The 102,230-nt window shown below is 35.9% G+C and overlaps 2 protein-coding genes and 1 long non-coding RNA gene across 5 annotated transcripts in view; all 3 read left to right on the top strand.

Annotated features, from left to right (window-relative positions):
- Positions 1–9,938: 9,938 nt before the first annotated feature.
- Positions 9,939–74,869, top strand: LOC127182364 (POU domain, class 2, transcription factor 2). Of its 2 annotated transcripts, XM_051137644.1 has the most exons (16): positions 9,939–11,145; positions 52,717–52,782; positions 53,268–53,302; positions 55,162–55,225; positions 56,022–56,128; positions 58,757–58,999; positions 61,026–61,137; positions 61,255–61,346; positions 61,526–61,726; positions 64,046–64,187; positions 64,270–64,418; positions 66,541–66,732; positions 66,967–67,015; positions 67,097–67,244; positions 68,829–68,902; positions 70,988–74,869. In XM_051137644.1, the coding sequence occupies exons 1-16, from the start codon at positions 11,043–11,045 to the stop codon at positions 71,293–71,295; spliced, it is 2,085 nt and encodes a 694-aa protein (XP_050993601.1). In that variant the 5' UTR covers positions 9,939–11,042; the 3' UTR covers positions 71,296–74,869. The 2 variants fall into 2 exon arrangements, with proteins under 2 accessions (XP_050993601.1, XP_050993600.1); XM_051137643.1 differs by lacking the exons at positions 9,939–11,145; positions 52,717–52,782; positions 53,268–53,302; positions 55,162–55,225 and having other exon boundaries at positions 56,019–56,128; positions 61,559–61,726.
- A 7,906-nt stretch (positions 74,870–82,775) lies between these two features.
- On the top strand, positions 82,776–91,308 carry LOC127182220 (uncharacterized). Its single transcript, XR_007829860.1, has 3 exons — positions 82,776–83,234; positions 84,347–84,424; positions 90,907–91,308. It is a non-coding gene; the product is annotated as an uncharacterized LOC127182220 (long non-coding RNA).
- A 1,784-nt stretch (positions 91,309–93,092) lies between these two features.
- The window catches only part of erf (Ets2 repressor factor), a 37,584-nt gene continuing 28,446 nt past the window's right edge, over positions 93,093–102,230 (top strand). Inside the window, exon 1 of one of the 2 annotated variants that reach the window (XM_051136769.1) lies at positions 93,093–93,667. In XM_051136769.1, the coding sequence (XP_050992726.1) occupies positions 93,646–93,667 (22 nt within the window). In that variant the 5' untranslated portion in view covers positions 93,093–93,645. The remainder of the gene's footprint in view (positions 93,668–102,230) is intronic. The other variant, XM_051136768.1, reaches the window with a different exon arrangement.

The following is a 102,230-nucleotide window of genomic DNA, read 5'->3' as shown; positions in this document are numbered from 1 at the left end:
GGCAAAGAAATGTTACCTTTTTTTTTTTTTCTTCATATAAATGCATAGAGTATATTCAGGATTGACCCTCCCGCTCTCTGATAATTACACATTGAGTTAGTGACCATTATCCTGTCAGGTGCCTGTTTGATAAAGCTGTGATAAACCTTTCTCCCTGTCCTTGCTTTGCTCTCTCACTGTCTTTCTCTGTTCTTGAGTTTCAGAGCCGGTTTTCTCCAAAACCTTGGGATTCTGAGCTTCTTTTTAAAAATGAAATTTAGAAATTCGGAGCTGCTGAAAACGTTTTCATCTTTCACACCACTAGCTACTGCGCTGGTCACAGATAATATTTTTTTAATAGCTTGAATATTTTCAAAAAAAAAAAAAAAAACACAAATGTAATAATTCAAATGATGCTTAAGATTTAAAAGATGAATTATTTACATTTAGAGGAGAGGACTTAATATCCAAATTATTCAAATGAATTTGATTCTTTTTGTTTTAATATTTTGTGCTCAATATTGAATATCAGTTTACATCAGTGACAAAAATGCACTTTATTTCCTCAGAAATAAAGGTGTGTACATATGCATATGCATGTTTTAATTTATGTTATGAATGTGCTTAGGTAATTAGCATAATGTTCATTTAATTGTATGATTAATGTATTTATATCAAAGGAAGCATGTAACTACGACCAAAATGCACAATCCGCTTTTAAAATGCACGTTTTCCCTCCATTTTGCCGACCTCTCCATCTGTCGACGAGCCCCCGGTGGCAGAAACAGTGTGGTTATTTAGTGTCTTTGGGCTTTAATTGATATTGAATGTGGTCAATATTTATTCGCCTTCAGTTAACGCGAAAATAATAAGGCCTTATGTTCGCGACCGGTGTGTTCCCGGATAGAGAGGCCGATGCGCCGTCGAGTGGAAATCGATGAACACACTGAGTTAATTATGAGAAATCAATTAAAAGGATGGAATTGTGACTTTTATAAAGAGCGAACTGCCATCGGGATATCGACAGGTCGAGAGGGGAGCGAGAGACACTTCCTCCCGGCGCGCGCGTGTTTGAAGTCTCGAACGCGCGGCTGGTATCTCTCTATCTGGACTAGAGAGACTGAGAGTGAGACAGACAGACAGAGAAAGAGAGAGAGAGAGACGTGCTGACACCAACTACAAAGATGCAGCGAAAACCTTCCAGGTTTAAACTCCGTCTGTCTGTCTTCAGGAAGCTGTATTGGCAGCGTAAAATGCTTTCACGATGAAACGTATTATTTAAGCTGCAATTAAATTATTTATGTAGGGCTGTGCTTTTATGAAATGTTAGAAAATTCAAAAACGGTGTGTATAGATATTATGATGCTTAATTTAATAAAAAAACAATCCAGTTTTATCTTACTTCATCCTACGTAATCATAAAATATGCTTAACCTTTTTTCTCACCTTCTTATTCTTTCACCTTTCCTTTTGGCAACACCTACCCATTTCTTGAAAGGTTTCGAAGTAAAGTTAGTCTTAAGACATCATCTGAGGACTAAAACACGGATATAAGATTGCTCTTACCCTTTTCATTTTTTTAGAGACTAACTATAGCTTTGCCGCTGTTGAATGAATATGAAATGTATCAATAAGACATTTCCGTTGCTTGTTTGCTAAAATAAGAAGATAGTACATTCACACACTCACACACACGTTTATGTATTTTTGTGTATATATATGTTAGAGCCCATTTATGTGTGTATTTGTTTATATGATTCTTAAGCTTTATCGTTATTCAGCAAATACGCAATATTTGCAATACTTCAACTTTTCTTGTATTGACTTGTTTGTTTCAGAACGGGATAAATAGTTGTATGATTCTGTCTTAGCTTATATTTTATTGCCTGCCGATTATCCCAGTGTTTAATCTGATTTTTGCTGCAGGTCTTATTTTATTAATTTACAGTATGTTGAGTCAACTTGGCTGCTGTGGAATTTAGTGCAGTGCTTTTCGTTTTAAGGAACTGGATCGTCTAATTTACAATTGAAATTAAGTTTATATATTAGTTTTGCATTGCTTGAAATATATTTACTATTCTTATGTGTGGTGTTGACGATATAACATTTAATTCATTTATTGCCAAATGGTACAAATAAATAATATGGCAGCATTTGCATTTATGGTTTAATTATGCATTGGCATGTTTGCATTTTTGCATATTCAAAATGCAAACGTGCTATGCATAATACTTTAATGGAACGAACAGAATAAAATCCGGGATTTAAAATAAACGCAAATTTATGTAAAACGTGAATATTAATTTTAGCCTCATAATGCATTCGACTTCAGTTGTCAAATTTCGATTAGGAACTAATATAATCTTTAATACAACGTATTTTTTAAAAAAATAAAGGAGCATTTAGATATTCCAGTTTAGAAATGCAAATATGCATTCACTGCATAAATGCATGCAAGTAGCAGACAAACGTGTCTACGTCGGCTAAGATTTGTAGTAATGCATGTTGATAATTTATGTTATGAAAACATTTGTTTAATTTTAATGTTTATTTAGATTTATCATAAATGTACCCATATCAAATCACTAACTAAAAGTAAATCCATATTTGACACCTGAAGGTGCAGGTGTTGGTACAAACTCGAAATGGACGATGAGAAATCTGCAATGCTCAAGGATTTGATCGTTTTTTGTGGTGTTTGTAGTGTTTTAGGATTTAAATATAGCTAATGTAATAATTTATTATAATATGCATGCATATGCTACAAAATAAATTAATATTTTGATAATTATCTTAATTATTAATGTAAAACGCATGCGGAATTATTGCATAATAAGTTACGTGATTAATACGTTTAAAATAATATTCACTTTTCCAGATATTTAACAAATATTAATATTGTAATATCGTTCGCCTTTTATTATTAAATGGAAGGATAGATCGGGGTGATTTTTATGTTTTTGTCATGAAAACTCGTTGTTTTCACTGATATTTTAGAAAATTTCGCTTACCTCGTCAAAAAGCTACAAAATAGTATCGATCTTTCAACTTAAACAACAACTTTTGGTCCAAAAGGCTTTGGACGATCAAAGCAAAAAAGGGTGAAAAAACAACCCTGACATTAAAGCTAAAAAATACCATTTGTCCACACAATGTGCAAAGCTGTGCAAAGCCCATTAGCTCACGACCTCAGTGTCAAAGGGCAGCTGGTCAGTCTCCAGACGCGCCGGCCGCGAGAGCGCACATCGGCTTCTGTCGTTATTGCTCTATATTTCATTAGTGAAGAAGCACATGCCCAGCATACACATCAAAATAATATATAATATGACTAATCCATAGATATAGAATTTATATTGGGATAATGTAAGTATCCAAACCTGTTCATAATTGATATGTTTTTTTTGAAGGAAATCTTAACCTAGACAATTTAAAATATTGTGCTGTTATATATTATTTTCTAATGCAATTGTCAAATATAACAGAACTACAAAATAATGCTTGAAAATAAATATGTGCTATAAAATATTTACATAAAATAATGCATTTGTTAGATATTAAATAAAGATATCTCATGGTAGGATTTCCTTTTAATTAACTTTGCAGACACATGGTGTGAAACAGTGTTTAAGTTGTAGTGGATGTCATGTTTGGTCTGTTTGTAATCAATAGCTTTGATTCTCTTGAGCTGATCATTGACTTTTTGATGTGCCATCATAAGGAGAGTCAGTGAGATATTGACCTCCAGCATTGATGCTTTGCTTTGACTTTTCCCGTCTTCATTGTGTGCTTTTATTAGAGACTCAAGTGTGTGTGTGTGTGTGTGTGTGTGTGTGCGCGTGCATGTACTTTGAGTTGCATTAATGTTTTGCTGTATTACTTCAAACAAAAATTCTGAATAGATAAATCCAAATTAACAGTAACTAAATGGTTAATTTTTAAAAAGATGAAAGTATATTATTGTAGGTATGATGTATGTAGGTTTGAAAACATTTAGCCGTGTTGTACAGAATGAGTAAAATGATTTGATTGTATTGCGACAAACACACATACGCATGCACACACACGCGTGCTCCGCGAGCTCTGTGCTGGTTGGCTGTCCAGGTGGTTAGAATGCGGGCAAGCGATCAAGTTGAGGGGTTGAAGGTCAATTTCATCCCAGACGAATGACCTCATTCGCTGGAGGCTGACCCCTGTGGTCAAACTGGTAAGGGGAGGAAAGAAAGAGATAAATAGAGAGAAAGAAAGAAGAAACGATTGGCATTAGGGCCGTCGCAATGTGGTCGTCTTTGGTGTGGTGTGCATTTTCATCTTTTTGGTCAGATTCTGCCACTGTCCTTTTAGATTAAGTAGATTTTCACTCTCTGTCTATACGTCTCTCTCTCTTACGCTCATGAATTAACACCTGACCTTGACCACTGACACTGAACCTAACCTTCAAGAGTGCCTAAACATCAACCCCCACGGCCCTAAAATACACACTCACACGCACATTAAGAGAGAGAAGAGAGAAACAAACACAGATGTCCGACCAGAACACTGTGTGAGGATTATACATACATTTATACATACATACACATTACACATATATATATATATATATATATATATATACATACATACATTTTGATAGCTTGTAATGTAAATCTAGATCTTTAGATCTGTATAGACTACTTTTATAGGTAAAATGTGTACAAATATCATTTGTCACTCTATATGTCTCACAATAATATGTCGTAATATTTGGATGCTTAGTTTGATGATCAAAGCTCATTCATTTTTTTATTGTGGGAGGTAAAACATATAATACAATGCAATGCAATACAATGATAATTGAGAGATGTGCAAATAAACGTTTCTCAGAAGCCTAATATATCATATTTGTAACCCTGCACCACAAAACTAGTCGTAAGTAGCACGGGTATGTTTCTAGCAATAGCCAACAATACATTGTATGGGTCAAAATGATGCCAAAAAATCACTAGGATATTAAGTAAAGATCATGTTCCATTAAGATATTTTGTAAATTTCCTACCATAAATGTATCAAAGCTTAATTATTGATTAGTAATATGCATTGCTAAGAACTTCATATGAACAACTTTAAAGGTGATTTTTTTTTTTTTTTTTGCAATATTTAGATTTTTTTTTTTTTTTTGCACCCTCAGAATCATTATTTTCAAATAGTTGTGTCTTGGCCATATTGTCCTATCCTAACAAACCATACATCAATGGAAAGATTATTTATTCAGCTTTCAGTTGATGTGGTCCAGGGTCACACATTAATAAGAATTTTGTATTTATTTATTCATTTTAAGAAAGCTGCAATAGTTATGGTGTAGTTAGCTATTTATATTGTATATAACCAAAATATATTAATAAGAAATAGAGAGGTGTAGACACAAACAAGGGAATGCAACGCCACAAAAGAATGAAAAAACGCCAACTGCAGTATTCTCCAGACTAAGTGTTTACACTCCTATAGGTTTTGTTACTTCTCCTCCCCCAAACAGCCCTCTCTTTCTCTTTCTTTCTCCATCTTCCTGCCTAATCCCTGCCTACTTCACCACATGTTTTCTAATCCCAAATATCAGAGGTATCCCCCCCTCGCCTTTGAGCCCCTAATGCTGAAACCTCCTTTGATACAACCTTCTTTGCTTCCTCTTCCCCTCGTCTTATCACTCACTCACACTCCCTGCGCTTGTCCTCTCGTGCCTTGTGCATTGTTTCTCTCGCTTCTTTCTCTTTCGTATTTAATATTCATTTTGTTTGTCCAGTGTACCTTTTTAAAGTCACATTTAAATGCATTTTGAAATTTAAATAAACTGATAATGTCCACAGTTATTTCCCATATTTGCTGTATCTTCATGTCGATGGAATGTGAGAATATGTTTGTTCACATTGTCAAGTGTCATATCAATAGGTTAATAGGCATAGTGTCACATTCACTAAGTCGCTGATTAGTTGGCACTTCACCAATCCATACACTAGTCAGGAGTCATAGACCCTTCTGCATTGATTTCCCCCCTTTGCTTTAAGAATGAGGTAGAGGTCGGCATGGGGTTCAGCTATTGATCGACCCCAAATCACAACCCACCCGCTCCGCGTCAACCTGTGCCGCCGTAGCTTTCATAGGGCGAGCCGACAGAGCTTCACTTCGCTTCCGATTGGCTCGGTCAAGGTGCGTCTGTAATTGGGCCTCGTCTTGATTGACAGCTAGATTTACATGCTTACCCATGGATGAGCGCCCATGTGCTCGGCCATCTGATGGGACCGTTGAACCAACTGCTTCGTTGGCGTATTAAAAACATGGCCGCTAACCTTTGACACCCTAATTTGCTTAGTCACCATTTAAAGTTGTGTGATGGTCCATTTAGGTTGGCCGTCGTCCATAATTGAGTCCTCTCGCCGGCACTCGTTCATTATTTGTGTCAAATAATTCCTCCCTTCCCGTCTCCCATCCGCTTTTTCCTGTCTTTTTCTTCTCCGCTGGATAATTACACGTCTGTTTTCGTCCTCAATTTTTCTTCATCTCCACCCGTTTCATTGACTCCATACATCCCGCTTCCCTCTATCAGTGTTTTCAGCTCTCCTTTTCTCTGCACTTCCTGATTCCCAGCTGTAATCTCATCGGCGTTGCTCCCCTCGTTCTCCTTTTTCCCCTCTCCCTCTCTCTCGTCTTCACTGTGTAAGCAAGAGAGTAGAGGTTGTTAAACATTTTTCTTCTCTCTTAATTGTTTTGACTTGTGCCATCGGCATCCCGATTAGGGCCCATTGATTTCCTAGTGCTAAGTGCATTGATTTCTACATTTCTTATTGATCTCGGTTCTAAATCTACCCACACACAGTCTCAATGCACAAGGCGAGACCGAGAGAGAGAAAAGAGAGAGGAGAGGAATCTGTGTCATTGTTAGACAAAAAAGGAGTTCGGAACTTATTGGAATTACCTGAAATGGATAGCTCGTAAATGCTGAGTACTGTCTTCTAAATTTTTTAAAAAAAAATCTAAATTAAATATTTAATTAATTAATAAATATTATAAATAAATCTCACAATATTTAATAATATTAAATATAGTGAAAACAAATGTTTTGTTAAATTATACATTTTTTTTAATTAAGCACAAACGGTTATTCACCCTCACACACTCTTCACCTTTTGCCTCCGCGTAGCCGCACACACTTACACACACGCTTGGCACCCCATAAAGATCACAGACGGGGTATTGGGGCTTTATCCTCTTCCGCTGTAACGGTGGATCACATATTCAGCAGGCCTCTGACGGGGCAAAATCAGCTCCCCCTCTCAAGCTAGTCTGCGCGCTACTGATAGCCCCTTCCATGTCATAGCATTAGGCCGCGGCAGGCCGCTGCGGGCGAGACACATCGCCAGCACTTTGGGGGTCGATGTCTTTTACCAGCACTGACTGCTGGATCTTCAGCCGCTGTCTCCCAAGTCTTTGATCGTGTTAAAACTAGCATAGCGTGGAACGACGGTCGAATCTGTATGAAATGGAAAAGACTTTTTGTGGTGGGTCCTGTAAAGGATGCATTAATAAAAAAAGAAATAAAAAATCTTGTTTGTGAATTTTAGCCGCCATAAGCAAATGTGTGAAATCGAAATATTGTAAGAGCGTTTGGCAAGCTATGCAAGAAAAGCTGCAAGCGGCCTAGACTGTATCTGAAATCAAAAAGGCCACTATTTGCTATCATTAATTGAATATCTTATTCTTCTCCCTTCATCCTGAATGTTAAAGGTGCAATGATAGATCCATTAAACAAGAACTACAAATCCCAACATTCCCTTGCATTGATGAGCAGACTGTCTGTCAATAAGACAAGATCTCAGGTCTATTGGTGATGAAGAGAAGACAACATTAGCACCGTGCAATTATTACCCAACTGCATGTGTGTTAAAAGAGAGCTACGGCACAGAGGATGGATTTGTATTAGGGGTATTGGCAGACTTGAGCTGGATATTGACAATATGTCAGCACTGATCATTAGATCAGCTGAAGAGAGAAAGTGCGCGAGTCCGTGCTTGAATCACTTCTAACTCCATCGTTCAGGAGTTGAGTAGACATTGGGTGACGCATAGAAAAAGCTGATTGTGTTTAGCTCTTTTAATTGTTATACGTCCATAACATCCACAAAGGTTGAGTATAGAAAGTACATTATGTTCTGTATGTGGTTGTAGTTTTGTACCCGTCTGTGTTTTTGAGAAGGAATGATGTTGTATACAACAGTGAGAATGTGCCCTAGCTGCGGTATTAGCTGCTTGTTACAGCAAGAGGGGGTGTTGATATAATTGTAAGCTGGTATTGATTGGGGCGCCTTGTTATTGATGAGAGAGAATTTAATTCAACCAACGCATTTGTCAACATGACATTGCCATTTAACGATGAACTCTTTCACTATCGCTGTCTGCTTCACCCACCCAGACATACAGGAGGAAGTTTCTTTTTATGTGTGCACTGGGTAATGATTATTTCTATTGATCGCACAGTTCTTTATTTTATTTTAGCTTTTTGGTATCATAATAAGAACATAAGTAATGATAATAATGCCAGCAGTAATATTAATACATGTCAAGTAATTGTGCATAATGTGACTTTATTTAGGTTGCACTTTATACATTGTAGCAGGTGCTCAGCTATTTTAACTACAGTGTCTTGCATGATACATTTGCAGTATTTTTGTGCATTTGGTATGATCCCTCTTTTTTAATGACGACATGTCAATCATAATGCCTGTAGTGGACTATGAGGTGACCATTGAATGTAACCAAATGGAAATGTCATATTTGGAAACTGTGTTTCAGTCTGCACACCTTTCTTCCTTCTCCGCGCTATAGACGCGCAAAACACACTATATTCTACAAGAAATAATTGCTTTTGTCTGGAAGGAGTTTGGATGGGGGGGTTCGCAACGCGTGCCCTTTCAGGCGAGGGGGATTCGTGAAGGACAACTTGTCGCTTCTTTTTTTTTTTCTTCCGTTCCCCCCTCTCGCTCGTTGGACACGCGGATGTCATCTGTCAAATGGAGGGGGTGCTTGGGGACAATAAAGCTCAAGGAACCATTGTGAGTCTGTTGTGTTGCAGAGTAAAATGTTTTTTTTGTTTTTTTTTAAACAAATAAAATATTCGTGTGTGTTTAGCTTTATATGTTCATGACATGTTTCAGATCAGTTAAGTAAGTACTTTTCTTATGATAATTGAATATGTTTTCTTATACGCTGGCCAATAATTGATCTATATCACCTCGGATATAGTAGAATAGATAGACGGATAGATAGAGAGAGACAGGAAGATTGGGGCGAATGTGAGTTGGGGTGAGGATGGTGGGGGGGATCAGGCGCTGAGCTTTCGATTTTTCCCGTATTGACTGCGATGTTTAGCGTATAGATTTTTCTATTTAAAAAATCTATGTCGGCAATAATCTGGAGTGTAAGTGCGCAGCATAGATTGTAGCTTTATTACTGACAGCATTCAGTGTGTCGGAAAGAGGGAATGAAAGGTAGAATGGGAGAGAGAGAGAGATACCCTAGTCTAGCAATAGACCAAATGAAACTTTTGTGAGGTAGCGATAATCGGGTTTCTGTTTGTTGCTTAATCGCGGCATAATCCGCGACGTTAAATAATCACCATAACATATCAAAGGCTTCTCCGTGGGCTGGTTGCTTATATCGCACGTATCTTTTCCACATACATATACCTGAATGTAGATGAGGATATAATCACCTGATGTAAGCCACTCGGTGAATGTGTGTAAGCCTATCGATCAGCGGCCCACCGCGATCATCAGAGTCATCATAATGAAGAGTAATCAGGCGATCAATACGCAGGATAGCTTGCCTTATATGGGATTAGTAAAAAAAGGGAAGGGGAGAGGGGGAGGTATGGATGGAGGGAGAGAAAGGGGGGCGGGGGGAGTATAGCGGCTGCTCCTCTCGTTTCAGTGTTGCTTTCGTACCGGGAGGCGGACAGAGCTCGCAAGCTACCGGGGTTCCCAGATAACGGGACTATCGTAACGGACACACACGCACACACAGACGGATGGTGGTGGGACAGAGCCAAAGAGCTGAATTCCGCTTAACGGGTACCGTGTTGTTTTCTTTTCGTTCAGTTTTCACATTTCGCGCACAAAGCAGTGTTGCTCCTTAATTTCTTTATCGATTGATTGCGTTTTAATTACCGGCTAGTGAGTGGAAGCGAAGGGGGAGCGTATCGAGCCGCTGCGTAGCCTTATACGTGCGTGTTATTTAAATATACTAAGCGATTCTGTTATATTTGATACAAAAATTAAAAATGCTGCTTGAAATGCATGCAATGTGCGCGAGATAAACCACACAGTAGGAGAGCTAGAAACCAAATAGTGAAACCAAATATTCCTGTTTAAACCGTTTTAAAGCCAGCAGCCGCGACTTGATTGTAATGAACCAAATAGTTTTTGTACTGAAGTGAACACGATTCGAGATTTGTTTAAAAAGCGAAACCAAAGTGGAACCGGATCGCGACGCGCGCAAGGCCATTGTGACGTTTACCGGCCGCACACCTGGTCTAGCGCGGGATACGCAAAAACCCAGGAAACGTTATGACAGTTAGGACGACAAGTGACTTTTGAATTTCAAAAAGTCACCGTTTCAACCAACGGTTCCGACATTTGAAAGCGGAGGTCTAACGGTCTGTTAGTCTAATTTGAATGTTAGTTTAACGGATTTTTCAGCCCAGCAGTTGTTAGAAAGACAAAACAAACGTTTAAAAAACTTAAATATCAATTTAGACCGTTTGATACATCCCGACTATCCGTCTGTGTGTCAAGTCCGAGATAGAGTATCCCTTAGGAAAAAAAAGTAATGACTGAGAGGCACAATACCAAATATGTAAAGATAGCTTGAGAAATTTACTTAGGTTACACGTTTTAAACCAAATACTAACTTTAACCAAAAAAAAAAAAAGAAACAACCTCAAACACCGTCTACTTGACAAAAGCAACCAAAGAAAAAGAAACTCAAGACAAGCGCCAAATACAAGAGACCATAGAAGAAAAGCCCAGACGACAACGGATCATGTTTGTTCCCTTGCCGGTGCCGTTGGTGTTTCAGAGAACCGCTCCTGATTTCAGCGCCTGGCGACTCAAGTCTCCGCTGCCTCTGCGCTCCGGTAACTCCGGTAAGATACCTTTACCTCCTTCTGGTTAATGTCGGTAACAGCTTTTTTTCCCCCTCACCACTGAAAAGAGAGAAAAAAGCTAAACGTGGAGCCGAAACACCTGTTCAGCTCTAGACAACTGTCTAAATTAAATCCATATTTTGGTATTTCTTACAAAATGCGTTCAGATCCTTTTAGTTCCGTTTGTGTATGTATATTTATGTTATTTAAAAATGTGCCACTTTGAGTGTGCATTAATGAAGGCTGTTTGAGTTGAAAAGACGTCTGCCCATAATTGCCCTTGTTTGAATGGTTCGTCTCGGCCTCTTTTGGCTTCTTTCATCCTTCTGTCCTCCCCGTATCTGCTTCTCCATCTGCCGTCTGACTCTCTTCTCACGACCGGTTCAGGGAATATTCATGGTAATTTATCGATTCCGCCGAGATCGATACACGCAGACAGCGGGGAAAAAAGACGGAGCGAGTGTGTGAATTTAACGACAAGTTTGAGAATGATGAGACTGAATGTCACTTTATTTGTTGATGTTTTTGTCGATTTTAAGTGCTTTTACTCTAGGCGTAAATAACGTAATTAGCTTTATTTAATTTTAAATTACACTCCTCAATACCTGACTGTCATTTAGCGAAGAAGATATTACTAAAGCTTTGAAATGACAGTGAACTTTCTTTTGGTCAGGACTTCATAATAGACTTTGCGTAGTTGTATTCGTGTTACAAATAAACAACATACGTGGAGCTGCTTGTATCTGAATTAACTTAGTATTGCACAATTATTATAGGGCATAGTAATTAATTGTGTTTGCATGAAAAGTGTAACAAGAAGTGTTACCAAGAATGCTTCTTGTCGGTTTGAAAGGAAAGAAAATCGTATTTTTACTTGTATAAGCAGTGTTGGTTCTGAAGTACTGCATTAGTGAGGGGGCGGGGGCGCGCAATGTGTGCGCGCAACGTCTGGCGTTCAACGAAGCGGAAATTTTCCAACCAGCAGATGGATTAAACGTATGCGCCACTTATACATAATGTGTCACCTTAAACACGTCATACACCAGCACAAGGACCAAAATGTAAATAAGGAAATTAAAAACTTCGCGTTGACACCAATGTTTTGTACTCTAGCTATATAAGAGCTAAATACTAAAAAGTGCATTTTTTTTGTTAATGAAAAAGACACTGAGGGACACACAACAGTACGCTCATAAGGTTATGCCTCTACAAGTAAAGTATAATTTTCGCATCACCTGTTTTCCAGAGTTTTGTGGATTTTTTTTTTTTTTTTTTTTTTCGTTGTTGCATCTGCAGAATGATTGGCGGAAAAGTTAAAAAAAAGAGACGACCAATTAAACAGACTTAACGGCCTCTTTTTTTCATTCACAACAAGTAAATATGGCGTATGCCTGAATAAGGTTTATACCTCAAGAAATGAGAGCAAGAGTCTTTAATTACTTACTGGCGCCTAAGTGAGCAAAGAGCCAGACGTTAAGCTTTCATCAGCTGCACCATATAATGGGCCCACATGGTGATGTGCTTTCTTGAAATGCAGGTAGTGTTAAAATTGGATTGGCCTGCTTGTTTGGCTGGGATTTGTCTTTTAGGTCAGAAGTGAACTGGAGGATATTGAGGGTGGAAAAGAGAGAGGACAGTGTCATTTCTGAAAATGACATTGATTCTTAAATTTGCATTTAAAAAACAATGTTAAAAATAAATAAATGCACGCTCATTTTGAGCTCATGTTTTTATTGATGGATGCATTATTGATTGTGTGTGTTTACTTGAGTTCAGTGTTTGCTGATACTTGTGTTTGTTTTGTCTGTTCTGTGTGGTTATTAGCATTTTTAAAGCCTAGTGATGAAATAACAATATCACTTGATGTGTCCCATTCTGCATTTTCTTATATCTAAACTGACTTTTTCATTAAATGAGAAAAAAAAAAAAAAAGAGCTGAATGTATTTGGCGTTTGGCTGCCGCTAGGTTTTAAGACTTTAACCTTTTCGGCTTTTAAAATTATGCCAAAGGTTAAACCTTTCGCTTCTTTGATAATATAAGACTCAAAATGGACACCAGGCGCCACAGCTGACATTAAATGCTGCAGAGGTCAGAGTGACAAACAGAGCAGCCAGTAAGGATCTTTATGTTGGGTGAGGGAAACTACATTTATGTTCAACCTTATTTACAGATTATAGACACTATCGAGGGCATTGGTTCAAAGTTTTTACTAGGTTTTTTTCTTGGCGATGACCATGAAGATATCTAACAGTTTTTACCCTGTGTGTTTACTGTAGAATCTTGGCGTCAGGCAGATTGGAACAGTCTGCACACTATATTTATAATGTAGCTTTGAGTGCTGCTGGGAAGCATTTATTTTCTAGCAAATTCTGCACTGTTATTGATGCATCAGCCTTCATTTGAGCAAATCGCAATAGTTAGTATTGCAAACGGCATCTTTAAATGGCTAATTAGATATTTTACACATTTTCATCACATTATGTAACACACTCTCAGAAAAAAACGCTGCACAAACCACCAAAATATTCAGCTTTGGTTAAATGTAGCTAATAAAACCAATGCCCTCGATATCTATTAGTAGTAGCTCTCACTATACATCTATATTCATATTGGCTGTATGAGATGTGCAGTTCGGCCCAAAAGTCTGAGATAACAAATACAAAATAAATAAATAAATAGGAAAAATAAATATTATCTACTATTCTGTTGAAAATATAAGAAATTCATGATGTTGGTCATGGTAACTGGTGGAGTCCATGCAAGCTCAAGTACATGACATATAAAATGCTAAAACAATTAATTTGGTGTTCAAATTATCCTGATATTATAATTTGTAATACAAATTAGAAACCATTTTCACTTGTTCTTTCAAACTTCTCTGTTGTATTATGTGTTTTTAGCTCTAGGGAGCGAATGCTTATAGAGATGTTTAACAGGTCCACCATTATTTTTAGGCCTTATTTCCCTGGTGCTGTGATTAGGAACCGCATTGTTGTATTTGTGCAGCCTCTAAACCCCTTTCAGGGTCGCTTTTATGGAATAATAGTTTTTTTGTGAGTCTTACACAATAAATATTTCCACAGCCTAATCACTGCGGCGAAACCACAAAATAGTTTTATGCTGCTGTTTAGAAGAATACAGAGTGTGCTTGAGGTTAAAGGTCAAATGCGATGAGGTCTGTCTGCGCAGGCGAGCTGTGTTTACACTGATACAAATTTACAGTTTGATGCGCCGCAAAGTGTTTTAACCTCAAACAGGTATTGATTAAGGAAGATCAGCCCTGCCGTCTGCAGCCAGAGAGCGCGAGTGTGTATGTATGTGTGTGTGTGTGTGTATATAGATCGGATTTGAGCGGGAACGTCGGCGAGTCCCAGTGCTAACGTGATTGCGAATGACAAAATGTCCACCCGGGTTTGTTAGGGACATAATGGGGAATCAATAGACACAACAGAGATGTCAATACAACATGCTTTATTGCATTAAACCACCTCTCTCTTCCCTATCCTGACACCTAGGCTTACCCTCCACACACACAAGCGTGCCAACACACACACATCTACTGGTTTGCGTCTTTTTTTTTTTTCTTTTTTGATGTTGCACTTACAGGAAACTGAAATCATTTGAAGTACTGCACTCATTGCACTAAGTATCTCTGAACACATACACACAGGCGCATTAAGCCAAACGCACTCACAGGCGCACGAGAGTTCCCTGCTGAGAGCCTACCTTTCCGATCGGAGCCATCTCTGTCCCTCCATCCATCTCTCTCTCTCTCTTGAGTATCCATGGAGACATTCATAGGCCATTAAGCAGATGGTAATAAAGGGATGTAGGTAAACACTCTCTCCCCTGCGCCGGCCCTCACCTCTACGATGGAGACCACCATCAAGACCACTGCCGACTAAATGGACCTCATTCGGACTCCAATACCCCATATCTGACAGGGCCAAGTGGTTTTTTTCCGTGCTCTGGTGTGTGTTTGCGTTACCTGGTGTGTAGGTGAGGACGTATGCGTAATGATCGCTGGAGGGACAGTGTGTTGGCCGATTTCTGATAGCTCTTAACACACTGAGCGCTATTATGGCCCAACCGTGTGAAATGGGATCCGGTGGTCATATTGTACAGACGGAGCAAGACATCGCAATCTCTCTCGTTCTCTCGATGGACCTTTATCAGACTCATAAACCAAATTACACGCTACGGCCATGTTAATACACTCTCGCTGGTCAACTGTGACCGGTGGCTTTATGTTTCCATGCCTCTCTTGTTGGAAAACCAGTTCACGCCAGTTTGAAAAAAAAAAAAAAAAAAAAAAAAAGTTAAAATTTAAGTTACACTTACTGTGTATCGTTCCAACCCGTATGACTTTATTTTTTTGTGAAACGCAAAAAGAGAAATTTTGAAGAGCATTCACGCTGCTTTTTCCATACGATAATAGTAGAAACCTCAATTCACTGTAAAAAAAAAAAAAAAAAAAAATAAAAAACACAATTTGTTGAGTCAACTTAAAATAATTTGTTACCCTGGTGCCTTAATTTATGTTCCGTCAACTCAGATGAGTTTAGTCAATTTGAAATGTTAAGATGTACTAAGTGACAATTTAGATATGAGTTGACTAAACTAACAATTTAGTTAAACTTAAAAGCTGTGTTTGTTACCCAGCTGCCTTAGATATTTGAGTTGATTCAACGCAAAATTTTAAGTTGTCACTTAGTACAACTGAACATTTCAAGTTGACTAAACATTTGTGAGTTGACTGAACTTAAAATTTCAAGGCGGCGGGGTAACAAATTATTTTAAGTTGACTCAACAAATTGCTTTTTACATCTATCCATCTATCTATCTATCTATCTATCTATATACCTATCTACCTATCTATCTAAAGGTTCCTTATTGGCATTGATGTTCCATGAAGAACCTTTAAGGTCCATGGAAACTTTAGAAACTTTAATGGTCAAAAAAGGTTAGAATATTTAAATGTTCTACACACTAAAATAAATGGTTCTTTTAAGAACTGTTTTTAGGAAACCCAAATGGTTCTTCTATGGCAACACTGTAAAAACATTTTGGAACCTTAATTTTTAAGGGAGTTAGGTGAACTACTTTAAAGCCTGAAACCCATTTTGTGTGTGAAATGTGACCCTGGACCACAGTCCTAATTTTTCAGTTTTTGTTAAATAAGCTTTCCATTGATGTATGGTTTGTTAGTATTGAACAGTATTTGGCAAGATACAACTATTTAAAAATCTGGAATCTGAGGGTGCAAAAAAAAAAATAAAAAAATACAAAGATAAAACGCATTGAGAAATGGCCTTTAAAATTGTCCAAATGAAGTTCTTAGCAATGCATATTACTAATCAAAAATTAAGTTTTGATATATTTATGGTAGCAAATTTACAAAATGTCTTCATGGAACATGATCTTTACTTAATATCCTAATGATTTTTGGAAGAAAAACTGAACATTTTGCCCCATACAATGTATTTTTGGCTAATGTTGCAAATATTCCCGTGCTACTTAAGACTGGTTTTGTGGTCCAGGGTCAGAAATATATTAAACTTTGTGTATGAAGGCATACTTGTCTGAACTCTTTTCATAATCCAATGCAAATACATTGGGGTCGACACAGAAAATGTGTCAACATATTCTAACAATTAAATATAATGGCATAAACCAGTAGAAATCTTTAAGGTTCTGCAATATTTCTATGTGCATTAAGTATGTCTAGTGCTTCCAATGCATTGCTCATGCATTTGCACCTGTGCTCTTGCATAAAGTATGTTTCTGGCTTAAGGTGGTCAGGCTGGTTTGTTTTTGGACTAGGGTGGTCCACCAGCCCAAATAAGCATGACCAATATGGTTTACCCAGTTGAATAACAATGAATAGCTTAGACCAGTTAGAAACCCCAAAAGCTTCATTTCTCAATCTGTCCATCATTCTTTCAGTCTTACACTAGTTGTTTGTACAGCATGTACACAAACATCAAATGCATTTGCCTTAAATCCAGATTGTAATTCTCTCCTTCTTTTTCTGGAAGCGGCGTGTGAATAGCCGTAGGGCTCGTCATTGAGGTCAGGGTCTTACCGGCTCTTAATTAAGCCCAGGAATTAGATTTCACCACACATGCACACACATTTACCCATTTAAAACCACATGCATTTACACCCATGCACGATATCTTATTGTGGCATCCAGCTTTCTCTCTCCACCTCACTGTCATTCTCACTTTTGGAGCCCTTATCAAAGGAAACCCTGTTCTTTTGAAGGAAAAGAGTCAGGGTTCACACATTTTATTATGGGGAGAAAGAGACCGTAGCCCTCTGGTCAGCTGTGCGCCATGTAGAACAGAAACTGTTGGCTGTTGAGTGGAAGAAAGAATAAATGCGTTAGATGAAGACCAAGAGTGTAAAGCGGAGCGTAAAACAATCAGCTACACATTCACATTGATTTTTAATTTCAACTTGCTTGAATTAATATTCGCTTTTAAACTTTTATCGACCGGTTCAGTCTCAGCGTGCAGGTTTCAGAGTGCGGACGCATGTCTTTCACAAGTATCTACGTTCGACCAGCCGCCCGTGATGTGGCCATTTAAGTAATAACTTGGACTTGTAACAAGCAGAGCTTGTTTGATTGAATTTGTCCCCCTCCCCTGCATTTCATATCAGCTCCTGAACCGAGAGTGTCCCATTTTTTGGGCGTGTTTTTCACCACCCAGTTTAATTTGATGGACAAGCTGTATGAAAATGAGCACGTGCGCATATCTGTGTGTGTGTTTGGACCTTAGGGACGTGCTGCCCTTCCCCATGGCTGTGTAGTGGTTACAGTTGGGTTCGAAGGGAGAAATTTAATATCCCTCCACAATGTATACACAATGAAGGGGGTATTGCAACAATGGTGCGGAATAAGCGGGAGGAAGAGAGAGAGGGAGGCAGGCGTGAGCGGCAGCTTTTAATAAATCTGAGTGCTTTTGCGCTTCAATCTTCTCAAAGTAACCGCATCTTTACCCTACACCCCCCTCCTCCGAACACACAATGCGAACATGTACTCTTTCACACTTTTGACAGTGCATGTGGCCAAATGAATTTACAGAAAGTCATTCAGCCCACATATTCATGAAAAAATTGGTGATGGACTCTTGAATGTCAAACTTCGTCAATAGCAAACATCTGTACGTTTTTTTGCTTAAAACGATTGAAAATCAACACATGCGAGCGTGTCCAAAGGAATGCTAAGAGCTATTCCCACACATACTCATTGTTAGGTCAAGGTACTTGTTTATGTTTTTACACAAGGACAAGTGCCCAAGTTCAACATTTCATTTTCTTGTTTTTTTGTTGTACATCCACTTATTCTTTATTTCATTCTTTCATAGTCTTTTCATTTCTATGATCCTGAAATGAAATCAATCTACCGTCTTACAACCATCTTTCTTTTCCCTTCTCCCTTTAACTCTTTATTTGTCATTCTGCTTCTGCTATTCCTTTCTCTGTTCGCTAAATACGATGCAGAACTGAGGTCTACCACATCTTCCAACCCTGAATCTACACTGAACCTATCCTTTTTTCAGAATTATTTGATGAGTAGAAAGTTCAAAAGAAGAACTTGTATTTGAAATAGAAATCTTTTGTAACATTATAATCGTCTTTATTTCACTTTTGATCAATTTTAAGTGTACTTGCTGAATAAGTAATCATTGCTTTAAAAATAAAACTTTTGAATGACAGCGCACAGACTTAACATTTCAAAATTGTGCAGATGGAATCTGCCTACTTCAAAAAGAATTACTAACTCTATTGCAGATGCTGTGTTCAATGATAAAGAAATCAAACCAACCATATATTCACTTTCTACCACTTTTTGTAGGCTTTTACTTTAGCAAATATTGATATATATGATTAATTTGATCCAAATGTGATTTGACTTCAAAAATCAAAGAAAGAAATCACTTGATAGCAATGTTTTCAATCTCCTAATGCACTTCTGTGTTTACTCATGATGACACTTCTGATTTGTGTATGTATGAATAGTATGTATTTGTTAAGAATAACTAGGTCAGGTGACCCCCCCCCCCCATCACTTCTGCTTCTCCCTACGTCTATCCATCTTCCCCTGTTCCATATGCAGGATGAATATGGTGAGTATACGTGGCGGTCAGCTGCATAATTTTATAAAGAAATCCCGCTCTGATTACCCAAGAGGGTAACCACGGGAACAGTGCAGTTGGTGCGGGGTGTGGTTTACCTGACAGGCCGCCCGGCTAATCCCGCAGATAAGATAAATAGCTAGCGTAGCTCCGACCGTAAGTGGACTTGACCTCCGCCGGCACGGCAGCGGTGCATGTTTTAAGATAATGAGGGAGTTGTGACATGCACTCGTGCACGCGTGCTGCGTCTATATTTAGGAGGAGATTTGTTATCGTTTTCTTTGAGTCGTAACGTACGGCCAACAAAGGAAATCTCCAGTCGCATTAGCGTATTCAAAAGAGCCCGCGCGCTTACGTGAACTTGTAGAGCGGCTCTTGAAAAGGAGACTCTTGTCAGGGCGGCTGTGTATTCAAATTTCTCTTTTTAGAGACCTTGAAAGGAATCCGAATGTCTCAACTGGTTCAAAAACGCCCTCAAAAGGATGCGCCGCGAGTGTGAAAGACGCTCTTTTCTGCGTGTGGCTAAAGAGACACCCCCGATTGGAGTGTGTTCACCAGTTGTCCATTCAGCCGCGCACTCTGACCCCTCTCGCTTCCCTTTGTCTGCCGTCAGGGGCAGTGGGGGTTGACAAGTTGACCCTTGACCCTCGCCTCAGCCCTACCCCTCCTCCGCCCCTCTCTCGTGCCCCCTTCCATTCACATGCAGCCACTCATCATCCCCCCTCTACTCTTTTTCATCTCGCCCCGTCTTTCTAAAAGCTCCGTTTTCTTATTGACTCTCCCGCCGTCTCAAGTTCAAGGCCTCGCGGGCCGCTTGCATTGAGGAACCTCTGCCTAGTGTCTTAATGCACCATGTGCTTGGATTGCAAACAACATTATGATGTGCATCAAAAGTGGCTCCAAAATTTATAATTCAATGGTTCCATGAAGAACCTTTTAAGGTTCTAAAAAAAAAAAAAAAAACATTTTTGGTTTCTCAAAAGAACCATTTTTTTTCTTAGTGTGAGGAACATTTTAAAAATCTACACCCACACTTTTAAACCAACTTTGGGTCAAATATGGACTAACACAACATTTGGGTTAAAAATGTAATGTAAAAATTTAACCCATCAGCTAGGTTCAGTCCATATTTGACCCAGCATTTGAAACAGCCCAGCATTTGTAGTGTAAAGAATCTTTTTCCTCTTTAAAGAACTTCTTTAAAGGGGAATGGAAAGGTTCCATAGATTGTAAACATTCTTTATGGAACCCTCAATGCCAATAAAGAACATTTTTTAAATTACTTTTTTAAATTCCAAAAAAGGTACTTTGTAGTGAAAAAAGGTTCTTTAGATTATTAAAAATTTCCTTCTGTTCTTTAAGGAACTGATCACTGAAAGGTTTTTTGAGGAACCCAGAATGTTGTTTGCAATAGATCTTTGAGATTGCCTCCAAATTTATATCCAAGTAAATCAGCTTTGGTTGGTTTGATGTGTTTATTTTATTCATAGTTGATGAGTTCATAATGATGAGCAAAGGCACCATTCTTGTAGTATATATGATGTTTTTTGTGCTTTTGGTGACGTATCCATTATAAATGTTTGTGGGAAGTTCTTGTAGATTTTCTTGACATACACAAGACAACAGCCAAACCGAAATGAACCAATGTTATGACATGCACCAAAATGTCTCCAAAATTTGAAGATATTGGACTTTGCAGTCCAGTGCCTCCAAATTTACCTCCAAAATCCACAAAGAAAATCAGTTGTTGTTGGTTTGAATAAAATGACTGGTTTGCTTTTAACCAGAGTTTATGAAAGTTCTCAATGATTAACACGTGCACAATTATTGAGGTGCATGCAGTTTTTTCTGCATTTTTGGTGGAATGTCCATTAGAAGTGTTTGAGTGATGTTCCAGTATTTTTTTTTTTTAATGCATTTTGGAATTGTTTGACCACAATTATGGTTGTTTTTTTATGAGTCCAGCAGCACTTGCAGGATTAATCAAAACGCACAATAACAGCAAACCTGAATGAACCAAAAATGCCTTCAAAATGTGAAGATATTAGACATTCTATAATGTCACTTGCAATAGATTTTTGAGAATGCCTCCAAATTTATATCCAAGTAAATCACCTGTGGTGGGTTTGAATATGATGACGTGTGTTTTTTTTTTTTTTTTTTAAAGTTCATAATGAAGAACAAAGGCAAAATTCTTGTGGTACGTGTGACTATTTGTGTGTTTTTGGTGACATATCCATTATAAATGTTTGTGTAAAGTTCCTGTAGATTTTCTTGACACACTCTGACCACATTTTGAATGTTATCATTATGAGCTCAGTAGCACTTGCAAGGTTAATCAAAACTCACAACAGGCAAACTGAAATAAACCAATATTATGATATGCACCAAAAATGTCTCCAAAATTTGGATATATTGGACTTTGCAGTCCATTGCCTCCAAATTTACCTCCAAAATCCAAAATAAACTGTTGCTGGCTTGAATATAATGACTTGTTTGATTATTTTAACCAGATTTGATAAATTCTCAATGATTAACAAATGCACAATTATTGAGGTGCATGCAATTTTTTTATGCATTTTTGATGGTGTGTCCAGTGTTTGAGTGACATTCCAATATATACATACATACATACACATATTTATTTATTTTTTTTTTTTTTATTTTTAAATCACAATTTTGGTTGGTTTTTATGAGTCCAGCAGCACTAGCAAGATTAATCAAAACACACAATAACAACAGCAAACCTGAATGAACCAAAAATGCCTCAAGTGTGGAGATATTAGACATTCTATAATCTCATTTGCAGTAGATTTTTGAGATTGCCTCCAAAGTTATATCCAAGTAAATCAACTGTAGTTGGTATGAATATGATGACGTGTGTTTATTTTAAGTTCATAATGATGAACAAAGGCACAATTCTTGTAGTACATGTAATGTTTTGTGTGTTTTTGGTGATGTATCCATTATAAATGTTTGTGTGAAGTTCCTCTAGATTTTCTTGACATATGCGTTGATGTGTTTCGAAAGAGTTTGACCGCATTTTGAATGTTCATTATGAGTCCAGTAGCACTTGCATGATTAGTCAAAACCCACAATGACAACAGCAAACCTAAATGAACCAATGACATGCACCAAAACTTTCTCCAAAATTGCCTCAAAATTTCCCCTTCAAAATCCAAGAAAATCAACTGTTGTTGGTTTAAATATAATGACTTGTTTGCTTATTTATCCAGGATTGATGAAAGTTGTCACTGAATAACAAATGCACAATTATTGAGGTGCATATAATTTGTTTTATGCATTTTTGGTGGCATATCCATTACAAGTGTTCGTGCAATGTTCCAGCAAAATGTTTCTGTACATTTTGGAAGTGTTTGACCACAATTTCGGTTGTTTATTATGAGTCCAGCAGCACTTGCAAGATTAAACAAAATGCACAATAACAACAACAAGCCTGAATGAACCATCAATTTGAAGATATTAGACATTGTATAATGTCATTTGCAATAGATTGCCCTCAAATTTATCTTCCAAGTAAATCACCTGTGGTTGCTTTGAATATAATGACCTGTGTTGCTTTCTTTAACCACAGCTAATGAAAGTTCTCAATAACAAATAAATGCACAACTCCTGCACTCTGAGAAATAAAGGTGTATTGGCATTGATGCTTCTATGAAGAACAACATCCATGGAACCTTTCAAATGCAGAAAAGGTCATTTATAGTGAAAAAAGGTTCTTTATTTATTTTTTTTTTTAATGTTCTTCGAAATGGTTCATTTAAGAACCAAAAGGGTTGTTCTGTGGCATCACTGTAAAACACCACTCTGAAGCCTTTATTTTGAAGAGAGTGTGGTGCATATACCGTTTTGTGCATTTTTGTCATTTTTCTATGCATATTGATGCATTTCAAAAGTGTTTGACCTCGATTTCAAATGTCCATTATGAGTCTGGCTCCTCTCACTTGATCAGTCAAAGCATGCAAGAATAACTGCAAACCTGAATGAACCAACATTATGTTGTGCACAAAAAGGGCCTCCAAAATATGGAGATCTTGCATAGTTGTTTGGAGTCTTTGAGACAGCCTTTCAAATTTATCTCTGGTTAGAATATAATAACCTGTGTTGCATAATCTAACCAGAGTTGATGAAAGTTCTCAGTGATTCTTGTGGTATGCATGATGTTTTATGCATTTTTGAATGCTTCCATTATGAGTGTTTGTGTGACGTTCCGTAGATTTTTTTTTTTTGACACGCGTATTGATGCGTTTCGAAAGTGTTTGACCTCAATTTCAAATCCTCGTTATGAGTCCGGCAGCTTTCGCAAGATTAATCAAAACACGCAGGAATAACAGCAAACCTGAATGAACCGCAAAACACTTGGCTGTTAGTAAATACCACAATACACAGCAAATGACCTTTCGCATGTCACAGAAGCACAGGCTGTGGAAACATGCGCAAGAAACACTCCGTTGTGTCATTATTAGCAGACATGCATTCACATGTTCTCCCTCTGTGTGGTTCAATACGGTGCGAGAGGTGGAGGTGAGCGACGCGTGAATCGTTGAATCACAAAAAGACACATGTAAAGCTTGAGACTGAATCAAAACACATTTTAACGTGAGTTCAAGGAATGTTTTTGTACACTGAACGATTTTGTGCGTAATGTCCTTTCTTTGGATGGTGTAATTGAATGATTATCAGAGTGGCCTTAGAGTTGAGGACTGAAAATAGAAAAGAGGGAAGGATTGAGATCGAGACAAAACGAACAAGACAGGATTTGTCATATTTCACACAGACGAGTTCTTAATGTGGTATCACAAGTCGCTGAGCTGTAAAAAAGACTAAATTCTCAAGGACATGATATATATTTTTTATTATTGCTATGTCAGTGTAGATCACACAAATGTGCAGTCTTCAGATTTTTGGTATACTCTGTTAAACTTCATTAAAATATTTACTGAACATTGTTAAAAATGTGCTTGACGATAGCGGACTCTGAATGCTCTGCTATGGATGATGATAATAGTTTATTGTGTAGCTGTAAAAGGAAATGAAACATTACTGTGTACGTACAATCTGTAGATGCAGTTTTTAAGACCCCTCTATTTAACACACACACACACACACACACACACACACACACACACAGATACGAACTCTCATACACACACACCAACTGCGCTTTCTGTCCTAAAAGCCCCTTTTTACTCCCTCAATTTTGTCCATTTCTCGTCCATCCTCTCGGCTTTTATATTAGAAGGCGGTGAGAAACCACATACAGAAAATAACACAAAAAGATGTGCTTGTCAGAATTATGAGCCGCATGTGTCTTACCTTGAAGATTTTTTCCTCACTCCTTTATTTATCTGTCGGAAATTACACAGATGACAATTAGGTGTAAATGCTGGTAAATTGGAGGATGTGGTCACTCACCGTACGGCTATGCCGCTGTAGAAATGGTATATTGCGCGTGTCATTTTTCACTGCTGGAATTATTAAAACATTTGTCACTCTGACGGAGTGCTGGGAAATTTGTTCTATCTATCTTCGTTGTGCTTTAATGTTATTTCAGCGACAAACACGTGGCGATGGCCATATGGTCATTAGCAGGGAGTCAATATTTAAGTAATGCTGAATGCAAGAGCATTTTCAGTCTAATTATTATTTAAACACTAATGAGTTGTCAAGTTGTCATATGGCATAGTATATGTGACTCAGGACCACGAAAACAGTCACAAGGGTAAATTTTTTAAAACTGAGATTTATACATCATTTGAAAGTTGAATAAATAAGCTTTCCATTGATGTATGGTTTGTTAGGATAGGACAACATTTGGTCGAGATGCAAAAAATCTGGAATCGGAGGGTGCAAAAAATCTAAATATTGAGAAAATCACCTTTAAAGTTGTCCACGTGAGGTTCTTAGCAATGCATATTAATAATCAGAAATTAAGTTTTGAGATATTAATGCTAGGACATTTACAAAAAATCTTCATTGAACATCATGTTTACTTAATATCCTAATCAGTTCGGCATAAAAGAAAAACTGATCATTTTCACCCATACAATGTATTTTTGGCTATTGCTACAAATATACCCGTGCTATTTAAGACTGGTTTTGTGGTCCAGGGTCACATATATCATGTAAAAATGCATTTAATACAGCCTGTTTACTAATATATTGTATTTAATTAAAGCTACCTGTAACTTTTATTATATTAATAGCAGAGACTAAAAGTTTGGGGGTCAGTAAAAATGTTTTTAGTCTCTTATGATCACCAAGGCCGCATTTAATTGATCAGAAGTGCAGTAAAAATGGTAACAATGTGAAATATTATTATTATTATTATTTAAAATAACTGTTTTCCAATTAAATATATTTTAACATTTAATTTATTTCTGTGATGCAAAGCTGATTTTTTTTTTTTTTTTTTTTTAGCATCATTACTCCAGTCTTCAGTGTCACATGACCTCATTTTAATCATCATTTTAAAAAATCATTTTAATACGCTTATTTGATGCTCAATAAACATTTGTTATTATTAAAATATTAAAAACAGTTGTGCTACTTAGTATTTTTGTGGAAACCATAATGTTGTTGTGCTTAATTTTTTTTTTTATTATTATTATTATTATTATTTTATTTTGGAAATCTGATTTGTATGAATGATGGATTCTTTGCCAAACAGAGTTCAAAAGCATGGTATTTATTTGAAATATAAATCTTTTGTCACATTATAAATGTCTTTACTGTCACTTTTTATCAATGTAATCCATTTTCCAAAAAAAAACTGACCCCAAACTTTTGAACTTTAGTGTCGTTTAACTGGACGTTTTGAAAAAAATATGAAATGAATTTTCTTTTCTTTTTTTTTTTTGGAAGCTCTTAATTAACATGCATTTGCTTCAGAAATAATAAACATATAGTCAGGCATTTCTGACTATTCATTTAATTAATTACAGTAACACAAGGTTGTATAAAGTCAGACATGGTATTGATGAAGAGCGTCCAGAGAGGTTGTTGCGTGTTTCCATCCGTATCGTTCGCGCAATGAGAAGGCTAGTTAACAGGAAAGGGGGGGAGGTGAACGTCCAGGGTTCGGAAATGAGAAATGACCCAACGCCACACCACCAACCCCTCCACCTCTCCCCTCTCTGACTGTCCCATCCCCCTCTCCTTTATCCTTCCCCCAGGAAAGAACACAGCAGAGGGATGGGTCAGGAGAAGAAGGGGTGGAAAAAAAGGTGGATGGGGGGTATAACAGAGAGAGAGAGGGAAAGAGAGAGAGAGAGAGAGAGACAGAAAGCATTAAAATTCATGGCCTTTTTTATTTTCCCCACTGAAAATCAATACCGTCTACTATGGATGAGGTGAACAGTGGACAACAGTGGTTGTGGGCAGGGGCGGATGGGAGGGGGGGTGTTGGGGGGGGGTATATAGATGGATGATGGTTGGGGGGGTGGATAGGATAGGTTGTTGTTCATTAAGTGTAAGCTGCAGTGGTAGGGACCCTCAGTAAGGGCTATTGTCCAACGACAGTGACATAAGGAAAGAGGACGATGGGCCAAAGAAGGACCATTGAACAGGCAGACACAAATGGAACAGGATTCCGAACTACTCTTACGGATTGATGGAACCATAGTAATATTGATATTGGGATACTGGGTATTACCATCATGAAAGGGCTAGGGAAAATCTGAGATTCAAAACCTAGAAAAGAGCAATGCAAAAAAAGATTTTATGAAAAAAAGGAAAAGAAGTCATCATTTACTCACCCTCATGTCATTTCAAATCTGTTTGCATTTCCTTTTTTTGTGAAGGACAAAAGAAAGCATTTTGAAAAATGTCTCAGTACTTTGTATGGACAAAAACAGTTCTTACATTCTTTAAAATAATTTTTTTTTATGTTCTACAGAAGAATGTAATTCATACAAGTTTGGAATGACATTAGAGTGAATAAATGGTGACAGAATTGTTGTTTTAATATTCTGCAGTTTCTAAGGTCAAATATGCACATTCGTGAGTGTACACTTTTGTGCAGACAAATTTGAATCAGTGTGAGCATCTGCAAACCACAACATGAATTTGAATCACTCTAAACTGAGTGATTATGAAGCACATTTGTGACCACCAGATGCTTAAAATCAAATTGGAATAACTGCAAGCTTTGCAAGTGATTTGAATCAATGTAACTTTGAATCAAATTTAAATGACTTTTTCTATTTAAAACACGTTAATGACCATGTGATGTTCAAACTCAAATCTGAGTCACTGCAAGCTTTGAATCAAATCGTAAACACTGCAAGCATCAAAATTAATCTGAATCACCTCAACTTGGAATCAAATTTGAATTAAAAATGAAATAATGTGAATGACTCCAACCCTCTAATTGACTTGGACTTTTACTGCAGACCTCAAAACAAATCTGAATCACTCTAAACCCCTTATTGTATATGAAGTACATTTGTGATCATCAGATGTTCAAAATCAAATTTGAATCACTGCAAGCTTTGAATCGAATTCTAATCAACGCTAGCATTAAACTGAATTTGAATCACTGTAACTTTGAATCAAATTTGAATGAGTGGAAGATCCAAACAAATTTGAATTATTTTAATCTTTTAATTAACTTTGCATGTATGCAAACCTAAAAGGATATGAATCACTCTAAACTCCTTATTTAATTTAAAACACTTCAGTGACCATGTGATGTTCAAACTTAAGTTTGAATCACTGCAAGCTTTGAATCGAATCCTAAACAGTGCAAGCATCAAAATTAATCTGAATCACTGCAACTTTGAATCAGATTTGAATGGCTGCAAGACTGGAAAAAAAGGTCTCAACCTTTTAATTCAATTTAAAGCATATTTGTGATGTTAAAATCAGATCTGAATCACTGCAAGCTTTGTATTGAATTTGAACACATTTGTGATGTTAAAATCAGATTGGAATCATTGCAAGCTTTGAAATTGATTCTAATCACTGCAAGTGTCAAACTGAATTTGAATCACTGCAACCTTGATTCAAATATGAATCATTGCATGAACCAAAAGGTATCTAAATCACTTCAAACTTCTAATCGATGCATTACTGCAAACCTCAAAATGAATTTGAATCGCTATAAACTCATTATTGAATATAAAGCATATTTGTGACCATCAGATGCTCAAAGTCAAATTTGAATCACTGCAAGCTTTGAATAGAATACTATCCAATACTAGCGTTAAACTGAATTTGAATCACCGAAATTTGAATCAAATTTAATTGACTGGAAGATGGAAAACAAATCTGTATCATTTTAATCTTCTAATTAACTTTGAGTCACTGTAAACCTTAAAAAGGGTATGCATCATCATAAACTCCATATTTAATTTAAAACACATTAGTGACCATGTGATGTTCAAAAATTAATTATGACTCACTGCGAGCTTTGAAGCGAATCCTAAACAATGCACGCATCAAAATGAATTTGAATAACTGCAACTTTGATTCAAATATGAATGGCTGCAAGATAAAAAAAAAAAAAAAAAAATTAGTAAAAATGCAAATGACTTTAAACTTCTAATTGACTTTCACTGCAAACCTCAAAACGAATTTGGATTACTCTAAATTCTTTGTTGAATTCAAAGCACATTTGTGACAGTATGAAGCTCAAAATCTGAATCACTGCAAGCTTTGGACTGAATTTGAATCATTGTATGCCAAATCACTGAAAGATCCAAAACAAATCTGAATCACTCCAACCTTTCTCATTGGCTTTGAATTACTGCAAACCTCATAACAAAGTCAGATCATGCTTAGCTGCTTATTGCATTTAAAACACATTTATGATGTTAAAATCAAATTTAAATCATTGCAAGCTTTAAACTTCATTCCAGTCACTGCAAAAGTCAAGCTGAATTTGAATCACTGCAAGACCCAAAATGAATCTAAATCACTTCGAACTTGTAATTGACTATGCATTATGGCAAGCATATTTAAATGACTATAAACTTTAATTTCAAACAGATTTGTGATCATGTGAAGCTCCAATTCAAATCTGAATCACTGTAAGCTTTGAATCGAATTTGAAACAATGCAAGTGGCAAATCTGAATCATTTGAAACTTTTAATTGACTGTGCGTTACTGCAAACCTTCAAACAAATTCAAATCACTCTTAACTTGTTAATTTCAAACAGATTTGTGAAGTGGCAAACCAAATCTGAATCTCTTCAGCATTTTAATTGACCTTGAAACATTGCAAAAATGAGTCTGATCACTCTTAACTCAGTGTGAACTCCTTTTGTGTGTGCAATCAGATGTTCTTTCTTCCATTGAAGCACAAGATGCTCTTTGAATCATTCTCAAATCAACCTGGAGAACATGATTGTTCATGTAGCTCCAGTGCTGCTGTCATTTAAGCCAAAGAGGTACAGTTATGCTGATAATATGATTTACAATGAAATACAAGTGATAGAAAAATGCTAAATAGAAATCTGAAACTCTATTCTATTTATACATAATGTCCTCGTATGCAGACTGTCATTCTCCCATCAGATATGACAGCGTCTTGTCCCAGCTTGTTCACACTCAGCGGTAGTCTGGTTTCTCACTCCATTCTCAGAGGCACGGAGAGACGCTCACCTCTCGCACTTCCTCCCCAGGACACCAGGAAGCCCATTACGATTGTGCATACATGTATGTCCAAACGCGCGCACACACATACTTGTGTATATGGTATGTGCTCTGTGAGGGGCTCTCTGTGCATATACAGGACTTGTGAGGCTGGTTACTATGGGGATAGGTGTGGAGGTGTAGGCCCATGCTTTTTTTTCTGACGTGGGTAAAAGAGTCATAAATAATGAAAAGGAAACTGCATTGAAATGCAAAGGCTGAGGCGTAGACATGTGGGTCGTATCGACATTTGTGAATTCTGGGATCCACACAGTGCTGAGTTTCTATCTTAGACCTGTAGAGCCTGAAAGGGACTGAAATGTAGCAGCATTTCTACTGATCTTGATAAGTTGTCGCCTAATATTTTTATCATAAATTATAAAGGTGTTTACTTAGGTAAAGAAAAAGTGCCTGAGGAGTTTGTGCATTTACAGTGTCACAGTTTTTGTTGCATTTAGATTAAAAAAAAGGTATTTTGAATATTCAAATGTATTAATGTGTGAACTGCACATTAATTATTTGAGAAGAACATTTATGGTAATTAAACGAATGGAGCATGTAATTGCATACATCTTTAGCTTTTTTTCATTTGTCATTTAACCTTTTCACATTAAGCATTTTTTTTTCTAGAAAAGTACTGCAATATGCATAAATTATTTGTGAATTAATTAAGTCAGAAAACATACATGCTGCTTTTTGTGCATTTAAAGAAGCACATTTTTATTGCATTTAGATAAAAAAGATTGAATATGCAAATATATTAATAATGTTATTTAGTATACTTTTCACATAATTAATTTAGCAGTACATTTGTAAAAATGGTTCATGTTGACCTAAAAAAATAGAGCATGTCATTGCATGCATCTTTAGTTATTTTTATTCATGTCATTGAAAATTTTCTCGTAATTTCTTTTTTTTTTTTTAAAGGAAAGTATTTAAGCATAAAGTATTTAAGCATCAGTTATCTGTGAATTATTGTAAGTCACAGAAAACATGCATGTTGTTTATTCTTTTTAGAATATAATCAATATTTTCATTTTTTGAATCTTCAAACTGAATGTGAATACCTGCAAATTTGAATCGAATTTAATTCACTGCAAGCTCTGACTCAAATTCAAATGACTGCATGTTTAAAATTCGGAATCACTGCATCTTTGAATCAGATTTGAATTATTGCATGTTTTAAACTGAATCTGAATCACTGCAACTTTGAATCAAATTTGAATCACTGCGAACTTTGATTCAAATTCGAATTACTGCATGTTTCAAACTGAATGTGAATAACTTTGAATAAATATGATTCAACTTTGAATCACTGCAAACTTTAACTTAAATCAATGCATGCTTCAAAATGAATTTGACTCACTATAACATCAAATTGAATTTGAATCACTGCAAGTTTTGACTCTAATTCAAATTACTTCATGTTTCAAACTGAATGTAAGTATTGAATCGAATTTAAATCACTGCAAGCTTTAACTTAAATCAATGCATGCTTCAAAATGAATTTGAATCACTATAACATCAAATCGAATTTGAATCACTGCAAGTTTTGTCTCAAATTTGAAGTACTGCATGTTTCAAACTGAATCTGAATCACTGCAACTTTGAATCAAAGTTAAGTCACTGCAAGCTTTGACTCAAATTCGAATTTCTGCGTTTCAAACTGAATCTGAATAACTTCAAAAAAGCTGAATTGAATTTGAATCACTGCAAGTTTTGACTCAAATTTGAATTACTGCATGTTTCAAACTGAATCTGAATCACTGCAAATTTGAATCAAAGTTGAGTCACTGCAGGCTTTGACTCAAATTCGAATTACTGCATGTTTCAAACTGAATGTGAATAACTTCAAAGTTGAATCGAATTTGAATCACTGCAAGCTTTAACTCAAATTAATGCATGCTTCAAAATGAATTTGACTCACTATAACATCAAATTGAATTTGAATCACTGCAAGTTTTGTCTCAAATTTTAACTACTGCATGTTTCAAACTGAATCTGAATCACTGCAACTTTGAATCAAAGTTAACTCACTGCAAGCTTTGACTCAAAATCGAATTACTGCATGTTTCAAACTGAATGTGAATAACTTCAAAGTTGAATTGAATTTGAGTCACTGCAAGCTTTGACTCAAATTCAAATTACTGCATGTTTCAAACTGAATGTGAATAACTTCAAAGTTGAATCGAATTTGAATCACTGCAAGCTTTAACTCAAATTAATGCATGCTTCAAAATGAATTTGAATCACTATAACATTGAATCGAATTTGAATCACTGCAAGTTTTTAATCAAATTCAAAATACTGCATATTTCAAACTGATTCTGAATCACTGCAATTTTGAATCATTCAGTTTTGGATTACTGAAAGCTCCAAACTCCAACATTCTAATTTACTTTGAATCACTGAAAACTCTGAAACTAATTTGAATCACTTTAAACTCCTGATTGAATTTAAACCAATGCCATTCTGAATCCATTCAGGTTTAGAATCAAATTCTAAAGAATGCAATCTATGAACTGATTCTGTATGACTGCGACTTTAAATCGAATTCAAATCCTTGCAAGCCTCAAAACAAGCTCGAATCACTTGGTGCTTCGAAACCGCTTCGATTATAATGGGAGTGTTTTAGTTTTGCCGTGCCGCTCACTCGCTCGCAGTATAGATGGAGTTTTATAGACTTTCAGATGACAGATAGAGGTTTGAATTGCACATTGAATCGCACTTTGAGTGGCCTTCTTTATATCTAAGATTACACATGGAGGTGGACATCACGGATATAGGCCTGAAGTACAGATAGAGGTTGGAGTGCATTTCATGCTCACAGGTGAGGACGAATGTATGTGTGTGAGAGTATGTGTGTGTGTTTGTGTGTGTGTGTGTGTGTGTGTGTGAACGCGGACCCTTTGAAGTGGAAAAGGCCTCTGGTTGGCAGTAGGCCAGTGCATCAATAAAGGCAACTGGAGTTTGAGAGCCAGTGAGAGGCATTTAAGTTCCATTTCTCCCAGGCCTTACAGCTCAGGAAAGACCTGCTCTCTCTCTCTCTTTCTCTCTGTCTGTGTTTTACGCACGCCCTCACAAAGAGAGAGAGAGTAATCAGGCCAGACTTGTGCACTACAATGTTGGAGTGTGCCATAATTGAATATGTGTGTCCAGCTGTTTATGTGTGTGTGATTGGTTGCTGATTTTGAAGTGGCTTGTTAGACACACTAGCACAGTAGGGTTGACTTTCAAGTTTAATCATGAAAGATGTATTTTTGTGCAAGGTACAAAGCACACAACTGTAGCGGGAGACGCAAACACACTTCTTTCTTTAGTTCTTGTCTGCTAATCTGGCTTCACGTCGTTCACTAATAAGCGCGACGTGTAACCATACCTCTCACTTTGTCCATGTTTACTCGGCAGTGATTTACTATTTAGCGTCAGAAGGTGGAAGCCTTTGATTTATGCAAAATACCTGATTAATGTGCTTTAATCCATTGTATCTCAGTTCCTTTCAAGTAATGTTGCAGTTTCAATGTTTTTGTCTTTTTATTGATATTGAGTGTAACTCAGAGTCAAGTTGCAAGGCTTAATGTACGTGGAGTACATGCTTAAGGCTCAAAACATACTTTATGCAGTTATGTATACCACCATTCTTTTGTGATTTACACTTGTGGTTATCTTTAGTACTAAAATTGTGATCTTAAAACGTCTAGGACAGGTTTTTGATAAACATTTTAACGCCACACACCTTCATATAGAAAATTTAAAAACCGCTATGTATTCACATATTTATATATATATTTATATGTATAAAGACCCATATATTTAGGGATAAATATGATTATATGTTATAAATATCAGCATTATTATAAATATCTGGTAAAATTTACTGCTGTAATGTTATTCTAAATGAATGTATAAGACATGAGCTGAGAATATGTTCTTAAAATATTGAATTAATAAATGATTTAAATATTCAATAATTAATCCCATAGTTTCCAACCTTTATTCCACAGAATGGAACAATATTAATGTAAAATTCTATATATTTTAATTTAATTATTTTATCATCTAAAATCATGATTGTGTGGCAAAGATTGGTATTGTCTCTTCTTTTGTTCATAATCAATTTGTGACCCTGGACCACAAAACCAGTCACAAGGGTCAATTTGAAATTGAGATTTACACATCATCTGAAAGCTGAAAAAATAATGTATGATTGATGCATGGTTTGTTAGGATAGGACAATATTTGGCCAAGATACAAGTATTTGAACATCTGGAATCTGAGGGTGCAAAAAAAATCTAAATATTGAGAAAATCCCCTTTAAAGTTGTCTAAATGAAGTTCTTAGCAATGCATATTACTAAACAAAATAAGTTTTGATATATTTACAGTAGAAAATTTACAAAATATCTATATGGAACATGACCTTTACTTAATATCCTAATGATTTTTGGCATGAGAGAAAAATAATTATTAATTTGGACCCATGCAATGTTTTGTTGGCTATTGCTACAAATATATCCCTGCTACTTATGACTGTTTTTTTAGTCCAGGGTCACATTTGGACAAATACATACATACTTTTTTTTTTGTGCAAACCCTTTTTATCATTTTATTTTATTTTATGAAAACCTGCATCATGGATGAATTGCATTACTGTTTATACTGTAACACCTTTTGCGAGGCAGTAAAGTGTGCTTAATTGAGCTTGAGAAATGTATGTTTTGAGTTTTAACTACTAGCCCAAACTTGAGCTGTTGTTGTTTTTTTTTGTTTTGTTTTGTTTTTTTAAGAGTTAAATTGCTTGAGGTGACATCAAATTACAGACAGAATGAGTAAAACAACTTTTTCACATGTTCACTACCAACAACAAATACTGGCATAGTTTTTACTTTTGTTTCTTTGTTTACCTTTCATCGACTTAACAAAACGCCCTCCTTTCTTTGTCCAACGCTGCCTTTTTTTCTGTCCCGTTTGCTTTGTACAACTGTTGCATCACTCAGCTTTTTTTCTGCCAACTCACAACCTATTTGCAGTACCCCCACAAAACACGCAGCCGTCCTCTCTCTCTCTCTCTCTCTCTCTCTCTCTGTCTCTCTGTGTGTGTCTCTCTCTCTCTCCCCTTCTCTCTATTGATCTAGTCATAGTTTTCTGTCTTCAGCCTGCTGGCTGGCTGGCTTTAATCAATACAGATAATTGTCTGCTTTCTCCCGATGCCAAACAGTCTGTGTTTTTTCTCAATGAATCCAGGTCTTCCCCCAACTTACACACATACACACACGCAGGGCCCACCTACCCGGGATTCCCCCCCCCCATTAATGACGGGAGATAACCTGCTTTCCTTACCGATTTTTCCTCCACCCCCCCCCTCCGCTCCCCCTCTCATCGATTGCCGTGAGATATCGCCCCACGTGCCCCGCTCTCAGTGTGTAAACACGCCGAACACGTGGCGCCAGAACTACACATGCTCACGCATAAACAAATACGCCGTGCGCGCATTAGCAAATGTGCGAAACGTTAAGTTTATGTTACGTTGGCGTCAGCCTGGTTTGCTTCTGAAAGTCTATGCATTGCATTATTTTGTCGTCGGCGAATGGCACAAATTGCTTCAACTTCAGGCTTGTAAATAAATGTTTACTTAGTGAATTCAGCTCAGATATCTTCTGTTTTCATTGTGCTGATTGAGTTGATTACACATGTGGTATGATATATAATGTGCAGTATAGCGTTGACCTTGGATAAACAACTTTTTTGCAAGCTATTGTGTGGGCTTCGCATCCTCAGTACGAACTCAATTTAACCGCAGTATACAGAGACGGTTTCAAAAACCCACTCATTCAGACGTTCACCCTTAAAAAACCTGATGACAAACATCACAGGTCAGTGAAAAGGCAAGGACATCTTTTCCAATAACGGTATTCCTCTGGATATTGTCAGGCAAGATTTTGTAAATCTTTAAAATCAAAATAAAAACTTGTCATCTACATACGGAGCTGTTTTGAGTTCAAGGTCATTGCTTAGAAATGATGCTGCAAATTCGGAGATGTTTTAAATGGAAGCATCCGCTCGATCAAAACTGAATTTCTATCATGAAACATTTTATTTGCAGACGACTTGAATGATGTTCTTTAGATGTCTGTGCATCATTAAGCATGCAGGAGAATCTGTTTCTTTGTCAGGTTAATGCTACATATAATAGCGTTCATGTGTTAAAGACAACCTGAAATCAATATCGACTCCATTTACTTTATTAATAAATGCCCTCTGGTTTTATTGTGCACGATTAATCAATGCATGCATTTTTAAGAGAGAAAAAAAAGTATGTTTTTTTTATAATCTATCATTACTTCCTCTGCCTGTGACTCGATTAACTTGATGTAACTTGGGCAGCATGGATGGGGGAAAAATAATATTAACCAATAACATTGCAGTATGATGTTTTTCCACAGCACTAATCCAATCAAGTCTCCCAGAGACGCAGACTGGTTTGCAACTGAGCTTTACCAGTTTTCCACTTATATTGCTAAAAAAAAAAAAAAAAACTCAAGTTCTGTCTAGCATTGTTTTTTTTTTGTTTGTTTTTTTTTTACATTTTCTAATATTCTGATATGAAATATTCTTTTTATTCATGCATTTCATGTTGTCCTTAAAAACATTGTGACAGGTCACTATACTTAATATGTTCTTTATCGTCTTACTACTCTATTATTGTTCACTTTGTGATACTAATTTGCTCCTCTATCCAGTAGTCAGTGGTCCAGTGTCCGGTATTGCGGTACTGGAGATTCAGCCATTTTGTGCGTCTGATTTTTTGCTGGTGCAATGAGAACACGGCCTGATCCAATTTGTGTTGGTCACCAGTGTGAAATGGCGGTCGGCCGGGGGGACCGGCGCTCTCCAAAGCCTCTCAGCTCTCTTCCTCTCCTCGTTTTTCTCTCTCTTTCACTCTTTCTCTCAGCTGGTGATGTGCCACTCACCCAGCACCTCACTACCCTGGCACCCAGCACGACTACAACCCAGCAATCAACACACGCCACACATATATATACATGTGCATACACACATACATGCAGGCACTGACATGAAGAAGCCAAAGATAAATCAGATTAATATGGAATTTTTTGTACATTTTTAAAAATATATATAAATGTATATACAAATTTAATTTATATAATATGAATTTAGATTATTTATTAATAATATATATTAATATTCTATTAATATAATAATGTTTTACTGTTTACTTGTTTTACTCTGTTTTTTTTTTTATTTAAAAGGTTAAGCTGTTAAATAGTATTAATATTATTAATAAATAATATTGTAATAATCTAAGTAGGTTATACTTTACAATTATTTAAATGTAAAATTTTATTAAATGTTATTTGAAATTCATATGTTTTAAATGTAATATTTAAAAATGTTTAAATATTTATTTTTAAATAATGGTTTTATATATATATATATATATATATATATATATATATATATATATATTTATTATGCAATATCGTCATTAATACTTTGCAAAAACTTAACACAATGCAAAAACCTCCATATTGATGTGATGTTAATGTAACATTTGTTACATCAACATCATATATAGTTTCAGAAGATCTGATACAGTTCTTACTGTAACTTTGATAAGACATTTATAGATGAAGCTCTCTTATTAAATAATCAGACTAATATCAATGTGACCTTGGACCACAAAAGTAGTCATAAGGGTCAGTTTTTTTTTTTATTTAAATGTATACATCAATGAATAAATAAGCTTTCCATTGATGTATGGTTTGTTGAGATAGGACAATATTTGGCCGAGATACAACTGTTTTGTAAATCTTAGGGTGCAAAGAAAAAAAAAGAAATAAATAAAAGAAATAATAATATTGAGAAAATCACCTTTAAAATTGTCCAAATTAAGTTCTTAGCAATGCATATTACAAATCAAAAATTAAGTTTTAATATATTTATGGTAGGAAATTTACAAAATATATTCATGGAACATGATCTTTACTTAATATCCTAATGATTTTTGGCATAAAAGAAAATCAATAATTTTGACCTATACAATGTATTTTTGGCTATTTCTACAATTATACAAATATACCAGTACTACTTAAGACTGGTTTAATGGTCCAGGGTCACATATGTTTTTAACAGTTTTAACAGGTTAACACTGTAATAAAACACTGTAAATATAACAGCTAATGTGTAATAAAATATCATATATAACATTGTATGATACTTAAAATTATTTTTAAAATATTGTAGTGTGTGTGAATGCTTTAAACAAAACACCATACAAAAATGTCCATATTGTTATGTTGATGTATGTTTTTGTTACAACCGTTTGTAACTTTGATAAAACAATTATGAAAGCCTGTAGTAGGAATACACTTAAACAAAATTCATAACTCAGAAAAAGACTTTTTTGATTCATGTTCTTAACATGACTTTTTGCATAATACAGTATCAATAGCATTCATTTTATCCAGTTTTTATGACATTAATTCATTTTTATGTCCACAGTAAGATCTGTTTCAGTTCTGTCTGCACCTTTTGACAGAAAGTGCAGTTCCCTAACACATTTCAAATCAAAAGGTGACTTCACAAAGTACTTTTAAGCCACATTGAGCACACACGCACTCCCCTTTCAACATCTTTAACACAAAAACACATATCTTGCCATTTCCCCTTCAAATACACACACTCACTGTGATTTTGGCAAAATTGCCATGCTTGACGACCATATAGCCGACGACGTAGCAACAAAGAGAGCGAGCGAGCGATGGATGGATGGGGGGAGATGGGGGTGTTTGTGTGTGTCATTTGGTGAGTGAACATAAGTGGCACTGAGGCGGTGGAAAGGTAGGCTGATGGAGAGGGCGAGGTAAAATTAGACAGCAGAGTGGCCACCTCTTTTTGCACAGCCAGAGCTTAGGACGCCGTCCGAGAACGAATGTGGCCATGAGGCTCGCCATTCAAAATGGAGTTTGGTTAAATAGCCCGCGATAGCTCTCGAAAGAAGCGCAGGTGCCGCGGCCGAAAATGGACGGGCGAAAGGCGCAGAAAGACAGAAGAAGAAGAGGTTGAACACACCCCGGGGAACCATGGGTGAAAAACCTTGCCCAAGGGCACAAGCGAAGGGTAGAGGGGGCCTTCATCCATCCAACTATCCCTCTATTTCTCTCCTCCCTCCATTCTTCAGGGGAATTGTCAGTCAGTGTATTTCCACACAGCCATCCTAATGTTTCCCGGCGCTGTTAGCATCGCCGACGACAACACACCTACCTTACAAAACAGCCTTCGATCCTCAGAGAGCGGCGTGTATCTTCCCGCAGATTCCTCTCCCCCTTGTCACTTTTTCACAGGAACGCTGACATTTGTTGTGCCCACATCAAAAATAGCGCTCGGCCAAGTGCGCGAGGCGATAAAAGAGAGACGGGAGTGGAGAAATTAGGCTGAGGACGAGGGAATAAGAGATCTGTAAGTTTGTGTGTATTCATCCATGTTTGAATTGTGAGGCCCGCTGTTGATTCGGCTCCCCGCCGTTGCGCTCATGCAAGAAGCGCTCGGGTAAATACGACCCGAGGTGTCTCGAAACTGTGATTTTTGAATCCCCAGGCTGCATAAATGACACAGAAAGAGTGCAAAGCAGAACCAGAAAGAAATACTACTACTACTACGAAGTAAAGGCGAGAGACAAGGGGGGAGGTTGTAGGCGTTGCAAAAGTGCCTCCAATATGCGCGGGTCTGAGCGCCCTCCGAGAGGGGCCCCGATCGATACCAACTCGGAGCAATAAAGCTTTCTCCCTGTCATCTCCACAGAATACAAAGCAGAATGGGGGAGAGAAGGGGAGGGTGGTGGTGGAGGGGGGATAGAGGGGTGAAAAGCTGTTCCGCTAGCCAGACCAATTTCCTAACCCTCCCTTCTCCTCTCCCTCCACCTTTTTTAGCCCTCCAACTACTACTACTACTATGCACACCACCTTTTCTCTCCCTTTTCATGCACTTCTCCCCGTCCGCCTTGACTTGAGGTGTTGTGTCTGCTTATATTATTAATAGTGTTTGAATAAATAAACTTAATAATTCATCTCCGCAGTTTTAACCGGATTGATAGCAGGCGAAAGATTCCGCAGGATCCGGCCGAAATGAAAGAGGCATGCGGAGGGACCGGCCGCCAGGTTGGTCGAGCAGGCCAGAACAGGTTTAAGGTCGTAGCCTTAGATGGATGTGCAGGTGAGGAAAGCAAAGCGAGAAAGACGTGCGGCGCAGGCGGCGAGGAAGAGGTCAAATAAGTGTTCTCTTTAATTGAGAGCCAATTTAAGTCCAGTGCAATCGATAAACCTATACGCCGAGCAATCTGCCGTCCCCCATAACACATACATCATGCTGTTTAGTTGCTTAGTAGATTCTGTCACGGACGGACACCGTTCCCCAGATGGGATTCGTTCTAACCCTTGTCGAACTTGGCGCACGATTTGGATTTCTCTACATTTTGGGCATAATTATACGCTGCGGCTGAGCCTTCCCTCTTATCCTTTATTAGGAGACAGCTGTGTAAATCTTCTCCTGTCATTCTCTCCTTTTATTGTAAGATCACAATGCACCTGCACTCACTTTTCTTCTCCTCTCTCTTTGTCTCTCCGCCCGTCCTGCGTTTACTCATATCTTAATATGGTTCCTGCCACTTTATTTCACCCGTCGTCCACTCTATCCCTCCTGTCGGGTAGAAATAATAGAAGGACAGAGGGTCGGGGTGGACGGACAGAGGGATGGAGGAAGGGTGGAAGCGTCGGCCTCCCTCCCTGTTGCGCGTTCCCCCGGGGAGGGTGGTAATAATGGTAGCCATACAGGGGAGGGGGGCGAGAGGAGCGATTATTGTCTTGTAGGGAGTCAGAGGTATCGATCGGCCCAGAAATATGTGGTGCGCGAAAGAGGTACTGTATCGGATATAATATACACTCCTGAGACGGCAGGCGCAGAGGCGCACACACACAATAATACAAAATACCAACCCGGAGACGCTCACGTACACACACAAATACAAAATACCCACCGCCGGAGAGGCTTACGAACACTCGAGCACAAACATATTTACGTAAATCCGCTCTTAGAAACGCGTGCGGCTAAGATGCACTCGAAACACACGCACAGCCAGAGGCCGAAAAAATACTCCCGACACGCTATCCGAAAATACACACAATGCACTAATGACTCACGTGAGCTCTTAAAATTGCATTCACAGAAGTGTTTTCGTAAGAACAGAAAAAGATCATTTTGACCACAGAAATACCACTCAAATGCCTGTTGGTAAAGTGTATTTAATTTTGCGGTACATTCCTGTCTAAAGTGTGTATTCATATTTAAATGAGACACGTTAGAAGGAAAATTTGTTTGTTTGAACAAGAACAAACCAACTTATTACTTGAGGCCAGAACATTTCAGGTTTTTAGTTTGATTATCACATACACGCTTACACACACATATACACACACACACACACACACACACATGCAGGTCTTTCACTGCTGTTGCCTGGCAACGTGGCTAGGTGTCCTATTGGAGAGCTGTGCTGTCCAGTGATGTCATGACCGCAGCTGACCAGCACTGCTGCACACGCTGTACAGAGAGAGGGGGGGGGGGGTGTACTGAACGACAGCGGCCTAGAGTTACCATAAAGTTTTGTTGTAGCGTTAATTTTTTGTATATGTGAGGGGATTTTAAAAATTATATATATACTATATAAATAAAAAAATATAAATATAGATATATTATAATATACAAGTATCTATTTATGTATATTTTTTTGTGAAACCAAAAGTGTTATTATATATATATATATATATAATGTGATGCAACTAAATGTATTACTAAAACATGCCATGTCTGAAGTGAATCTTGAATACAAAACCTGGGCAGCACATGATGCAACTTTATTAGTATATTTCGGTTACGGACAGAGAAAAAGTGCGAGAAAGGTCTACTTTTATACCTGTACCCTCCATTGTTCTGCTCCATTGTCTTTAAATCAGGTCAACAGCCGATAAGATTTAACACCCTAACCTGCCTCTGCATCTCTCCTTGAGTCGAGGGGGAGTCACTGCTGTGCTTGAAGTATGGGAAGGTGTGTGTGTGTGTGTGTGTGTGTGTGTGTGTGTTTGCACTGCATCTTTAGAGCCCTGTGTTAGTTGATTTAGTGTTGCATTAGTTTTGGTTAAAGAAATATCTGTGGTTACAGTGGCTGTTGCATGGTCATGATTATCAAAGAGAATATTTCTGACGCATCCTGTAATTTCTTACAAAAAAAAATGTTGGCCAGTTTCACACTTACAATGGAAGTAAATGATTAGCCACATAGACTTCCTTTGTAAGTTCATTTTCGTGCTTGTTTTGTTTGGTTGTTTAGCCAGAAAAAAATTTTTACAAAATGAGCTTCATGCAGTAACATCTCAATTTTCAGACAAAAATATTATTTATTGCATTATATTATACTAATATTATATGAATTAAATATATATTTAAATTTATTTATGTTTAAATGTAAAAATATATATTTAAATAATAAAACACTATTAATATAAATAATATCATGATTTAAATAGTAAATAAGTAATGTGATAATAATAACATTAAAACCTAAATGGATTGGGTAACACAAAAGTAAATTTAAGGGTTAAATCAGGCATTAAAAAATAGCTTTTTACCACTTTGTACACTGTACAGTGTGACGTAAAAGTTTTATTTAAATTGATTTGTTTAAACAAATGCAAGTTGATTATTGATGGTTGTGTGGCTTGGATATTTGACAGTTAATTTAACCAGATATTTAATATATTTCATATTTGTGACCCTGGACCAAGTATATTTGTAGCAATAGCCAACAATACATTGTATGGGTCAAAATTATTGATTTTTCTTTTATGCCAAAAATCATTAGGATATTAAGTAAAGATCATGTTCCATGAAGAACATGATCTTTTTTGTTTAGTAATATGCATTGCTGAGAACTTCATTTGGACAACTTTAAAGGCGATTTTCCCAGTATTTAGATTTTTTTTTTTTTTTTTTTTTTTTTTTTGCTTTGCACCCTTAGATTCCAGATTCTCAAATAGTTGTATCTCAGCTTTCAGATGATGTATAAATCTCAGTTTCAAAAAAGCACCCCTCAAAACAGGGTCATATTTCATCAACATAGTTCTCTTTTCAGTGTTAAACGTTGTAGTATTTGTACCATGTACATTTTACATAGATGTAAAATCAGAAATCTTGGCAATAAAATCAAACTAAAATGACCTTGCATGTCAGCTTTGCATTAAAATCAGACTGGAGCAAAAACATATGTACATCTTTTGCCACCTAATTACATCAAAACTAATTGGACCAGCGCAACTAGTCTGTGATCAGCGGGCCACCGTTATTTATAGAGCCGTGTCCCTGCGAGAGACCCCACCTCCTGTTCCTCCGAGGCAGACGTACCCCCTCGCTGGCCTCCCCAAAGGTCAAGGGGGGCAAGACCAGGGGGAGGGGGGATGAGGGAGGGTGCGCAGCGGACTGACCCTTGACCCTAACACACGCCACCCAGCATCCCTCTTTCAGTCCCTCGCACGGACACACACACACCCACGCGCCGTCTGTCACGGCCCTGACAGGCGTTACTGAGGAGCTTGGGGGGCACATAAAGGGAGGCCCAAAAACTTGCTAAACCCCTGACCGTGACCCTGAGCATTACACACACACATATTCACAAGACAGATCCATTATGAGCGCTGGGGTAAAAGGCTTAAACTAGAGGACGCATCAACTGTCCTGTGGGTGAATCAGTGTGTGTGTGAGGGATCTGTGTGCAGTTTATGTGAAAAATGTGTGTGTGTTTTCAAAACAAATGCAAGATGGTTGTATAGCTCGGATATTGCACGGTTAAATCCTTCGTGTTACACAAAACTCCTATATTTTAGCTACAATTTGTAGTATTATTAGTAGTATTTGTACTACGTACAAGCAATATTTTGCATCAGAAACACTGGTAATAATATTAAACTAGAAATCAATGTTTTGTCATGGAGAATTCAGGGTAGACACCATATTTCGTGCCTGAAAATGAGGTTGAGAAGAGTAGACGTTTATCTAATTTAACATTAAAAATATGTTGTGAAAATTAGACGTGATATAGGCTTATTAGATTGATACGCACAGCTTATTAAATTAACATGAATACCTTGTGACCCTGGACCACAAAACCAGTCTTAAGTAGCATGAATATATTTGTAATAATAGCTAAAAAATACATTGTATGGTTCAAAATGATTCTTTTATTCCAAAATCATTAGGATATTAAGTAAAGATCATGTTCCATGAAGATATTTTGTAAATTTCCTATCAACTTAATTTTTGATTAGTAATTTGCATTGCTAAGAACTTCATTTGCACACTTTAAAGGTGATTTTCTCAATATTTGTATTTTTTGCCCCCTCGGCCAAATATTGTCCTGTCCCAACAAACCCTACATCTATGGAAAGCTTGTTTATTTATGACGTATAAATCTCAATTTTAAAAAACTGACCCTTATGACTGGTTTTGTATGGCGTCCGTCCCAAATAATGTCTGTTAACGTTTAAATGGTGTCGTGGCTAAAACGGTTAATAACATAATTGTACACATCGTGATCTCTTTTAAGCTCAAGAACTCGACATCAACATAATTTACTCTGGACAAAATCAGCTTTCAAAACATAAACTTCCACTAGATATATAAAAGAAACGTAAAATTAAAACTGAGGGGAAGATGTTGAAACAGAAACGACTAATGATAACGTTCGTTCGCTCTTGCAGCGACTGATTTACGACCTCACTTCTTATAGTTCACATTGTTTTGAAGTAAAACTTGTGTACATTCAAATTAAACACATGTAAAAAGTAAAATTACCAGGATGAGGAGAGTTGAAACGTGGAAATGTGAGGGAAACGTCCGTTAGGTCCGTTAAGACTCTCGGGTGGGTTTAATATCGGTCTCCGTTTTAAGCTAAAACCAAAATACAACTAAAAAACAGCTTTGTTAATCAAAACCATAACATGTAAATATGTAAAATGAATCGGACAAAAAAGTTAAAGTGGAAAAAATCACCAGAAATCGCTCGTTCGATCTCCAAAGCCGTTTGTGAAGCAGGTTTCGTCCATGATTGTTAAAGGCGCTGCTGCCCTCTTTCGGTTCATTTGCGCTACTTCAGTTTCATTTTCGCCGGGCAGACGTGGTAATTTTAGCGCGTTGAGGCCAAGCAATGGAAAAGAGAGGCGTGTGAAGAACGAAAATGAGATGTACTTGTTTTTCGTTCTTGTGATGAGCACTTTCCAGCCACCCCAGCACTTTCTTATGCTGACTTGAGCTGTCTGTCTCTCTCTTTCTGTTTCTGCCTCCTTCATTCTCAGCGTTGAGCTCCACCACTTCAAACCAGCCTTGATAACTGCCCACAACAAAACAGCAAAGAACAACCACCTATTTTACCTGATATATGTCTCTAGATAATAACTTTTTCCTTTTTTGTGTGAGCGTTCACTCGTACCCGTGTTCAAAGATGTCAGAGGAAGTGCATGGGTGAGGTACAGCGGTGTTTGGGGGTGGAGAGAAAATGTGGGAGGGAAGTGAGGAGAGAGTGACTGTATGAACCCATATCTCATTCATTCTTTCATGTGACAATTATATGTAGTCGAAGAAGGACAGCTGAACAATTTCAAGCTGGAAGTTTCAGTCAACAGCCTTGTGTTGAGTATGGAGTCTACTATTTAAATAATAGCATGAATATTCACTCAGCAATTTGCATGAAGTGATCATTGAGAGCAGTGATTGGTCAGCTCGTTAGGGCTCTGTGAGCTGGATTGAAGTCTTGCACGCTGATAAACCTGAGAGACTCAGACAGACGCAGACAGAAGGCTGTGGTTTATTTATAAAATGGCGGCTATGGCGAAATGTCTGAATTCCAGGTAAGTCAGTGTCTTTCTCTCTCTCGCTTTTCCTTCCCTCTAATGATCTCTCGAGAGGGGGCCGCAAGGTTAATTAGCTTCGCCTTCACTAACAGACTCTGCTAATGAGAGGACATCAAAACTAACTGGACTGAGGCCAAAAGTAATGAAATGTCAGGAGCAACTCTCTGGAGGAATGCAAGAGACTTGAATATCAGTGTGTGTTTGTATATGAGGTGTAATGTATGTAGAGGCCTGGTGTATGCAATGCTCCCATTGCTTTTTTAATATATAAAAATATTAGAGAGATGAGGCAATACGGATGAAAAATCAACGTAGTGTGTTTTAATTATATAGAAGCTTTTTAATACTTAAGGACACCCTATAACCAAAAAAGCTCCAGGTGGTTCAGTCTTGTTAGATTACAAATAAATAAACCACAACCCAATAGCAAAAAAAGACATTGTTAGAAAACATGAGCTTTTAGTTTTGAATGTGTTTGTAGGAGATGTAAGTGACTGTACTGTTTTTAAGATGTTCACAAGGTGTAAATAGTTGTCATAAGGGCAGTTTTGCTGTTTTGTGCTGCGTCTGCATTTGCTTTAGTGCTTTAGTCTGTTAAACCTCAAAAAAAAAAAATAAAAAATAATAATAATAATAATGAAAGAAAGTCATTAACCCACTTTTGGGGCTTTTAACTTTGAATAACAACCTTTGGCTGATTCTTATTGTAATATTGTTTTTTCCACAACAATATAACTACAAAGCCTAAGACAAAACATACATCTTATAATATTTAATAATACTTATCTTTTTAATAAACATTAACTAGTAAAGATTCATTCTTTTACAGTAGCAACCCTTACGAAAATAAATCACATGCAAGTCAAATTAACATTATTAAAGCAGAATTGTTTAATTGTAGCTTAGAATAGAATTAGAATATCTTGTATAAAGCTATAACTGAAGTCTAAATTAAATTTAATTATGGTAATTTTATATATGTGTGTGTGTGTGTGTGTGTGTGTGTATGGTAACGCTTTACAGTAAGGTGTCAGTGGTTAATATTAGTGTATTAACTAACCATGAACAAACAATATAAAAAAAAAAAAAGATTTATTGCACTGTTTATTAATCTTTGTTAATCTTAGTTAATAAAAATACAGTTGTTCGTTGTTTATTCATGTTAGTTCACAGTGCACTAACTAATGTTAACATCTTGTGATTTTAATAAGTAAATAGTAAATGCTGAAATTAACATTAATAAATGCTGTAGAAGTATTGTTCATTCTTCATTTGTGTTAACTAATGTAGTTACTAATGTTAACTAATGAGCCTTACTGTAAAGAGTTAAAACATACTGTAGACAGTATGTGACCCTGGACCACGAATCCAGTCATAAAGATAATTTTTTTTGAAAAAAAAAAAAGAAAAGCTAAATAAAGAAGCTTTATGGTTTGTTAGGATATGACAATATTTGGCTGAGATACAACTATTTGAAAATCTGGAATCTGAGGGTGCAAAAAAATAAAAAATAAATAAAAATAAAAATATTGAGAAAAATCACGTTTAAAGTTGTCCACGTACAGTTCTTAGCAATGCATATTACTAATAAAAAATTAAGTTTTGATACATTTGTGGAAGGAAATTTACAAAATATCTCCATGGAACATGATCTTTACGTAATATCCTAATGATTTTTGGCATAAAAGAAAAATCAATACTTTTGACCCATACAATGTATTGTTGGCCATTGCTACAAATATACCCATGCTACATATATATATCACATATAAATCAGTATCAATAAATTAATTGGTGCATCAAAAAAACACCATTATTTAAATACAATAAGAATTAATTGGTTGCTGATTGATTGGCTTTTTCCAAGAATATCTCTCATTCTGACATTCTGTGTGTGTGTGTGTGTGTGTGTGTGTGTGTGTGTGTGTGTGTGTTGGTTGTTTGTTTTATCAAAAGAGACTTATTGTGCATTTTAGGTATATATAACAGTTGAATTAAAAGGTGCGTTTTAAAAACACGATATTATTTAAATATGAGTTTAACTTTCAAACACTTCAAATTAAAAATCATGATTTGCAAATTTGTTTCCCTCAGTCAGCTTTACACCCTGTAACTGATGCTGATTGATTGAGTTTTTCCAAGAATATCTTTGACTCTGTCGTTCACTCTGTGTGTGATGAGACTGAGTGGAAGGCCACACAGTTAAACAGGAAATGGGGTGACACAACACTGACTCACACAGCCCAGAGGTTTGTGGGTAATACTGACACAGAATCGATCGCATGTGAATCAACCTTCACGTTTTTCTCACTATTTTGTATTTCATAACAGTCTCATCGGAATGATATTTCCATCTGGGCTTTGTGAGGCTTTTGGGTAATTAGTCATGTTTGTTGTGTCCTTCGAATAAAAAGGTCAGTCATTACTAAAATAAACCACAGGCTTTCAAAGAGCATATAGATGTAAGGTAAAATGGCTTTTGTTCTGTACAGCTAAAACAAATTATAAATAAAATTACATTTAATGTTCAAAAATGTTTTTTAATGTTTATATTATATTTGTAACATTTATATGATGACGTATTCAGTATAATAATATATTGCATGACAAGACTATAATACAAAAAGCTGGTTATAATTGACTGTATGGACTAAAATGTCAAGACAAATGTTACGATTATCGAATATACTCTAATGTAACTTACAAATGATAAAATTATAAGGTTATGAAGTTTAGACGCATATAATGCTTTTTAAAGTTAGACACAACCAATACTGTATGAGGAAAAATCAACAGAAAAATAGCAAAAGGCATCATATGTTAAGCTTATGGACATTTCCTTTAATCCTAAAACTTAAATTATGGCAAAATCGCCTATTTTTATATACTTTTCTTATACGTTTTCCTTATCTTGAGTGTCTTTCAAGTGTCTCTGTGTTTATTTTGACTGTTTGTTTGTATCACAGCCTCATTGGACCACGTATCACGATCAACCACACTTGCGCTTTGAATGTTTCTTGAGGTTTTTGGTTTATTAAAGATCATAAAAGCTCTTTATATTACATTATACACCAGGTTCCTCAGATCAGAGTTTTGCATTGGTGCACCAGAACATCAATGGCTTTCTAAAGGAAACTGAGAATGTGAAGCTCTTTGTGGATCTCAGAGAGGTTCCTGGAACCTTTATTTTTACGAGAGAAGGGTCTCGAGTCAGACGCTCAGATGAAGGAAGTGCGAGACACTTTTATGCAACCGACGCGTCACATTCTCCTCTCTAGGCCTTTCATGGCTTTGCATCATGACAAAACAACTCGCTGGTACATTGGCTGTGATTTACGCTGCACTTACGATCGCAATCTCTCTAGTTCACCTCAGTGGCGTGACTGTCTGGAAGCAGGTGATCAATTTTTTCTCTCATTTCCACTCATTTGACTATCAATATCAGTGAGTAATTCATCCTAATTTAGTAACTCACTCGAATGAGGTGGGTGGCGGAGGATGGAGGTTTCGTTTGCCTCGGTTGGAAAGTGGCTTTAATTTGACACTGCCTTCTATGACTAAAGCAAGTGAAATTTGTGAACCACCAAAAAAAGCGCCCACGACTGTCATAGTGGCATATAGAGTGAAGGAGCTGTTCTCATCGAGTAATCGGAGGACAGAGAGAGTTGAGCAAAAAACATTCCGGTGAGTCACAAACACACCGACCTACAATAACTAGTCACTAAAATATGGCTAATTCTAATATTGCTTGAATGTCAGATTCAAAATTTGCTTTGTTTGCGTGATTGTTTTGAATTGGTCAGTGTTTGTTTGTAGTGCAAGTTTAGTTGGTTCATCCAGTCGTTTTTAAACATTCATGCATTTAAGTTCCGATCAAATTTTAATGTTTAATTACAAATTTTAAATCGTAAGTTTGTTGTGTAATCATATGTCTGTTGAACTAAGAATGAACAATACTTCTACAGCATTTATTACTAATGCATTATTAAAAACAAGCTGTGTTTGTTAACATTAGTTAATGCACTTTGAACTAACATGAACAAACGATGAACGACTTTTTTATTAACCAAGATTAATAAATAGTGTAATAAATGTATTATTCATTGTTTGTTCATGTTAGTTAATACATTAACTAATGTTGACAAATGACATCTTACTGTAAAGTGTTACCAAATATTTGGTGTAGAAAGAGTTTTTACAAAAATGACAAAGAAATGGCAAGTAACACATTGATGTAGCATGAAATCTTGAATTAATGTTATTTTACTCCAATAATCCATTTTGTTTACTTCAAAAGTGTCTAAAAAATTACTTTTGATTTTTTTTTTCATTGCATTTATTTGGACAAAATTAATTCAGATTTAGTGTATGCAGTTCAGTAAAAACTAATTTTTCACTAAGGTGTTTGTTTTGATAATTAGAGATTTTGGTTTAATTGTAATTTTTATGTTTAGATGAGGTGTGTGTGTATGAGTATTATCATTTTGATTATTTTATATATTATTATTATTATTTTATTATGTTAGTTATGTTATTGTGTCATATTTTTATATTGTGTTATATTTAAATAATGTTCTTTTTATTGTTTGTTTAGTTAAATAAAGGCTTTTTGAATGCATAGTATGATATTTGACAAGCTATGTTTAATTGAAAACTATTTGAAAGTTTTTTTTTTCCCTCTAATTCTTCTATAATGAAAAATATATGCAAATTAGACATTTTTATTTTAAAATTAGGTGACAATATTTGTACTTTCGATTAGATTGTTTAAGCATACTCCTAAAAAATATCATAGGATCCTTAAAAATCTAATTTAAAACACATGCATGAATTCTCATGTTGTTTTTGGATGTTATTAGTCATAAATAGTTAAATAGATTATATAAAATTTAAAAAAACACAGACAATTTGCTTATTTTTATTTTTTTAATGTTCTTCAGCATGTTCAAAAGCTTGTTTTTATTTTGTGATCCTTTACTGAAAATGTGTCACAACTGGATAAAAAGAAAAGCTAGTGTTTTATAAGAAAATATCATTTCAGTTTTTCTGCTTACTGTAAAATTTACTAGCAATTTCTGCGTAAAATTTGATTCCCCCACTAAATGATTTTCAGTGCATATAAAAAAGCTACATTTTTATTTAAATTAATTAATGTTTGTGTAATAACTGTTAAATTGTTTACTTGAACGTTTGTTAACTTTTCTGTTTGTTTACACGCTTTCTAAATAATTATTTCAATTTCGCGTTCCTTCCCTTTTGCTAATTGACATGATTGCTTCACATAAAAATAGATCTTGTCTTCCAGCCATGTAATATGAGCTAATTTAACATTAAGTAAACTGGACAGGCAAATCAATTTGTTCTTGGAAATGGCTGTGTCGATGCTCTGAGGTGGCCATCAATTTCACCGTGAGTAAGAAAGAGAAAAGCTGTTATCTTCCCGCGAAGTGCAACACGTGCTCTCGCGGGATGAGATCCTCTCCTGTCTGCATTAACAGCTATTGCGGGTGTGTCTGTGTTTGCTCGTGTGTGTGCGTGAGTGTGTATCTGTATGAATGATGGCGTGCAGGATGGGACATGCCCCTCCATCCCTGCTTGCTCTCTGGGAGGCGCAGGTGCTGTATTAGGATGAAGAGAGTGTCAAACAGGACCAAAACAGAATGAAATAGAAAAGTAAAGGACAAAGGAAAGACAGATAGAGCAATTGAGCTGCACGCTGAATGGCTTTGCTGATGGAAATTGACTTTTGATGCTAAAGTGTTTGTTTGGATAATTAGAGGTTTTGCTTTCATTATGTTGTGTGTGTGTAATATTATGATTTTAATTATATGTGACCCTGGTCTTAAGTAGCATGAGTATATTTGTAGCAATAGCCAAAAAAACATTGTATGGGTCAAAATTGACGATTTTTCTTTTATGCCAAAAATCATTAGGATATTAGGTCATTAAGATTTCCTACTGAAAATATATCAAAACTTATTTTTTGATTAGTAATATGCATTGCTAAGAACTTAATTTGAACAACTTCAAATGTGATTTTTTTTTTTTTTTTTTTTTTTTCATTATTTTGATCTTTTTGCACCCTCAGATTTCAGATTTTCAAATAGTTGTATCTCAAACCAATATACATTAATGGAAAGCTTATTTATTCAGCAACAAATTGACCTTTATGACTGGTTTTGTGGTCCAGGGTCACATATTTTATATATTATTATTTTATTATGTTAGATATCATAAATTATTGTATTATATTTTTATATTGTATTATATTTAAATAATGTTCTTTTTATTTTTTGTTTAATTAAGTAAAGACTTTTTAAAATGCATTGTATGATATTTGACAAGCTGTGCTTGATGTAAAATTATTTCTGTATCTTTCTATCTTTTCAATCTTTTCATCAAGTTGCTTGATGTCTTTCTGTCTTTTCAAAGGATATATTAAAATTAGGATTTTTTTTTGTTTGTTTTAAAATGAAGTTACAATATTTGTACTTTTGATAAGACTACTTAAATGGACTACTAAAAAAAAAGTACATTTTTATATCATCCTAGGAAATCAAATTTAATCCAAATTGTAACTGGTATCAAAGTGTGTTACTTTAGTAAAGTAGTTATTAGTAGTTAGCAGTTTCAGTATCTACAAAATACATATAAATGTTTTAAACCATGATGAAAACAGGTTATTTGTCGACTACCCTTTTATGTGGTTGACGATATAAGGACGACTGCTAACAAAGCTAATGCCAGAAGTGTTTTCAGTCAGTTTCTCTCTCTTTCTTTCTCTTTGTTTCAGTAGATATCAGGATGTCTAAAGCCGTTGAGGATGACAAGATGGGGACTGAGCTTCCAGTGGACAGTACAGGTAAAAATCGATATTATGATTGATTATTGAAGGTCTATGTAAGTTTTGACGCTTTAAGATATAGAAGATACAATTATTGTTATTAATAGGTGAAATCATGAAGATGTAGTGGTTTTTGTGTGTAGGTATTGTTGGAGAGAAACACTGCATGTGTAAGCATGTTTTATCATGTATCTGTGATTCACAGATATTCCTAGATGTGTGTGTGTAAAGTGTGATCAGATTTTGTTTTGGCATAATTCTCACTTTTTCCACTTGGGCTGAATCACACACAGAACACTTTAGTCAGCCGTGGCCCCAATCTGACACACACACACACACACAGCAGCATACAGTAACCCAGGTTAAACGCTCCATGGTATTCCAATAATGCAGTGCCTCTGGCTAACCAGACCACGCTTTTGTTGATGTGAGGGCTGGAGCCTGAGGCACTATTCTGACCTGATGTGTCCTTCGTGTGTGTGTGTGTGTGTGTGTTTCTACAGACTCTGAAAGGAACAGTCCAGAGGCCAGCGATCAGGTGTGTGAACATCTTATAGTGTACATTTTTTATTAGTTGCTTGATGTCAATGAATGTGTTTTAATAAAAAATATGACAATCATGAGTGGTTCTCCAAAGAAACTAGAAATCTAGATTGGGGTTGTCAGAGATTTGATTCGGGGGGGAAAACGGAATACAGATATTTAGCATATATGGCAAAAGATGCTAACAACCATTTACGTACACTACCAGTCAAAAGTTTTTGAACAATAAGATTTTTAATGTCTCTTCTGCTCACCGAGCCTGCATTTATTTGATCTAAAGTACAGCAAAAACAGTACAATTTTGAAATATTTTTAACTATTTAAAATAACTGCTTTCTATTTGAAATTTTATTTTTATAATGTAATTCATTCCTGTGCGGAATTTTTAGCATCATTACTCCAGTCACATGATCCTTTAGAAATCATTCTAATATTCTGATTTGCTGCTCAAAAACATTTGTTGAAACAGCTGACTAAATATTTTCAGTTTTTTAATGAATAGAAAGTTTAGAAGAACAGCATTTATCTGAAACAGAAATCTTATGTAACATTACAGATGTCTTTATCATCACTTTTGAGCAATTTAAAGCATCCTTGCTAAATAAAACTATTAATTTCTATTATTTCTTTCCCAAGAAAAAAATATATACTGACTCCAAACTTTTAAATGATATAGTCTATAATGTTACAAGAGCTTTTTATTTAAGACAGATGTTGATCTTTGGATATTTCTATTCATCAAAGAATCCTGAAAAAATGTATTCAACTGTTTTAAATATTGATAATAATAATAAATGTTTCTTGAACAACAAATCAGCATATTATAATGATTTCTGAAGGATCATGTGACACTGAAGGCTGGAGTAATGATGCTGAAAATTCTGCTTTGATCAAAGGAATAAATTACATTTTTAAATATATTCAAATAGAAAGCAGTTATTTTAAATAGTAAACTTATTTCACAGTATTACTGTTTTTACTGTATTTTGGATCAAATAAATGCAGGCTTGGTGAGCAAAAAACAAAAAAAAAAAAAAAAACATTAAAAATCTTTCTTTTGACTGGTATAGACAAAGTATTAACCAACAGATCAAACATTTCTTTTAATTACACGCAGCATTCGTCATTTGCAAATGTCGTCCCCGGTGGATGCAGGGGACAGTCCCGTGGCTAACATGTTCATTTTCCCACTTTGAAGTTTGTTGCTTACTACGATAACAGTATGGACCTATGCACTGAAAAGTGTGATGTTTAAAAAGTGAACTTCGTAATTGTTTCCAAGTCTCCTGTGAATAAATATTGAACATGGTGCATACTGATACACTCTTAAAAATACAAGTTTTCTTGGCATTTGTGGTTCCATGAAGAACCTTTTCATTGCACAAAAGGTTCTTTATAGTGGAAAATAAAGTTCACCAAGAAAATAAAATTCTTTTAAGATCTGATCAGGTTATTAGAGGAGCCAAAAATGGTTGTTCTATGGAATCACTGCAAAAAGACGTTTTTTGGAACTTTCATTTTTTTAATTTTTTTTTTTTTGGAGTGTTGATGGTTCCATATAGAATCTTTAACATTCGTGGAATCTTCACATTCTACAAAAGATTCTTTATAGTGGAAAATATTCTTTAGATAATTGAAATGTTTAAAAATTGTTTTTTTAAGAACTGTTCACTGAAGTGTTCTTTGAAGAACCTAAAATGTTTGTTGTGATAACCTTTTGTAACATTTGTTTTTAAGAGTGCATTTGACTAACAACCAGCCATTTAATTCAACATAGTTGCTTTTTAAGCCTAAAATTAATATGTTCATTGTTTTAGATTATTTATTATATCTCTTTTTTTCCGTCTCATTCAGACCCAGCCAATGAAAACAAGTCCTTTCTGCCTGTCTCCTGCACCCAGCAACACAAAGTGTGTGTGTGTGTGTGTGTGTGTGTGTGTTTTGATAATGCCTAATTGCTTAGTTATGTCAGTTTTTGCTAGCATGGATGCCCTCAGGTGGTTCTCTGTTAACATTATAATATGCAAATGAGATTCTTCAGTCATTTTGAGCTGCATTCCTAACAAGATGCCAGACAAATATAGGAGAGAGAGAGAGAGAGGAAGAGAGAGAGAGTTGGCGTTCAAAGGTTTATAAGGAGATGGATCGATCAGAAGTGAGGTAAAAAGAGACTGATCGACCGGAGCAGGACAGATGTAGTTAGCAGAGAGACTCTGCATGGATATTTACATAACTAAGCAAGTTAAACTGCTTCTCTTCTCTCAGATCGGTGAGTAATCAGATAAATAACTGGAAGTGTGTGTGTTTACATATGGAAATGGACTTTGGTGTGGTTTTTGTCTTTGTCATGAAAAGACATGAAGTGGTTGTTGGCGTAATCCCTCGTTGACATTTAGAAATGGCAATTTGCATGTAAGTTTGCAAACTTGTTGTACCAGTAACAAATGATTCACTGTTTACATAATAGAGGGAAGGAAGAAACGTTAATAATGCTTTTTTATCCTTAGTATTGAAGGATTTTAATACATTTTAATGGATTTATGATAATTCCAATACTTTTACAAATTCAATAAATAGTACTAAAATAATGTGTGTTTAAATTTGACTGATTTGACTGATTTTTGCCGTTTATGTGCCGTTTATTTACATAAGTGTTTATTATATACACTTATATACACAGATTGATGTATGTGAACGTGTTTGATAGGTTAAAGCCGAGGAGGCCGTTGAGATGACCAGTGTTCACGCTCCTCCACCTCCTCCAGCTCAGCCGGCTCTGCCACACACGCAACTCATGCTGGCAGGCAGTCAGCTCGCAGGGGTATGAGCTTACACACACACACACACACACACACAAACAAACAAACAGATACACTAGTGAAAAGCAAAAATCTTGTAAATCTTTTAGGGGAAACAAAATAGCACTACACAGGAATTAATATGTGACCCCTGACCACAAAACCAATCATAAGGGTCAATTTTTGAAATTGAGATTTAATAATAAATAAGAATGGTTGTTAGGATAGGACAATATTTAACCAAGACACAAATATTTGAAAATCTGGAATCTGAGGGTGCAAAAAAATCTAAATATTGAGAAAATCGAGTTTTAAGTTGTCCAAATGAAGTTCTTAGCAATGCATATTACTAATCAAAAATTACATTTTGATATATTTACGGTAGTAAAATGCACAGAATATCATGGAACATGATATTAATATCCTAATGATTGTTGGAATAAAAGAAAAATCGATCATTTTGACCCATACAGTGAATTTTTGGCTATTGCTACAATTATACCTGTGCTGCTTATGACTGGTTTTGTGGTCCAGGGTTACATTTTAGATTGTTTGCAGCTGCATTTTTTTTATTCCTTTTAGTTAAAGCTGCAATTTTTCATTTTCATGTGTCTCGCTCGTCAAGTGGCCAGTGGCATAAATTATGTGCTTTTTCATTAATTAAGATTTTAAGATTTTGAATGCTTTTTTTTTTTTAATTAAATATAATAAATTGTACATTTAATGAGTTTTAGCCATTTTAAATTTATTTACAGTTTGTCCAGATTACAGTGTTCTATCATGAAGGTTATAAAATCAAACATTCTAATTATGTATATTTTTATTATACAAATTACACATTTGTGACACTCGACCACAAAACCAGTCATAATGGGTCAGTTTTTTGAATTTAGATTTATACATCAAGCTTTCCATTGATGTATGGTTCGTTAGGACAGGACAATATTTGGCTGAAATACAACTTTTAAAAAATCTGGAATCTGAGGGTGCAAAAAAAAATTTAAATATTTAGAAAATCGCCTTTAAAGTTGTCCAAATGAAGTTCTTAACAATGCATATTACTAATCAAAAATGAAGTTTTGATATATTTACAGTAGTAAATGTGCAAAATATCATGGAACATGATCTTTACTTAATATCCTAATGATTTTTAGCATAAAAGAAAAACTGATAATTTTGACCCATACAATGTATTTTAGGCTATTGCTACAAATATACCCGTGCTACTTAAGACTGGTTTTGTGGTCCAGGGTCACATTACATTACTTTTTTTTTTTTTTTTAATTGAAATACTTCACCTATTTGCATTGCAATACGCACAGACAACTGTAAAAAAAAAATATTTTTTTTTTGAAGTTGTAAATAAAGATTACTGTAGTACATTTTTTTTCTTTTTAAAGTACTATTTCAGTCTTTCTAATTCAAATTGTTTAATTATTTGCCAATTCTTTGTAATTATTGGTAAAATTTACTAGCAGTTTCTGAGTAAAAATAGCTTCTACACTGCAAAAAAATGATTTTCTTACTTAGTATTTTTCTCTTGTTTTCTAGTATAAATATCTAAGAACTCTTAAATCAAGATGAATTTACTTTACAAGTAAAGTGACTTAAGATACTATGTCTTGTTTTCTAAAAAAAAAAAAAAAGGATCAAAATTTTGTTACTGTTTGCCTAAAACAAGCAATAGGACAAGAAAAATAATCTTGCTTAGCCTTTGAATTAAGATAATTTTTCTTACCCCATTGTCAGATATTTTTGCTTGTTTTAAGCAAAAAGTAACAAAATTTTGATAATTTTTTCAGAAAAGTCATTTTACTTGCTGTGTACACCCAATTTTTTCCAGTTTAGTTTACTTCCATTGTAAAACCCTGGCTTTGTGGCACTTTTATTAAACCAATAGAACAAATAAAAGTCAAAACAACTTGTTTGAAAATCCAGCTCCGGAAATAAGCTTATTTTTTATTTGCTATCCACCTTATTTTTCACATAAAAGCGGGAGCGGCCGTTTGTAAATTTGGTCTCATCCAGTCTCATCCGCATCCAGCTATTTTAAGCTAAACAAAACTATTCGTTTTGTTGCTTGATATTGCAAATTGGTGTGTCTTACCATGTTATTTTAATGTATTATCTTAATTATGAGCACACTGGTTTGTAGTGCAGTTTTACCGTTTATTGTTGTTTCTGTATAGCAGCAAATGAATCTGAAGTATCATCCATAAGCTTACTTCTGCATTGAATAGTATGTAGTATAAAATAATTAATTTCAGTGAAAACAAATTCTATATACATATATACAAACAGTGGAGCACAGCTAGCAACACTAAGGTCATGGGTTTGTTTCCCAGGGAAAGCAAGAACTGAGTATGCGTATCTTATGCAATGTTAAATATAAACACATCTGCCTAATGCATAAATGTAAATAGATGCATGGGTCTCGCTTGCTCTCTTTTGCTCTCTTTCTCTTTTGCTCTATGCTTGTATTAACTAAATGCCACTATGTGCTTTTTTTAACTTTTTAACCATGCTGTGGATGCCATCTTAGGCCCTGCTTGCTTAAGAGAAGTTGCTCCAGACGCCTTTTCTGCTTGGTGACGCTGTTCTTTTCTCCATCTTTTCTCTTCGTCCCTCGCTCCTCTCCTTCCTGTCTTCAGCTGGCCGCTCTCCTCCCTGCACAGCAGCAGCTGTTGTTGCAGCAGGCTCAAGCGCAGCTGTTAGCCGCAGCCGTGCAGCAGTCGAACGCCGCGCATGCCGCCCACGCCGCCGCCGCAGCCAATCAGCAGCAGCAGACGCAGCAGCAGCAGGCCAATCAGGCAGCAGCACAAGCCCAGTCTCAAGCCAAACCTGAGCAAGCTCCGCCTCCACTTCTGTCACAGCCTATCCAGCTCACTGCCCAGGTACCTTCAGCTCTGCGCTTGTAGGTTTTCGGGAAAGTGCGTTTTCGTTCGGAGGACAGATTTTTATTTTTTTTTTTTCCTGGATTAAATATATTCCATCAACAGCATCTGTGATGCAGTCAGTTAATAAATGAGAATTATTTAATAAATAAATGAGAATCTTTGTTACAATGTAAATATATATATTATATATATAAAATTACCTAAATATGAAAAATCCTACAAAATTATGACAATTTTATTATAGTTTTAATATTAATTTAATTATTTTATTTTTATTTAAATTAATTTAATGCAATTTAAATGTTTAAAATGTATAATATACATTTTTATTTAATTATATATAATCCTAATACAAAATAAGATAATTTTACTGTAGTTTTAATATAATTTACTATATTATGTTATTTTGCTATTAAATGTATTAAATAAGTAAATAACAAACATGTTTGCAATGAAAGCCTTACATTAATATTACACTTATTACCTACATTTAAATATTTAATAAATATATAAAATAAGATAAAATTATTGAATTTAAATCAAATATTTAAATTATTAAATTGTTTTGTCATTTAAATGTATTTAATGCAATTTAAATATAATTTTGGAATTTTTTTTAATTATTAAATAAAATATACCTAAAATCACAAGACAAGAATAATAGCATTTTATTATTTTTATATGATAAAATATTACATTATATAAATTATACATTTGTATTTGATTCATTAAATTTTATATATATATATATATATATATATATATATATAGATAGATAGTATAGAGGGCCAAATTACTCAAAATTAAATAATTAAATAAATGTATAAATAAATTGTTAAATGCAGAATTTAATTATTGAAAGCATAAATAAATGTATGAATATTTATTTATGTAAATATTTATTTATTTAAATATTTTTTATTTAATTATTTATTTGTTAAAATATTTAATTAATTAAATAAATAGAAACGCGTTTCTATTTATAGAAATTTGATAGAAACGTTATACATTTGATAGAAATGCGTTTCTATCAAATGTAGAAGTAGTTACATCGCGGAATTGATTTGTATGTATTTGCTTGTGTACACAATCCATCGGCACAGTCACACAAGCAAATACATACAAATCATTTCCGCGATGTAACTAATCCTACATTTGATAGAAACGCGTCATCAATGAAATATCATTTTGCAGTTAAGTGTGTGTGTTTCACAGACAACGTTATACTCCAGCTGTCAACAATACAGTAACATGTTCCACAAGAGTGTCAGTGGCTCATGTCACTCTCTGCTGATACATGTCAGTGAAAACCGGAAGTGTTAGCGGTTATGCCACTGAGCATAGTGGCGTGTGCTATTGGCTTCCGTGGGTTAGATGCCATATCACTTTATCCGCAAGAGTCAACAACAGATCTTTTACTGTACCATCCTCGATCAGCTATAGCTCGTCATGCGAAAAACATGAAAAATGCGCCTGAACTAGAAAGACCAAAGTAATTGAGCTGGAAAGGTGATGCCCACTATTGTTGAGTGACGTGCCGACAACCCCAAACCTCAAAATGAAATGTGGAGGCAATAAATAAATGCAGAAATAAATAAATAAATAAATATTTAAATAAATATTTAAATAAATAAATAATTAAATGCATAAATAAATATTTAAATAAATAAATAATTAAATAAATATTTATACAATTATTTATGCTTTCAATAATTAAATTATGCATTTAACGATTTATTTATATAAATTTCAACATTTATTTAATTATTTAATTTTGACTAATTTGGCTCTCCATAATGTGTGTGTGTGTGTGTGTGTGTGTGTGTATATATATATATATATATATATATATATATATATATATATATATATATATAAACTTTTAATACATTTATATAATGCAAATTTTAATACAATTTAAATGCATTTAATTTATACAAAAATAAATATAGATTAAAATACATATTTCAAGTATGTATCTTTTGTTGCTCACTCTCATAAGGCTTTCTGTCTCTCTCTGAAGGACATTCAGCAGTTGTTGCAGTTACAGCAGCTGGTCCTGATGCCTGGTCATCCTCTACAGTCTCCTGCTCAGTTCCTGCTGCCTCAAGCCCAGGCTCAGCAGGGTCAGCAAGGTGAGACACGCCTATTCACACATTACTTCATTATTTGCCTATGGGGGCTCTGTCACACCAATAACATTTGTGTGCACTGATGTCTTTAGTGAAAAATTGCTATTCATGCTCTTTCAGGTTTGCTTTCGACACCAAATTTGATTCCGCTACCTCAGCAAAGCCCAGGGAGTCTCCTGACCACCCCACCAAGACTGGGCCTTCAAGCACAGGTATGCAGCCAAAACGGGTTCAAACTACATTGGAAATAAAGTAGACTCCAAACTTTTTGATACTTAGAAATGAGTAGAAATTAACGTAATCTGTACATTAAGGGGAATCTGTTGAAATATGTTTGAAATGGAAGTGCTGTGTTTGAGAAAGTAGTGTGTTTCCCCAATCTGTGCTGTAGCATCATCTTGACGACAGGCTGTGGTCATTGCAGAGGGAGAAGAGCGTGGAGAGCGTTGTGAGCTCCGCCCCCTCCTCAGCCCCGCCCATGAGCTCCGTTCCCACGGTGACGGCTCATGCCGAGGAGCCCAGCGATCTGGAGGAGCTCGAACAGTTCGCCAGAACCTTCAAACAGAGGAGAATTAAACTGGGCTTCACACAGGTGTGTGTGTGTGTGTGTGTACTTGTTTTTGCTACATTGTGGGGACCAAATGTCCCCACAAGGATAGTAAAACCTGAAATTTTTGACATTGTGGGGACCAGCCTGCGGTCCCCATGGGTACAAAAGCTTATAAATCATACAGAATGAGTTTTTTTGAGAAAGTAAAAATGCAGAAAGTTTTCTGTAAGGGTTAGGTTTAGGGGTAGGTTTAGGGGTAGGGTTAGGGTAAGGGGATAGAAAATACAGTGTGGAGAGTATAAAAACCATTGCACCTATGGAGAGTCCCCACAAAGATAATAAACCAGACGTGTGTGTGTGTGTGTGTGTGTGTGTGTGTGATGATCTCTGATATTTTCTGATATTTTCTGTTGCAGTTCAGAAATATATACGTTTTTTCGAGACACTTATTTTTGACATGCAGTTAAAAATAAATACAATGAAATCTATTGAAATAAACAATACTTATTCATCATTTATTTGCAAGATAAGGGAGGCATTTTTGTCTTATTACCAATTTAATAATTTTATTACCAATGCGTTTAATGCGTTTGAATTTTTTTTAAATATTTAAAATAATCTTTTTTTTTTAAATATTTTTATTAAAATAAACAATGCTTTATGAATTTTAATTTTAATAACATTATAATACAAGTTTAATGCCTTTTTAGTAAATATTTTAAATACGCAACTATCATTTTTTATTTTATTGAAATAAACAATGCTTTGTTTTTTAAATTAATTTTGTAAAATTTTAATACAAGTTTAATTTTTAATAAATATTTAAAATATGCAACTATAACCTTTTTAAATATTTTTATTGAAATATACAATACTTTATTTATTTTGATTTTAATCACATTAATACAAGTTTAATGCATTTTAATTTTTAATAAATATTTAAAATATGCAACTGTCATCTTTTTTGTATTTTATTGAAATAAACAATACTTTATGTATCTTAATTTTAATAACATTTTAATACAAGTTTAATGCATTTAAATGTTTAGTAAATATTTAAAATATGCATTCATATGTATTTTAACTAATTTAGTAACATTTGAATACATTTTAATGGCATTGATTGTTTTAAAATAAATATTTTAAATATATAACTATTACCTTTTTTGTATTTTTATTGAAATAAACAATTTTAATGGTCAAATAAATCATTTTAATACCATTTTAATACAAATTTAATGCATTTGAATTTTTAATAAAGATTTACAATATGCAGCTATCATCATTTTAGTATTTTTGTTGAAATAAACAATACTTTATATATTTTAATGAGTTTAATAAAATTTTAATACAAGTTTAATGCATTTAAATTTTTAAAAAATATTTAAAATATGCAACTGTCATTTTTTTTGTGTTTTTACTGAAATAAACTTAAATAGCGTTTTAATGCAAGTTTAAAGCACTTGAATTTTTAAGAAATATTTAAAAATATGAAACATATCATCTTATCAAAAAATATCTTCTTTTTTTTTTTACCGAAATAAACCATAATTATCATTTATATAATCAAGGGAAGCATTAATCACAATTAAATGACAGTGGTCATTCTGAAGCAGCATTTACATCTTTATGTGTTTTAATTTATTTAATAATTTTATTTACATTTTTCTAACTTTTAATACAATTTAAGCATTGTTGATTTCAAATAAAAATACCAAAAAAGATAGTTGCATATGGTCAATATTTATTAAACATTTAAATGCATTATTTATCAAATTTTAATGCATTCTGGATCAAACTTTCTTTATTGACTTTTTTTTTTTCATTATAAAATATAATCCCAAAATACAACAATATATCATATAAACTAATAAAATATAATTTCAGAATATAATGTTATAATAATCTAATCATAATAATACATAAAAGGATATAGGCAAAATAAATAGCGTTTTTTTTTTTTTTCAAATTAATTTAGTATGATTTTAATGCATTATTTTGGGTTAGACTTTCTTTATTGACTTAATTTTCTTTCAAATCACATAGGATACCAGCTGTACTGTTACTTTACTAAGAAAGTTGGCAAAAAGGTCAAAACCTATAACTCACAATGAGAATTTAGCTTTAATTATGATATTTAGTGAAGATTATATAAATCATGAGTTGCTTTAAGAGAAAATATGGCTAGCACATATTTTATCTGAATGAGATCACATTTTGCTCTGAACTTTCTTAGAGAATGTGTGAGAAAAAACCACATAAGGTGGAATCGAAATAACATATGAAATGTAAACTAACCTGTACTTAAGCTAAACTAGTCCTGTCTGCATAATGGTAACTCTGCTCCATGTCTTAATGCAGGGGGACGTGGGTATGGCCATGGGCAAACTGTACGGCAATGACTTCAGTCAGACCACCATCTCACGTTTCGAGGCTCTCAACCTCAGCTTCAAGAACATGTGCAAACTCAAACCCTTGCTGGAGAAATGGCTGAGCGATGCAGGTGTGTGTTTCTGTCAGTTTCCTGTTGGTGTTTCACAACAGCGTTCCCTGTGATTCATGTCGTGTGTGTGTTTGTGTTACAGAAACTATGGCGATAGACAACATGCTGCCGAGCCCCAGTTCGCTGTCCTCTCCTCTGCTGGGCTTCGAAGGCTTGCCTGGACGCCGCCGAAAGAAACGCACCAGCATCGAGACCAACGTCCGCATAGCCCTGGAGCGCAACTTCATTTCGGTTAGACGCACACATGAACACATCGCATGTTGTGAGAAAATGTGTTTCGTTCACATGACTTGGATCATTCTGTAGAGCACACCTCAGCTTCAGGAATGACCTCTTTTTTGCTGTCTCATGATAAAAAAATATATTGGTTTTTAAAAAATGCTGATGCCATTTTTTTTCTCTCTGGAGAATCAGAAGTCTACTGCAAACTAATTTATTGCAATATACAGTATAAGAATTATGTTACTGCATTAAGGCCCTTATTCATCCAGCATGACTGTAGAAGTATTACTGAACCATTTTTGCACATTAGACATATCATCAAAATTATATGCATTAAACATATAATATCATAGGCATTATTCCAGAAGGTTGTCTTTGGACAATTTGACAGTGTAGTCATTTGACAATGGCTCCCAACCAAGGTAAAATAGCAAATAGAAATGAGCATAAGATTGTTAGAAAAATATATTTATTTAATTATAAAATGCAATGATATGTTATATAATAATAATTATGATAATGTTTATGATATCTTATAAATTGCTTGTAATGTTGTTTATTTTTATGTCTATATATCATAAAATAATTTAAAACATAATTTCAGAATATAATATATAATGTAATCACAATGATAATGAGACATTTTATGATATGCTGTTACATTTGTTACAATTTGTTAAGTCGATTTCAATAAAATAAACAAATACAAATAAAAAATAAAATGAATGTTATAAAATATAATAATATATTATATAGTTATAATGATGCATTTTATGATATGATGCATTTCTTGCAATGTTCATTTGCAAGTTGCTTTAGATAAAATGTAAAAAAAAAATCAAATCAAATGTTATTTTGAATTAAATAAATAAATTACAAATAAATAAATACAATAAAATATGTTTAGATTTAGAATATTAGAATAGTTATGCATTTTATGAAATCTTATGTTAATTTGATTGCTATGTTAATTTGTAACTTGCTTTAAATTAAATTATATTAAATTAAATTAAATTAAATTATATTTTAAATAGACTGTTTATTGATTTATATGGTGAGTACCACTATAATAATGCTGCATTTTATTAAAGTTTTATTAATTTAATTTAATTTAATTTAATTTCATAGACTATTTATTAGTTTATATGGTAGGTTATATGGTAAGTATTTTATTAAAATGCTTGCAGTGTTCATTTGTAAGTTGCTTTAGATAAAATAAAATAAAAAATGAAATAAAATTAAATGAAAAATGTTTTTCATTTGTAAGTTAATTTGGATTAAAATTGTAAAATATAAATACAAAATAAAAATTGATATTTTAAGATATAATAATATTAGTATATTATTTTAATGATGCATTTTATGATATGATAAACTGCTTTCAATGTTAATTTGTAAGTTTGTAAAATAAAATAAAATAAAATAAAATAATAAAACTAGATTATGTATTGGTTTATACGGTAAGTGGTACCATTAAAATAATGATGCATTTTATTGATATACTTGCAATGTTCATTTGTAAGTTGCTTTGGATAAAATAAAATAAAATAAAATAAAATAAAATAAAATAAAATAAAATAAAATAAAATAAAATAAAATAGTCTATTGCTTTACACAGTGAGTGGAACACAATTAGCACTAAGAGCTGGTGAATCTAAAAACTAAAAAGGTGACAAAACCCAAACCACACCCAATCCAAGATCATTTCAGTGTCTTATACCACACAGTACAGATTAGTTAATCCTCTAAAGACACTTCAATTGTATGGCTGCACAATGCGTCACTTTTTTTTCTGGTAAGCACCCCACCTGTGCTGGTAAGGACTGGTGCGTTTTTTTCCAAGGAATCCCATTTAAGATCAAGTCAAGGCAAACAGCCAATACACTCGAGGCACTGTTTCTTCCCATTTCTGAGTAAATGTAATTACAAGGTTACGGTCAGTTCCGAATCATTCTTAAGGATTCAGCAAGTCTGTGTTTACATGCAGTTTTGAGTATCAGTTGCGCAACCTTTTTTTGATCGTGCTTTTATTATTTCGTGCATCAACATGAAATTGTTCCTGGCTGAAACTTGCACTTGGTACAAATGTTTGGTATGTCTCATGTACTCATGCACCTCATCTCACCCCCAGAACCAGAAGCCTACCTCTGAAGAAATCCTGCTGATGGCCGAGCAGCTCAACATGGAGAAAGAGGTCATCCGAGTCTGGTTCTGCAACCGACGGCAGAAAGAGAAGCGTATAAACCCCACCAGCGCCACCCCTCCTCTGCCCAGCCAGCCTCCAGCGCCGACGCACAAACCGCCCTGCTACAGCCCGCACATGGTACACCCACTCACGGCTTCAGCCATTGATCTGGCCCCAAGCCATTTTTGTGGTGAAATGTTGTTTGGATGGTGCATTGTGTGGAAATGGGCACAAACAAAGGAGACGTGTCTGATCATGACATGACTGAATAATGTTCCACCATAAAATGAAAATTGGACCTTTGAAAGTATTAAGGAATGTCATGAGGAGACGTACGTTTGTTAATTAGAGTCTTCTTCCTTTTTCCTGTAGATGTCCAGTCAGGGACTGGCTCAGGTGGCTACCAGTCTCAGCACAACAGGTAGGAAGAGCAGTTCAAATGAATGTACGCTTAGCAATCGTGGCTTTAAGAACTGACGCTGAACCTTTCCCTTGAATCTAGCCGTCAGTCCCACACCTTCTGTGGCCTGCCCTCTCAACCCCAGTGGACATGCAGCACTGAGCTCCGCCCCTTCCTCTGTGACTCCGCCTCCTCTCAGCACAGTCAGCCCCACTCCGCCCAGTCTCAGCAGCCCTGGCCTGAACACAGGGTAAGAAGCCTTTTCATCCGTTTAATAATAATAATAATTATTGTTATTATTATTATTATTATTATTATTATTATTATTATTATTATTAACAGCAAATAATATTAATAATAATGTTAATTATTAATAGCAAAAAATACACTATTATAAATTATTTTAAGTATGTTATTACGAAATAAGTTTGACACTGTATAGTAATAATGAGAAACTCTTTAAAATTACAACAACAATATTAATAATAATAATAATAATAGCAAATAATACATTATTATAAATTATTTTAAGGATGTTATTCTAAATAACAATATTATTAATGATAAAGATCCTTATGTATATATATGAATGTTAGTTTAGTCATGTTTACTATAATTTGCCATTTTAAAAAAACTAATTGCAAATTTGCACAAATGTATTATCCAGTGTTGTACATAATGTTAATTATTTTACACCATTTATTTTTTAATAATAAATTATAATAATATTAATTAGTAGTAATGTTATTATATTTATTATTATTAATAATATTTAATGATTATTATTATTATTATTATTATTAAACAATCAGTTAATCCTTGCAATATTTGTTTAAATCTTACATATTGAGTCAGAAAATATTATGAATGTTATTTATTTATGTATTTATTGTACTTTAACATTTTAAACACTGTTTGCAAAATTGTGCATAAATTTAGCATCCAGTGTTACAATTTTAAACCAGAATTGTCAAATATATTTAATAATAATAATAATAATCAATTATAATATTTTAATATTATTATTATTAAACAATCAGTTATTTTGTTTAACTGATTAAGAAATAGAAGAAAATATTCTGAATGTTATTGATTTATTTATTTATTTATTTATTTGTTATACTTTAATGTTTAAAATCACATTTGCAAATTTGCAAAAATGTAGTATCCAGTGTTACATAAACTAATATTACATAATTACATAAAGTAATAATAATAATAATTATTATTATTATTGCTCTTATTATTATTATTATTATTATTCTAACATTTAATATAATAACTGAATAATAAATTATAATAATATTTATTAGTAGAATTTATTTTTTATTATTATTACACAATCAGTTAATGCATGCAATCATCTGCAATCATACTATATCAGTGTTCATTTATTATTTATAGTACATCTGATGTTCAAAAATATTGGCATAAATCCAGCATCCGGTGTTCTGCATTACACAATATGTTGAGATCATTAATTGTTGAGATCATTGATATTTCTGTCAGCAGCTTTCATTATGACTAAGCATGCTGAACTGGAATAATTACAGCTTTTCTGTAGTCTTATCATACTTGTTTTCGGAATGAGATCTCTATTCTCACATGTGTTCCAAACCCATCAGTTTTAATCTAAACTGCATACTGAATTTCTTGCTCTTGAGTTTTCTTTTATTGTCTGTCTAATGTAAGTCTTTCCAGCATGCAAAATAAACACAACCCTCACGACGGGCGCAGTTGCTCTTGAAATGTCACTAAAAATGCTTGCTTCTCTCTGCATGTGTGAATGGCGTGTGATTGTGGGCACGTGTAAATGACACCACACACGTTACAGGAACACAATGATGGGCGTAAGCACAGGAATGAACCAGGCCCTCATCAGCAGCAACCCTCTGGCCACAATGCAAGGTTTGTCATAGTGAGAGGATGAGAAAAAGGACAGAAAATTGTTTAAAAATGGTTGCATGGAAATGTAGAAATAAGGAGGAGAACATAATAAGAGATCAGTTAGAATAACATGAGGGAAACCTTTCCATCATTCACCATCAAAGAGCCGTCCACTATACTCTCACCGCATATTCGTAACATCTTCATCCTCACTACTTACATATGTGTGTTTGTCTGTGTGTGTGTGTGTGTGTGTGTGTGTGTGTGTGTGTGGTTTGTTTGTGCACCTTGTCTGTCTCTTTCAAAAGCACCTGCCATATCTATGCCTATATATTTGTCCTTAAACTCATTTTCATCCTAACCACTTCAAACTTTTTGCCACCAACAGAGTGCTGGATGCACAGACGTATGTCTAGAAGCGTTCTGTATGTTTACTCCAAAGTAAAGGTTAAAATGGCCGATGTGTTGCCTCGCAGTTGACCAAACAATGTTTGGGCTGCACAACTACTTTGGTTTATACTCCAGTTTATTTTCTCTGTCTAAATCTGTATCTGTAAAATAATATTATTAAATAAAATACATTACTAAAATATTAATACAATTATAATATTTATAAATGTATTAACTGAAATCTACAAATACTATGTTTTATACTATATATATATATATATATATATATGTATGTATGTATGTTTTCTTTTTTTAAGGTATACCATTTAAAAGTAAAAAAAAAAAAAAAAAAGATTTATTTATTCAAAAACAGTACAATGATTTTTTTTTTATCAAAACAATACTTATTCAGCAAGGATGTTAAATTTGCTTACCATTTAAAATTCTGGAAAAAAAAAATATTACATAAAATTAGTCAATTTTATTTATAAAAATCAAATGTGTGCATTGAAAGCTATGAATAATATTATTGAACACTATTGACTATTATTAGTTGTTTATTTGTTTATTTATTCAAAAACAATACAATAATACTTCTACCAAAACAATACTTTTATTTAGCAAGAATGCATTAAATTTGCTTACCATTTTAAAGTCTGAAAAAAATGAGTAAATTTAATTTCTAAAAATCATATGTGTGAAGTGAAGGCTATGAATAATATTATTGAATATTATTAAGTTGTATTTATTTTTTTGTTTATTTGTTTGCTGGCTTTTTACAAAACAATGCAATAATACTTTTACCAAAACATACTTTACATACTTTTATTCAGCAAGTATGCATTAAATTAGCTTACCATTTAAAAGTAAAACAAAAATTATATTAAATATTATATTTATAAAAATCATGTGATTTGAATGCTATGAATAATATTATTTAATATTAAGTTTTATTTATTTCTAAAAACAATACAATAATTCTTTAATAAAAGCAGTACTTTTTTCAGCAAGTATGCATTAAAATTTGAAGTCTGAAATAAATTATATTAAAATATATTAAATATTAATAAAAATTAGTATGTTTCATTTATAAAAATTCTTATGTGTGAAGTGAAAGCTATGAATAATATTACTGAATACTATTAAGCTTTATTTATTTATTTATTTAATAACATTTTTACCAAAAGCAACATTTCTTTTAGCAAGGACGCATTAAATTAGTTTAAAAGTCTGAAAAAATTGTTAAATGTTAATAAAATTTGTAAAATACTATTAAGTTTTATTTGTTTATCAATACAATAGCACTTACCAAAACAATACTTTTATTCAGCAAGGATGCATTAAATTATTCAAAACTGACTGTCAAGACATATAATGTTACAAAACACTTACATTTCATAACGTAAATGCTGTTCTTTTGAACTTTTTAATTATCAAATAATCCTGATAAAATGTTTTTTCACAAACGTATTAAGCAATAAAATAGTTTTCAACGTTGATAATAGTAAATGTTTCTTGAGCAGCAAATCAGCATATTCATTTCTGAAAGATTTACAGGTTATGTAGTACTGCAGCTCTCAATCAGCCGGTTTTAAGCTCCAGCACGCTTTTGGTGGGAAAGCGGCATCAGGCACCCATTTATATATGCACTGTATGCCCTAATTTGCTTTCTCTTATCTCTCTCTCTTTCCCTCTCATCTCTCATCGGTTTCACAGCCCTGGCTGCCAGTGGTGGACAGATGCCCATTTCCGCTCTTGAGGGCAGCGGTCAAATGTTCCTGGGTGGAGCTGGAGGTCCAGGAGCTGGACTTCGCCCGTCCCTCTTCCTAAACCGCCCCACTTTACTGCCCCTGGCGAGGAGCGCAGGCATGGGTCTGGTCGGCACCCCCAGGGCTTCTCCGCCTCCTGGCGCCAGCGGCACAAGCCCAGACTCCTGCTCCGTCTCCCCCTGCTCAAGCCCCGCCTCCTTCTGCTCATTAGGCGACGCCTCGCCGCCCCCTCTGGGCGGAGCCATGGCCGAGTGACGCCCACACCAACCTGCTGCACTCGAGGGGAGTCAGAGGGGCGGAAGAAAGAAGACAGACAAGACTCGCCTTTTCAACCAAAGCCATCTCTCACTCCCTCCATTTCTCTCTCGTGCTCTCTCTCTCTCTCTCGTTACGTCTTTTAATGCCAAAAATACAGAGAAATGAGCAGGGGTAATGAGAGAACAGGATAACGGGGGACTGTTTAAACCAAAAAATTGACCTATACAGCGTGGAGAGGTGGCTACTTCAACGGAGCTACTTTGAGAATGTACATTTATTCCTTTCCGAATGGAAAAAGACAAACCTACACGAACAGATGAATTCGAGGGCAGGGTCGAGAGCCAAAAAAACTTTGCGAAGGAAAACGGGTGGCAACGAACGGAACAAAGGAAGGACATTTGACAAGTGTCACTGGATGGTAGAAAGAGAAACCAAAAAATAAAAACACACGGAGGAAGAATGGAAAGACTCACAAAGACAAAAAATGCCAAAACCAAAATACCAAAAACCAAAAAATCGGAGAGAAAAGCTTTACCTAAGACTTTAAAACCTGACTTGTCCAGGATCAGATTAACTCTACAATACCAAATACCATTTTTTCCCATGCACCCCTTATAATTTCAACTTTTTGTAAATGTATTTCTCAATCTACCTCTCGTAACCAAGTATTTAGATTTTCTCATTCTTCTTCATTCCATTTTCACATTTCCAGCAAAAAAGAATTCAGAGGGATTTTTTTCTCCACTTTCTCATGCTTACTGTGACACACATTTCTGACAAACTCCCTTTCCATCACTGATCATCCACGCCTCAAACTTCGACTCACTTTTCTTGGATACCAAAGCGTTTGTCTGGCCTTTTGCGTCAGCTAAGACCTCAGACATGTCAAAAAAACCCAACACGCATAAGGAGAAATTAAAAACAAAAATCCCCCCAAGCCCCCAAAACCCCTGCCCTCCATCCTCTCCGGACCCCTCTCCTGTGCCTCGGACAAAAAAAAGAAAAAAGAAAAAGGTGGGCCGAATGAAGAAAAGCAAGAGGAGCAGCGACTGAAGAGGATCCGAGGAAACTCGCAGGGGGAAAATCCAACAGGGGGAGACATGTGATGTCGCCGTTGTCGCTATTTTTTTGTTTTTATTTTTCCAACACACGGATTAAACCAAAAATGAAACCAAACCAAAACCAAGTTTTGACTAAAACTGAACTTTACTCAAAGGAATGAAACCAAATACCAGGAGTGGACCACAGGAGGTGCACGAGGAGGATGTTTTTAGAGTAGCAAGACTCAGAAGATCATTCCTTCACCTCCTCCCTCCTTCTTTTTTCCGTTAAGTCGATGCTTTCGCTCTCCTTCCTGGACGGGAGAATATTTATTAACCTCATCGAACTGAACTTCAGAATATATATATATACATATATATTTTGTTTTATTGCTTTTTTCCTCTTGGTCTGTCTGTTTATGCTGTATGACTCGTCTCATTGCTTTATATTTTTGGGATAATGGGGTGACGTATTGCCTATTTTCATATTTCGTGCGTTTCGTCATTTTGAATTGATCGTGCCAGGAGGGTTTTGAAACAATACTGTGAACATGTAGCTTCCAAGTTCTGCGAATGTTGCGAAACAATAAGCCAAAACTGAAGACGTACCAAAAGCGAAAACTTTTCTTTTTTTTCGACACCAAATAGCAACCAAACCAATGCACAGCGCGTGGAGAAAGACCGTATTGGTGCTGAGACGTGTGTGAATGTGGAAGCTCATCTCCAGCATGGAAACCAAACCGAAACATGACCGTAACCTTCGCTCGGCGTGTCGGCGAAACGGTTTTTGACTATGCGATCTTAGACGCATACGAAAACGCGGACAAACGAGAAATGTAGAGGTGGGTGGGACCGGGTGGGACGGGGTTTAAAAGCGACTGGAAATCCAGTTGACGTTACACTTCTAGAGGGAATGTACCTGTTAGTGCTTTGATAGATTTTGTAGGAAAAAAAAAATCTATGTTCAACTGCTTACTATTGCTAATGTAAAAAAAAAAAAGGCTGTGATAAAATAGTCCTTATGAAATGTTGATGATGATGATGATGACTTGATTTTAGACCAAAAGCTTTAAACTGTCTCTCTTTGATTTTTTTTTTTTTCCCTCGAAAATTTGTATTTATTGTGTGAGGGGAGGGTGTTTCGACGATTTATATGTTTCCAACTCTTCATCTTATTTATTGGCTTATTTATGTATTTATAGCATTTTAATTTATCGATTCGGTCTTTTTTTAATCTTCGTAAAACCAAAACCTGTGGGGTATCTTCAAAGTGATGACAAACTTGCGTTTTTAAAACCAAAAACTGACTGTTTTTGTGGGCACCTTTTCAGAAAATCTGTCCACTGCTTTCGAGAGAAGTTTCCAAACTGTATCTCTCACACTTAGTCGACGTAATGTATAGTTATGCGCTCATTTTAAGTATAACTCTCGTTCCAACTGTTTGTTTTCATTTAGATTTTGCTCGTTTTGTTTTTCTTTTTTTTTTAGATGCGTTGGATGAGGGAAAAAGAGTGAGAGAGATACGCTTCTGCATATACCTCATGTTTGATTAGAAATGCCAAATAGATGGGAAAAAAGCTTTAAGAATTTGACAAAGGGGAGCAGAGGAGATGTTGCTCAGGAGAGGGTCTTTTTAGCGTCTTTTTCGCGTGAGTATAAGGGTTCACAGATTTCCCCAGATTATCTATCCTACGTCCGGTTCACATATCCGGCCCACGATCGGTTTTGAAGAACAGTTGATGGCAGATTTAGTTTTCGCATCGGTTTTCTATGTGCTCATGTGATTCTTGGTTTTTGTATATATCTCTGTGTGTTGGTGTGTGCGGACGGCTCTGCTGTAGAGGGCCCCGAATGATACCAAAGTTAAACCTCTACCGCGGGACCTCTCACATGCTGGACGCACTCAAATGCATGGACGTTCTTGTAGACATGCACACGCAAAATTGTTCTTCGACCATTTGCAGCAGGAATGTCCACGACTGCATCGTTGTCATTGTGCAGTACGTTCTGTTGTTTTGCATTGCCAAATAGACACATTTAAACAGAATTGTCGGAATTTTCTATCTTAGCTACATTCAAATTAGAATCTAGAACAGTTTCAGTTATTTTTAAGTAATATCCAATGCCACATTTCCCATTTGTTTCCCTACAGCTTCAATCCAAAGGTTACTGATTAGGTCAACAAAGGAAGATTTCCATGCTAAAAAACCTCAAGAGTTGAAACCAAAGAGTTCTGCCGTAACATGTTGTCAGGAAACATGCAGATGCTTTTCCTTTCGTTCACAGAACACATACCCGCTTCTCTTTTTGACATTAGATGTTGATGACGATGCTAACTCCATGATGACGATGGTCACTTTCGACTCTGTATTTTTGCGAAGATCCTTTTTCCTCTCTGTCGGTGTGTGTCTCGCTCTTACCTCAGAAGCTCTTCATGGAATTTGTAATCCGCTCTGGATTTGAATCTGGATTTTGTTTCAGAACTGTTGAACTGTCTGTTACTCATCGCTCTCTGTGTGCCTGTTGTATGGGGTGGGAACGGGGTGGGCAAAGATGGGAGGGGGCCAAACAGCCAATAAGTGTTAGGATTAAAGTGCAACTTTAGACCAAAAAATGTGTCCAAGTCTGGTTCTGTTTTCTCCTTTATCTTTTAAAAATGCTTGTGTGTGGGAAAATAAGGATTTTGATTCACTTCCAGAAGAATTTATTCACCCTGATCCAAGATGGTCATGTCTTTCTTTTTCAGTCGCAAAGAAATAGTTTTTTGAGGAAAACATTCCAGGGTTTTTCTCCATACAGTGGATTTCTATGGCTCCCAATGGTTTGAACTTATAAATTTGCTTTTTCAATGCAGCTTCAAAGGGCTCTACATGATCCCAGCTGAAAGAATAAGTGTCTTATCTAGCGAAGCGATCTGTCATTTTCTAAAAAATATAAAAATGTATATACTTTTTAACCACAAATGCTCATCGTGCACTAGCTCAACCTCATGCATTATGTAGTAGTCATGTTGAAAAGGTCACACGTGACATAGGTATATAAAATTTTTTTTTTTTTAGAAAATGACTGATTGCTTTGCTAGATAAGACCCTTGTTCCTCGGATGGGGTGGTGTACAGTAATTTGAAGCTGCATTAAAACTGCAATTTGGACCTTCAACCCACTGATTCCCATTTAAGTCCACTAAATAGAGAAAAATCCTGGAATGTTTTCCTCAAAAAAATTCATTTATTTGTGACTGAAGAAAGAAAGACATGAACATCTTGGATGACATGGGGGTTAGTAAATTATCAGGATTTTTTTATTCTGGAAGTATATTAATCCTTTAAGAAACATTTTACTCTACTGTTAAACTCTAGGTTATGAAGCCCTTTGGCAGGTTTTTGCAAGGTATGCAGTGTCAAATAACATGTTGCTAGAACATCACAAGTTGTTTACCATCCAATCATAAGGTAAACAATGCCTACCTTATTAAATTTTCATGCACTTTCATGAATGCAGCCATAGAAACTCACGCACTTGGTGTAATTTCATCACCTGAGGGAAATGTTAAAAAAAATAATAATCAATTTAGGCTTCCTTACTAAAACAAGCTCCATGCTGGTTCTGTCTTGCATTTGTCCAATTCATGTTTTTAGGTTTGTAAATATGTAAATTAAATGAAGTATGAACTGAATGCAACTTGAAACACGATAACTCAGAATTATGTTAACCCATAGTTAAAATGAGCCAAGTGTAAAAAGCCCAATTCAAAAAATATTTAATAGAAGTAAAGGTTATTTGACAGCATTAGTGGCACAATGCTGCTCACCACATAAATGATTTCAAATTATTTTTGGAGGGTTTATATACAGAAATGTGAAGTTTGGATTTCTATAAAAACACTTACAGCTGAGGTCAAAAGTTCACACCTAACAGAATCTGCTAAATATGAATTATTTGACCAAAATAAGAGGGATCACACAAAATGCATGTTATTTTTTTTTATTTAGTACTGACCTGAATACGAGATTTCACATAAGAGACATTTACATATAGTCCACAAGAGAAAATAATAGTCGAATTTATAAAAAATTACTCTGTTCAAAAGTTCACGTACACTTTTGATCATTAAGGTAACAACACAGTATTAAGAATTGAGTGTATGTAAACTTTTGAACAGCTGTTTTTATAAATACAACTATTATTTTCTCATGTGGACGTCTTTTATGTGAAATATCTTATTCAGGTTATTAATTATTTTGCATAACTGATGCTTCCTTATATACCTGATACAGTTATACTGTATATACCTTCCTTTTTATACATTGCTTATTCTTGGAAAACTATCCAGGCTGCTTTTTACAAGCTAAATGTTTGGAAAAATGGCTTTATAGTTTAAATAAATATAAATTAAATTATAGCAGTAGTGTGACAGTCTGGTAAGCTAATAGTAGAGTTGTTCTGAAGGAACAACACAGAGCAACCTCACGTTACTCTAGGAGGATTTAACTGCGTCGTCTAAATGACACATTACTAACAAAAGTTAATTCAATGTTAGCTAAGAAATGGCTAGCTATAAAAGAAAACATTCATGTCACACTTCCCAGCTGTCACGCAATGGAAATCCAAGTCCTTAGGAGAAAAACATTAAGCACGGGAATGTAAGGCATTCCCAAACACTTTCAAGTTTTAACACTAACAAGCTGAGGATCGCTCAGGCCCGGGTTTCTAAGAATCACTCTCTTAAAAGCTGGTTATGAGGTGTTTTGAGAAGTCGGTAAAGCACCGCTTTTTAACATCTACAGCAGTTCAAGACCTCTTTTGCTGTGTGATGTCATTTCTAAACTCATGACGCATAAATATTTGGATGGTTTGAAATCCCAAACTGTCTATTTACCTTTACTCGTCTACCTTTAATGAAGCACTACTGCTAGTCTTTAAAAGAGTAGTCGACTGTGGCACCATGGTACAGTAATGGTATCAGAGATGTTAAGTCAATTGATATGGACCATGGTATTAAATGAGTAGGGTCCAATATTTATGCACCATTTAAATGTTCATTAAAATGGTATACCATGATATTTGTAAATATACCTCACGTAGTAGAACTAAAATGTTTTAAACTACTTTAAAAAACATTCACTAATAATTTATATAGATCAAACAAGCGTAGCTGTGTTTTGGAACATCCTATCCGGTTTCTGAGTCAGTCAAGAGCCAACAAAAACCCATTTGTTGTTGGTTTACCAGCTTTACCCAGCTAGAAAACAGCGAGCTAACATGTTTAGCACAGAACAACCAGTTTAAACGAGGTTGTTCCGTTAATGTTGTTCAGAACGCGAGGAAAACAGTCGCGATTCCCTCACGCTTTTCCCGCCCATTTCTCGTTCTGACTGGATTAACGTGCATTTTGCGTTATGTGCTAACATCAAGATTAACCACTAGATGGACACCAAACTCTATCTGATTTTACACGGCGATATCCAGCATCAAACCAAACAGATTTTACTAGATTACGGGAAGATTTCCACCTGTAAAACCGACTAAGTGTCTGCGGTGAGAATTCATGTAAATAACCTCTTGACTGTTAACTTCCCATTTCGTGACAGAACCCGGTGTGATGGGTGAGTTATTTTGAATACATATTTGAATGTCACCTGAGAGTCTGAATAGTGGTTTGAACCTGTGGATTTACTGCGAATACGTTCTCACGACAGACAAACTTATTTTTGTATGTTTAGTTACATTTAAAAGACATATATTATTATATTTGACCTTACCCTGGTGAAAAAAACAGCTATGTTTTGATGCTGGGATGCTGATTAGGTATGTTTTGATGTTGGTTTAAGCTGGTCCTTAGCTGGTTTATGCTGGTCATGTTGCTGGTCAAGGACCATACCTAACTAGCATCCCAACGTCAAAACATAGCTACCAGCATATGCTGTTTTTTTCACCAGGGCATTTTTACTTAACGTTCAATCTACGTCTAATTATAGCAAGCTGTTTACATACATGAAGACAAAACATGCCTTGTTGTGATGTAATTAAAGAAGTATTGTGTAGTGAATTCACAAATGTACACTTTACCTATTTAGAATTTTGTCATAGAAGACTTTTATTACTCACATTTAACTAGTAGGGTTTAACTAGTAGGGGTAGGTCACAAAGGTTGTCCAACTAGCCGATTATTGAAGCAGACTAGTAAAAGGCCTCTAAAGAAACACATCAGGGTGAACATGAAGCCAGCCAGATTATACAGGGTTAGTTGACTTTCCCCTAACTAGTCGATTTTCTTTTCACATCCCTACTAACTAATTGACAATGCTTGTATACTTGATTAAATGTGACCCTGGAGCACAAAACCAGTAATAAGGGTAAATTTTTTTAAATTGAGATGTATACATCATTTGAAAGCTGAATAAATAAGCTTTCCGTGAAGTGTGGTTTGTTAGGATTGGACAATATTTGGCTGAGATGCAACTATTTGAAAATCTGGAATCTGAGGGTGCAAAAAATAATGCCCTTTAAAGCTGTCCAAATGAAGTTTTTAGCAATGCAAATGACTAATCAAAAATTAGAGTTTGATATATTTATGGTAGGATATTTACAAAATATGGAACATCATCTTTACTTAATAAACTAATGATTTTTTGGCATAAAAGAAAAAAAAACCATACAGTGTATTTTTGACTATTGCTACAAATATACTCATGCCTTTTAAGACTGGTTTTGTGGCTCAGGGTCACAAACGTAATCAGTCTTAACTTGCACTGTTGAGCTCTTGTCATTGATGAAACCTTTCATATCAGTGATGACAATTCATGTCATAATATTGGAGTGTACTCTGGCAGGCGTTTAGAATCCCTCAATGAGTGTGTAATGTTGAACATCCTGATTCGTATAATACCACACAAAGGCACAACATGGTAAGATATCTCACTCTCGCTAATTTACTCATCCGTGTCCTCCGCATTTAAACACAAAACCAACATTTTCAACAAACAAGGTCGTTCACAGTCAAGGCCCTGTGTTATACATCAGCCGGCCAAACATGTAGGCTGGAGTACTTGCAGAGGCAAGAGAACAAGACGTGGAAGACATCGACATAATGCATGTCAGCTTACAGTTTAAAAGGTACAGTCTCTCACGCAGTTGGCAGAATCCAAGGGTACGTCCACAATGCACACAATGTTCCTCCACAAGAATATCTTGTGCCATTCTAAACCGGTATGACTTTATTTGGAGAACACAAAAGAAGATACTTTGAAGAATGTTTCAGCTTTTTGTGTCCAAAAAATTCTTCTTTGGTGTTCAGTGTATAAAAATGAGGGTGAGTAAATGATGACAGATTTTCAGGGATAGTTCACCCAAAAATTAAAATTTGCATTCTGATGGCAGTCATTCACTGCAGAGGATCCATTGGTTGAGCAAGTGATGCTCAAGTGATGTCTCATCTAAATCTTGGATGGCCTGAGGGTCAGTACATTTTCAGCAAGGTTTCTTAGTGCTAGTCCTTAGTGCCTTCAGAACAACTCTACTTAATATATATATTATTTTGTGATCTACTGCTTTAAAGGAATAGCTCACCCAAAAATGAAAATCTGATAATGTGTTCACTCTCAGGCCATCCAAGATGCAAATTAATTTTTTTCTACATCCTGTGCAGTGAATGGGTGCTGTCACAATGAAAGTATAAACATCTGATAAAAACATTACAGTAATCCACACAGCTCCAGTCCATCAGTTCACATTTTGTAAAGTGAAAAGCTGTGTGCTTGTAAGAAACAAATCCAGCATGATGTTTTAAATTTTAAATGGTAATTTCTGGCCATTTTTGAGTCCATAAACCATAATAACGCTTCCTTCAGTGAAAAAGTCCATCGTCTATTGTCCTCTCACATCAAAATCCACATATTGTTTAGAACATATTTGTTTAGAAGACAACCTTTTCACTGGAAAAAGCAATATTATGGATAAAGGACTCGTATATTAGCTGGAAGCAACGGTTTGAACGGTTTGTCTTGATGGATTTTCTTAATGATTGACAAGATGTTAAGTTAACTGATTGACTGTAGTGGTACTTGTGGATTATTGTGATTTTTTTTTTACCAGCTGTTTGTACTCTCATTCTGACGGCACCCATTGACTACAGAGGATCCATTGTTGAGCAAGTGATGTTAAATTTCTCCAAATCTTTTCTGATGAAGAAACAAACTCATCTAAATCTTGGATGGCCTGAGGGTAAGTACATTTTCAGCAAGGTTTCTTTTTTAGTGCTAGACCTTTAAGTGGCGAGTAAATGATGACAGCTTTTTTTATTTTGTGATCTAACGCTTTAAAGGAATAGTTGACCCAAAAATTAAAATTTGCTGAAAATGTGTTCAGGCCATCCAAGGTGGAGATGAGTTTTTTCCTTCATCCTGTGCAGTGAGTGGGTGCCATCGCAGTGCAAGTACAAACATCTGATAAAAACATCACAATAATCCACACGCCTCCAGTCCATCAGTCTTGTGAAGCAAAAAGCTGTGTGTTTGTAAGAAACAAATCCATCAAAATTTGTAAATTTAATCTTAATTTCTGGCCATTTTTGAGTCCATAACCATAACACTTCCTCCAGTGAAAAAGTCAATTTTTTTTTCAAACTGTTTATGTAGAACTGTTTTAGACTATTTTTTGCTTCTAAACAGTGCTTGATCTGTGCATATCTCTCTCTTGATTCAGGTGAGACGACTTTTTCAATGAAGAATGCAATATTATGGATTAAGTTAAGAATGTCTTAATGAGTAATTTGTTTATTAAAACACGCATCTTTTACTTCTCAAGCCGTTAACTGATTAACTGGAGTGGTGTGGATTACTTGTGGATTATTGGGATGTTTTTATCAGATGTTTGGACTCTCATTCTGACGGCACCCAGTCACTGCAGAAGATCTATTGGTGAGCAAGTGATGCTAAATTTTTCCAAATCTGTTCTGATGAAGAAAAAAACTCTTCTACATCTTGGACGGCCGGGTGCCGTTGCAACGAAAGTACAAATATCCGATAAAAACATCACAATAATCCACACGACTTTCTTCTTATTTTTGAGTCCATGAACTATAATAATACATCCTTAAATGAAAGAGTGCATCGTCTGTTGTCCTCTCACATTAAAATCCACTGACATATGTTTAGTATTGTTTTGGACTATTTTGCTTGTAAATGGTGCTTGATCTGTGCATATTTATCTCCTGATTCAGATGAGACGACTTTTTCACTGGAAAATGCAATGTTATGGATAGAGAGTTCTTAATTTAGCTGGAAGCAATGGTTTGAAGTTGATTAGTGTCTTATTAGTGCTGTAGCTATCGATTATTTTAGTAATCGTGTATTCTACCGAGTATTCTGTTGATTAATCAAGTAATCGGATAAGAAGTTATTTTTCTTTATTAAAGAGCAATACTAAATATAAGAGAAAATAAGAGAGGTTTCTTAAAATAAACAACTGATTTGTTTCATTTTTAGAAAAATTAACATTTTTATTGCTGAAATTGCATACATTAATAACCATGAAAACATGAAAACCCATTTAATGCATTTTTTGCCAAATTACGTTCAAAATGCAAATACAAATATATCAATAATATATGTATATATATATATGTATATATATATGTATGTATGTATGTGTGTGTATATATATATATATATATATATATATAAGGTAAACATTTCAACCTAAAACAAAGGCATAAATCAAGAAATTTAGATGCCTTTAGAAAGGCATTTAGATGTAGGCCTATTTACTCACTATTTAATTCAGCTCAGAGGGACATGAATTCATTTAACTTGCAGTTACAAATGCATAAGTAATATTTTGTTATTTTATAAAAAAAACATTAAATACTGATATTTACATGTATTTCTAAAATGAAGATACTTTAAATGTAAAATCAATGCCGCCAGGTGGTAGCAAGTCACTTTTAAGTAAGTGAGTCATTGCGATTGAACTGAATCAATTTACGGGTGATTCATTCAAGAATGAAACACCGTCATGTTGCTCAAAGATGCAAAACAGTGCTGTGGCTGTTTAGAATGGTTATTTGTTGGCGAATTAGAGCAAAAACAGGCAATATACTGTCTAAAATGTAAGTCTCTTAATATTAACTTGTTTATTGATGAGCTGTTGCATAAAATCAGTATCACATTAGTCTTTCACAAAACATAGCTAACTTAGGGACATCATAACTAACCACCATTAATTTACGGTCTTAAATATGTCCAGCGTTTATCGGTTTGTGCGTCCTCGAGTTATTCGAGTTACTCGAGGAATTGTTTCAGCCCTATTTATTATAAACATAGAGCTTTTTACTTCTCAAGGTGTTAATTGATGAACTGGAGTGGTGTGGGTTACTTATGGATTATTGGGATGTTTTTATCAGCTGTTTGGACTCTTATTCTGACAGCACCCATTCACTGCAAAGGATCCACTGGTGAGCAAATGATTTAATGCTGAATTTCTCCAAATCTCAACTACATCTTGGACGGCCTGAGGGTGAGTACATATTCAGCGTAATTTCTTCTTTAGTGCTAGTCTTTTAAGTGGTAGATGCGTTCGACTAAATTTCACAGCCTTCGAAAGGTCACGTTGCAATTATATAGCGCTCAACAAAAAAAGGCCTAAGCTTAAAAGTGTTAAATATAGTTACTCGGATCCTTTGTTCAGTTTGCCAAACTGCGACGTAGGCATCACGGTGGCTTGTCATTATAACAGCATTTAATGATTATGTATTATTATCTTGGCTTATATCTACGTGCGGTTGGAGACTAATGGCCATAGCAACAGACACCGCGAGGTGTTTCTCGACACCCGACGAACGTGATTGAGGTTGGAGCGTTGGCAAGCTGTCGGCACACCACAGTCATCCTGGCACTGGGTACGCAAACACATATTCTCACCCTCTTTCTTTATTTCTCTCCCCCTCACAAACCAACACTGTGTTCCTCTCACTGCAACGCACACAAACACACACACATTTCCTCCGTGTTAAAAGGCAGGGCCGAGACTTCATTGCCAGTGAGGTAATGAGGCCGCAGTTGCCACACAGTCTGCAGTGTTCGACAGACTCACCCCGGGCAGCGTTTCACTCTTTCCGAACCCTGCGCTACGTCTCACGTTTACTTTATACCCTGTATATATCCCCATTTTGATTCCCTCTCCATTTTTTTCCTCCTTCTTTCTTAAATATAACTTTGAGCTTTGTTGCTTTAATATGAAACAAATTTTCGGGAGGCTTTGAGGACGTCTCCAACCAAAACAAAGTGTAGATGTCGGCTTGAAATTTTTCACTGCGTGACTATTTTAGGCCGAAGGAAAGATGGAAAGAGAGCTCGCTCGTGCTCAAGAGGGAGGAGGACGAGGAGTAGGAAGTCGCGAATAGTGCGAATAGGAGTAGGAAGAGAGAGTTCCTAGCTGAGATACAGGAGACGCTGTCAACACACACATGCCGGGCCCGATATAGACTGACACCATACCAGCGGCCCTCGCAGGCGCTTATAAACACGCGTACGCTCTCGTAGCCGTTCGGTGTCCTCTAACACTTAACCTCGCTCATGTTTCTTGCGGCTGGTGCCCCGTGTCTCTGCTCCACAATTTACTTCTGTTCTCACTTTTAATTCCTCACCCTCATTCCAGCGCACTCTCTCTCTCTCTCCTGCGCTCATAGGCTTGGCACAGTGCTTGGCAAAGTGCCTGAAATGGGTCAAATATAACTCCTGCATTCCTCTCCTTCAGTCTCTTTTCCTCGCTGGCTTATGAGGCCTCACACACGCACACACACGTGCACACATGCAAACACAGTCTCGCTCTCTCAGGGATTACAGTCGACTTTATTTACACCTAATCAAGTGGTCGCAGGGCACCTGGTTTTACCACTTTTGAAATATTTACTTGAAATAGCTCGAGGGTGCCCGTGCATGCGCTGCCTGACGTGTGTGTATGTGTGTGTGTGATGTATTAACGTTGCATTCTTATTGCATTTGCTTATAGGAAGGAGCTAGTCAGCGTCACCAGCCCCACACGAGTACGATATCCACCTGGTTTTTGAGACAAATAGGTTTCACTGAGGTCTGTGTTTTATTTTTCATTACTTTTTAGGTCTATTTCATTTACATTGCTCATACTTGGTGGTAACCCTGGGTATTAAATGTCAGCGCTCACAGCACAGATTTCCACTGAAGGAGGGATGTGAGCCATATCTAGGGACTAGGATATCATTAGCCTTTTTATTTTTTTTCATTTATGTGGAAAAATGGGAATATTTGCAAAAACAAAGGCATCGTTTCTATCCCATGTGTTAGTGCATGATATTCTTGGATTATTTTTTAAAATTAGCACAATAAAAAAAAAAGTTGTAGCCACTGCAAAAGCCATTGTGGCTTTTTAAAAATATTATATGTATAATCTAATAAATTACATTTTCTTGTGAATTATATTCTGTCATATTTTTTTATGCACAGAATTAATAGAATTTATTAATGTAATTGTGTTTCAATTGTAGCTTGTCATCTAAACAAATAACAACAACAACAAAAAAATATATATATAATTTTTAATTTATTATATATTTTTATGTCCAAATTATAAAAAGCATATAGAAAGTTATTAAGTGAGAGTTTTTATGCATATTTTTACTTTTATTCTGGATCTTTGTGTTGTTTTATTCAAAAATCTGCAACCCGGCTATTGACAGTTTAAGGTAAGCTCTCTTGTTCCTTTGACTGCTCATAAGTAACCACCTAGCAGCCACATATCAACACAATGACAAACACAGAGAATACCTCAGCAATTGCATAGCAATCCCCTGGCAACCACCCAGAACAGCCCAGAAACAAACTAGCAACTACCTTCAGGGCCAGCAATGTCTTAGAAACTAGAAACAGCATAGTAACTGCATATCAACTCCCTGACAACCACCCAGAATAACCTAGAAACAGCCTAGCAACCACCTTTAGGGCCAACAATGTACTAGAAACTAAAAACACCATAGTGACTACATAGCAACACCCTGGCAACCACCTAGAATAACCTAGAAACAGGTTGGCAACCATCTTCAGGGCCAGCAATGTACTAGAAACTAAAAGCAGCATAGTAACCACATAGCAACACCCTGGCAACCACCTAGAATAGCCTAGCAACCTTCAGGCCAGCAACCTCCTAGAAAACAAAAACACCATAATAACGGCACAACGACAAACTGGCAACCACCCAGAAAAATCTAGAAACAGCATAGCAGCCATCTTCAGGGCCTACAATTTCTTAGAAACCAAAAACAGCATATTAACCGCATAACAACACCCTGGAAACCACCTAGAGTAACCAAGAAACAGCTTAGCAACCACCTTCAGGGTCAGCAACATCTTAGAAACCAAAAACACCGTAGTAACTACATAGCAACACCCTGGCAACCACCCAGAATATCCTAGCAACCAATTTAGGGGCCAGTAATGTCCTTGAAAACAAAAACACTATCGCATAACCGCATAACAACACCCTGGTAACTACCTAGAATAGCTTAGAAACAGCCTAGCAACCAACTTCAGGACCAGCAATGTCCTAGAAACTAAAAATACCATAGTAACTGCATAGCAATACCCTGGAAACCACTCAGAATATCTTAGTAACCACCTTCAGGCCCAGCAATGTCCTAGAAACTAAAAACACCATAGTAACTGCATGACAACTCCCTGGTAACCACCCAGAATATCCTAGCACCCACCTTCAGGGCCAGCAGTGTCCTAGAAACCAAGAAGACCATAGTAACTATATAGCAACACCCTGGCAACCACCCAGAGTATCCTAGCAACCACTTTAGGGGCCAGCAACCTTGTAGAAAACAGAAACATAGTAACTGCATAGCAACACCCTGGCAGCTGCTTAGAACAGCCTAGCAACCACCTTCAAGGCCAGTAATGTCCTAGAAAGTAAAAACGCCACAGTAACCGCATAGCAACACCCTGGCAACCACGCAGAATATCCTAGCAATGACCTTAGGGGCCAGCAACCTCCTATAAGCTAAAAATACCATAGTAACTGCATAAAAAACATCCAACTACCCAGAATAGGTATCAACCACCATCAGAGCAATGTCCTAGCAAATAAAAACACCAGAGTAACTGCATAGGAACACATTGGCAACCACCTTATGGGCCAGCAATGTCCTAGAAACTAAAAACACCAGTAACTGCATAGCAACACCCTGGAAACCCCCCAGAACACCCTAGCAACAGCTTAGCAACCACTTTCAGGGCCAGCAATATACTAAAACCTGAAAATACCATAGTAACCACATAGCAACACTCTGGTGACCACCCAGAATATCCTAGCAACCACTTTAGGGGCCAGCAACCTTCTAGAAACCAAAAACATAGTAACTACATAGCAACACCCTGGCAACCACCCAGAATGTCCCAGCAACCACCTTAAGGGCCAGCAACCTCCTAGAAACCAAAAACATACTAACTGCATAGCAATACCCTGGCAACTACCCAGAATAGCCTAGAAACAGCCTACCAACCACCTTCAAGGCCAGTAATGTCCCAGAAACTAAAAACTAACTGCATAGCAACACCCTGGCAACCACCCAGAAAATCCTAGCAACCACCTTAGGGGCCAGCAACCTCCTAGAAACCAAAAATACCATAGTAACTGTATAGAAACCCAGAAACAAACTAGCAACCACCTCTAAAAACACCATAATACCTGCATAGCAACACCTTGGCAACCACCTTATGGGCCAGCAATGTTTGAGGACCAAAAAAAAAACACAGCAAACCGCATAGCAACACCCTGGCAACTACTCAAAATAGCCTAGAAACAGTCTAACAACCACCTTGAGGGTCAGCAATGTCCTAGAAACTAAAAACACTACAGTAACCACATAGCAACACCCTTGAAACATCCCAGAACACCCTTGCAACAGCCTAGCAACTACCTTCAGGGCTATTAATGTCCTAGAAACCCTAGTAACCGCATAGCAACCACTTTACACACCCTAGCAACAAGTAGTTTTGCATATGCAAGCTCCAATCTGGTTCTCTCTTTTCCACATTTAACCCCATAAATTGCTGTCTCTGCCTCGTTCCTTCCACCTCATCATCTCTCGTATACATCTATATGCTCTTCCCCAAAGTGAAAGTGTGGTAATCCTATTAGAAATGTGTGAATACCAGCTGGGACAAGGAGAAGCAGAGAGCGAAGGGACACCAAACAGAATGAGAGGGAGAGTTTATGTGTACTTGAAAGAGAAAACATGGACGTCAATTTGCACGCTCCCCATCAGGAATCCCTTTGAGACGGACGTGTGTGTTCGAACAGGAGATATTGTCTTTGGGATCGCAGCACTGTAAAGTCCGTCTCCAAAGTTGTGAGTAAAGTCAAAGGTGTGTGTTACGGGGTTAGCATGGCAGACAGTGGAGAGACAGGCCAAATGTGTTTCCTGAAGAGCTCAAGCGCCAAGAAAATAAACAAGTCTTTTGATCACAAAGAGTCTATTCACACGCTCTTTTACACGCACACACACAGATGTATACATAAACTCTCTCTCTTTTTTTCTTTTCCCCAGTGCCCTTCCCCCTCCATTTTTGGGCTGCTGCTTTTACCCCTTGCACTTTTAGCATTTTAGCCCCACCCCTTCCTTTCTCTCTCTCCCTGACACTCTTTCCTAATCCCCGATTCCCTTGAGAATTCCTCCCTGTCGGTCTCACAGCACTTCTATAGCTCTCTCGGCCTCTTTTCTCTCTCTCTCTCTCTCTCAGCTGGGAAGCCTGGAAGACGAGACCTCGGATGCCATAGTTTAACTGTATTTTTGAAAACCTGGTGAGAAAAATAAAAAGGTATGCCACCTTTTATGACCTCGCCACCTTTAAACACCTTCATAACGGCAATTACACATGCACACACACATAAGAACCTTCCATCATTGGTGCACAAAGCTCCCTTTGTGCGTTTGAGTGTGTGTGTGTTTGGATTCTACATGCATGCATATGTGGATGTGTATATTGGGCCCCCTTCACGGGGTCAATAGAGGCCATTTACTGCTAGAACTATGGTCATGTTTAGGAGATGACTAAGATAGGACTCTTGCCTGCATGCCGAACCCCAATCGCATTATCATTAGATTTCCTTCATCAGAAATTGCAGGAACACCCTTCCACCCCATTCCACCCCCTTGTTCAACAAGCTTCCATTTGATGCGCTGCAAACCTGGCTGCAACATATACGAAGTTGCTTTGATCATTCCTTCATGAAGTTTTAATGACCGCTCATTAATCAGTACTTTTAGCTGTCAGTGATTAATCTTCCTCATTCATTCGGAATCCTTGGTTGAGTGATCACTGGCCTCAAATGTGTGGGAGATGGGACGCTAATTGCAGGGATTGTGGTGTTTTGTGTAGACTTGTCAGTGGGTGAGAAGTTGAAGTAAAGGACAACAGGCTAAAGGATCGCTTTGATTTGTTATGACATCTATCTTGTTTCTATGTGAGACAAGCAATTTAATGCAGCGTGGCTGAAATTAGCGATGTGCCGTAAGATGTAGTCATGCATAGGAATAAAGAAATTGGTAGCTGTTGGAATTTGTTGGTTATATAATTTAAGGATCGTGTTCATTCATGCCTAATTAAAATCAATTAAAGTGTGCATTAAACTCCCATTAGACTGTATTCAGACTTGATTTAATTGCTTGGTGAACATATTGTAAAGCATTTCATAGCCATAATGCATAATGCAAGCTGATATTATATTGTACATGAATTGGTGCTGCTCTTGCACTTTTTTAATAAGTCATACATTGATTAAAGAAGCATTAAAATGTAGTGAGTCAGAATTATGCATAAAGTTTGTTTTTTAGCTGTTAATTAAGTTTAATGAACTTTTTTAAAAAGACGCTGTGTTTAAATTTACCCAGTTATTTTTGTTCACTTATTTACCATGCAGTTTAGTAAACTACTGTTCAAAAGTTTGTTTGTTAAAAAAAAAAAGACTTTTGACAAAGGCCATATTTTTTTAAATTAATAACAGTTGAAACTTTAAAATTGTGAAATATTATTACAATTGTTACAATTTAAAATAGCTAGTTTTCTATTTTAATATGTATTAAAATGTCATTTACAGTTGAGGTCAAAAGTTTACATACACCTTGCAAAATCTGCAAAATGTTAATTATTTTACCAAAATAAGAGGGATCATAAAAAATGCATTGATGATGAAAAATGACCCCCGTTTAAAGGTTTACATACACCTAACACTGTGTTGTTACCTGAATGATCCACAGCTGTGTTTTTTTGTTTAGTGATAGTTGTTCATGAGTCCCTGTTTGTCCTGAACATTTAAACTGCCTGCTGTTCTTCAGAAAAATGTTTCAGGTCCCTCAAATTCTTTGGTTTTTCAGCATTTTTGTGTATTTGAACCCTTTCCAACAATGACTGTATGATTTTGAGATCTAACTTTTTACAATGAGGACAACTGAGGGACTCATATGCAACTATTACAGAAGATTCAAACGCTCACTGATGCTCCAGACGAAAAAAACGACTTTTTGAATCTGAAGATCAGTGTAAATTTACCTTATATAGTCTTCTGGGAAACATGTAAGTATCGTCTGTAGCTTCTGAAGGCCAGTACTAAATGAAAAAATATGATATTAAGGCAAAATAAGAAAAATGTACACATCTTCATTCTGTTCAAAAGTTTACACCCCCAGCTCTTAATGCATAATTTTTTTATTCTGGAGCATCAGTGAGCGTTTGAACCTTCTGTAATAGTTGCATATGAGTCCCTCAGTTGTCCTCAGTGTGAAAAGATGGATCTCAAAATCATACAGTCATTGTTGGAAAGGGTTCAAATACACAAAAATGCTGGAAAACCAAAGAATTTGTGAAACAACTATCACTAAGCAAAAAAACACAGCTGTGGATCATTCAGGTAACAACACAGTATTAAGAATCAGGTGTATGTAAACTTTTGAACAGGGTCATTTTTATAAATGCAACTATTATATTCTCTTGTGGACTATATGTAAACGTCTTTTACTTGAAATATCTTATTCAGGTCAGTAGTAAATCAAAAATAATCAGGTCAGTAGTAAATCAAAAATAACATGCATTTTGTATGATCCCTTTTATTTTTGTAAAATGTTCAGATTTGTGAACGTGCACGGGTTCTGTGCGTCTGAGAATACCATGGAAAAAACAGCACATAAATTACCTCTTTCTTCTCCCTACGAATCCATTTTGGAGTAATCTTTATGACGTACTTACACTGCTATGTCCTTCCATCGCTTTGATATTCTTGGATTCCCAAAAAAGGGTTATTTCTGTAAGCGCACGGTTATGGTTTTCATTAACTTACAAGAATATGTGAATTGCCCATTAGTGCTGCACTACAGAAGCACTGGAGTTCATCCTGTGCCGTGTACCACTTTGTATGTTCCCAAGGCCCATTTGCCTTGAGTATGACTCTTTTTCTCCCTATCTCTTTTTTTTTCTCATCATCTCCATCTCTCCCCCTCTCTCTTTCTCTCCTGCGCGTCTGTCTGTCATTCTGATTAGAGACGGCGGGGTCGTGCCACAAAGGAGAGGAGCGAAAGAAAACATCTCCAAACGAGGCCACAAACCAGATCTCTGTCTCTTTCTGTCTTGCTCGTTTGCTTATGCACCAGCAAATGGCTGTATTCAGTGTTTTACACTCTTCAAATTAACATCAATTACTGGAAGACGTCAGTTTTTCCTCGAATGTTAATTAGAGGCTAATGATTGAGGTTGAGCAGTATGTGTGAAATGCATCATGGCTAATGAAAGACGAATGTTGTTTATCATTTGTGCAGCCATCGCTTTCATTTAAAGATTAAGTGTGGGGTTTCGTCGCATTTTCAGTTTTTGGAAGTCCCCAGAGATGAGGTTCGCATGCAAGAAGTAGTCAAGGCCTGGCCTGTGTGCTCGCTAGTAGCATTAACGCTGAACTGGTAATTTAGCACTTACGTGCAAATGCTTTACAAATGTCATCTACTACCCTTGAGTTTCCACTGACAACTGCTCCTGCTCTCAGAGCGAGAAAGGGAGGCGGTGGAGGAAAAGAATGAGAGATAAGGAAAAGAGAAGGCCACCTACAGACTCACATTCGTTTCTCACTCCAGCCCACATTTAGCACTCTCAATAACAATTGCATTTTTCTGAGTAAACAACCTTGAAGAACATTCTGTCGCGTTCGATCCATATGCTACGACACTGTGACACTTCGCTCCGCCGCACAATAAGCTATAATTTCAGCATCTGTTGAATCCGTGGCCTTTTCTGCAAAAGGTTATTGTTCGCTCTATATTTATAGTCCTAAGCTATATTTACACTTCCAAGATTTTTAATGTTTTTAAAAGAATTCTCTTCTGCTCACCAAGCCTGCATTTATTTGATCCAAATTACAGCAAAAGCTTTCTATTTGAACATATTTGAAAATGTAATTTATTCCTGCGATCAGTGCTACATTTTCAGCATCATTACTCTTTAGTGTCTTTATGAAAACATGATTCTTCAGAAATCATACTAAAATGCTCATTTGCTGTTCAAGAAACACTTTTATTATTATTAATATCAGTATTTAAAACAGTTTTACATTTTTTGTCAGGATTCTTTGATAAATAGAAAGATCCATAGATCAGCATTTATCTGAAATAAAAAGTTTTTTCTAAAAAGAAATTTTAGAAAATAACGCTTTTATTTAGCAAGGATGCTCTAAATTGATCAAAAGTGATGATAAAGGCATTTCTGAACTTTCTGTTCATCCACAAAAAAAAAAAAACCTGACAAAATTCTACTCAGCTGTTTTCAACAATAATAATAAGTAAATATTTTTGAGCAGCAAATCAGAATATTACAATGATTTCTGACAAATCATATGACTGGAGTAAGGATGCTAAAAATTCAGCTTTGAAATCACAGGAATAAATTATATTTTAAAATATATTCAAATAGAAAACAGCTATTTTAAACAGTACAAATATTTCAAAATTTTACAGTTTTTACTGTACTTTGGATCAAATAAATGCAGGCTTGGTGAGCAGAAGAGACTTTTTTAAAAAACATTACAAATCTTTTGACTGGTAGCGTATGTATGTTAAACTTATCTTGAATGCCAACAATGCTTTTACTTTTTAAGCAAGCTCATAATAAAAAGGTCATAATAGCAGGAGCGTTGTTTAAAATGTTAAAAAAAAAAAAAAAAAAAAAATCCATGTCTCTTTTGTTGGTGGAATAACCTCAGCAATGCATATTCCCACAAAACAAGTTATCAAGCTCCAAAAAATGACTAAAAGTATGTGCAAGTTGAATGGACTACCTTGAACTCAATTCAGCACTGATATTCCTTTGAGCTCCACTGAAGAAAGACATTTGCGTTTGGAACAACGTGAGGATGAGTAAATAAAAACAGATTTTCAGTCTCTGTGAGCCATTATTCACATGAAGTCTTAATACAAAGCTCATTTTTAGCAGTGTCAACTTTGAGGAACGTGAGACCACCACTGACGACAGATTTTATTGGTTTTCGGTCTGTTTCTGTGGGACAACATGTCATCGGCACCTCGCTACGCTAGCCAGGATCGGACGGCGTTGGCGGTCTCCGCAGCAACGCCGCAGTGACGCCAGCCCCGGCACAAATGGCGAGTGGGCGTGGTTACGCTTGCTCTCCGCCCCCCTCCCCCGCTTAGCGTGGGCGGCCCCGTGTGGCTGGAAGAACGAAACACGACACCCCGATAGAGAAGGAGGAGGAGGGAGGGGGCAGACGGGAGAGAGAGAGAGAGAGAGAGAGAGTTGCACGGAGTGAGTGGAAAAAGAAAAAGTCCGTGGAAAGAGAGGGAGAAAAGTGGAACGGGCATTTCAACCTTCTCGTTTGTTTTGATTTTGTCGGCTTCGCCTCGTGTTTCAACGGGAAGGCTCGAATATGCAACTTCGCAGCGTGTGTGAAGTAATCAGGAGTTCAGCGCGGACACGGTCCTCCTCCATCGGCACGACGCGCTCCGATATCTGACCGTGAAAGAGCGAGTCTGTCCGGCCACAAGGCAGCAACAACGAGCGTCCTCCACGCTGAGGAGGAAAAACAAAACGCGAAAACTGCAAACAAACCGGGGGAGGACGAGTGAAGGGGCTGGATTTGAGGAGGAAAAGTTTACAGAGGAGTTTTGTGTGCGATCCTGAGCTCATCGAGAGGAAGAAGTTCATTTCATCTCTCTCTCTCTTTCTCACTCACTCTCTTTCACAGTTAGCACGACTGCTAACGAAGCGGCTATACTCTCCAACATGAAGACCCCGGGCGATACGGGTAAGTTTTCCCACACAACAACAACAACAACAACAACAGTTAGGTTTATAATTCAACTTCGGATTCGCCTCAAAACAAAACAAGATGCCACGAACATCATTTTAGAGAGTTTTGAAGTGTTTGATGATATGCAGCCCGCTAATTCCGCTCGGATTATGTTATGTGTTTACAATACTCGCATTTTAAGCGACTTTTAACGCACAGGCTAGTCAGACAAGTGTTAAAAGTCACAACGTGCGATACAATCTTGTTTCCAAGGCTTTAAAGTAGTAACAACCAGGCAGCTAGCTAGCAAAGTTAGTTTTAATGAGTTTGGGTCTTTCGTGTTTTTGTGACGGATTTACAGCTCACCTCTCTATTATAGGACATTTACATGTATTTGTATGTAGCTGTCATTCTGCCTGGTACGTTTACCTGAAACGTTTGCTTATAGAGACTAAAATCGATATATTTTAGAGCACACACAAGTTTTCATAACTTTTGAACCGTCCCGACTTGGACAGTCACGTCTGTTTTAGATACGATTCACGTGTTTATTAGGCTTCTAGGTGTGTTAAACTTTACGAGAAATGTAAAGGTGTTTATAATGGCTTTTTATAACCGCTTGTGTTGATCCAGTATGGCATCCACCATTTGCGAGCAACTTTCAGCCATTTGGCCCTGAGAAAGTGGCATCCCATCACAGCGCCTCTCTGTGTGTGCTGAAGGATTTTACACACAAGATATTTCACATTTCTGCTCGGTTTGTATTTACTGTTTGTGCCCAAAAATGTAAAGTTAAATGTCACGAGTGTTTCACTCGGCTCCAGTTGGCTAAGCAAGTCTTGCTTTTTGGTGTTTACTTTATGTGGAGGCTCATTTTGGATAAGCTGACAATCACTTTTACTTGCTTGTTCTGGTTGTTTGACAAGCTACTTTTCTGTGAGCCTTAAATGGGAAGGAACATAAGATTTTTACTTTCAGCTCTACAGAATGCAATCGTTATATAAACAACAACATGTCAAAGACATGGACGTTTACCTTCAGTGCGGTTCATGTTATTACTAGATAAAGATGGTGTTGTCTCGCATTGTAATCTGCACCTACAGCCGCTTGATTCATAACAACCTGGTGAATATTCATCTGGTTGTATGGAAAAATGCTGCCGGTTCATGTCAGTTCAGTCTCTGTTGGGTGTCTGAGCTCCACCAACGCTGAAGTCGTGGTCTTATGCATTAAACCATTAGCTAATTCTTCCATTCGTCCTCCCCCTCATTTGGTCTGCAGTATAAAGTAAGCCTTCTTATGGTATGGTAGAAGTTTTCCATGTTGTGCGTCGTGTCTGGGACGCAAGTCTGCGTTTTCGCGTAGGCGTGCAGAGGTAGGGTTCTGCGCACGCTTACTAGCTCATGTCAACTCTAAACGCAGTGGGATTTCAAAGGTAGCAGAACTCACACAGTACCCAATCCCAATCTCTTGCATGTGAAGTGCACTGTGGGTAAAAATCCCCAACATGTTGGTATGCTTAAGTTGATTTCATCCATCACGCAGTGCTTTATTTTTTTAGATTGGACGGGAAAATAAACAAGTGGAAATGAGCTGTATGGTTAGTCTTTGTGCCATATCAAATTGTTCCTTTCAGGCGAGGTGTTCCCCGCCCAGGTCACCTTGGCTTTGTGTTGGAGCGATGAGATCGGCCCCTTTCTTTTGAATAGCTACTTTGCCACCCAAGGGATTAAAGAGTCACCTAAACCAGCTATTTTACCTGCCGGTTAATAGTATCGTGTTGAGATGAAGTCACTGGCGTGCTGCTTTGATCACAGTCAGAATCACAGAAAAAACACCTTTATTTTGTATTAAACCTGCTGAAGCTCCAATGTGCTTCTCACTAGGGTTTATGCAAAAAGATACACCGTTGCATCAGTCGTTTGCACTTTGGCACTTTTGTTTGGCCGTCAACTCTTGCCCAGCTAAGCACGATATCTGTCTGTCTGCGTCGCAGGCCAATAAGTGGCCTATTTTTGGTGCCTTTTTCCAGTTGCGTTATTCGTTATATCAACAGTTTGCCACATGTGGGTCTCACATCTGGAAGCGGGCTCTCTGTTGTCTCTTCCAGCGTATGAAGTTTTAAGGGACCCACATGGGCAATTAGCCAGCGTTTTGGGAGGGTGGTGGTGGGTGCCATTATTTTTCAAAGGAGGGTCCGGGTCAGGGTGGGCTGAGCGTAGGTGTTGGTGTTTAATTTCTCCTTCGCTGCAAGGTATGATTCACTGTTCCATTGGCAGGAACGTGCCATGGGTGTTTCTTTTTACTATTTGGATGTTTCTGATTTTTTTTTTTTGCTCTTTTCCCTCTTTGTAAGCAGTAGTCGGTGTGTTAATGCTGTGCTAAATTCAGTTTATAAATGCAGCTTCTCTATAACAATGCAGCTTTCTTTGTTTTAAATGTTTGGATTCCTAGTTTTGCTTTTTGAGTTAACACATGTAATCAAGCCTGCTTTCTTGTATGGCTCAACCTGTCTAGAGTCGCTCAGGAAGTGTGCACGCGATTGGTTGGTGTTTTATGTGGCTCGGTAAATTGGCTGTGTTTCCTGGCCTGTGTTTTTTCCTGGAAACACCGTATAGACAAACATCTAACCCGGCAGCCACACAGAGAGACCTGTAGTGACATAATCAACTACCAGATACTTTGAAGCTTCCTCGTCACATCTGTAGACTTTCTTGCCATTAAATAGACTTACGATTTACTCAAGGATGACTTCTTCCAGAGCTAAAGTTAGCTCAAATAGAAGCCTCTGTCCTAAATTTTCTGCTTAAAATATAGCCAGTAATATATAGCAGGAAAGCTTGTGATGAGCACCTGTTGTCACAGGACATCCGCTGGGTTTGTGCAAAGCATTTTCTGCCATCTAAAGATGGATTTAATCACTGTGACCTGAATAATATGCCTCATCATAGTTCAAAAGGCCTTGAAATATCTTCTTTTTATCTTGTTTGAGTCAGTCTCATTTGCTTTCCTGTCTGTAGTCTCAGATCAATACCTTTCTGTTCGATTCACACTTGATCTTATGATGAGCAGTGCGATTTGTAACGGTGTGCTCATCTTATGCGACTTCTCTGTCTTTGTTTTCTTTAAAGTACACAGGTGATGTAAGGTTCAGGTGGCGCTTTGTCATCTAACGGCACACCTTTCTTTAATCTGCGTTTCAGGACTCAGGTGCCCGTGTGTCTTACACCGTGCATGCTGGATCTTTATGCCAAGCAGGTTGCTAACCGAGGTTTGAGCGCAACCGACTTGTGGAGTGTTGTGTCTAGTGGAGACCACGGTTTGGTGGGAACTCTGAGGTTTTGTCGAGACTGCGGCTGACAGTTTTTCCCCCCGTGTGTGTTTGTCTGTGTGAGCTGTGTGGCTTTGGCCGTCCTCTCGGTGTGTGTGTGGTCACGCTCGTGTAACAATTTGTGAGTTTGCGATGTGTATACTTTCCCTGACATTTTCAAGAGCATTCCCCTTTGGAGTCTGTGCCCAGGCTCATGGTGAGGAAAGTTGTGAAGTGTTAGCGAGTATCCAAGAGTTTATTTTCAGTTCAGAACTATCTGAAAAGGGCAGAAAAATAAATTCCTGGGTTACTAGGTTGGGGATATTTGTTGGCGTCACAAACGCCACAAATCAGGTTTTTATGTCACGTTATTTTGCACACTGCAGGCAAACAAGTTATGGCAAATAATCAAACACACTTGTTTAAACTCTCATATGATTGTTCAGTGAACTAGTTAAAAAATTATGCGTGCCTGTGCAAATCTCTTTATGTGCAAAATATTTGTGGCTTTAAATGCTGTTTTCAAAGATAGTTATAAAAATTACTGTTCTTTTGGTATGCATGACTCAGGATGGATGACTGGTCATCCAACAATTGACTAGTCAATTTGTTTTAAACAGTTTTTTCTTAATTTTTTTTTTTAAAACATCAGCTTTAGCTGTTAGACAGTTTGCATTGTAAAACTCTCCCAGTTTTTTGTTAAAAATAGTTTATCAGTTTATTAATTGATTAGGTTTTAGTGCACATTTATCTATTAAAATTAGTGTTGTTAAAGGTTAATCGCATCCAAAATAAAAGTATTTGTTTATATAATGTGTATACTGTGAATATTTATTATGTATGTATAAATACACACGCATGTATACACGTTTATAAATAAAACATATTTATAATATCAATTATTCATATTGTTTTAACTTTTTTCTTAATTTAAAAAAAACAAAAAAAAACATCAGCGTTAGCTGTTAGACAGTTTGCATTGTAAGCTTTTTGTTAAAAATAGTTCCACTTTTTCTTCTGCTGTGCCCAGTTCAGTTTCTGTTTGTCTTTCAAGATTTATTAGTTTTTAGTGCACATATATCTTTTAAAATTAGCATTGTTAAACGATTAATCGCAATTAATCGCATCCAAAATAAAAGTATTTGTTTATAATATGTGTGTACTGTGTATATTTATTATGTATATATAAATACACACACATGCATGTATATATAAGAAAAATTGTTTATATATTAAAAATATTTAGAATATCAATTATGTTCACTTAAAAAAAAAAAGATCAGCTTTAGCTGACCTTTTGCATTGTAAAACTCAGAAGTTTTGTGTTAAAAATAGTTCCACTTTTTCTACTGCTGTGCTCAGTTCAGTTCTTTCTGTTTGTCTTTCATGATTTATTAGTTTTTAGTGCACATGTATCTTTTAAAATTAACGTTGTTAAACAATTAATCACGATTAATCGCAATTAATCGCATCCAAAGTAAAAGTATTTGTTTATATAATATGAGTGTGTACTGTGTATATTTATGATGTACATAAAAACACACACACATGCATGTATATATTTAAGAAAAATTGTTTATATATTAAAAAATATCTAGGATATCAATTCACTTTTTTCTTACTTTAAAAAAAAAAACAGCTTTAGCTGTTAGACATTTTGCATTGTAAATCTCTTAGAAGTTTTGTGTTAAAAATGGTTCACTTTTTCTTCTGCTGTGCTCAGTTCAGTTGTTTCTTTTCAAGATTTATCAGTTTTTAGTGCACATTTATCTATTAAAACTAGTGTTGTCATGATTAATAGCAATTAATCACTTCCAAAATAAAAGTTTGTTTACATAATATGTATACTGTGTATATGTATGTATATATAAATGCATACATGCATGTATATATTTTAAAAACATGTACATATTGAAATATTTATAATATCAATTATATGAATATAAATGTACACAAATATTTTCAAAATATACAGTATGTGTGTGTATTTATATACATAGTTTGCACACATAGTATGTAAACAAAAACGTTTATTTGGAATGCGATTAATCATGATTAATCGTCTGACAGGAGTAATTAAAATGTTTAATTTAAAACCTTACTGTTTTCATAAGACTTATTGATTATGTATGTATTGTCTATGTATATTTTTCTTCATAGCTTGTAGTTGAGCAGCTTTTAAATATGCAGCTTGTATTTTTGTCAGGTTTAAAGTAGCTTTTCTAACATTCCTTCATTTAAACTATTATTTTGTGACAAATATAAATCAGGGTGATTTTGGGACAATGGCGCACCCCATTCCCGTAATATGGTTGTAATGAAGACAAGAAGTCACGGTTGAAGTGTGTGTTTTGTGTGCGTATGTGTGTGGAGCACATAGTTTATTAGTGGGGCCCAGACCCCCCACATTCCACTTTAATGGCTGCTGTCTGTGTTGCATTACACACACACACACACACACACCAGCCTACGCTCAAGGAGGCGGCACACACACACACACACGTTCCTAATTCTCACAGTTGTGCGCTCTCTCCGTCTCTTGAGCTGCCATCTTTGTGGTGACGCCACTTTGACTCGCTCCCACTTTTATTTTTATGCAACCAATTTATTTTTGCAGGCAGGATCCAGTGCTGGTGCAGCACGGCTGGGAATAGCGAGACAGGGAGGAAGAGAGTCAGTGATCATGATTGATACTACACAGGGGTCATGCAGGTTCAAACTGGGCTCCCAATCTGAGTCACGGAGGTCTGCGTGGAGGAGAGAGAGTACTTTTAGAGCCTGTCAGTGGGTTTCTGATTCCGTGTAGGCCACCGAACGTGGCGGTGGAACTTTCAGCCACTTTTGCAGAACAGTGGAAATTAGAGTATTTGCACACAAAATTATTCGTGAAGCGAACATTTTCAGTGGGATTCTGATGTCTCGTGGTGCTTAGGTGATTTCCAGACCTTTAAAGAGTGTGGTTTTCGAGTAGAACGACCTATAAAGTCGTGCCGGCCTCAATGGGACATTTAGCCTAATTCTAACTTCATCGCGAGCTAGCGGCTGTGACTGACATGTGGCCGTGCATAGTTTGCGGAGGCCTGATGTCTGTGCGCTAATGGAAAGCTTGTAAATGAAAGGCCCATTAGCAGCGAGGGAAAGGATTGGCGAGGGTTTTCGGTGCTGCAGTCTTGGCCCGGGGTGGGAGAGAAAACAGGGAGCGACCGTGGAGACGGCGTTCTAATCCCACAGCTGGAGCCACGGCGTGTGCCATCAGCAACTGTGTGTGTGTCTGCGCGTTCGTCTTTGGAGGAAAATGAAAGTGAAGACCGAGTCTAGAGACTAAACCACAACACAGAACTTGAAAAGAGGCAATCTATTGACTTCTCGTTCTCGGCCCCACACCGCCACCTCTTTTTCCACTCCATCATGCTCTTGATCTCTTTTGTGATATTACGCTCTTGCTTGTTCTTAATTTTTTTTTTTTTTAATTTCAAAGCTCTTTCCAGATGGGTGGTATCTGCGCTGAAAGCGCAGCGCTCTATAGTCATTGTGGTACTTAACAAAACAGCGTCTAGGAAACTACGTAATACTACACTCTGATATGGAGGTGGAAAGTGGAATTAAAGTCAAAATGAAATCAAAATTGACTCCCGTTTACTTTCTAAATACGCACTTCTGATCAGTATACTTTGTTTTTCATTAAAATGTTTCAACTTAAGCTATTAAAGATGGCTGTTTTATGTTTGACATGTTTAATGCATCAAATTGGACCATAAAACCATCGCATGCTAAATTTAGCCATCTTTTAAATGCAAATCTTTCAAGAACAGACCTCTTTGGTAATTGCAACCGTTTTCAAGTGTTGGATTTTTAAGACGTGCGTTAAAAATAGATTTAAAACTCTTTAAAGTGCACTTTTTTTTTTATAGAGGTGGAAAGTGGAATTAAAGTCAAAATGAAATCAAAATGGACTCCCGTTTATTTCTATATACGCACTCCTGATCAGTACGCTTTTTTATTAAAATGTTTTAATTTAAGCTATTAGGGATGGCTATTTTAGGTTTGGCATATTTAGCTTTGCAAAATGCATGCTAATTTAAGGAACAAATTGCACCATAAAACCATTGCGTGAAAATGTAATTCTCTTTAAATGCATCTTCTTTCAAGAACAGATGTCTTTTGTCATTGGAAGTGGTTTTAAGTGTTGCATTTTTAAGATGGTGCATTGTGTTAAACTGCATTTTAAGACCTCAAAATGGCTTCATTGCTCTCCGCCTTACTTTTTAAGCAGTTTTAACCTCCTTTTTCAGTATTTTTATGTAAAATTGCTTGAAAATGCTGAAGAACAGACGTCTTTGGTCATTGCGACTGTTTTTAATTGTTGCATTTTTAAGATGATGCATCACGTTAAAATTTGTTTTAAAACTCTGCATTTTAAGACCTCAAAATGGCTTTATTGGTGGCCCCCTAATTTTTAAGCAGTTTTTAACCTCCTTTTTCAATACTTTTCAAGTGAAATTAGTTGCAAATGCAGAAGAACACGCCTTTGGTCAGTGCTACTGTTTTTAAGTGTTGTATTTTTAAGATGTGCGTCGTGTTAAAAATAGTTTTAAAACTCTGCATTTTAAGACCTCAAAATGGTCTCATTGCTCTCTGCCTTACTTTTTAAGCAATTTTGAACTCCTTATTCAATATTTAATAATTAAATTAAATAATATTATTCAATATTTTTAAAGAAAAATTGGTTGCAAATGTCTTGTTGACTTTAAAGGTCAGATGCAAGTCATAGTCGTTGCCTGCTGTGGTTGGTCGTTAATTTCAACCCTCTTTCCAGATGGGTGGTATCTGTGCTAAATGCGCAGTGCTCTATAGTCATTGTGGTACTTTACAAAACAGCATCTAGGAAACTACGTAATACTACACACTGATATGGAGGTGGAAAGTGGAATAAAAGTCAAAATGAAATCAAAACGGACTCTAATTTATTTTCTATTTACGCACTCCTGATCAAAACACTTCTGTTTTTTTTGTCAAAATGTATTAACTTAAGCAATTAGGGATGGCTATTTTAAGTTTGACATATTTAGCTTTGCAAAATGCATGCTAATTTAAGCACCAAATTGCACCATAAACTCATTGGTCACATGAAAATGTAACCGTCTTTAAATGCATCTTCTTTCAAGTAATTGAAACTGTTTTTAAGTGTTGCATCACATCAACTCTTAAAAGTGCATTTTAAGACCTCAAAATGGTTTCATTGCTCTCCTGGCTTTTTTTTAAGCAGTT

Source organism: Labeo rohita, chromosome 19 (assembly GCF_022985175.1).
Source record: "Labeo rohita strain BAU-BD-2019 chromosome 19, IGBB_LRoh.1.0, whole genome shotgun sequence".
In the NCBI taxonomy this organism is placed as follows: Eukaryota; Metazoa; Chordata; class Actinopteri; order Cypriniformes; family Cyprinidae; genus Labeo; species Labeo rohita.
This window is presented reverse-complemented; position numbering and strand designations above follow the sequence as displayed.

Excerpts from the sequence above, each read along its gene's own strand:
- LOC127182364 (XM_051137644.1), top strand. The coding sequence starts at position 11,043 with ATGTTTGTTCCCTTGCCGGTGCCGTTGGTGTTTCAGAGAACCGCTCCT. Across the intron at positions 55,226-56,021 it reads CAGCAACACAAAGTGTGTGT|CCGAGGAGGCCGTTGAGATG; the intron begins GTGTGTGTGTGT and ends GATAGGTTAAAG. Across the intron at positions 67,016-67,096 it reads TACCAGTCTCAGCACAACAG|CCGTCAGTCCCACACCTTCT; the intron begins GTAGGAAGAGCA and ends CCTTGAATCTAG.